General features: G+C 41.4%; 1 protein-coding gene and 1 long non-coding RNA gene across 6 annotated transcripts; both read left to right on the top strand.

Annotated features, from left to right (window-relative positions):
- The first annotated feature begins 25,249 nt into the window (after nt 1–25,249).
- Nucleotides 25,250–133,674, top strand: LOC125905652 (spermatid perinuclear RNA binding protein). Of its 5 annotated transcripts, none has more exons than XM_049603776.1 (20): nt 25,256–25,343; nt 47,951–48,087; nt 59,988–60,084; nt 84,322–84,502; nt 95,291–95,553; nt 96,732–96,900; nt 100,158–100,401; nt 104,269–104,381; nt 105,240–105,335; nt 106,815–106,926; nt 107,800–107,897; nt 110,445–110,550; nt 111,343–111,426; nt 112,049–112,257; nt 116,164–116,316; nt 116,592–116,726; nt 117,309–117,449; nt 117,978–118,107; nt 118,503–118,556; nt 126,388–133,674. In XM_049603776.1, exons 4-20 carry the CDS (start codon nt 84,500–84,502, stop codon nt 126,480–126,482), a joined length of 2,205 nt encoding a protein of 734 aa, XP_049459733.1. In that variant the 5' UTR covers nt 25,256–25,343; nt 47,951–48,087; nt 59,988–60,084; nt 84,322–84,499; the 3' UTR covers nt 126,483–133,674. The 5 variants fall into 5 exon arrangements, with proteins under 5 accessions (XP_049459732.1, XP_049459733.1, XP_049459734.1 ...); XM_049603777.1 differs by lacking the exons at nt 25,256–25,343; nt 47,951–48,087 and adding exons at nt 26,620–26,861; nt 78,718–78,768; XM_049603775.1 differs by lacking the exon at nt 47,951–48,087 and having other exon boundaries at nt 25,250–25,343.
- Nucleotides 133,675–137,679: 4,005 nt separating this feature from the next.
- Nucleotides 137,680–141,262, top strand: LOC125906110 (uncharacterized). Its single transcript, XR_007451752.1, has 3 exons — nt 137,680–137,759; nt 137,864–137,968; nt 141,117–141,262. It is a non-coding gene; the product is annotated as an uncharacterized LOC125906110 (long non-coding RNA).
- The last annotated feature ends 2,917 nt before the right edge of the window (nt 141,263–144,179 follow it).

The raw sequence follows: 144,179 nt of genomic DNA, 5'->3' as shown, positions 1-144,179 counted from the left end.
AAGAACAGGCAGGTACACCACACAGGGATGGACACAGGAATGAACTGACAAGGAACAAAGGGAAACACAGAGAACTATGGACACGGGCAAAAGGGGAGAAATGGGGATTGGCTAACAACAAGGGTGTGGTGGGGAACTCCAAGGTGGAGCAAACAAGAATAATACAGAACAGGTGAGAAGAGAAGACTCTGGGAACAGGGAAGGACTAACGAGACTGAAGGAAGACAGGTGTGATAGAAAAACAGGCTACAAAATAAAAGAGGAAACAGATTAAACATGAATGAATAACATGAAACAGGGAACACAAACAGGAAACTCCAAAACAAAGTCCATAGGGCAACAGAACATAAACAAAAACCCAGGATCATGACAAAACATGTCATTACAGTGCAATGTCCTGCTGAGAAACCTTGGGTCCTGGCATTCATGTGGATGCCACTTGACATACACCTCCCACCCAAACACTCTTGCAGACCAAGAACACCCTTGTCATGGCAATGGCATGCCCTGATGGCATTGCCCAAGCCTCTCCCCAGGGAGGACGATTCACCATGCCACATCACAAAAACTGCTCAGGAATGGCCCAAGGAATGTGGTTCAAGGCGTTGATCTGGCCTATAAAATTTCCTTGATCCCAATCTGATCAGGCATCCCTGGGACATGCCGGTACCCACAACCACCCAACCTAGTACCTCGCAACCCACAGGACTCAAACTATCCAATGTCAATGCCCTGGACACCACGAGACATGCCTCGACAGGTCAGAGCCAAGGGTGATCCAAGGAGGCCCCATGGTGGATAGGACTCGACTCTGAGGTACCTGCATATCCCATGGATGCTCGGTGGGATTGGGATCTGGAAAATTTTGGGGCCCAGGTCGATGCTTTGAGGTCTTTGCAACATTCCTCAGGCCACTGCCATTTCGGAGTGCCGTTGCATTGAGGGGATCCACTTGGTCTACAAGTGTTTGGGTGGGTGCTGTGTTTCAAGTATAGCATCAACATAAAAGACGCTACCCAAGGTTCCTCAGAAGAACATTGCATTGTAACAAGATGATCAACATTATTCACTTCACCTGTCAGTGGTTTCAGTGTTGTGTCTGATGTGTACATGACATGATTGTATTTTGACTGTCATGATTCTATGACAGTTTTGCGGCAGTGTAAAGAAAAGTGGAGGTTATTCTGTACCATTATTTTCACTCACTCTAGCGTGTATCTCGGATCTCACATTTCCCCACATTTTCCAAACTCATTCTCACACTCTTGAGGAATATTAGCATGTGTTGTCTCACAAACAAAGCATCCTGCAGTCTCTAACACTGAGTTATTCAGCCTCTCTATTCCTCCTAACCTGCTCCTTTATATCAATTACCGTTTATTGCACTGCGACACAACTGTTGTACAAGACAAATCCCTGCGAGTCCTCAATGATTGATTGGCTGGCTCTTCACAACACAATGAATAGGGGGAAAAAACTGAGTCATGTTCATAGTTTCAAAATTTAGCTTCACACCTGGAAATAAATATTGTTACTGTTTACGGGTACACAACATTTCAATTACTTTTGGCTATTTTTTTTTTATTTTTTTTTACAATTTAGGATCCCTCTTATTTTCCTTTCCCTCTCCACTTCTCCTAAAATATTGTGAGAGTGCCTTTACAGCAAAAACTGGTCTGCACAACCTACTAAAAAAGGGTGAAATGAGGGCTGTGAAAGTTGAATTTCGCATGGACATAACAGCTACCATCACTGGGGGATAATGAGCAGGCACAGACAAGTTGTTGGCTGCCTTGTTGGTCTCTTGCTTCACACTGCAGCGGTGCCTCAATTCACAATGCCAAAAATAACTAAATATAATCTTCAGCTAAAAGCTGAACGACAAATCAGATTCATTTTACTGTTGACATCTATTAGGAATATCTTTTTTTTGTATGCATTGTTTTATTCATTTTCTTATGTACCAGTGGTTTACAAAGTGGAGGCACTGACATCACTAGGGGAAAAAGAGAATGAAAGTGGAAGAGATGCTCATAAGGCTATCAAGATTCAGGCAAGCAAGATTTATTTATGGAGAAATGGAAATCTAAAGTACAAGATGGACATGTTATTGACATTCTTTCATTCATTTTTTGTAACCGCTTATCCCGTTAGGGGGCGCAGGAGGGCTGGAGCCTAGCCCAGCTGACAATGTGTGAGAGGTGGGGTACACCCTGGACAGGTCCCCAGACTATCACAGGGCTGGCACATAGAGACAACCATTCACACTCACATTCACACCTACGGACAATTTAGAGTCACCAGTTAACCTGTATGTCTTTGGGCTGTGGGAGGAAGCTGGAGTACCTGGAGAAAACCCACGTTGACACAGAGAGAATCTATTGAGTGTATTATTGTCAGAGCTTCTTCTCTCTGCAGCACTGTGTATTGCAATGCTCTGCTGCACTATAAAGTTTAACTGCATGATCGATTGAGTGAGCTCAACATTACCTAAATAGCCGACATTAGGTGCTCCAGGCTTTTGGCACAGCGCTCAGTATTGAAGGTACAATCCCATACCAGCACTAGACGCTGTATTGGATGGATGTACAACAATTCAGCCTGCTTTAATGAATATCTCACAGCGTAAATCTATTGAATCAGCTGCACTTTCTCAGGAGAGGAGAAGTTCAGGTGAAGGTCACAGGTAAAAGGCCTCTGTGTTAATCTCGGATCACTTTTTTAATTACCCCACAGATGGGTGACCTCACCTTTGATCACCCGCTCTGAGGAAAGTTCAACCCTTCCATTGGCTCACAACCCAATTAGCGTGAGTGCATCGATTAAAGCAAATTATGTGGGCTGTCCCTGGTGACTAACTACTCCTTGGGGCTGAAGATCAATAAACATGATCATTGATTAGTTATGTATAATGAGTAAGAATTCAGGTGCGGTTCCTAGAAATGAAAAACAATTACAGGGCTGTTACATCCCTTTTGTTTTCAGCCATATTAATTATAATGCTTCTATTTTTGTTCCTGGGTTTCTGACAGTGTTTTATAGTGGAGGTATAAAGTTTATACATTTTTAATGAAATAAGTAAGTACATAAATAACTAAATAAAACATACATACAGTACAGGCCAAAAGTTTGGACACACCTTCTCATTCAATGCGTTTTCTTTATTTTCATGACTATTTACATTGTAGATTCTCACTGAAGGCATCAAAACTATGAATGAACACATGTGGAGTTATGTACTTAACAAAAAATAGTGAAATAACTGAAAACATGTTTTATATTCTAGTTTCTTCAAAATAGCCACCCTTTGCTCTGATTACTGCTTTGCACACTCTTGGCATTCTCTCCATGAGCTTCAAGAGGTAGTCACCTGAAATGGTTTCCACTTCACAGGTGTGCCTTATCAGGGTTAATTAGTGGAATTTCTTGCTTTATCAATGGGGTTGGGACCATCAGTTGTGTTGTGCAGAAGTCAGGTTAATACACAGACGACAGCCCTATTGGACAACTGTTAAAATTCATATTATGGCAAGAACCAATCAGCTAACTAAAGAAAAACAAGTGGCCATCATTACTTTGAAATGAAGGTCAGTCAGTGCATTGCAAAAACTTTAAATGTGTCCCCAAGTGGAGTTTAAAAACCATCAAAGGCACTGACATCGAAACTGGCACACATGAGGACCGACCCAGGAAAGGAAGACCAAGAGTCACCTCTGCTTCTGAGGATAAGTTCATCCGAGTCACCAGCCTCAGAAATCGCAAGTTAACAGCAGCTCAGATCAGAGACCAGATGAATGCCACACAGAGTTCTAGCAGCAGACCCATCTCTAGAACAACTGTTAAGAGGAGACACCTGCGAATCAGGCCTTCAGACTCAAATAGGGCTGCTAGGAAACCACTGCTAAGCAGAGGCAAAAATCAGAAGAGATTTGTTATGGCCAATAAACACAAGGAATGGACATTAGACCAGTGGAAATCTGTGCTTTGGTCTGATGAGTCAAATTCTGAGATCTTTGGTTCCAACCACGTGTCTTTGTGAGAGAGAAAGGTGAACGGATGGATTCCACATGCCTGGTTCCACTGTGAAGCATGGAGGAGGAGGTGTGATGGTGTGGGGGTGTTTTGCTGGTGACACTGTTGGGGATTTATTCAAAATTGAAGGCACACTGAACCAGCATGGCTACCACAGCATCCTGCAGCGACATGGCATCCCATCCGGTTTGCGTTTAGTTGGACGATCATTTATTTTTCAACAGGACAATGACCCCAAACACACCTCCAGGCTGTGTAAGGGCTATTTGACCAAGAAGGAGAGTGATGGAGTGCTGCGGCAGATGACCTGGCCTCCACAGTCACCGGACCTGAACCCAATGGAGATGGTTTGGGGTGAGCTGGACCGCAGAGTGAAGGCAAAGGGGCCAACAAGTGCTAAACACCTCTGGGAACTCCTTCAAGACTGTTGGAAAACCATTTCAGGTGACTACCTCTTGAAGCTCATGGAGAGAATGTCAAGAGTGTGCAAAGCAGTAATCAGAGCAAAGGGTGGCTATTTTGAAGAAACTAGAATATAAAACATGTTTTTAGTTATTTCACCTTTTTTTGTTAAGTACATAACTCCACATGTGTTCATTCATAGTTTTGATGCCTTCAGTGAGAATCTACAATGTAAATAGTCATGAAAATAAAGAAAACGCATTGAATGAGAAGGTGTGTCCAAACTTTTGGCCTGTACTGTACACACATACATATGAATATGAAAAAAATACATACAGAAAAAAGAAATAAAGGAATAAATGCCAAAAAAAGAATAAATAAAGAAATAAAGAAAAGGTATATGTACAAAAACATAGAAATATGCCTATTTATGTCCTGTTTCAACTTAGTATCGATTTATTTATGCATTTATTTATGCATGCATGCATTTATTTTCATATTTTTTCAACATTCCTTCATTTATTATGTTTTATTTATTTTTTTATGCAGTTATTGATGCATTTATTAATTTCTGTATATTTCAGGATTTATTTTGTCTGACATTTCTTCTGTATTTTTTATTTATACAAGAATAAAAAAAAATAAATACAGAAAAAAAAAGAAGAAATAAATACAGATGTTAGGACCTTCTATTTAAGTAACATACAGGCACAGAAATAAATAAATAAAGAAATAAATAAATAAGCAAATTATGTGTACAAAAAAATAGAAAAATACTGTTCTGTTCATTTATACATGTATACATTTTTGCATTTATTTATGTATTTATGTATTGATTTTTTATATTTATTTCAACATTTATTCCTTTATTTGTTATTTTATTTATTTATTTATTTATTTATTTATTTATTTATTTATGTATATTTCAGCAGTTATTTCTTCTTTTATTCTTTTCTGTATTATTTATTCATCTTTTTTTATTTATTTACATATTTATACATTCCTATATTTATTCATTTATTTATTGATACTTCAGTCATTTTTTTGTCCTCCACATTTGTCATGTGTCTTTCAGAAACTACTGTACTCAGCCATTGTTTGAACATGAGGCTGCTATATCGTTGTGATCTTTGTTCTCTGTTTTATCCACCCCTCCAACCACCCTTCCTCTCTCCCTTCCTCTCTCTCTCTGTCTCTCTCTCTCTTTCTCATTCACACACACACACACACACACACACACACACACATGCATGCACACACGGTGGTCTATCTCAGTAAATAGTTAGAGGAACAGGTGGTGGGCTCTTATTGCTTTCCTGAAAATGCTATAAATACTTTAACTGCTTTGTTACCGTAATCATTATCAATATCATTACATTCAATGAGAGTAAAGGGAGAGGACTAATTCTTCAGCCTATTTACCAAAGAGTTTAATGTATCACTCACAAATTAAGAAATAACTAAAGAGGCCCTTAGATCTGCTCCTCATGTATGATTTGCTTGATAATAACTTTACTTTATAAAGCACAGTAATAAAGCCCCCACTCTCCGAAACTATTCCTGTGATCTTAGTGTCTTTTGTTTCACTTAAGCACTTGTCCCCCTGCAAATATGTGTGCCATGAGAATGACAACATATGTACTCGACAAACAAAGCTGTTTAGCATGACAGAAATTCCAAAACACGCTGACCTCATAGCTCGGATGTTCTCCTCTTCAGCTGAGCAACAACTGTCAGCACAAAAACACCATGGCATTGTTGACAAATAACTGCTCAGCCTCTATCTGTGTGTGGATAATTGACTGCTAGGAAATAAGATCTCATTGTCTATATCTTCAGTGATGCTGGGTGTTAATGAGAGTGGAAAACCTAGGGACCACACAGGGAGAAATTCACAGCTGTGCATCAGAGGTCTTACTTATAAGATACTCGGATTCCATCTCATGTACTTTGTAATATTCGTTCTGCAATCAGTCATTTTATCTCAAGGATCTTACTATGTTTGGTGGAGTCCGGGCACCATGCACATAAGCCAATCTGAGGTGTCCAGTTTGATCTGATTTGCATCTGTAAAGACAGCTGTTTGACATTGATAATGTAGTTGTCTAGCCATGCACTGGGTTTTGGTTTCACTTTGGGTTTGAGACACCAATCTCCGAAATGCCATAACTCCAAACAGGCTCTCAGCATTTTTAAAACAGACTATTTCTTCACTAGTAAGTGGATCCAATAAAAACTGTTCACAGTGACATCAGTAGATCATCAAATATGAGTACTTATTCAATACCCTCATTAGATCAAAATGCCATATTGTTTCATTTCTTAATTCAGTCTGATATAGTGTTCATATGAGCTGCTCTCTGTTGTTGAACTGTTCATTCATATTGATCATACAGACACTGAGTGGTATCAGTCCTCTTATCTAAATCTCAGCAAAAGTGCATTTGCATGAAATGTCAAACTATCCCTTCAAGATCTCTGTTGGTACACCCAAAACACAAGACATTTAATGGTTTGGGGCATTTGACAGTCTGCAGACTGCAATGTACAGATCATAGGAAGCGGCCTTTAAAGTCTCAACAACTCTTGGATGGATTGCTGTGAACCTTGGTTCAAACATTCATGTTTCCCTCAGGATGAACTGTAATAACTTTGGTGATCCTCTGACTTTCCATGTAGCACCATTATCATGTTAAAATATTTATACACACATCAACTTCAGCTCTTTTGTACTTTGAGTATAGTGCTAACTAGCAATGCTAGCATGCTAACATGCTAAACTAAGATGGTGAACATGATAAACATTATATCCGCTAAACATCTGCATGTTGGCATTGTCAATGTTACCAACACATCTCACTCCGACCTTGTCACATATCGATGTTTGGTCATGGACCTTCCATGTCCAGAAATGACGTGAAAGGTACCCTGGGTGTGTTGGTTGTTGACGTTCTGGGACACCATGTCAAGTTCTGCCTGTTACATTCATTGTCTTCTTTCAAAATGAATGTCACTTCTGCTTTCACAGGAAATTTAACGCTTACATACAGTCTCTTTCAAAATAAATGCACTACGCCAATACAACACCACAGTTTATTTCAAACACACATTGTTGGTTACGTTTAGGGAAAAAGAACAGGGTTTGGCTTTACAATCTTACTGGAAGTGAACACTGCCTTCCTGGGTGAAAGTCCTTGGTTGTTGGGTCCAACACTCCTCCCGCCTGCCCCATTGGGATTTTCCCCACCTTAACTTTCGTTCTTGCCAAATTTCCCCCTCACACCACAGAGTGCTGTTAAACTATAGCGGTGATTGGTTGTGTATCATGCCAACGTTAAAGGACGGCTTTTTCCATCACTGTCAGTGCTAGCATGCCAATGTTAGCACTTAGCTCAAAGCACTACTGCCCAGCCTCACAGAGGTGCTACTATGGATCCCACTGCTTGTCTTGGCAACTCCTGCACTTCTTAGTTGTGATTGGCAAGTACTCGAGCTGTGATTGGGTAGTACTCGTCACACTGAGGTGTTGAGGTTTGAGATGTTAAGGGTTAGGGAAAGAGGGCGTATTTACTGTAGGGCTAGTACTACTCAATCACAGCACAGTAGGGTGGAACTTGCCAAGAAAAGCACTCAAATCGTAATAACACCTCACAGAATGGCTGGCATGGCTCTTGTTATGTGATTGCTCTGAAGTGTATTTTATATATTCTTTTATCATTATGTTGATATTAATAAAACTAATTGTGTGGCAGTGAAAGTGAAAGAAAAATAATTTGCCTTTAGTGTCTTTTAGTCATTAATTTAATATCTTTTGAGGTAAATGAGCTTCATTCTGTTACATTCTGTTGCATACAGGATTTCATGACCACACAGCACCCATTATTCTGAAATTCTACTGGGAAGAAGAAAAGGAGAGGAGACGGAGTCACAAGAGAGGTGAGTGTTAGACTGAGAAAGGAAGGAATAATGAGAAGAGGGCTGCGTGAGAAGAGAGAGAGATCAAAAAATGTAAGGGGGTTATAGAGGGAGAAGGAGCACATCTCTGTGGGGAAGAAATCTTTGCCTCGAAACCCAATGCAGAAATGAGAAATAAATTAATGTAAAAAAAAAGTTGAAGAAAGAAAGCAGATGAGAGCTGGGGTGGGAAATAAAAGATCTTTGAAAGCCTGACAGCAAGAGAGAGACAGAAATGTGGAGGTGACAGATTTCTGAGTGTCTGGGAAAAAATCCTCAGCAGGTGTGAATCTAGTCTCAGCCTGCAGATCAGGGGCAGGCATCTAAATCCACAGACACACACACACACACACACACACACACACACAAATAAGTACACAGAACTGAGACATAATTTTTATCCAGCAAGCTGTCTTGATTTGCCCTTCCTCTTTCCTCTAACCCTCCATCTCTCTGTCTCTCAGACAAACACACATTTAAGTATTAAACCATCTGAGAAGGATTTTAAAACATGACTACATGCACTCACTGTTCATTTTTCCTTTTCTTTCCAGTTTTTTTTTTTTTTTTGCAAATTAAAAGAGCAATCTCAAATGATTTGGAAATGCCCCTTTCTTCCAATGACATCTCACACACTCACATGCACACACATGGGCAGACATTGTTTTAACAAGGATGGAAAAACAAGGGAAATTCAAATAAAGATATCTTGCTTGTCTTCACTGTTGCAAAACACTAAGACTAGCAGGAAGCCCTCTTTTATTAAAACAAGTAACAAGAAGATACACGTGAGGGTACACAGTGTTTTCTAGATAAGTTCTTGTACCTGTGTGTGTCTCATAAACGTGTCATTTAAAAAGGCGACACTGGGGACATGTCCTAACAACTTTTTGAAATGACCAATTTGGCCCCCATCACTTTTAAAAAGCATAACTTGTTAAAAACGTTCTGGAAAAATAGCTTGGACCAAGAAATGTCGTTAGCAAATGAAAACACTTTGAGAAAGGTTACTTTACACAGTTTTAAAACATACAATACAATGTAAATATGGAACAAGCAAATGTGTATAGTCCAAAAAAGCTAAAGAAAAAAAAACACATCCTGAATTTGCGTCAATTTTATGCTTTTCATTGCATATATGAAGACATTTTTACCATATATTGGTACGTAAAAATTGCATTGTCACCTGACAGCAAGAGGGTTCCTGGCTCAAACCGGGAGCCCTCCTGTGCATGTTCTCCCCATGTCAGCGTGGGTTTTCTCTGGGTACTCCAGCTTCCTCCCACAGTCCAAAGACATGCAGGTTAACTGGTGATTCTAAATTGTCCGTAGGTGTGAATGTGAGTGTGAATGGTTGTCTGTCTCTATATGTCAGCCCTGTGATAGTCTGGAGACCTGTCCAGGGTGTACCCCACCTCTCGCCCAGTGACAGCTGGGATAGGCTCCGGCCCCCCGTGACCCCAATCAAAGTGACTTGTTGGTGCACGAGACAGACAGATTGTGTGTGTCAGCAGTGTTTTCTGCAGTAATTTGAACTGCCGAAACAACTAAAACACTGTTTTTAAAAACTACCTGCAGTTTGTTTTTCCTCTCATGGAAAGTCCATAAAAGCTGTGTTAAACTGCAAAAATAATCAGAAATAGACAGAAATTGTAGTGACCAAAACAACGATGGCTGCGATAAGAGTGTCAGAAACAGTATTGTGAGAGTGTGAGATGTGAAGAAAGGAAACATTTCATACAAAGTAATCTGATTCTTAAGGAGAAGCCTGTGCACACTGTGGAGATCCAGATCCAATGTGGACTGAGCTTTCCCTTTTGTCTTCTTTATTTGTTTTCTTATTGCTTTTTCAGCTTTTTCATCCTCTCTCATCCTCTTCTGAATCCAGTTTCTAAACCTGATATGCCCATCAGTTTATATGTCTCTTTTGTCAAGCCGAGCTAATGAGGGAATATTAAACTACTACTAAATTATTGATTAAATTTAAAAATTTAATCTGAAGCTGCTGTTGCACTACATCACAGGACCTGCTGCTTTTGTGGAGGTTTACTGTTGAATTAAAAATCTGTCAAAAAATATCTATAAGGTGAGGTTTAACTGTAATAAACAACGTCACCACCAGAAATGAAATTCCTTTATCAGTGACAGGATAATGAAAAGCATTGAGAAAATGCCTGTGGTTTCTGTGTGTGTGTGTGTGTGTGTGTTTACATGCTCCTGCATAAATAAAGTATATCTAAATGGCAAGAGCAAAAAATGGTTTATGATTTTTGTTGAACATTTGCATGTTTGTGCAATTTAAACTGTAATTGGGCCACCCTTCATCTACAGATATGCGGACACACACGCGCGCGCACGCACACGCACACACACACACACACACACACACACACACACACACACATCTCCCTGCGCTGCGTGTTCTCTAAGGAGGAGCAGACAGCTGCCTCGCTAAAACTGAACTGTAATTAACACCTTTAAACCCAACATGCCAGACTCATAAATAAAAGAAGCCGATTAGGGCCTGGGACACATTAAAAGTGGATTATCTCCAAAGATGTAAATATCCTGCGCTCATTTTCATCATAGTACCCAGAATCCAGAGAGCCTGAGCCATCATTAGGGAAGCGGGAGGGCAGAGATGTATGCAAATGTTTTTGGGTGAGTGTAAGAGAGGGTATTATAAACAGAGACGTGTCAATCACGCATAACTCTTTGGAATCCAAGTCCAAGGAATTTACATTGCTCCTAATACTCCACACAGAAATACACACCCATACACATACCAGTTATCAGACATCAGACGCGTGCACGCACACAATTTACATTATACTTGAAACAGCCATCAGCTGAGGAATAATGATAATAATAAGAATGTATTATTCTAGCTTACGTTAGTGTAACTGCTGTGTAGATGTAGTCACTCTGCATCTGGTATTGTGTGGTACAACATTAAGGGGTACAGTTTCATACTACCATGATGCCAGACTACCACGTACTGACAAACTGTACTGTTTACAGTTAAATTAAATTAAATTAAATTAAATTAAATTAAATTAAATCAAATTAAAGTTTTTTTTTTTTATTTACATTTTGTAGGGTGTGGTGGAAATAATGGTAACCCCAAGGGACACATGTCACAATTTGATTAAAATCTATATTTATGTGTCATTTGAATTCAGTTTAATATTAGGTCAACATTAAATTCAAATATAAGCAGGGTTAAATGTCCAAATTTAAAAATACCAAAAAACACACATAAAAGGTAATTTTTTATAGAATAAAAGTGACTATCTATATGTTCCTTTTTGTGTCAAGTAAGTGTGTCAAAATTAAAAGAATAAGAAATGTGTTACTGTTTTCTTTTTTTCTGACAGGGACAAAAAAAAAAAAAATCATTAAATGAGAAGAATCCCCCTGCAAGTGACCATACCATATCACCATTGCATTCTTACCATACAGCCATACCAGATGGTTTGACACTGATGTTCAGCTGATTTCAAGGTGTTTCGGAGCCTGAATTGGAAGAAAATCCAAGCTGGAACATTTTCATTTGGAAGCATCAACGCAGTGCTGCTTCACATATTCTCCTCAACATGGCTCTTGATGTTCTACAACATATCGGGACTGTGCTGCATGAATGTAGGACCAACATGGCATCGCATATGGTGTGAATTCATACTGAACAGTCATCATTTGTTGAGTAAATATCTTCCACACAACAGGACGGGGATGGAAATACATAAAATATATAGCAGCATTTAAATAGTATTGCCCATATAGTGTAAGCTATGCTTTACTGTACCATTTTTGCATATGAAGACACTGATACAGGTACATACAGTACTTGAAATCACTGGTATAAAATTAAATCACATTCTGTGTCAAAAGTCACGTAGTTAGCCTTGATGAGTCAAATCATCATGCTTACTTACTGTAAGAGATTGAGCTGGCACACATGAGGTGTTTGTTTGTTTTTTAAAGTTTTTTCATGTTACCAAAAATGAAACAGTTAGCAAAATTAGCAGTGAAGTTCTAGGTCCATAAAATAGGCCAACTAAACAGGGTATGCTAACTGAAGAGGCAACCACCTAAGAATGACAATGACACAAAGACAAACACAACCAAATAACCTCTAAAAAACCCACACTACAATAAACCCATTAATATAATTATTTAAATAATAAACCAAAACATAAAGCCCCAACAAAACTAATGTGCTCCAAAGCAATGAGAAAAAAAATCTCTGAACTATAGATCCCAATCTTTGCCATGTTGCAGCAGACATTTGGTACATTCCAGGCCCTGCTTCAGGGGCCTGTCAAGATGTTCCTCCAGCAGCACAAGTATCTCAAAGGACATGTTTTTTTGCTCATCATTATTAAGTTAATGTAGATTGCACAATCTAATGGCCATAGAATAATGACACCATCAGTGTTTGGATGTGTTCACTATAGGCTCTGCTTTCACTGTGCCAATCTGTCTGCCACCAGGTATGAAAATGAAGGCTGGATTTATGCTACCCAGTCTCACTCCAAAGTCATCAAAATCCGGTGCTTGGACAGGGTATTCCAGTGTCAGACATTGACAAAAAAAGCTGTCCTTTAACAATGGCTTGACACGCAACCAGTCATGGTTATAGTTTAACGGTGCCAGGAAGCATTAGGGGGCACGTAATGGTTCAAGAACGAAAGTTAAGGCAGTGAAAGTCTGAAAAGGGTGGGCAGAAGGGGTGGTGGATCAGTCCAACACCCCTGGACTTTCACCTGGGAGAGCAGTGTATGCTTCCTGTTGGATTGTAAAGCCAAACCCTGTTCTTTTTGATAAACCCAACTATGTGCTTTTGTTGAATTTAAACAGTACACTTCCTGTGAAAACTGAGGTGTATTTTGAAAAAAAATTACATGTAACAGGCAGAACTTGACACGGCTTCCGAGAACATCAACAACCAACACACCCAGGGTACCTTGCACGTTGTATCTGGATGATAAAAGTCCATGTCCACATGTCAACATGTGACGAGGTCCTAGTGAGAATGTGCTGATTTATGGCACAAAGGAAGTGTGTCAACCACTGCACAGCCAAAACAGGAAGAGGATAGCGCTTTTGTTTTCCCTGGTAGCTACTGGTAGCTATCCCCAGTTACTAAAGAGTATCAGTGTAAGTTATTTGCAGTTGCTATCCACTGTAGTGGAAATGCCGGATGGTGGAACAACCGAAGTAACTATGGAAAATGTGGTGGTTGCTAGGCTCGGTTGCAACAGTGGCACCACCAAAAATACCTTCTGAAAACACAAGGGGGGTGGGGAAGCTGTCTGTTTGCACTTTAAGACAAACTAAAGTGTGACTGTTCAGACGTTACCAAAATGCGTGCACTGCTAATAAAAACAGGTGTACTGCCAACAATACTAGATTAACTATGAATAAGATGTATATAAAACAAAGTCATGTGTCATCATTTATCTGTTTGCTTATGTGTGTGAAATGTGCAACAAAACTCATATGGGAGAATATCAACTTCAAACTGTAGAAAACTACAGTGTGTGCAGGAGGGTTACCAACATTGATTTTTGTGTATAGGTTGATTCGTCTGATGCAGTCCTTGTTAAAAACTTTGAACATAGGTTGTCTCTAATATTGATCATAACATCTGTGGTTAATTAGTGAGTGAAACTACATTAACAATTAAACATGTACCTGTTTGATGTGGTGGCAAAGACTGAGTGAGAGAAACACTAAGCAGAATATTCACTGACTTTCCCAACAGTTAGGAAGCCAGTGATCTGGTATATTGTCTGTTATTTCCTCCATTCAGCCTGTTCTAATGCGAGGTCTGTTATTGCTCAACAGATGGAAGGATTTAGGCAGACGCTTGCTGTCTCTCTCACCCGCAAGCACAGGCAAAATAGATGCAAGATTTTTGTTTGGCACATCTGTTATTATGAGTGGGATATATTCACAATTCTGATCGTGACATCCAGTATCAGGTAATAATTTCTTTCCCAGTACTTGCTCCTTGAGGGAGACCTATTATGCTTTTCCTTATTTTTTTTTGTCATAAATATAATGCTGCAGTGTCAGATGTTCTCAGTGAACATGGACAAAGTTTCAAAAAATGAGGTAAACTTATGTAAAAGTTCAGGCTTCAGACCTCATTAAATACTTCCAATGGTTTTTCACTAATTTGATGACAAGCTGACATCAGCTCCTGATGGATTTCTTTATGTGGTCAGCTGCTTTAGGATCATATTCCTGCTGAAACATGTCCAGTTGTTTGGTTCAGAAGCTTTTATTGGTGATTTTTCACAGTAGAAAGTGCTGCTATACTTCGCTACAGCTGCTCCCCGGCTGCAATAACAATGCAGAGATACTGGGAGCACCAGAAGACCCAGACACACTGACCAATCAGAGCAGACTGGGCTTTTTTGAAAGGGGACCCTTAAAGAGACAGGCACTAAAATGGAGTGTCTCAGACAGAGGGTGAATACAGGTGTTCCAGTACAGACAATATGCCTGAAAGATTTAGAGGGATTTAGTAGCATATAGCAGTGAGGACTGCAGATTGTAACCAGCTGAAAATTCACCCAGTTAGTATTCCTTCAATATACTGTGTACTGCGAGCTGAATTATCCACAGAGGTCTCTACCTCTCCAAAACAAATGGACTTGGTGTTTAAACTAGTAAAAACTCTGAATAAAGCAGTTTCACTTTACAGTCAGTATTTCTCTGAGGCTGCTTAGTGAGTTTGAGATGGGCAGCTAGCCCCGCACTAACTAATGCATGCTAACCTTTTTTGTCTGATTACAGTACTTAAGATCCAGACATTCAGGAGGTTTATACTTGGAGTCAGATTATCTGTAGAGGTGTCCTTTCACAACAAAAAGACTCAGTGATTTGAACTGGTAAAACCATCACATAAAGCAGTTTCACACATAAAAAAAAAATGTTTTACCGATGCCGTTTGCCAGTGTTTGGCTTTTCCACGTGCCTAGTCTCACTCTGAAGTCGCCGAAATCCAACACCTGGGCAGTGACTTGCACCGTCAGAAACCAACATAAAAGGGCGTCCTTTAATGATGGCATGATACACAGCTGGGAAACATGGCGGGACAAGGAGGAAAGTTAAGGTGGCGAAAGCCCGACTTGGGCAGGTGGGAGGGGTTGTGGATGGGTCCAACAAACACAGACTTTCACCCAGTTTTTCTAAACGTAACCACATGTTTTTGTTGCCTAAACCCAATCATGTGCATTTGTTGTTGAAGGAAAAAAAAACATCAATTTGCAGTGTTTTACCATTTATTTTGAAAGAGACATGGTGTCCCAGAATGTCAACAATCAATGCACCCAGGGTATCTTGCATGTCGTATCTGGATGTAGAAAGCCCATGTGCAAATGTCAGTATGTGATGAGGTTGGAGTGAGAATGTGTTGCTTCCAATTTGGCCTCCTGTAGAGACATGGTGGTGCAACATGGTCAAAATGGCTCATTCTAAAGTTAAAAAAAAGACAATGATACTTTCTGTGATTATACACTTATACTTTCTGGACCCCAGGAAGAGTAGTTGCTACCTAGGTAGTAACTAATGGGGATCCAAATAAATAAATACATACTCATGATATTATATGCCATTTCAGTCAATATATCCCCCTAAAATTCTGTATACTAAATCTTTAAAGCATGCAAACATGTTTTATAGAAACTCAAAATACAATATGAACCTGAAAATAGCTTTATAGGTCCCCTTTCAAAGAAATATATCAGCAGTACCACGAGGGCTATGTAGTCATTAACAACCTCCAGTTTAGATACGGGAGCCTCTCCATATGTCTCTCTCCTCCCTGGTGGCTCTGCCCTTGTTTCTGCTGCTTTTGAAGTGCTTCAGCAGAAACCTAGGCACAGGGGCCTGGAGTGAATCTCAGGAGATGGAGATGAATGATTTGAATGGAAGGATGTAAAGATGGGGGAAGATGAAAGTGCTGAGATGTTATGTAGGATGAGGAAGGAGCGAACAGGCAGGTGGTTGACAAGTAATGATTGAGCATGGTTGAGCAGCCTAGATTGATGGCCCTCACAGATGTAAAATAACCAATATTCGTCAAGGTCGAGATCAATGCCGCAATCAGTGCTGCCCTGTATGGGGTTTCTATCTTCGTTGTATCTCTGCCTCTCTGGCTTTCTCATTGCTTTTCTCTCTCAATCCCAAAGCTGGTATTGAAGTGTAATGTCACTGTACATTTGATGGGCTGTCATATGAGCACAGCCAGACTAAGACACCTTCAGGTTAGCTCACACAGGCCTGACTGATAGAACACTGACTGAAGCACGAGTTGCTGGTTTCACTGCTTTGCATCATCTAGCCAGTGGTCTGTCTTAGTCAAAGTCTGTTCACTAAGCTTCTGTGTGTTGCCACTTCTAAAGGCTCCCCGGCCTCTGTTTTTGGGCAGGTGTGCATGTACAGGTGTATATTCATGCAACTGTCTGGTGTATTGGTGTATCATACTCACGTACTGACAAGAATACAAGGCAGGTAGTACTGTGCATTGCAAATGGCCACACTGAATCTGCGCTGCTTTCACTTACTGAAAGACATGGTCCCTTCACAGCAAAAATGATCTGCATATTTAAAACCGAGCAAAAGCAATGAAGCATCAGTTGTCAAAATGTGAAGCTGTTTCACCTTGTTATTGTTGGCATGTGCACAACTTGATTTCCAAAGCAAATTTGGAAAGTGCTCAACAGTACATCAGATAGGAATGAATGATAATAATAAAAACATTCAAAACAAAAAGCAGGCGTAATGAAATAAACTAACATTAAAAATACAATTAAAAGATGACAGCTTTCAATATAGAGTCAAAGCAAAAGCTGCTCCATTCAGTTTTAGGGGAGTGACTTGAAAGTAAAGACTGTAAGAGGCTAGCCTTGTTTCACAGCATTGACGATCACTGAGAAGGCCTGATCGCATGTCTGTATTTTCAAACAACTGCCATCACCCTGTCCAGAAATGACTGGGTGCTGTGTGTCCTGGTCTGTTTGAACGTCTCGGTCTTGTTTCAGACTCGACCACATTTTTACTCAGTCTTGTCTCTGTCTCAGACAAACAGGGTTCAGGCCGATTCAAGACCGGTCAAGACCACAACCATTGAGATAAACACATTGTCTGTGCAAAAAAAAAAAAGAGATGTTTAATAAACATGGTTAAATTGATTTCAGCTCCTTAGCATTTGTATTTGCTTGCAGAAAACAAAGGGAAATTCCCACATATAAACTTCACCTCTGCAATGCCTTTTGATTAACTTTTTCTTTCAGGTAAATGGGAAAGTGTGTCCAAACTTTTGATTGATACTGTATATACAATATGTTTGCAAAGAGATGCATGATTATGAATCTTCTATGAATCTTTGTTTTCTGTAGGCGGTTTTATGGGGATGTGGATCTTTCAGATCAGATTGAGGAGTGCCTATGGTGTACATGTTCCATGTTTTATAAGTATGTCATGCAGTGTCTTGACTCGGTCTCATCTTGCCCTGGTCTTGGTCTTGATCTTGATCTTGGTCTCAACCCTTCAAAGTCTTGGTCTTGTCTTGATCCCGCTTTACCCTTTTAGGTGGTCTTGACTACAACATTATCTGTGCTTGTCCAGACTGAGCCATGGCAGTAATTAGTGAAATCAAATGAGCTCACTAATGTAGCCTGGTTCTAGATCTTTGGTTTGTCAACACATTCTCACTCTGACCTCGTCACATATTGACGTTTGGTCATGGACTTTCCAAGTCGACATATGACGTGCAAGGTACCCTGGATGCATCATGCATTGGTTGTTGACGTTCTGGGACACCCTGTTAAGTTCTGCCTGTTACATGCATTGTTGATGGTTTTTTTCCTTCAGCAACAAACACACATGGTTGCCCCTAACACGTGGTTAGCTTTAGAAAAAAGCAACAGGGTTTGGCTTTAGAATCTTACAGGACACGAACGCCACTCGCCCCTCCTGCCCGCCCCATTCGGACCTTTGCCGCATTAACTTTCATTCTTGTCCTGCTGTGTTTCTCCCTGACGCTGCTGGGCACCATTAAACTATATCATGCCAATGCTAAAGAACGACTGACGACTTCAGGGGCTCGTTTTGTCACCCATTTCTTCGATTGGTTTAGTAATTCTGGAATCAAATGGATATTTAGTCTGTTTATCAGGCTACTGCTTTGCTGGATGCCAAGATGATGTACAATATTTCAATAGTCCCCAAAGGATACACTTGTTTTTTCACCTGGACCCCTGAACATGGAAGTCAGCGTGTGCTATGGAGAGATGTTGAAGCTAGAACATGTTGTTCAAGACACTTGCGATCAAGGATGGCATGATTTTATTTGAATAATGACACGTGTGTTTATTTCATTATGATTTGAGGTCTAAGAAAAGAGACTTTTGGGTTGCTGGGTTGAAAACCTTTTGCTGTATTTTGTACATTGTGATGTTTTGGTGGGCAGGTCTGAAGATCTTGAAGAATTATGGCCAACAAAGAGTGTATGACACACTGTAACCGCCATTACAGAGAGATGAAGTCTGACAGCCAAAGACTTGAGCTGCCCACAACATTACTGTGTGTCTGTGTGTGGGTGTGTGAGTGTGTATTAGTTATTAGTGTGAGGTTTTGGGCGGGGGCAACAGTGCGGTCTCACCTTACCATCACCTGTCACTGTCAACAGATGTTCACACGACAGGATTATTTACCCACCAACCACATTGTGTGTGTTTATGACTGAGAGTTATTGATCTAAAGCCCAGATATGATTCAACTCTTCCAAAGCACATAGCTACAGTACATGCTCTCAAATCCATCTTCTTCGCACAATACCAGCATTGTGTAGGTGTCTTGTCATCATCTGCTCATTCTGTGATCCTAATTTGACGGCTCTTGTCCTCACCTCTCATGAGACGTAAAAGGACGTCAGGAAGGGACGCTGTTCAAAAAGCCACTCCAGAACATCTTTTTCCATTAACTGTAGTAATGAACGTGCAGTGTTGGCAGAGGAAATGTTTCCCCCCCGTCCATAGTCGACCACAGCGCTGCATTTAAAGCTCCAGTCTCATCCATCACACTCCAACAATAGAGATGTCGTCCACTCCCTAGACAGCTGCTCAGCCACAGCCCCCTGACAGTGTGTGTGTGCATCTGTATGCTCATGTATGTGCAAACATGAGTGAGTTTGTTTGTGAGGACGTCTAATACGACAATAAGATCTTATTCAAAAAGTATGTTTGAGCAAATCACGCTGACAAAGACTCCACCTCACCTGTTTGACACCAGTATTGTACTGTGCTGAATGCCATTCATCTATAGATACTTAAACAGATTGATTATTCCTTTGTTGACACTGACATGTCATCTCCTCCAGAATATAGTGAGGAAACTTTTTTAATTAGAAAAGAAATTAGAACCGTGGCCTGCATAATCGTGAGTGCTAATAAGCAAGGAGAAAGAAACAGAGATGGATAAATCCTTGCACGGTTGATAAAAAGTACAATGGGTGGATCAGTGTGAAAGTCAGATTAGTATTTATTGAAAATTCTTCCTGGCAACGCTGGCTGTCTGACCACAGGCAGGGCAGCCTGTGTGCATCCATGTGTGTGAGTCCGCCTTGCTCTTATGCCCATGCCACGCTGGCACCGCCATCTGCTGCCCGTCGAAGTTCTGTCCGGCCCAGTGATACTCCTCAAACACACACATGCACACACAACTCCCTATGTGCTGCTTGTGGTCAGACAGCCAGGTGGCATCACACCAACTGACCAATGGTTGTTACGCACATGCTGCGACATACCGTCCACCAACGGAAAGTCCCTCTCGATCCTTCTGCTCCTGCCTCTTTCTTGATGTGCACGTAGGCCTGATTAACGCGCAGAAAGGGTGTCTGTCTGTCTGTCTGTCCTTCCGTCTGTTTCTCTCTATGCCATTTGGCCTGTTTCTCAGCCTTGGATTGAGAACATAGGAGCTCTTCCTCACAACCACCAATCAGTGTTTATGTGTGTGTGCCGTGTGTTTTTAGAAGACAACTCTGAAAAAGAACTCCTTAGAGGGGTGTCAGATGGCAGGCGTTTGTGTTGGTGTGTGGAGAGGGGGATGGAGAGATGATGGGGGCGGATGAAGGAAGGGATAGAAGGAAACAGGAGGAGGGGGAGATTGCTCTGTTCTCTGCTCTTCAGCTTTTGTTCTGCTAGATAATAACTCTCCACCCCCTGACTCCAAAAACCAAGGGAACCCCTCCAGTCTAGAAACAGGAGTAGCATTCGGGCTCACACTGTGGTTATACATACAGTACATATATTTATAAGATGACAAGATGATTCACTGTATATGTTTGACAGTTGGTGCTGCAACTGTGTCAGATTTCTCATAGTTAATTATAAATGCCCTATGTTGCCCTAAAAAACTCAACATGCTTTTAATTTGGGCCAAAACCGAGAAGGGGGAAAACATAGAGCCATATCACTGCCAACAGCCTGGAGGCCAGTTGAGTGCCTTGGACTAATCTGCCAGGACCAATGAAGAAGACTGAAATCTGAGTACAGAGAAGAGAAGAGAAGAGAAGAGAAGAGAAGAGAAGAGAAAATACTACATATTAAACAGATTTATACTTAACTCATTACACTAAGAGCAGCACGTTCAGATAGCAGAGCTTCAGCGCAGCTAGCGGCTCAATAATCACAATCTCTCCTCTCAAATGTCTTTTTCTAAAAATCGACACTAAATGCGGGAAGGCAAACATTTATGGGGGAACCGAGAGGGAGTCGAAGGCATTGGATGCTACAGTGAAAACACTGTTCTATTTGCTGTGACCTGGTTGAGTAGAGCAGCATCTGCAGCCCACATGAAATCTAAAAATACTCCCGCACCATTGACTGCTACTATGCCGTGGCCCCAGTAGGTAGATGAATAACTGTGTGTGTATGGTACGCTTGTGTGTGTGTGTTAAAGTGGGAATGGGGTATGGGCTATATTCTAAGATTTACCACTGCCTCGTTTACAACTGTCGACCTTAAAACCTCATTGTAAATATGCGTTTGTGTATTTGTGTGTGCATGTGTGAGCGATAGGCAGACCATGGGCTAAGTAGAGGAGGCAAAAATGACTCAATCCAGGACGCTGATGACATATGATATGACTGCTTGCAGCTTTAGGGGAGAGCTGATATGATACATAAGTGTTACAGTAAATAATGAGATTCTGACATACAAGAAAATAAAATGAACAAGCACAGTGGAAAAACTTACAGTAAGACTTAAAAAGTTGCCATGACTACAGTTGAATGCAATGGATGGATTACTGAATGGGCCTACTGGGCAAAGTCCCAGGCCGCCCCTGGCCTCACCCCTCAAAATGTCACTCAAATGAACAAGAACCAACTAGGAAGAGGCCCAAAATGACCATGTAAAGATGCAAAGAAACTGCACAGAGACACAGAATAACCACAAAAAGAGGCAAAACAGCCACAAAGAGACACAAAATGACTATAAAGAGACGTGAAACAACCAAAAAAAGAAACTCGGTTACCTCAAAGAGACACAGAACAGCAAAAAGATGCTAAACAACCACTGTACAGAAAACCCACTGACATCTGGCTTTTTAATGTAATGGAAACGGTTAACATCGGAATTCACACCCTGGTCGAATGACTCTGCAGTAGTCATGGGTATTTATCGGCTTTGGCTCTTATCAGCACCGATGGAAACAAAACACCTGGGTACTAATTTTAGCCCCTTAACTGGCAAGATGTAATGACACACAACCACAAAATACCATCCATTTCTGCCAAAGCAGGGCTCAAAATCCTTCCAAATTAGTACACATCAGGTTTTGGTGGTGCAGTGGTTAGCAGTGTCGTCTCACATCAAGGGGGCTCCTGGTTCAAACCCAGGGTGGGAGGTTTGGGCCCAAGGTGGGGGAGCCCTTCTGTGTAGAGTTAGCATGTTTCCCCCATGTCAGCAGGGGTTTTCTCTGGGTACTACGGCTTCCTCCCACAGTCCAAAGACATGCAGGTTAATTGGTGACTCTAAATTGGCCGTAGATATGAATGTGAGTGTGAATGGTTGTCTGTCTCTATTTGTCAGCCTGGAGTGCACCCAGGCTCTTGCCCAGTGTCAGCTGGAATAGGCTTACAGAAAATGAATGAATGAAAGTTTGAAAGAGAGACTAAAGCCCTTTTTAGATAGGAATTGTGCAAATTTGCAGGAAAGCCCAATCAGTCTTTTTTCAGCACTTGCGTGAGCAAGTAACAAAATGTGTAGCTCAGTGTGTGACGTAAACAGTGACGTGGGAGGGAAGCCGCGGCTGGTCAGTCCTTCGGCGATTCTCTCATCTGACGGTTAATGGCCTCTTCATTTGTGAGGGCAAGGAGGGCGCGCAATTCTTTGTCTCCCCAGTTGCTCATCTTTACAGTGTCTGTCAGGTTTGCGTTCCCCTTTTGCTACTAGCTGCTCACCAGTGGGTCGCGCAGGCAGCGTCATCAGCAGCTCATCCCATTGCAGAAGGCCGCCTCGGTCTGTTTAAACTAAAAGGATTCCGCCAATATGGCTATCCTACGAGGCGGAAAATTGGGCACCTCAGATCAACTCGCCAATCCGCCTCTGTGTGTATAAATGCTCGCAGCTTGCCGGCAAAACTGCCCAACATTCACTGAAAATCTGTCAGTGTAAAAGGGAGTAAAGGGTGTAAATGGTGTACCTCAACTCGCCATCAATGTCAGCTGGGAAGGGCTTACGTAAAATGAATATACGAATGAAAGTTTGAAAGAAAGACTAAATAAGGAAAGTATCCACCGCAGAGTTTCACAAGCCTCCATGCTGTTTTCTACTGTTGACCAACCTGATTTCCAGCCTATGACGTTGAACATGACACACACACACACACACACACACACACAAACAGGAAAAAACCTGAACAGAAAGGCATACTACAAAGCCGTGTACACATGGTCTACTGGCAATGGGAAAGGAATCTATAGCCTATTTTTAGCAAGTTTACCCGTGTTTTAAAATCTGTGTATACACTTGTGTTATTGGAAAAGGGCTCAAAGCAATGCAAAACAACAGAGACAGGCAAAACTAACACAAAGTCTGTCTGTCTGGGCACAGATATGCAAAATGGCCACCTCTCCTACACGTGTAGGAGAGGTGGCCATTTTGCATATCTGTGCCCAGGAGCCCACTGTCTCATAATCTGCCCATGCTGAATACAAGTGTGAGGAGAAAACAGTGTAGTATTGGGGCAGCTCAGGTACGTGGATTGTCTGTGGCTGTGTTAGTATCGTGTGATTTATATCAGATGCTCGGTCATGTATATGTGTCTGTGTTATAAGGCTTATTGGTTTGTAAATGGGAATATGTCTGTTTGTATGTCACTCAAAATAGAGCCATGATAACCCTTCGGTCATGCAAATGACAGATGTGTGACAGATGTTACTAATGTTATTAATGTTACAATAAAGACTGGCTGCATCCATGAATCAGTCATTGCTGTTACCATGATGTACAGTAACAGACGCGCTCAAGCCCAGAGTAGAGTATCCACAGAGCCGAGTGTGAATGATTTTTAGATCTTAATTTTTAATTTGCCACAGTTGTTAGTGTGCTGGTTAAGCTTTAGCAATTCAGAGAGTCTCATTGAGATTAAGATGTCTTTAACAAGAGGCGAGCGTGTTACTCACAAGGGCTTTGGTTTCATTTCAACATTGGAAGGGACACACATGAAACATTTGGATTTGGGATTCTCTGCCAGAAAATTTTGAGCATTCAACACTTAATTTCCTGCATTCTGGTGAATTTTTATGCACAAATTTGTGCCTGTTCTGCATCAGTTTATAGTGAAAATGTCTTTGATTGTGTCAAAATAAAAGTCCTCTGCTGCTTTCACATGTTCTAAATATTAAAAGGGATGTGTCCTTTTCATCCCCCCACCCGAATACTACACCCAAGGTTACTCAGAGATTGAACCATATTTAAAAACATAGGTAATGCATGCCATGACTTTTAGCAGAGCGTAATGAAGTACAGAATTATTTCAAAAATGCATTTCATTTGAGACTAACACAAAAGGTGGCTATACAAAACTGTTAAAAACAATCTATTATTTTATGCGAAACTATGACATTTAACCTTCCGGACTCAAGGTGTAAAATGTATGCCCTGACACCTTGTTTGTATTTTGACAATGTCTTTTTATTCTTAATAAATGCTACTCATCATCACTCTGTAGTTTTTCTCCAAAAAGTAAAGGTTTACAAGAACAGCTGGTTAGTTACAGTAGGTTTATCTGATTTTACTTACTGTAGTGTTGGGAAATGACCAGTTACTTGCAATTAAATGACAAAATAAATGTAATTGTAATCAGGTCAGTAGCGGCAGTAACAAGCTAAGACACTGTTAATTAGGAAGTACTTGTTTGAGGACACTGGGACTTTGTTGTTCTCTTATCTGAGGACATTAGGACTTTATTATCATTGATAATATGTAGTTTTTTATACTTATCAGCTCCTACTGATCCCACAGAAAAAAAGCATACTAAACAAAAGTTTGAGTCTCAGGAAGGTATACTCAGCCTCTGTTTTGGTTTACACAAATAATGTAAAAGCTCCTAGTTTCCTCTCTCTGACACACACACACACACACACACACACTGGGAAGCGCTCCATATTATGCAAGGATAAATTCTGCACCAATCTGTTTTCTTTGCTGACTGTCTCTCCCCCCTCCTGCACCGTTGTACCGTTCACCGTACAGGTGCGAGCGAGCAGCGGGCTCGAGCCGCTCCGCCAATTAGGAGCACCGAGCGTGACCACGTGAACAAATCCCGTTGTCTAAATTCCCGTTCGGCGGCGAGCAGCTCGGAGTGAGCGGCAGCGCTGAAAGCCACAGTGAGTGGGAAGTAATAACGGCGGGCTGAACGGGAACGGTGAGCAGGTAAATGGCTTATGTTTATTCTCCTGGCTGTAGGCTACACTTCTTGTGCCGTCATGTCCTCACAGCTGATCTGTGGGGGGTGTTTCAGATGCGGGGCTCCGGGACAGGGATGTGTTGGATTACATTTGTCGTCGCTTGCGGGTTGATTTCTCTGCTCTCCTCCGGTCCGCGGACAGGACAAACAGCATCATCGGCTGCTTGGCTCTGCACCGTCTGCGCATTGAAACTCAGCCATCCCGCTCCTCCCACCCCCACCTCCTCTTCCTCTCCCCCTCTTGTCTCTTGCAGAAACACGAGGCTATTGATAGTTGACAGAAGCCTTGTAATCCCTGCCTGATCTGGCTGACCGGCCACAGCCATTTGCGAAACAAGAATCTTGATTGAACTTTATTTTGCTCCGAGATTTTGGTTTTTTTTTTTTAATTGGTAACGCCCGCATAGATTGACGCCGTGCACGGGGGGGGAGTGTGAGGGGCTTCTTTTGGGTGCTGCATGCAACCAGGCAAGCAGAGGCAAGCTTTTATTGCTGAATTATTTATAAGACTGTCTGGGAGAGAGTAATGCTTCTGTTGGATGGAGAGGGAGTCAAAAACTGTGTATTCATATGCTCTTTCTAATCATGAATGCTCTGCATTTGTATAAAAGCCTGCTGCATTTTTAATTTTGTCCAGTTTAAGCTGCCATAAAAAGGCTTTTTATTGTTTTGGTAAAGACAGTATAAGCGAAAAATCAATTAGCCTCATAACAGAGAATTATTGAATCAAGCATTTAGGTTATAAACTCGCGTATCAGCATCTTAATTGTGAGAATGTGCGGATTTTCTTTGATTTATGTAACTGTTAAAAGAAAATCCTTGACTTTTGGAGTGGTAAACTAACAAAATAAGCACCTAGGGAACTTGTCACGAACATTTGTCAGCATCTTCTGACATGTTACAGCCTCCATAGATACATCTGAAATATTGACACGCTAATTGATGGTGAAATAATCAATAGTTTTAGCTCCTCGTAAATTAATTAGGCTAAATTAAATGCACTGTGTTAATAGCAGCATTTGTAGTGTTTTCTGCAGCTCTGCGTTTGTTTACTCCTCTGTTTGTCTCAACTGCTTCCTCAGAAACATCAATAAATCATCAACAAACAAACAAATAAATAAATGCGGCGCATTTTGCCCCTGCTATGTGTTCTGCCGTTTCGCAGCCTCTGCTCCTGCTCCACCGGAATGAATCGACCTCGTCCGCGCATGCGCACCGCCGCCACCATTCATCTCTAGGGATCTCGCCCTCTTTTCTCTTGTCTCGTGCGAAAGAGGAGAAACCAGCAGGCGGCTCCGCGCTCGCGCTCGCCTCCCCGGTTGTTAAGGCACAAGTAGTCTGTGACTTCTCCTCGTTGCGGCTGGACGGTGACAGCTCAGGTCGGCTCGCACTCACTTGTCGGATTGAGCTCGGATTTTCGCTTCTTTTGGATTTCTATGTTTGGGTTAGCGGTGACGGACTCTCAGCGGCTTATTGCTTTCACTGTAAGTTGGTTTATATTTTATTTCTGGGGTTGTTTTTTGCCTGTTTGACATGCATGTTCAGCGCGCGAGAGAAAATGCTACCGGCACGAGTTTCGCCAGTTTGTTTTATCTCTCGCGTGCGCTTAGACGTTAGGACATACTTCTTTTTTATTTGTTGTTGTTTCTTTATCTTTTAAACCATGTTTGCGTTCGCTCTTTTCCGTGGCCAGAACAAAAAGAGGAACTTTACACGTGATAAACTTTCTTCATATTGTGTTTGCGGAAGATGCGTTCAGGTGAATTACGATATGTTGTGAAGAACAAACTGAGAGGAGGAGACCTGACTGCGGCTCATCTCTTATAGCAGGTGTCTGATAACCCACTTCCGCACTGTGCTGCGGGATATCGACTGTATGTACACCCACTGAGATCTGTTTAACCTAAACATTTCCCTAACACTTTGTTATTGGAGGTTAAGGTGACAGTTGTTTTTTCAGTCGCCTGGTCTTTTAGTTGTTTCAGTATTTTTCTCATTTCCCCTTTTTAACCTGCACGAGGCACTGCTTTAGGGGAACCAAAAGTAAGTTATTGTAGCACCAGGTTTCATCATCGAGGTTATTTCCTCAAACAATTTACCTTCTGCTTTGTGTGTGTGTGTGTGTGTGTGTGTGTGCGTGTGCGCGGGTTGAGGTGAGTGACAGTGAAAGAAAGAAATGCTGATCTCTGTTCTTGCTGAACCAGCTCGTTGGCGTACCTGAACCTGTTAAGTAGCCATATAATCATAAACTAACACCTTGTTTTTCTGTCTTAGAGAGCCCACAACAGGCAGAGCAGCTTGTCAGTGTACAAAGGTCTTCACGCCTGCGTGTACAGTGTCGTGTTAAACTTTCCAAACATTGTATTCACTCACTGAGTAATTGAGCTGTATTTGGTTTCTGCTGTGGTCCAGTGCTTCTCACTGGTCTGTGCTGGTTTCAGTCGTTTATCAGCTATTTGTGCCTGGTGGTCTCCAGGCTTGACTAATGGCCTGTTGCCTTTGGGGTTATTTTGGTCCGCTCCACCCTGCTCCACCCTGTTTCATCTGCAGGAGCCACACCTGCCCTGCTCAGAGTGAAATGTGGGGTATCATTGTTTCAACGCCCAGCCCTTTGCTTTAATTGCTTAGATGGAGTTGATTTATAGAGTGGAAACAGAGTTGTTGCTTGTTACGGACATATAATGCTGCTCTTGTGCTTTGACAGTGGGCTTTATGAAAGAGAGAGAGATGGATTATTATGTGTGTGTTTGTGAGATTGTCAGTGATTTTGCAGTCTTGCTCCTTTCCTTGTGTGTATTTATGTATCCAGCGGCAGCCTTCCAAAGTGAGCAGAGTACCAGGAATAGGGCAGGTAGAGAAAGTGTGTGTGTGTGTGTGTGTGTGTGTTTGTGTGTGTACCTGTGTGGTTGAGTGTGTACGCTCCAGGCCCCCACCAGCACTTTCACAGCCTCTTTCTCGTAAGCATTGACTTGGCAGTGAACTCTCTATCAGTATCGACGAGATAAGAGGATGAGAAGGAGGGAGAGAGCGAGATGGTGCTGTACGATCACGATGCACAATCTGTCTTTGTCGCTCTCAGTATTTCTTTCTCCCAGAATCTTTTGGTATTTAATTTTTTTATTTCTCTCCTCATTTTTTTGGGAAAATGTGGTACACTCTTTTGTCTTCATTTTGCTCAGCATCTCTATCCCCTTTTGTCGTTTTTTTTTTTAGGCAGACAAGGATTTTAGACTTGATTTATTGCATTATTTAGTTAGTTTATTTGACATTCCTACTCACCGGTTGATATTTTCCCTCCAGGTTCTATTCCTGAGTTAAAAAGCACATTCAATCAGATTTTATAAGATGTTTTCCATATAAAATAGGGCTTTGTACCAATCTATATTTAGCTTTTGCTGTTTGATCCTGGTATCAAACGGTGATTGAAGTTCAATGGATTTGAATTGCTTCAATGGATGTAGAAATTGATTTAATTTCCACTAATGGAACTCAGATTCTCAGATTAAAGGAATACTTCACCCACAAAATGCCTGTTTGTATATTAAATACTAACCCTGTGTTACGCTGAACTGTCCGCTAAACTTTGTTTTTCTCACATGCCTCCACAAGAACTGCAGTAAATGGGGGCAACAGAATTGTATCAAAACATCCATTTACAAACTCTTAAGCAACTTGTGCCGTTTAATCCAAGTGTTATTCATCTGTTATTGCTAAAATCTTAATTTTTACTACACTTCCACATGCGAATAGCGTGCCTGGGCAAGCATGTGCGGTTGAAATCTGCTTGTGTATTCCACTGAGCAGAGCTTAAATGCATGGGCTTGCTCAGGGATGCAACTCATCCATGCATGAGACCTTTTATGTGGAAGTGTTTTAAATGGTAAGGTCTTAGCAAAAATGCATATGTGTGGGAAGTAGCATGTTAAGCATACAACTGGATAAATGATATTGTACTCCATGATGTGTATGAGAGTTTGTAAATGGATGTTTAGGTGTAGTTTAGCTGCTGATAAAGGCAGTCCTCCTTTTTGGATTCTTCATTCACTTTTTTTATCCCACAAATTCAATTTAATACAGGGTGAGTAATTGATATTCAAGGTAGGTGCACTGAGCATGCATGGCAAAGACAAACACAAACACAGTGAGGTGACAGTTGAATAACAGCCACAAACCAGAAAAGCACAATTTTGTCAAGTAAATTTGTTCTGATCTGTTCTGATACTCGGCCAGGTAAACAAACAGCATTTTATTTGTTTTCAAGTCAGGTCCAGTCAGGTTTATTTAGACAGCGCCAATCACAAATTTACCTCAGATGGCTTTACAATTTGCACAGCATACATCACGCTCTACCTTTAAATACTCAGCTCTGATAAGGACAAACTCCTCCCTAAGATCATTTAACAGTAAAGAATGAGTAAGACACCTCAAGGACAGTTTTATTTAAAAAGTAAAATGTTTGGTTTCATGTGCTCTTGTGCTCGTCCCCTTGTATGTCTGCTCTGCATGTAAAGCCTGGTTCAGCTATTTTCTCTGCAAACCAATCAGTGTGTAAGCGTCTGTTTTATGTACGTCCAGGAGCAGCATCGTGGCCCCTCGCCTGCTTGGGTTCTGGTTTTCTTTATGTTATGTTCTTAGTTTAAACTGTTTAGAATCTCAGTAACACATGCTCAGTGGCAGAGGACTCTCAGTAGTGTCACAAGATGTCTCTTCCTCCTGCCGCTGTCTCTGCAGCGTGTGTGTATTCTGGTGCCCAGTGCCTATCAGCGAAACAAGAGTCTGCCCACCAGTTCTCAGATTCTAGCATACAGCAGCACATTTAGAGTCTCATCTGGCAAGGAAATGTAGCACTAATCCAATTGGCTGGAGCTTTAGTAAAAGCTTTCCTAATTGGCCGATATGGCAGCTGGCTGCCAAGGTTCCAGTAAGCACAACAGGGAGTTGGGGAGAGTCCCAGTGGTGCTGTGGTGCAAGGGAGACTGAACAAAGGGTAGATAGCAGGGTGTGCTACTGTTTTGAATATTCCTCCACATGGCAATATAAAGGACCCATCTGCACCCTGCTGACTCAGACCCATCCAACTGACCATAACTCATTTTCAGCTGTTGTTTGCAAGGCACGCATGCAAATACACACATGCAAACACACACATTCCATCTGCGGGAACAAGAATGGCTTTCGTCACACAAGCATGTTTGAGAAAACATCTTCCCAACTGGCTGGGGAACAAAGCTATTAACACAGGAATATTGACTGTGTGTGTGTGTGTGTGTGTGTGTGTGTGTGTGTGTGTGTGTGTGTGTTTTAAGAGGAAGAGTGGCTCTGTGGAGAGAAATAATGCTCCTACCAACATCCACTGCAGCCGTTCCTGTTTCCTTTCACCTCAGTGTGGGATCCAGGAATAGCTCAGAGTGACAGAGACAAGAGATGAGAGAGAGAGAGGGTGAGACGGACAGACAGAGAAAGAGAAACAAAGAGGGACCGTCAGACAGACAGACAGGGGCAGAGTGTGTGAGAGAATGCCATGTAAGGTTTCCTGCACTACAGCTCGCACCACCATGCACAAACACGGAACCTGAAATGAACTGTTCAGGGTCTGGTTTCTGGAGTCACTGCTAACTTGAACTTTGGCTTTGTGTGGCTGCTTCACAATGAAACAAAGGCAGCCTTCACCATAAGATCTATTAGAGAACTTGTTATAATAGCGAGGTCCCTCTGAGGAATGGCTTGTTTTATTTGCATTCTCATTTTTTTGTCCATATACAATAGCAGCATTGTCGCGAAGTGTACTGCATATGATGAATTAATTTCCCATTAGGCTTGTGAAACTTTGAAATAAGAAGTAAACCCTTGTTAAGAAGTTAGAACCCTAATGTAGTACAACTTCTCATCGTTTCAATTTCCTTTTTGTGCTTGGTCATGTAATTTTTTAACACTTGAACAATTAATGTATCTGATGCACACATTCATTAAAAACCTCAACACTAATTTGGCTTAACATAAAAGGTCATTTGTGTAATTAAGTAGAAGCAGAGTTGATACACAGGCGTTCAATCTATGACACTTTTTTTCTTAGAGTTAAAGAAAAATATAAAATAAGCATGTGAAAGCGTCGTAACTATAAATATTTCACTAATTAGTGAGGCAGCAGAGTGTGTTCATCATCTTAGCTTTGCACAAAGAATTGAAAATCAAACATTGACATTTGTTTTATCGCAGGGTAAAATGCTCCAGATGGCATTGTAAAGCACTTAATGCGCGTTTACACAGAATCACTGTTCTACAAAGTGAGATGAAGCTCAAAGACATATTTTATCATGATGACCCTGAAGAGAAATCCATTCACTCCTCCATCATGTGTGTGCACACATATAAGGTAGTCACCACAGGCCCCAATGCATATTTTTTGACGGACCCTATTGGACGCTACTTATTAGTTTCAGGTGCACACACACACCACTGGCAACTGTTCATAAAGATGCCAATGTAATCTGATTTAGGGAGCTTTGCTGCTTTTTCCTCCTGTTCGTTTCTCTCTTGTCCACTTTTATATTTAGAAGGCATGACTGCTTGCTGGACTTGCAGATGAGCTCAGACTGTCATACTAGACTGATTTTGCACTAGTTACCGTATCGTATAATCTTGTCACCTCATGGTCTAAGATTAGTGTTTGGTACTTTAAATTTGAGGAATGAGTGTGAACATGCTCATTTGATTGATTGAAGTTTTTACGACCAACATTTTTCTTGTAGTATTTTCACAAAATCCAAACCACATGTCACTCGACTAGTTGATAAATGCACAGTAGTGTCAATGGGTGAAGGACGTATATATGGAGGGAAGCTTTCAGAAGTCCACTCTCTGCATATTCCATTTCACTCGCTGATGTGATGATGGATTTACCAGGAGGGAGGTTGTCGTGATGGACATGTGGGTGAGGAGAGTTAAGAATGTGCCTTTCTTCTTGCATCGGTGGGTTTGTTAGAGCGTAGTTCCACAACAGTTATTCCTGCACTAATTATGTGTCATCTAGCTGGATGGTGGAGACATTTAGAAGTAAGTGGGGGGTCGGAGGAATTAATGAAATTGTCATAACTGAGGAGAGTATACTTATTTAGGATACTGCAGTGATGATATCTTAGTGGTTGCTTGTCCAGGACTTTGATGGCTTGATTGTAAAGGGATGTTAGTAGTTTAATGGTGGAGGCTGATGCTCTTTGCTCTCCTGTGTCTAATTCTTTCTGTCACCGCTTTGTACTGCATCTTATGCGGGATAAACAAGCAAACTAAACAGATACATAGAGTCAAGCAGTGAGTGGAGGATGTGGAAATAGGGCACGAGTTAAATCCAGTTATAGTTGCACACTTCCATAACCTGGTTACTGTGAATACCTATGGTAGATGAAGTTGATTAAGGGTGTATATGGTTCATAGGTTGACTTACCCAACCACCTGAATTTAGCTTACATGAGCTGATAGATGGATCAAAAAAGGCTCAAAGAAATTGCTGAATATGTATTTAAATGGACTGATGTGTGGGGTTAAATGGTCCAGTCACGATGTATGGATTGGGATTTAAATACTACTCTTTTGCCAGTGGTGTGACATGAAAGCTGCTTCCTCTGTTTCTCCCAATTGTTTTATATTATTGTAAAATAATCAGAATATTACATTTCTATGGTGTTAGCAAAATCACAGCACGCATGTATGCATACATCTGTCAGAGTGATGGATTGGGTGAATGGAGTGTCTTCATTTTGACAGTTTGGTATGGGAGGGCCATCTGCTCTATCACTCAGCAACTGCGAGTGTCACCTCTCTGCTCTGCCTTGTATGCGCTCACTCTCACGCACACTCACTGACAGCAACATATAACGCATATAATGTTCACATGTTGATAACCCATTTGCACAGACCCCAGCCGAACTCTGAGCTCCCTCTCTCGCGCTTTCTGCACACGCACACACACAGCCTTCCCCTATCCCCCTCCTCTAATGTCCCAGCTCTGCTTACTGCCTCAAAAAGAGCTTAGATCAGGGAAACCATAGCTTGCCCTCATGCAGACTTCCTGGAAGATCGAGCTATTTATTCAAACCAAGCGGGCCTTGTTTGGACTGTTACTGGAAGGTTGCCAGCTTGAATCCCAGTATTGTTTTACAAATTTGGTTGAACCAAACCACTGTCAAGGTGCCGTAGAGCAGGGCAGTCACCTCCATTTCCTCCAATAAGCGGTTGACGGCTGTGGTTGTACAGGGAAGTTTATAAAGAGTAGCATCATATTTTATTATTATATGATGCATTTGTATGCTCGTAATTTATTACACTGTAGTAAACAACATGAATAATTATAGTAATTTGTATTTGTATTGGTTTATACAAAGTGAAAGGCACAGTGTGCATTGTATCCTCATTCAGTGGTTCGTACATCTTATGAATGAGAGCCCCTGTCAGTTAGGTTAAGGAAGGAAGGATGAGAGAGGCAGCTGTTTGTGAGTGACAGTAAACTTTTAAACCCAGCGCAATGAACCGTTAAGTTACACCTTCACTTCCTGACATTCTACTGCTCCGTATGTGCCCTGACTTTGCTCTGCGTTCCTAGAGTTTAGAGCAGTGAATAACCGAAAAGGTATATATTCTAACAGTGCAACTAATGAACAGTCCATCTCCAAAAAATGGAAAATCAAAGCATGGGGGCTGATGTGTTAATTGTGGCGGGCCGCCACAGATAAATGAATGCATGGGAAACACTGCACAGGACATGAACTGTGGTCTCCTGGGTCAAAGTCCTGTGTTTGTTTGACCCAGACCACCTCACTATACAGACTTTGCCACTCTTTATAATTTCCCCCACCTTCCTGTCTTGCTCCCTTCATATAAGGGCACATTACTTTTGATTAGTATAAGTACGCACAGTGATTAGGAACAGCCTGCAGTGTTATATGCTGTGTTTATAAGCTTCATCTGTCACTGTTGAACCTCTCCATTTATTTTTCTTGTTAGTGCATTACACAGAGCAGATGAAGTGTTGTTGGCTACCCTCTTTGGTAACAGACCTGAAAAACAATGTCAGCTGTTGTTGTAGGTTTGTAGTGTCTGTTTGTGGTAGTTGGTGCCTTGAAAAGCATAATCCAGCTCAATCTGCCCTAATCTGCATTTGACAACAGTGTTAAACATCCCATGGATCAACTTGTTATTTTCAATCCAAAGAAGCTGTTTTTTTTTCTGTGATGTAGATATAAAGTAGCTTCTCTAGCATCGTCTGCCAGTGTTATGCTCTAGCACAAGAGGTCTAAAACCTCGTCATAAAGAACTGCAGGCAAATCTGTCTCCATTAGACCAATATAAAGCGTTTTTGTTGCTTTGAAAGGAACCTACACGAAAAAGTCTTGGGAGCAATTTTAAGCTGTTCACCACAATGTGTAAACACATGCACTAGATGGAAATAAGCATAATAAAACCCCCACTATCTGACCTGCTTCTTTGGAGAAATGAGGAAAAAATTATATCTCACTTAAAAACAATTAAATATCTCAATGATACTTTGGCTTTGTGTGCATGCATATGTGTGCCTGCAGGCCATATTTTCTCTCTACTACAATGACCCAGTGACCGGTGTTAGCAGATTAATTGCTGCTTTCATGTTAAGCTGTGGCGTATCACCCCGTAATTGGTAATGGAGATTATCAGTGAGATGCTGTGTAGGTCTCTGTATGTGTGTGTGTGTGTGTGTGTGTGTGTGTGTGTGTGTGTGTGTGTGTGTGTGCATGGGGGTGTGTGAGATTTCTTTATCTGATTAGGAAGTTTATCTAATAAAGTAGGATTTATGGGATTCTAGTCTCTCTCTCCTCTGCGCACACACCAGCCTACGCTGACACGTGTACCAGTGGAGGAAGAGGATCACAAACAGAATGCACGTCTCTGCAGAGCGGCATGTTACTGACACAGTTGGGGTGTTGGGGGGTGTTGTACAGTATTAAGGACAGTATGCTGATAAAATTCTATGTTAGTAAGGTTGGCTTGTGTATTTGTGGGACTTCATGGACGATATAGACTGTAAAATCAAAGATATTAATGTACAGTACAAGACAAACATACTTGTGTCATATGCCTGAAAGCTACCGAGGTGTATCCACCCGTGTTTGTTGTGCTTGCTGGGAGGATAGGGATGAAAAGGACGCAACGGAGCAACACACTCTTCCACACACGTGTACCCACACATACATGCCTGCGAGCAGACACGTAGCACTCGCAGGAAAGCTTCACCATATTTCTCCTGAGACCCTTCGGAGCCACATCATCGTCTCACTCCAGCACACACATCATTGTCAGCCTGACTTGCATACGTGCAGCCTCCACCCAGCCACCTGCCCGTGTGCATGTGTGTGTAGCTGTGAAAAGTAAAGGAAGGAAGATGTGTAAAAATAGTTGTGTCTGTGCTTGTGTGCATCTGTGTGGTAATGCCTGAATTAATAAGCCATCTGTGAAATATCGGAATATTAAAAAAACTTTAACATTTGCAAACTTCCTTTTTATATGGACATTTACCTCAATCCAAGGGTCAGGTTTAAAAATAAAATCCACCTTCAGAACTTTACATGACTATTTGTCATCAGCTTGTGATGTTAATGTATTTCAGATCTTTTTCAGTGATGACATGTTGTAGTTTATATTTTTAGCTTCTATTTTCTCACATTTCTGCGTAACAACCTTCAACAATGGCTCAGTGCATCTTAAATACTTTGCACTCTGCTGTGGGTTTAATGTGTAGGTGGGAAGAGTAAGAGCCACATGAATACACTATTAAACACATGAATAGATAATTAAAGAACGATACAGATAATATTGAGAGAAGAGCTTTGTAAATATGTAGGGTTTTTTAAGAACATTGTAAAGTATTTACTACACTCTGCAACCCCTTTGTTTAGGGAACCATAACCAGGCTAGTGTTGGATGTACCTTTTATTGGAATAAAGAAATTTTATGCTGGCCCAGCTCACTGGCTTTTCATCCACAGCTCATTAGAGCTATAGCCTGACAGCTCCCACACAGATCTCTCCAAACAGTCTCTCTCGTCCGCTCAAAACGCAGTAAAACAGGCTCCAACATGCAGCATGCACCTGGGATTGGACACCGACTTGACTGACAGGCGTAGCTTTGATTGGTGAGCGCTCACAAAGAGGTCCAATTCTGAGTTAAACTATATCAAACAAACATCAGGCTTGACGGCGCCATCAAACTGGCAGTGACACTAGCCGCTTGCAGTGCTTCTTCTGGCTTTCAGCCTGAGTGAGTGTAGGCATGACATTGTGGTTATCAAGTGGGCACCTTCCTTCACAAATGACTCACTGAGTTAGAGACACGACACCTCGAGGAGGCTGAGCAGTACAGCGTCCCCTGCAACACCCCCTTCTGTTCCCGTTCTCAGCAGACCCAGTCACATTGATATTGTGTCATAATCTTGGTAGCATGAGCTTCTTCTTGCAGGAAGTTGCAACGCCTGAGAGCTTTGACAGTAAAGGCTCAGTCACCTCTGTTGGCAGCGCAGCATGTGGAACAAGCAGTAAGAAAACCCAACTGTGCCTCGGCTCATAAAAGAGGTCTGATATGTCGCCTGGGGGGCCTTTGGTTATCAGTAAATTAAACCTAAAAAAGCAGAGCTGCTAAACAGGGCTGATATGATTAGGTGCTGCAGTGTGAATGAGCAGCAAGCGGGGAAGATAACAATGCAAGACCATGATAGTGACGTTTCCTATTTAATCAAAGAGAAATATGTCTCAATTGCTTTATAATCCGTTGACGCTGTAATCTGTTGAGGTGCTGTCTCTCCCTAAAGTCATAAAACATACTGTACTGAGTTTACAGCACAACATTGTTTTAAAATCAGCCATCCAAACCTTAGGACACTGGTTCCAAATCCACTTGTGTCCTGTGAGAAAGGAGGCTTTTTTCGTTAAGAGTGATGTAATAATACACTGTGAGTTGTAATATATTTTGTGACTCATAACACGGACTATTTGATTAAAACAAGCATTAAATTGGTGCTGACACTTCCCGTTTGCAGCTGTACCAGCTGCTGGTGAGTCCATATTAAATAATGTGTGTTTTGCAGCTTAGTTGTTTTTTGCTCTTTTTGACAAGCTTTGATCTGACGTGCTGTACTCATGGAGCACTTTGCTGTATATTATATTTAGTTAGGGATGTTTGCTCTCCATGGTGCTGAAATGCTCTGTTTTATTTTGTTAGTGATGATTGTCTTTGTTTGAATTGCTTTGTACCAGTAGCTTGATATCAGAAACACATCAAATCTTTATAACGGTTGCTGTTTCAATGGCTGGCTGTTGTGTCATGTCAGTCCACAGTGTCTGACTCCAGGTAAACATGATTATGTTGTCATTTTTGATCTGCCTCTCTCTGCTGTATAATGTCAGGCTTATTTGCAAATGGTAAGTGGACTGCACTTGTGCAGCGCTTTTCTAGCCCTCCAACCACTCAATGTATGTCACATTCACCCATTCACACACACAGCCACACACTAATGGTCAGGGCTATCATGCATGGTGCCGCCTGCTACGCAGTTACCATTCACACAGTCTTGAACACCAATGGGACAGCCATAGGGAGCAATTTGGGGTTCAGTGTCTTGCCCATTGATGCTTTGACATGCAGACTGGAGAAGCCGGAGATCGAACCGCTACAGCCCCCCCAAATGGCTCTGGAACCCAATCACCAGAAAAATGCTGGCATTGTATGTTTCTGTAAATTACAGATTTGTTACATTTGCACGTTATTATGTAGCAGATACACTGAAACTTGCATGTGGTTAGGTTTATGCACTAAGGCCACTTAGTTATGGTTGGGAAAAGATCATGTATTGGCTTACAATGCCCAGTTTGGGGGGCATAATCACAGCAGGATAAGCAGCCATGTCTGTAAAAAAAACCAACCGATTTTCCTGCCTAAAAAGCTGACGGGAGAACAGTGACAGGCTGCTAAAAATACCCACATTGAGTGCCTAAAAAGCCACTGGAAAAACAGCAATGACTCGCTTTTACACAACTGGTTTTGTTTGTTTCTCTGTCTTGAACAGTGGTCCACGGTGATGTGCAGCTTGGCAGCCAGGCAGCTGGATTTAGTTCCCCTACCTTAGACCATGAATGTTAATGTATGAGTCTCCTGGCTTTTGATTTTTATAAGAATAAGACCACAAAAAAGCTAAAAGGTAAAAAAAAGACTTCTATTTGGCATGTAAGAGGGGCATTTCAGTTGTATCTGCCTCTGCTTTGGAGGAAGTGATAATGTGATTGCATCTAATGAAGTGTGGATTTGGGAAGAACAATAGATTAAGGTGGGACTAGGAACTGCTTAAGGAGCAAAACCCATTACAACAAAAACTGTGATATGCATGCAGTGTTTTGCGTGAGGGAAAGCAAGAGGAAAGGAGAAAGAAACTCCGGTGTTGGTTTGCATAATTAAGTGAAATACGATACAGAGTGATGCAGGTGGAGGCTGCAGTTAATTGGGAATCCATGCCAGGTTTTTATCACCGCTGCAACGCAGTGCTATCTGTGATACTGTGGGTCGCTTAATGATGACGAGAAGATGTAGACTACAAAGAGAGAAGCACCAAACCACTATCAAAGCACGTCGGGAAAAAAAAAGCTCAATACCAAGTGTGGAAATGGGTTGTCTGAACAACTTCCCCTCACAGGCAGAGCTGCGCGCCCATCAGACTGAGGGAAACATCCCCTTCGGGACATGTCTCTTTCAGGATGCCAAAAAGCAAGGCGCGTTACTGCTGCCCGTAATGGACCGACCCAAACAACCAGCAAACTTGAGAGGCGAGTTATTGTCCCAGATTAGATTTCTAAATGAAATTAAAGGTGCATGGAGGAGAGATCAGCACAGACACATTGGATTTGCAGGCGTGATCTGTCTTAGCGGGGGTGTTTTTCCTGCAGGACAAAGATCCTGATTTGGGGATCTTAATCAGTGTTGGTGAATTAAGGTTAAGCATTTTCGGGACAGATGTGCAGTGTAGAATGATGTAGTCATTAGAGAGGGATGGATGGAGAAAGCAGCACTCAGGGTTGGCACAGGGGAACAGATGCTCTTTGGCTGTAGCAGTGGGGGGTGGGTCCTCCTGTGCGGAGCAGGGCTCACCTGAAGGCTCAGGATTTGGCAACTGTTCATAGACTATTAGTATGTGGCTTCACTCATATGCATCCATCTACCATCTCTGATCTTTGGCAGAGGAGGGGCTTGTTTTCAAATCATAAACAATCAGTTGACTCACATGGACGATGGATTTGATATTTTGTGTTCTTATACTGTTAATAATTGATGGTGATAAATTATTATCAACACTGCATCATTCATGGTAATATGATCACTGCAACACTGATTACTGACCTTTTTTCTTGCACCCCTATTAATTAGCAATACTACCTTTGGCCAACTGTGCTGTGTGTTTTGTGTTGATATTGGCAGTTCAAATGTCTGCACTGGCATAATATTAGAGGTACCCTGCCAGATGTGCTGTAGCCTTTGACTGAAGCCTTCATAACGATTTTGTGCCTGCATGCTTGGTACTGTACTAGCTTTTATTTTTCAGAATAGCCATGTTTATCTTGATTTTTGTCTTTGCTTGTTCAATATTTTGCATGTTGACCATATTTTCTTTTAAAGATTGCAGTTACACAGCGGATAGTAGTTTAATAACATGTTTATTGTCTTATGTTGTGTGCATTAGGGGAGACAGGGAATGGTTGTAACATTTTTGACATTTCTAAGTGTATCTTGGAGCTCTTTTAAGCCAGTGCATTCAAAGTGTGATGCAGCATAGTTACATGTAGGGATGGGTATGGAAACCTAGTATTAAATGAGCTATGCTATCAAAGACTGTAGTACTGATAAGCTCCGACGTTAATAGTTCTTTTATCGGTGCTCTTAAATATTTTTAATTTATTACCATCCTGCAGCCTCTCACCTGCGCTCTGTACCGGGGCTGACCTCCTCCACAGATAAACACAGTCACACAACAATAAAGTAATAAAGTCAGTGAACAGCAAAGAGACTGCAATGGAAACAAAGTGAAGATAGCGCCAAAATTACTCATTGACAGCACCTATGCTCATTACTGTAAGTGCAATTTAACCTTTGCGAGTCGAAAGCCAACACTTTATCAATGCATGTATCAACGATTAAAAACATGTAAACATGCAGACAGCGATATTTCAATTTGCTCTGTCCACAGTCTCTCATCCACCATCACTTACGTTATGTTTAACACAAGGACAGCACAGTAGTTTGGTTAATAGCGAATAGTTACAAATAAGCCAAAATGACAACTGTCTGTATGTAGACTAACTTAGTTTGATACTTATCTTAGAATTAGGCAGATACTTTTAAATTTAGCTGCTGGCTGAGACAAACAGCCTCTCCTCTCTCTACCAGCACAGATGTTACCTGCATGCAGTGAATCACATCAGCAGAGAGGGAGCAGGACAGAGGACAGGAGGAATGACTTATAGTGACTAATAAATTGTCAGGAATATTATTTATATAGTGACTTAGTAGTAGTAGTAGTAGGAGTTGTAAAAATACTGTTGCTGCTCTACAAACAACATTTTGTTATATTTAAAATATTCAGTAATCCTGTTCTGAATTTATTCTTTTTTAAATTGATATATTCTCTGAAAAACAATTATTTAGAAATGAAAAAGAGCCACCAAGAGTATCGAAAAAGTACTGAATCGATAAGGAGTATAAATAAGAGTGGTAGTAGTAGTATCGATAAAATCTTAATGATACCCAGCTCTAGTTACGTGTGTCTGCTATAGTCTGAGTTAGTTGCAACACAGCCTGGGATGCAATGTAACATTATGAAACAATGATTGTGACAAAAAGTCAAGACACTGAAAGCTTTTAAGTCAACACTGAAATGCCTTTGTAACATATTTGGTGTGTCTGTGTCTATGTTTGTATGTTTGTGTGTGTTTGCACTTGTCTGCACTCATGTGTTTGCTTATTTGTCTGTGTATGTTTGTTCTTGTCTGTACGGAGAGCTTTGCATGGGGTAGGTTGTTGCATTTTCTCACGTTACAACTAACCCAGACTACTGATGCTACGAACCAGGTTACCTTACATCTATCAGCGAAAACCGCTTGCATGAAAGATATCTACATAGACACATAATAAACATGTTAAAAGTTTGATGAATTAAGCTACAAAAAAGGCAATGCTACTAAAAAAATAAACTGGAAAAATACTTGCTACACCCTTATAAACTTGGCTGTTTCTGCCACAGGATGCTAATTACTCACATGATGAATAAGAAGTAAAAAAAACGTGCAGAGTTAATATGTTGATTTGTAGCTTGTTCCTGGTTGGAGAAATTGAAAGTGTTGCAGTTATTTCAGGTTACAACCATACTAATTCTTAATGTTGAATAAACACAGGCACAACATTCATAGATGCAGCAGTGTGTGTGTTGTTTGTTTCAAAAAGAACACTGTGTGCATTGTTCTCAACATCATATACGAACATCTCAGTTACCATACATCCATGCTAAATAGGAACTTCCTGTTTCCCTTTCTCATAAAGTGTTAACCATACTGCCTCCTGTGTAAAGTCAGACTCGTTTCAAACCATGTGGTCGGTTCAGCACTGCTGAATGAACGGGCCTGTTATCACAGAGGACAGAATTACATTTTCTCACTCTGTGTAGTCCCAGTCAGACTTCAGACTTTATCTGTGGATTATGTGTAGGCTGTACACCAACCTGTGTCTATTTGCTGAATTGTTTCAGGTAAATGCACACACACAGGTCTGTATATATGTCAGAGTTGTTAGTTCAGCAAAGTGAGTTGGATTTTCTGAGCAAAATGTTTTTTTAAATAGCAAAGTCTCCATGAAGAAGGCAGACTAAAGGTTTAAACTTCCGGTCAGTCATAAAATGGCTTTATTGTTTTAATGCTTATGGACTTTATACTTCTTTTCAGTCAGTGGATTATAAACAATACGCAGCATTGTTTTCTGTCCGCAACATACAGTAGCAGCTAAATTGTTGTTGATTTAAATCCACTAGTAGTTATGCAGTTGTTGAAATAAAAGGAAATACTCCAGAGACACATGGACAAACACATGTTGGGTACAGCTTGCAGTTACGAGGCTACGGTTGCTGTAAAGTTATACAGAATTATCATGAACACATTCTTATAACCATATATTTCAGTGCAAAACTGCAACAAAGAGACTTTTATTGTCCCAGTAGTTAAAAAAGAAGCTTCTGCATAGTTTAGTGTTTTTGCATATGGCATATTAGTCAGTCAAAAAGTAGAACATTGAGCAGTGCTGACAGTTTTCAAACGCATTAACTATTGACTGTGAATACTTTTACTTCAAAAACAGCAGCAATAAAAACAGTATCAAATGATGCATTCTGGAATATTGGTATTTTAAGTAATTACAATTAAGGAGTAACAACTACAGATAGTGCTTGAATTACAAGTTTGTGATTCGTATATATCTGCAGTGGCTGAGAATGTAATTGCAAGCACATTCCTTATTTAAGCTCACAGTAACCTTTAAGCTTTTAAGGTCGACGCAGCTCACAGCTGAAACACATTCCAACAGTTTTTCAATTTTCCACTTATACACCAAAACCCATAGATGGCCTACTGAAGCCAAGCTACATAGTGCTTTCTCCCAGTGACGTCTGAGAAGTTATGTGCTGTCAAAGAATTACTGTAGCAACACTGTAGTGCAGTGTGTCTTCAACTAAAGGCCTCCTCATGACAAGGATAATATTGTGTTTTATGTTCATGGACCGGTCAGTTTAAAAGCCTGCAGAGTACCACTGCACCATTAAGATGTGCAGGAGTTATTTATCCCATAAGTATTTCTCTTCTTTTCTTCCATAAACACACCATAAATGTCACCGTCACATGTACACTCCCGTTCACAAACACATGAAGCATTTCTTTCACACAAATAGAGCAGGTGGTTTGGATGCAAAAACATGGAAGCCTTCAGGACTGCTGCAGTGCATTACATATGCTGTAGTCAGCTCAAGCTATTTCTGTTGCCCCGTCAGCCAGCCAAGAAGCAGCCCTGCCCATTTCAGACCAGCCCTGCAGGTTAATCCATTGAGGCCTTTAGTTCGTCATCATTTTAAGCTCTAGATTCATTTTAAATATCTACCCAAGCACTGGCATGTATGGATTTAGTGGAAATAGGGTAATCTGCATACAGTTAACAAGAAAAATTATGAATTAGCAGAAACATGGCAGGTAAAGGGAAGAAAGAGGTAAAGGTGAGATTGATTATTCAGCAGTAGATCGACCTTTACCTCATTTGCATACTCATTTTTCACATTATCGCTTTACACTGTCAAAAAAAATTGCATGTTCTGACTATTTGAGTTCAAGAGAGAATACACAGGTGTGACATCCCCCAGTGTAAGAGCACTACTATTCATTTGTCTTCGAGATGTATGGCTCTCGCTAACACACACAGAGGTCGTGTAGTGCGTACAGTAGCCTGATGAATTGTCTGCAAAATGGTTAGTATGCTTACTGCATTCCTCATCAATAAAGATTTTAATTACTGCTCGGAACTGCTGACCAACGCACATTGTATGGTTTATGGGTTACTCTTATAGCCGCGGTGTTGGCTGGGGCAACGGTAAAAACCCAGGAAACACAGCAGACTATGAAATATTTGTTGCATGGGATTACATTTCATAGATTAAAAACTGTAAGAGAGATACTGTGGAAAAGCTTCACAGCGTCTTTTTAATTTAGAGTCCATCTGAAAATAGCTTAAATATTGGAAATCATTTTGAAATGGGTGGTTTTGTGTGGTTATGTAAACAAATAATCTTTAATCCTCAGATCTGATGCACAAACAGCTCAGCAGATAGAGTGGGTAAGAAGAAGTTTTAGGAAAAGTTTAAAGGTGGAGTTGTGCTCACATTTAGCTAAACTGTTTCAGGTGCACCACATAATTATGCCATGCCATAATAGGTAGGTGCACAGGCTTCGATAGACGTGGCATGCATTTGATGGATGGGAATGGGGCAAAGTTATGACTGAAATAGAAAAGATAAGATTTAAGAAAAGAGAGACCTTGCAAAAAATCTATGACACGGAACATATGTGACCAAAAACCTCGGCTAAAGTAATTGAGTAGCTTGACATCAACATCACTGTGAATTAGTTTGTAAATTAACCAAATTAAAATCGAATTAAATAATGGCTTTGTAGACCCAGCAAATGACCTGATGTCTTAAGAGTGCAATATCAAATTAATCGGGGACTGATTTTGTGCCACTGATAATAATACAGTCCGAAATATAATGACTGGAGTTCTTCATATTCCTACAAGGTTATCAGTCACTTCTACCATCATTATCATCAGTTCAAGTTGTGTCACTCGTTGCTTAACTGCTGGGTAATTAAATGCTGTATTATGAATAGATTAACTGGCAGTGTATGACACACTAATTTTTATTTACCCATTAAGAGGGGTGTGTTAGAAATGTGTATTTATGGAGAGAGAAGAGAAACAACAAAAGAGAAAATGACACCAGGTTAATTGTTAGAGAAGAACCAGGAAGCAGAATGGGAGGGAGGCTAGCTAGAGGCTTTGTTTATAAGTGGAGAGAGGGAGGGATGTATGGTGGATGAAAAATAACTTAAGTATCAATAAATAAATGTATAAATATGTATTGGAATAAATTAATAAATAATGAACTAAATAAAAAATGTATAAATAAATACAGGAATAAATTAATAAATATGGAAACAAATAAATATAGAAATAAAGACAGGAATTAAAAAGTAAATACAGAAATAAATAAATGTATGAATACATGTGAAAATAAATACATGAAAGAATAAATTAATGCTGAAAATTCACAAGAAATACATGAATAAATAAAAGTAAATTCTTTAAAAGAATTTTAAATAAATAAGGAAATAAATCCTAAATGCATAAATAAAAGTTGATAATTAAAAAGGGTGGTAAATAAAAATAACAGTAAATAATAACAATAATATAAAATAATAATATATAAATATTAAATTCATTTCTACATTTTTGTACAACTACATGTATTTATTTATGTATTTCTGTTTGTATGTTATTTATAAATTTATTTAAATATTTACATATTTATTTATTTATAATTTTTTATTTGTACTTGTGTCATTTTCCGCACCTCATGGGACACGAGGATATAACAAAGCAGCTAGAGACGGAAAGGGGGAGGTGAAAAGGTGTGAGTTCGGGGGCAGACTATTGGATGGATGGATGGATGGATGGAGAACAAATACCTGGAATGGATGTGCACGGCGATGCCTCTGAGCCTGAGCAGCCGAAGGTGAAGAGAGAGACTGACTTCTGCTTCACACTGATACCACAGACTGAATCAGTGTGATCCCTCCCTCTCTCCCTCTCTCTGTGGGAATTCTCTGACCCAGTTAGCTCCTCCACCAGGCAGCAGCAGAGTTATTTTTACATATTAACAGGAGACAATACTTTGTCCTCTGCTCGTCCTCCCCTCATCCGCATACTTCCTTCCGCTGCTCTCCTCCTCCTTCTTAGCCAGTCCCATCCTTTTCTCTCGTACCATCCTGTGCTTCTCCCCCCCTTTTCTGCGTTTGTCTCTATTGTCTTTGATCCTCCTGTAGGGATGTAAAGGTTCATCAAGGTACTGACTCGATGGCAGTGTTACCATTATAACTTGAGCTGAATCGCAGAGAATTACGCACGTAAACAAAAGCAAATCATAAATAAATTGATGACACGTTTGTAGATACTGTTTTTAGATCTCTGAGCCAGGGTTTTAATTATACTCTTGGGACGTGGCTTTATTTGGTGTTGTCATACTCGGAGTAGTGTGGCCAAGCGCAACAAGAGAGAGAGCAATGTGTCAGAGTTAGCATTTCAATGTAAATACACAGAAACCTCTGAGGGAGTGAGCAAGTCTGTTTACTCAGTGCAAAGTGTGAAATTGCGAGAAAGAAGAACAGTTGTTGATCTGCTTATAATAGAGAGCGCCTCCATAGTTCTGTGTCAGAATGGACTTATTTACCTGATTTAGATTACCTATGATTTATCACAAAACTGTCTCGCTATACTGCTTTACAGATTATTATCGGTTTTAATTCACAGATGAGAGACGGTATGATCTTCACATATACGGCATATATATTAGGCTTTTGTTGCAGTAGAGTATTACAGCAGGGTATTTAGAAATCCAGACAGTATGATTATTAATACCATCAAAAATACAAATGCCCGTCTTCAAATTAACTGATATGGAAAAGCTGTATTGAGGCAATATTTTGTAGTGCATTGGTTCCCAACTGGTCCAGCCACAGGGTCCAGATTTCTGCTTAAGGCCCATACTCGGGCGGAACGTATGCAGAGCGGACTCCGCGGAGGTCTGCCCGGACTAAAAGCGGATGTCCGCAAGCCCTGTGTGCGCAAAGCTCAGATTTTACGACCATGCAGATTCCGCTCCGTGCACTAGTGTCACACAAAAGACTGCTCAGCATGTATTTTTCACATCGCGGGGATTTTTCACAGACATTTTTACAGGAAACTACAACGCGGAAGTGCGCTCAACTATGGAAGCCCAAATGACTGCGGACATTCCTCGCGGAGTCTGCTCTGCTTATCGTACGCCCAAGTCTTTGAGCACCTTCAGTCATTAGTTCAAGGTCCACACAGTTTGATATATTAAACATCATACTTGTTGTCAAGCTTGTTTGCTGTCTCTGTTGAGAAGCTGTACATTAGTCACTCACTTTACAGCAGGATATGGCACTTAAAAATGAAAACTCTGTGCCTGAAATTCCCTGTACTTAAAAATAAAGTGTGTTTTTGACAAACTTAACATGTTTGCGGGTTACTTGTGGTCCATTCAGAATGAACCTGTGACCCACTTTTGGATTATGAGCCACCAGTAGGGAACCACTGTTGTAATGCACAGCACGTGCCACCAGAGGTCAGAGTCTATCAGTGGAACAGGAACTTAGCTGAGAAAGACAGTGACTGCGAGTGATGGGGATAATGTTACAGGACTAAAGCTGGCTAGCAACAACAGAGAGAGATAATGGGGGAGTTTTGTTGTGTTTCTGTCGAGTTTTAATAAAGCATGTTTTATGATGGAAGAAAGTTTAATTCAGATTTCAATCTTTCTTGACATTTTGTGAGTTTAGAAGACTAAAAAAGTTAAGAAAGCTTATGGAACGTAGCAAACTTGGTGCTTCAGGGCCAGGGCTAGCTATCGTTAGCTGAAACTGAAGTATTAGCTCTCAGAGCTAGCCACCAGCTAGCTAGTTTCCTGTTGAGGGATATACGATAAGTCATATGCTGCATGCCCCGGCGAAATTTCAGGAAGGTATGAAGGTAGTAAAAGCTAGATAGCGCCCAAGCCTAATATTTGATTTAGAGAAGTAGAATGAATAGACAACACAGCTTTATTTATTGTATCTGCATCCTTTTTCCTTCTACTGAACCTAAGCATTTCTTAAATGGTTAAACCACTCTCCTCTCCTCTCTCCAGAGAGTAAAGGGACAGAGAGTGGTTGCAGGTGTAGACAGGTCATCTATTCGCCTCCTAATGATGATGGATGGCAGGACTGCAGAGAGCGAGAACAGAGAGAAAAGTGGAGCGATGCAGGGAGATAAAGAAATCGCAGAGTAAGAGAAGACTGTGTTTATATGTGTCTGCTGGCGGGCAGATGGTGGGAGTTTTAGTGATATGTTGATCCTCAAGTGTTTATTTCATTCTTGTCATCTACCTGATAGCAAACAAACACAAACACACACACACACACACACACACACACACACACACACACACACACACGTACACCTGTGTGGCATGCTTGCAAGGTGACATCTGGTGTAGTGCATTGAGAAGCACACTTCTGAAGACACACATAGGCCTTGAGCATGCACGGGCACACACACACACACACACACACACACACACACAGTTCCATCCCTCGCACGTCAGTCCTGCCTTCTCTGTCCTGTTTACAGAAGTAGGAGATCTCTTGGGGTGCTGTTACATGTTCACACACACACATACACAAACACTCCTTTCCCACCTTCGCCACTGACTCGTGATAGCTTCACAAACTGCGCTTTACTCTGTTCCTGTATTTTAGTGGCATAATGAGTTCTTTAATAAATCTTTGCATCGTCTTCCTCTCCAGATTGACAGTGTTTGTTTGGTAAACAGTGAATCACTGTATCTCGGGAGATTTTCATATTGTCTTATCATAAATCATCAATGCATAACAAACACGCACTCCAAGAGATAGAAGCTTTTTTGTTAATACTATACATGAAAAAGATCCCCATCAAAAAGAGAATAAATATTAGATATTATTAGGAGTGGGGTGAAGTTTTAGAAAATAAAATAAAAATGCTCATCACAATCTTCCAGAGTCAGAGGTGAGGTCTTTAAAATGTTTGTTTGTCCAATTAGCAGTCTAAAACCTAAAGATATTAGATTTCTAAGCATATAAAGCAGAGATGGCCAACAAATCCTAACATTTAAGAAATCAGTTCCTAAGTGTTGGCACCAAAACTCAATACTTTTTGCCACCGAAATGTGTGTGTACCAAACGGAAAACCATGTCCACAGATAGAAGCTGGACAGGAGTGCGTGCGCGACTGTTTTAATGAGACACAAACATGACAGAAGTGCTAATGAACTGAATATTACTACAGTTTTCGCAACTGTTGATGCGCTGAGCAGCCAAAATGGATTTTGAGGTCAGGATTGGTGAGGTTCCTTCAGCTTTCCGAGTCGGAAATTGACTTCAAGATTGATTGGGAACTTGGAAGTGAAGGAATGCACCTTGAAAGCTGGCAGCAAATTTCTGGTCAAATAGATAATCTTGTTTATTTATTCTTTGATCAGATAGTTCCTGATTTCAGTCACGGATTTATTGAAGTAAATGTGAAGTACATTTTAGATTTGAGAAGGTAATAAAAAAGAGAGCGCAGTCAATTCTCTCTACACGAAAAGCCATGTTGTTGCTCTTTAGACACGGTGTCAGCACTGAATGGGAGGACACGTGTGGGGTCACAAGCAATCACATCCAACACTCTCTCCCTTCTCTCAGCGCGGCTCACCTCTCTGCTAACTCACAGCTTCCAGCAGGAGTGTGAATGTAAGGTTGACAGATAGGAAGTGTTAAGACCCCCATCTGGTGGGGTTACCACACAGCACACACACACACACACACACACACACACACACACACACACACACATGCATGTACATACACGCACAGTGGTAAAGTCTCACCCTTCCCAAAGTACAGACAAGGAGGCAGGCTGTAGCTATGGCAACCTAGAGAGAAGGGAAATGATTGGGCAAGGCTTGAATTTGTTAAGAGCTACTGTATGAAGCCTAGGGCGAGACTTAGTCACTCTCATTTGGTGCGTGTGTGCCTGTGTGTGTGTTGATACAAGAGTGGGTGTGAGAAACACTAGAAGTCAAGACTTCTCTTCCTCACTCCCCTTCCTGTCTGTCTGCCATTTTCACGTTCTGTTTGAGCGCTCTGTCAGTTGTCAGGCTGTTATGATAGATCTGGGTGAGCGCAGTGTTTTACCCGCTGCAGCACGGTCTATAAACCTTGAAAAAGGCTGTGAATTGCATCCATTGGTTGCATACACTTGCACGGCTAATTGAATGAAATGAAACACTTCACAGGGGAGATACAAAGCAGCCGCAGAGAAGCTGTGACATCAAATAGACCATTTAAGCCCAGTGTTTCACTAAAAGACAGACATATGTTCATATTTGGCCTTTGGAGAAAAACTCCCAGTTTTCAGAAGGTCTTGTGTCTGTGTCAGTGAGAGTTTAATAACACACTGTTCTTTGTTGCTCTTTATCTATCTATCATACAGGTTTTCTGTGCTCCCATTATTGATTCATCCGCATATTATTTTCTTGTAGAGTTGCTTTGATACTAATATCAGTATTGGAAGTGCCTCTGATACTGCCTAAAATGCTGGATCAGGTATCAGCGAGTCTATGCACTAATCTGACACCACATTATTTATTAATACAGGTAAAGTAGTTTCATACCCGCATAAAATGGCAGTTTTCCTGAAAATCAGTTCATCATTGCCGTCCTAAAACAGCAGCATACACAAAAATATGTGCCATGCAGCCACTGCCAACCACTGTTTTAGAGCAGTGAAGAAGAATAGATTGCTGATAAAAAGTGTAACGTTAGCAGTGAGCAAAATGTCAGCAATTTGGCAATATTTTACTCTGGAAAGTCCCGTCAGTTTAGTGTTTAACCTGATCCATGCCATACAACGATAGTAGTCATGTCATATCCATACAGGGTTAGTATACAGCTGTTCATTTTTACATAATGGTATCAAATCCGTACTTGATATCTGCCAATACACAAGTTCAAATATCAGAATCAGAAGGCAAAAATGGTATCGTAACATTTCTGTTTTTCTTGATGAATCATTTGATTAAAAGAAACTGTTGGGATATGCCTGTTCCAATTTCCTAAAGCCCAAGTTGGTTACTTCAAATTCCTTTTTTTCGTTCAATAACAATCCAAAACCCAAAGATATTCAGTTAATTTTTCACATAAGAAAAAACAATAGCATTAAATCCTCAAAAATTTAAAAGCTGGAACCATTAAATGTTTGGCTTTTATGCTAGAAAAAATGAGTGGAACAGTTAAAAGACTATTGAAATAGTTGCAGATTCATTTTTTGTCAATCAAGTAATCTATCAATCCATTACTTGTTATAGCTCTAGAGAGAACACTATACTTGAATAGAGGATCCTCAGTAGGAATACCACGTAGAATACTCATGTAAGCCTTCTTTTTAATTTGCACCATTTCAAAACAACCTGTCAGATATTGTCACAACTTGGAAAAATAATGATGATATATTATTTCTGTATTGCACAGCATGCTGTCAGCCACAAGAGATTTGTGGCTGTAACATCATAACATGACAGTGTTCTTTATGTTCTTCCTTGGTGTGTCAGTGTTTATTGGCGTTTCCATACAGGGTGTCTAAGTTACGCTCTCCACGCTGCATTCGTGTCAGAGGCACTTTATAGTGTCCATAGAGTCCTATGTTCTTTACTTGCATGTGTGTGTGTGTTCTGCTGCAGAATGGATCACTGTTAAACAAGCACTGAATGTGATTTTAGGGACCTACGCCTACACACACAAGGGTGCCCGCAAACCAGCACCAATTGCTGTAGCCGTATGGATAACATAGAGGGGGGTCTCCAGTGATGTTTGAAACAGAGGTGTCTTTGTAGATGCCAGATCACATCCACTGACTGGGGCTCGCTTTGTGTGTGTGTGTTCTTTGCAGACTTTGTGCATGAATGTATGAATGGGTGTGTAGTTCAGAAAAGTGTGTGTACTTACTGCGTTCAGCTGTTATTACAGCCCCAGCTCAGTGTCTCACCAGCTTTGCTTGAATAAACTGAATAAGAGAATTGATACGGCTGTCTGTGTACCGTAAGGAACATTTTAGAAAAGCTAACAAAAAAGTTGCTGCACCACAGTTTCACTTAGTACAGATGGCATCTGGGTGTTCACTTGTTTTTGCAGAACAAAGGGGAGAGGAACCCTTTGATCGATAGTGGAAAAATACAATGCTGAAAAAGCACTACATTGTCCTGCTCTCTAAATTGAAATCGTTCTTTTTCTAATTAGGCTTCGGGTCTTCAGAGAATTTAGGGCTTTTATTTCAAACCTAATATTAAAGCAGAGTGTGTTGTTTGTGTGTGTGTGTGTGTGTGTGTGTGTGTGTTAACAGTAGGAGCATTCATAGAAATTTCTTCAATCAAACCTGCAGTCATTTTATACCTATTCATTATTTATGTGTAGTATAACAGATGAGCATTTTTTCCTCAGAGTCAAAAGTTGAACTGGTCACTAGATCATTCCTTTTACAAGAGAAGGCTATTTGATTTTCCCAAGCACTTACGCTCCTACGAATAACGAAGTGCAGTCAGCTGCAAATTACTCTGCAATGGCTGCATCTGTATCTTAAATGGCTTTTATTGTTGAGTGGAAGGAGGCCGCACACAAGAATGAAGCACAACAGGCTGAGCAGCACGGAAACTCCCTGTCACCTCTCCCTCAGTCTCCACACCCTCCCATGTTCCTTCTCCTGACCTCACGCTCTGCCTCGCGTGTATCTGCATCTTAATTCACTGCTGCAATCTGTACCTCGCCGTCGCTCTGGAAGGGATGCAAACACGGATTTCATCGATACATTCTGTAAACAAACCAGGTCCTTTTTGTTTTCACACCTACCCCCCACTCACACTCCATCCAACCGCAACCCATCTCACCCTTCACCCTCTAGTTGTTTCCTGACTAGATTTCCAGAGCCAAGGCCAAGTCAGGGGGAGATCTATGGGCCAGCCTGCCATGTATAGGTAATATAGCAACAGAGAACCAATTCCATGGCTTCCTCCGCTGTGTGTGTGTGTGTGCGCCATGCATGCATGTGTGTGTGCTAGTGCAAAGGTGTGCATTTGTGGTTTAAGAGAGGGCTTTGTTCCTTTTAGGCAAGTGGTTCTCTGTTCTGTGGTTGTACGCTTGTGTTTGTTTTGTATCTGTGACTTTTCGTCTGGTTACCTGCACCTTGAGGTAGGAAATACACAGACTGTATCTCGCATGTACATTCAGGTCTCAGGAGTCTTAGAACGGAATTAATTCAGAAAATTGTCCTTTTATGTTTTTTTTGTTTTTTTTTTAAACACGTACAAATCGTAAGCGTGCGTGCAGGAGCATCACTGTAATGAAAATGATTTATAACGGAGATTATCTGGATTAGGATTACATGTAATATTTTTAAATTGAGAATGAGGTTAGGGATACTCCCTCACATCATAATTACTATTAGAGTGTATGAATATTAAAAAAAGGGATTGTCATTTTAATTTTATTTCGCAAATTTAATAGCAAAACTAATTTAGAATTAAACGGAGTGGTCTATTATATTTTTATGAAAGCACTCTGGTGTTTCACAGTGAGATCAACTAATGTGCTTCCCATGACACGTCAATCTCTCTTAGCCTCAGAGCTGAAGAAAATCTAAATGACCACATTTTCACTCGACTGCAGTATTAATGAAATAATCTGATTAAGACCCTTATTAAGAAATTACGAGATATCAGATTTTTGTGATTAGATTCGTGATAATAATAAAGCCTGGAGCACAGTACCAAACATAATGCAGTGATGGTTGGAGACGACACAAAGTGAAGTCACGTTATCGTATTTTAAAATAACAGCAGATAACAACCAGATAACCACCACTCTGTAGTGAGAGCACAGGAAACCAGGGGAATCGTTGAGTGTTACAGCTTCAATTGTCATTATGAATGAGAGAATAAATTTGTGCATTTGTCAAGAACTGAAGTAAGAAATGGTAGAATTGGACAAGGACAGTAATTCCTTTGTGTTTTTACTATGGAAATGTGTATTTTAAAGGGTGTAGTGCCATTTATCAGTCTAGATTGTTTCAGTGTGAGTTGCTGAGTGTTGGAGGTATCAGCTGTTGAGAAGTCTGCCTTCTCTTGAATAATATGGAACAAGATGGCACTCGGCTTGTGCTACTCAAAGCTGCAAAAACACACAGTTGAAAAAAACAACAGCAATGTCATGACCCAGTTACACAAGATAAACCACAGACCTTGTTGTGAGCGAGTTCATTTCGAAACTGTTTGCTTTCTCCCGAACTACACCTGCCCATCATATCATCGTGTAGAAGGAAGTGGCATTTACTCATGGACAAGAGGCTTGTGCTCAGGACTGTGCAGAGTTGTAATGTTAGCTAGCTCAGTGGTGCTAGGTGAGCTAGCAGTAGGTTCATGCTTCTTTCTGTACGGTGATTCGGTTGGCAGGTGTAGTTTGGTAGAAAAAAGGTAGTTTCTCCATGTAGCTGCTCACAGCAAGGTCTGTGGATGATCTCGAGTAACTGAGTCATACTGTGCGTTCCATTACCCATACTACCATTCTATATAGTACGTAAGAAAAAGATTCAGTATGTCCCAATACATGCTACTGTATGTCAAACGCAGAATGTCAAAAATATCAGGATGTTCTTCTACATACGGTCATATTTAGCAGTATGCAAGCCAGCATGCTTTTTTGGCTATTCTGACCAACAGTCCTCCGCCGTGGACAATACGTCACGTTGACTGATCCGCAAACACAACAGCTTGACATCTCATTGACTGCTGTTTGACAGCTGTCAAAAATCGCAATGACTGGGGCGTCGGTGGAGTAGTGGATAGAGCAGACGCCCCATGTACAAGGCTGTTGTTGCAGCGGCCCGGGTTTGACTCCAGCCTGTGGCCCTTTGCTGCATGTCATTACCCCTCTCTCTCTCCCCCTTTCACACTTAACTGTCCTATCTATAAAGGCAAAAATGCAAAAAAAAAATATCTTTAAAAGAAATCGCAGTGACGACTGACAAACAACCAAAACCATAACTATAAAAATAACAGTGACAGAGAAATGCATATGTAATTTCACTTTCCCATAAACAACATGTTTGAATCTAAAATCTGTGCAGTTATGACTTTAAAGTTAAACGACATACATTGCAAACATACGTCTATGGTGAACTCAGTGAGTGGTGTTTGTATTATCTCCAAGGTAATGGATATAAACGTAAGGTTCAGGTTCAAACTTCAGGATGCATGTAACAGTACATACTTTTTAAGGGCAGCTGCAGTACCTACTAAAAGTAAAAAGACAAGGCGATTGCAACTTGGAAAGCACCCATGGTTTCTGGAAGATGAAATGGGGTTTTTTGGCCATCTAATTCAACTAGATTGGAGAGAAGGCAGACATCTCTACAGCCGATATCTCCAGCACTCTACAACTCACACAAAACAATCTAGACTGATAAACAGCACTGCAGGTAAGAGGAAAAATATGTAGTTTTAATTTTGGGATGAACTATCCTTTTAAATGTCCTCTTTGTAGAGCTGGCAGTGGCAGTGATGTTACAGTATGGGCCATAACGTTTTGGGCAGTTTTTATAGTTTCGAAAATGTTCAGCCATTTAAAAGTTGCCATTTGCTTTAAACAGCTACCTCTGTTTTGTGTTCACACTTCATTAAGTTTATTATTATTGGCTGTAGTCCCCTACTACTTGTCTGGCTAATGGCTACATCATCATTCACCACACATTACACTGCGAGGACTCAAGCTGATTAAACAGCCCCTTTGATCAGGAAGTCTCTGAGTGATTCACCAGAGATGAAGGTACTGCGTAGGCACCTGTGCTCAGGCGGATCCGAACTGACGATACGAAGGTTGAAAGGTTGTGAAATGTATCCCGTGAATTCAGGTGCTGTAGGTGAGAATGTGCCTTGTTCTTGTGTGTGGAAACGAGCAGTCTTATAGAGGTGGAGAGCGCTTAGACGTTATTCATGGAGGTAGGTAGACAGTGCTCTGCCAGAATGCACACCCTTAGTCGATGTACAGACAGGAAAACAGACCCATTAGTTTGTAAATTTCCATGTTGGTGTGTACTTTTGTATGTTCACAAGTGTGTGTTTTGGGTTACATTTCCCCCAGCTTCTCTGATTAAAAAGTGACAGTCATGACACCGGCAATCTGTCACTAACAAGCCCAATTCCTTACAGGTTGTGTTTTATGCACCGAGCCAGGTTCTTACTACCACCTACTGCAGCATAAAATTATGTCTTTGTTTATGCTCCATTGCACCATTGCTTCTCAGTTTGACACCTAGCTTCTTATTTCCCACCATCGGTAATGGTTTACAAATGAGACGTGAAGGATCGGCAAATTAGATAATGCTGTCGGCTGAAGGTTTATTTTCCCTTCTCGTGAGCACTCCATTGAGAACACGTGTCAGTCACTGGAGACCATTATCTGACAGTATGTCTCCATTAACCCCTCTCTTTCAAGTGCTTTGCTACAGAGGGAAGAAATACAAATCTGTGATATGAGTTGTTTTTTTTTTTTTTAATATTCTCCATCTTTAACCGATTCACCACGCCTGCTAGAAGTGTGAAAAATGAGTTTCAAGCCTAATCTGCATGCCATACTTTAGCCCTGCCTAACACATCTGCCTGATTTTCTGTGAAAAATGGCTAGATAGAGATCATCTTTAGATGTAATATTAACATCGCTCAGTACAGTGCAGTTTATACAACAGTTTTGTTTGTGATCTGACTCATATGTCAAGTCCATTTTCAATATGACGCAGACTTTGTAATATTTGATAGTATCAGACTGTAATTACTAAAACAGATTGTACCTTTTTTGATAATGGATCTGCACTTAAGGAAAACACAGGCTTTGTGTCCTGTTGAAACTCTTGTTTCTTATATTTACACTCTGTACCAGGCATCGTTTGATACTCTGTTCAAACACAAAGTACAGAATAGTTTGCTCTTTTTATGACATACAAACTTTTAAACAAAAGTAATACGAACATCAACATGACAACTCTCACCAATCTTGATTTTTTTATGCTCACCCTGTCTTGTCACATCTTGTTTACCATTTGTTCAGCTGTCCAAAGCTCACAAAATAAAAAATGGTGAAATGAAATGGAATGAGTCAGTGACAGCCCAGAGATTACTCAAACACTTACGAATAAATACAAAGTTAGAAAAGTGTACAAGAGTTTACCACAAAGAGTATTTTAAGAAATAAGATTTATTTGATGTTGATAAGGTTTTAATGATGCTTCCATAGTTTACACTGCTCATACCAACAGACTGTAGAAAAAATAATGGCGGAAGCCAGCGTGACATCACCAACTGGTTTTTGGACTCCCATTTTGAAGCCTAGATTTTTGCATTTTGGCACTCACCATCTGTTTTTTTTGGAGCCAGAAGTGACCATATTTGGACGAATGGAGCTGCGGAGGAGCGAGGGGTGGCTCTGACTTAACAGTCATTTTCTCAAATGAACTCCGGACAGTGTGTATAGAATCGGGTCCAGACATTGTCTAGAGTTTCCCTTTCACACATGTAGCCCACAACAGGAGATTGTCCATGTGAGAAACCTTTACACCTACTGGAAATACTTCAGTTAGTTTAGGCGAGGGGTGGCACCTGGATAGAACATGCAAAGGCACATTGCTGTCACATCGCTTGTTGCTAATTTGGTAATTTGGTCCCTTGCCGTTCCTTGAATTTGTCTGATGATTTTGGCGTGGCACTTACCATCAGATGTTTCCGAATCTCGTCATCTATCCAGTTAGATGTTTTCGTTGTTGTTTTTTGGGTAATTGATCCTTCTTTGTTACCCTCAGATGTTCTTTTTCTTCTGATTTCAAGCAAGCCTCATGTGACGCTTGCTGCGACTTCCTCCAAAGTGACCTGCTCTATTCTCACATAGGCTGAATTGGACATTACCTGGGCTTTGTACTAAGGTACAAGCTGGCAGGATGAAGTCTGTTTAATGTCTGATCCAACTGAATTTGGACATTTGCATTGTCACATACAGCTCCTCCAGGTAATCTCTCAGCAATTTCAGGTATGCAGTCCATGTGTGAAAGGGGCTATAGGCTGTGGGGACACCTGGCACTTGTAAGGTCTACGCCCTTCATTATGCAGAACTTTAAGCTTTAATAAAATGTAAAATGGTGAGTTATATAAAAAGTCATGAATAGGGAAATTAGCTACAGAGACCAAAACTGTTGGGCATTTTAACATGGGGGTCTATGGAGATTGACCAGCCTCAAGTGGCCATTTGAGGAACTTCAGTTTTTGGCACTTCTGTGTTGGCTTCATTTTCCAGCCCTGGAGGTTATCGTCTGCTCACTACCACAAAGGTTTTCTAGTTCTACAGGAAGATTGATTGTATATGCTTGTGCACCGTACTTGTAAGTTTTATTTGTGTGGGTGTGTCAGAGTTGTGAATAGAATCAGTTGCAATCAGAATCAAACTGAGAACCAGTTTGTCCTGCAGGACCACACCATTAAATCTATCACACCGACCAACACCCACCTCAGTTATGCTCTATTTTGAAAGGTGTGACCACTTCCCCAGACAACACAAAGCAAACACTTTGGATTTGTCCTGCTTTGATTTCCTTGGCTGTGTACCTGCGTGTCATATTTGTAGGAGGGTGCATCACTGTGTGTTTGTTGTATCAGGTTTGTCAGGATCATCATAGTCAGGCTTGGCTACACAGAAAGCAACATGTGATTACATATTCTGAGTGTTGTGAACAGTGTGTTATGCATTGTTGCACACTGAATATAGTCTATTGGGATTATAGCTGTTGCAAACATTACTTGACTTCACTCAAAATACTAAACAAATGCTGCAGCTTGGTATTTCCCAGTAGTCCAGCAATCAGGGTTGTTCTTATTGATTTACAATAGTACAAACTAAGCCCAACAACCTTATTCAGTGACTCCAGCTGGTCTGTCCGTAAATGGCGCCTAAAGATGTTTGAGCTAATAGAAGAAAGAGAACACTGTGGTCTAAGTGAAAGCCACAACTTAATTATACTGATGTGCAGAAAACGTGAATAAAAAAGATACAGCAGTGCTTTACAAAGGAGCCAGTAGCTATTAACTTGTTCTTAAGTGTCACTGTAGCTTTGTTTCACAGTAAAGTCTCAAAGGCTATAGCAATAGTAGTTAGGTAAAAGAGTGCTTATTGCAGTATGGTTGTACGTCGGACTTCCATCACAATGAATTAAAGTAAGCAACTTTCCTGTTCCAATCTAAAGGAGAAAGTGTCAGCGGTGCATTGTACAAGCTTTGGAACGTTGGGACAAGCTAATAGGCAGCTTTTCTCAAAGTCAGACATGTCCTGGAGGAATAAACGACAGAATTCACTAAAAACCTGTGATACAATACTGTATGTGTCAGGGTCATTCTCTGTAACCTGTTTGCATTGAAAGCAAATGTGGAAATTGATGTTGCATGTATTTATGTAGTGATATATATGCAAATAGTAAGGAAGGGCCCATTTCCTCAGCAGGTTGGAGTCTCAATTTTCTGGTCAGCTAGTCTTCTGTCCCTTCCTATGATCTCCTCTTGTACTGTTCTCTTTTATCCATGCCTCCTTTCAAATATCATTTTTCTGTTTCCTCAGCCTCAGTTCCTCAGGCCTTGTCCCCTCTGCCCTCACAAGTTCTCCGCTTACCGTTCTGGTGGTATTTGCAGGAGGGAGAGAAGAAAGTAATGTTACAATGAGGGTCTGCTATGCGCATAAGTGAATCAGTCATACTTCAATGCAAAATAATTACTCTTATCACACAGAGATTAAACATGCACTTGCCTAATGGAGGTTTTAGTCTTTCAACCTCTCATCTTTCAGTGTCTGTTCAGCTTTCCCCTGCCTTAGATAGATAGCACTGGAGTGTGTATGTGCGTATGGTTGTCTGTTTGTGTGAGGGAAATGCATGATACCGACATTACTATTTAAGTAGACAAGCATATCCTTATTTGCACCTCATTTTTTAACTGCCCCTTTGATGTCAGCTGGTCTGCGTGTCCCTGAAGTCAAGCTGAACATGATCCTTAAGTGCCTTTGCTGACCCTTGAACTTTTGTCTTCTCAGGTACTGAACCCTGCCTGCTCTGACGCCGTGACTCCAGACAGACACACTGGCTGACAGACGCTGAAAAAGAAGTGGGCAGATTGGAGGACAGAGGGAGGTGAGTGAAAAGAGTAACAGAATCTGTTCTTATCTCTCAATCTGTATATCTCCGTATACAGTTTCTATACTGCTGCAAGATTTTTGGCTGATAGTTTACAGAGCAATCAGCCAGAAAACAACACATAACTGCGACTCCGATTATGGAGTCCAGTTCATTGCCAAGCAGGTTTTCACATACAAGGAATTTGCTTTGGTTTTTTGCTGCAACGACAAGATACATTAATAAAGCAAAGAAAAAAATGACAATAAAAATATCTAAAAGGGTTGCAGATTGAACCCGCCAGCCAGCTTGCATGCTCGCATGTTAGCGTAGCTTTTCTATGGGTTCTCCAGCTTCCTCCCACAGTCCAAGGACATGCAGGTTCAGTTAACTTGTGACTAAATTGCCTGTAGGTGTGAATGTGAGCGTGAATGGTTGTCTGTCTCTGAGTGTCTGATGGTCTGGTGACCTATCTAGGGTGTACCCCCTCTCTTGCCCAGTGACAGCTGGGATTAACTCCAGTCCCCCTCTGACCCTGCATAGGATATGCACTTACAAATTTTGGATGGACTATTTTAAAAGATGCACAGCCTAACTGTAGCTAGGCTGGAATGTGTAAAAATCTGGGAGATCTGCAAAGGCTCACAGTAATGAGATTAAAAAGACTATGCTATGGACCACAACCTCCTGCCAGAAAGGAGTGGTTCAAGGAGTTTGTGTCCAGGGTGGAAGAGGTCGGCTGCAATCTTTCCTGACCACCTCAGGGTCCTCGAGGCGTGCAGGCCCTGAAGGGACAGCAAATTGCAGCCAGTCGTCCTCTCCGCAGAGCAAATAATGCGCTGCGGTCTGCCCTTGTCGTTGGCAGTGGCAGCAGCGTACCAGATGGTGATGGAGGAGGTGAGGATGGACTCACTGATGGCCGTGTAGAAGTGGACCATCATTGATTTTGGCAGGTTGAACTTCTTCAGCTTCCACAGGAAGTAAATCCTTTTTTGCATTTTTGTAAAAGTTGAAATCTTCTACCTCTCTTTATATCTCATTCCCTCCTACTATATGCCGCTCTGAACCATCATCCAGGACAGTGTCGGTGTCCATCTATTGTTTCCCATTATGGAGGATGACTTGTATGATCTTCACCATCACTATAATCAGATAACTAGGAAGATCCATGAACAACCCCTCAGATGGAACTTTGACCTTGGGAATGTTCTGAATCCTCTGCTGTGCAGTTAGGACAGATGCTGTTCCTTGCAGGTATTGTAAGGTCTCCTCCGGGCACATGAATCTTAAACATGGCCCTGTGCACATTCCCTGCACCATTTGTGCTCCAGGATCCACTTCACCTTCCGGTCATCGGAGAGGGCTTTGAATGAAGTGCAAACGCTGAGGGAGTGATCCTTTGTGTCACAATATGGGCAATAAGGCCTAACTTTATTTGTCCTGTCTCTGCTCTTAGTTGGTACTAATTAGATAGTTGTGGTCTTTTCTTTGACCTGGGTAGTTGTGTGCTGCTCTGATTTTCTAGGATTAAGTGCACTCTCCGGGTGTAGATCAGTGCTCAACTGGCTAACCATTTGGTCTGTGACTTTAGATGCAGCCACAAAGTGAGATTAGGCAGGGTGTAAGTCCACACAAGTCTGTAGGATACCACAAATTAAGCAGTATTCCACAAAGCTGTCTCTGTATCCGCTGGACGTCTTACTAAGAGTTGGTCAAGTGGCACTTAAGCTCCTATTTGTTAGGTCCCCCCAGCATCTTCAGCATCAGCATACCCACAGAAAAGTGGGTACACAGCAAGAAGTTTTCAAAAGCTTCGACATCACCATACATGATTGGTATTCTTTACTTATCTGTGTACGTGTCCCACATTGGTCCCACATTGATCTTGAGGTCTGGTCCTCGGTATTACAGACGTACACTCAGGATGCCTGTAGGTCAAACACATTTGATCACAGCTGGTCAGGGGCTGTGGTCCGAGTGGTTGCTGAGTTCACTAGCTGCTTTGGTAAACTGCCTACTTATGTATGTAAAGTAGCTTTTATGCAATCCACCCAGCAGCCTTCCCCACTGTCATCTCAGTGGGAGTGTTTTGGGGTCTGCATGTGTGTGTTTATGTGTAAATAATTGATTGCTGTGGAGGTTTTAGTGGATCGCTGGTGAGAGACCAAGAACCAGGCAGAGGCGGCACTGCGCTGCTCCTCAGTGTGCACAACATAACAGCTATACCATGTCTGCTGCTGCTCAGTGGGCTCTCTGTGTTGTCTGGGGTGGCCTGTTGATGTCGAGTCAGTTTAGTTTGTAATGCTGCTGCGAGGATTAGGCGATGAATTTTAGAATCACAGAAAATCTTAACAAACATTAATTGACAGCAACTTGGATGAAAAATTAATCATTAAAACGATTTTTGAAGCCAAAGTACCACACGTTAGCGTAATTTGCTGCTTTTCTGTGTCCAGTATTACTGTAAAACGAACATGTCACTTTGAACAGATTCAGGGTAACGAGCCAAATATGTTTTCTGGTTACTGCACATACTGTAAATCTTATTGAGTTTTTCCAGCAAGAAATATTTTCATTTTCTCCCAGAAGCAAAGCCTTCCCCGTCTTTCCATTTCCTGCTCTTTTGTCACACTTTTCTCATCTGCTGCCTCCTCCACTCTCATTTTAACTGTTTATTTCTTTATCTCACTCGGCCTCCTTTCACTAAATGTCTTCATTTCTTTTCTGCCTCCTTCTTGCTTTCTCTTCCTGTGTGTCATTCCTTCTCTCTTTCTTGCCCCCTAGCCGCAGTGTCCTTGAGAAAGCAGTGACTTTGCCGGTGAGCGCAGCAGAGCGCATCACTCCCTCTCTCTCTCTCTCTCTTTCTCTCTTTCTTTCCTGCTCACACTCTCTCTCACTGACACTCACTCAATCCCCTGATCTCACACACACACACACACACACACACACACACACTGGGTCCATGGCAGCACTGTCAAGCAGAACCAGCCCTTACAAGTCTCTTTCCTTTAGTCTCCATAAATAATTCATCACCAGTAACATTGGCTATACTTTATGCAAATATTGACAAACCTATTGCAGAGAAAAATTGAGACAGTCGCTTCCTGTGTTGAGCACAATTTTTGCCCACTTACTGTTTTCAGAAACATGAAGTAAATAATCATCAAAGTGCTGATACATGCAAAATATGTCAAAGTCATGGCACAATGGAGTGTTCCCCAATGTGCAGAAGGAGGTGAAAGAGATTTTTTCATTAGTTGATAGATGTTTTTATTTATTAATGCTTGTCAGTGCCCCCACAATGACATGCTGTGTGTCCATTATAAAGACCAATAGTGTCAGTTAAACTCACTTAAATTACCTTGCTCGGGTGATGACATATTAAAGAAAACAGGTCTCAATGCAGAAGTTAAATTACTCTTCCTCAAGGTTTGTTACAGAATTCGGACAAATTGCCCTCAGGTGATACTGCAGCCAGCCTGCCAGCACGGAAACACAATCCCTTTTGTGCCCTCCTCCTCCTCATTAAAGGTGCCCTCCACTAATCTTAGATCATGACGGCCCATTGTCACAGTTTTCCGAAGCTTTTGAAATATAGATGGAGTCTGATTGTCTGGTTGTAAGATGAGATGTTATAGTCTCTTGATGCTGTTAGTTCTCGTTGGTCTCTGTTTTCCATTAGAGTCCAAAGAGTGCGTATTGGGTCACTGCTTTTTCCTGCCGCCTTACGTGTTTTGTGTTGGAGATCAGGTATCCTGCGGTTACCTAGCTGCAGCGCTATATGGCATAAGTGTTTTTGTAACTGCATCCTGGAAAATTACCTTCACTGACACACTGATGTGTACAATAATTTTCAATTTTTTACCATAAGTACTTTTTCACTTCATGACAAAAACTCAGTGCTATCTCTCTCTCGCTCCTTCTCTCTGTCTCTCTGTGTATCTCTCTCAGTCTTCTTTATGTTTGTCCCACGTTCAGCTGAAAATGCATCCGTAGCCATGGCGACCATTCCCAAGGGGAAAAGTTGATGCTGAATCTCATCTCACTCTCCTCTACCTCCTTTGTCTCATTCCTTGTTGCAATCGAATGCTTTCCTCACACACAAATAAGCACACACATACGCTAGCATGCTAGAGTCTAAAAGCAGAGGAGATGCAGTTTGTGAGTCACATGTTGTTGCGTTTCTTTGGCACCGACTTCAATTAAGCACGGATGTAAGACAAGTGACCTAATTACCAAGGAAACACTAAACCCTGGGAACAGAGTTGAGAATCTTTGTTCTTTACAGTTTCTTTCTTGCTTGCTTTGTTGCTTGTTAGTGACCATGACTGTTGCAGTTTAACCTTTGGACAAACACTCGCACAAAAGAAACGGTCAGAGAAAGAAAAAGATTGAAAAAGGAGGGAGATGAAATGAGGAGGCAGAATCATTTCATAAGAATCTGGAGCGTTGTACTGATAAACAGAGTGAGCTGTCAGACCTCAGATACAGAAGGGTGTCATCACACATATATGTGTGTGTGTGGTCATGTGGGTTTCTATGAAGTGTTTGAATGCATCCTCTGATACAGGCAATTTTTAACCTACTTCTTTTGCCTACCATACACCATACATACTTTAAAAAGATGTTTTAAAGACTTAAGTCTGACACCTTCCCACATATAAAGACAATTTGAGTTTTTTAGTCACGCACTATAAGACTGGGGATCTTGGGTCACTACTTCCAAGATTACAATTAGATTTCTTTTGAGAGTATTTACCATCCTGCTCCTGGTGGAAAATATTATACCAAACTCCCATTAAGAAATACAACATATTACCAATTCGTTACATGTCCGCAAAAACCCATAGCTCCAGAAGCACAAGACAAAAGGCATCATATGTTGACAGTATTATTGTCAGTTCGGCATCAGTGTAATGCGTAAAAATAAACTGCCCTTGCATACAAACTTTACATTTTGGATTCCAATGCTTCAACTTGCTACCAGTCTCCATTGGTTAGCTGCGCTGTTCGTGGGAGGAGACCATAGGAATGAGTGGCGAACTATCTCAGAAATGAGAATTGCTCACTGAAGTAAGTGCTGGTTGGTGAATGAGATACACAGCCTCCTATTAATTCCATTACTCCAGCAGTTTCTCCTCTGTTCACAGTATAACAGAACAGAAACTTCTTTGTGTTCTTGCTTCCTATGGAGTTCCCTCCATGTTAACTGTCTACCTGGTTTGCTGTTGCTTGTTTGGGGCTGGAGAGATCACCACTATTCTTCACTGTTTGCTTCGGCATGAACATATTTGATTTGGTCAGCTCGGTAAGACACAAAAAAGACTGACTTAAGACAACTCAGACTGAATTTTATTACCTCCTCACAGCAAACGATTGAGATAACGGGGGCACACACTGGGCTGAACTGAGGCGAAACGCTTATTATTTTATTACACTGAAAACTTGTCTGACAGTGAAATCACTTTGGAAAAATCTTCTGGTGTAAGGCTGATATTACTATATGAGTGTCTCTCATAATTAGACCTTCCTTTTTGAAAATTGGTTTAAAGTGCGGGAGGCACGGTGTAGTAGTGGTAAGTATTGTACCCAAGGTGGGGTGGTCAACCCCTGCAGAGTCTGCATGTTCTCTCCATGTCAGCATTGGTTTCTTCCGGGTTCTCTGACTTCCTCCCACAAACCAAAGACACGCAGGTTAATATTGGTGACTCTAAATTGCCTGTAGGTGTGAATGTGACCATGAATGGTTGTCTGTCTCGATACGTCAGCCCTGTGATAGTCTGGCAACCTGTCGAGGTTGTACCCTGCCTCTCTCCCAATATCATCTGGGATAGGCTCCAGCCCCCCTGTGGATAACAGGATAAGCAGCTACGGAGAATGAATGAATGGTTTAAAGTGACTGGAATTATCCTTCAGTGTGTTAATCTGATGGAAGTGGCCTTGGGCAAGACATGGTCTGAAAGACAGACTGGAGATTTAAAAGTGCAGGTAATAAAATTTTGTAAATGCATGATAATTAATTGTTATATATTAATGACAAGTCCTGTTCTTGTGGCTAGGTAACATTTGCTTTAATATTAATATAAGACCTTTTGTTATAAAGTGTGAAAAGACAGTTGAAATGAATCAGCCATGGCTCCTCAGGGTCTTCTTGTCTCCCTTTACTTCTCTTCATCCCTTGTTTTGGTTCTTCCCCTCATTTGCCCTTTACATCCTTTCCCTTGTTCATTCATCCCCTGCCTTCCCTTCCTTCCTTCCTGTCCCCACCTTTCTGCATTCATAGTCTTCTCAGTTACCCACTTTCTTTCTTCTTTCTTTCTATTCTGTACTTGCAGTTTCTATTCTTCACTGCTTGTCCTTTTTTTCCCCCTCGCTCCCTTTCTTAAGCCCTGCACGTCCTACCTTATGGCTCAATTATTCTTATCTAAATCAGCCACATCCTGTCATTCAACCCTTTTCACTGTCTCTCACTCCTTTATGTCATCCCGATTTCCATCTTCCTAATCTCTCACCTTGCACTTATCCACCTTCTCTTCACCACATCCTGTGAACCTTTTCTATCTCCCTTGTTATGTTCGCTTTGACCATTTTCCTCTCTCATTCTCTTGTCTCTAACCTCCCTTATTTTCGCCCTCTCTCCCGCCGTACACCCCCTTCAATCCAGCCCTTCCTCTCTCTCTGTCTCTCTCCTCCCATTCCTTCCTTTCTCTCTCTCCGTTGCTCCGTCTTCTCCCCCGAGTTGCAGAGACAGACAGGAAGGAAGTGTGTAATGAAACGGCCATATCGAGCACACTGCCCAAATTGACCTGGAATGAATGGAGTCACTGATCAGCTCCTGCCAAAGCTGCCCAGATGAAGAAGTAGGAGGGGGTTGGGAGAGAAAATGAAGCTGCATAATGTAGCACACATTTTATGAATGCTACTATCAGACTAAATGAGTACACAAACATGTTTACTTTGTATATCTGTGAGTCAAAGTGCACCATCAACAACGCTGTATGTGTGTTTACTTGGGAACTCATGCAAATGTTATTCCATCACTAGTGAGCTGTTACTGAAATAATACATGAGTGCAGAAAAATAACTTTTTTTCCGCTGAATTCTGCTTGAAATCAATACTTGGCAAAGTCCATGAATTCAGTCATTTTGGCTGAAGGAGGAAAAGCAATCTGCATTCAAGAGATTTTCTCTGCTGTTTGATCAGGGAACAGAGAGGCAGACAGGCGAGGCAACAGCTAAAGAGAGTGAAAATTAGAAAAACACTGACAAACAGGAAGAGACAGAATGACAGCACGCACTCTCCCAAGTCACTGAAGTTGGTCTGTGTTTATTAATGCCCAAAATCTAACTCATTTTGAGTCCATCCTGTGAAATTAATTTCTTAAAAATACTCGATCCTTCAGCGGGATTTGGCTGTTGTAATACATCACGCTAATCTGCTCATCTGTCACCACACGCCACACTATTGCTTTTTATTAATGAAAATGGACAGAGAGAGAGATAAAAAGAGAATGGACACACTGCTGGGGTATCAAGTGCTACTACGGTATGTGTGTGTGTGTGCGTGTGTGTGTGTGATTGTTTGTTGGCCAGCTTGCCTGCCAGTGCGTGTTGTGGAGTCGAAGCCCATTAGGGAATTAGTCCACATCTGGACAACCCTAGCTGTCCTCATGCACTCACAGCTCGTAACATACAGTATACGTTTCAGAGTTGGGAGGGTCTCACCAAAATTAGGTGGACAACAACCCCTCGTAATTCCCTCCGTGACCTGTTTTGACCTTTATGTGACCCATTTTTATCGATTTTGACCTTACTTCTGCTTAAAAAGATTCACAGTATATCAATATTGGACAAAAAAAAGAGGTTTAAGGGAAAAACTTCACACAATCCATCTTTAAATTTTCCTCATATTCTAGTTTTCTTTCTTTCTACATCTCACCTTTCTTCTCTTTTTGTCCCTCCCTGCCACCCTCACTTTTTTGTACCTGTGTGGCCTTGATAATTCAATAAGTTGATCATTCGCTGTGTGCTGCTAACACTCTTTTATTTCTTTTTTTATGATTAGTCAGCAAAAACCCACACTCCTTCTCTTTTTACTTAAATTTGACAGCTGGCTTGGATGTGATTAGTGTTTATCACCACTTACATATTCGCAAACCTGCTCGGACAAACACACACACAAAGGGGTAGGGGTGTGACAGCTTTGTGTGTTGGCAAACATGAGCTTAGCAGTGAAGAGCCTTTCGAGCAGGATTAAGCTGCTAAGTGTCAATGGAACAGACAAGTAGGCCAAAGACCACTAGGTATCACTTACGCAGCAACAATCAGTGTCAGTGTGTGTGTGTGTGTGTGTGTACGGTAGTATGCAAAGCAGGTAACGTTACAGTAGTGCGGTAGGTTAATGATTAAAAAAAACAGTAGGAGATCAGCAGGGACACACACACACTCTGTATGCACATTCACATGTCTTCCCACAAACTGTGGACTGTGGAGGCTCGGCAGAGCCCTGGCAGGACCATCTGTTCCTGCTGCAGCAGGAGCCTACCAGCGCACACAGACACACACACACACACACATACTCATACACACACACAGTTACAGCATGCTTCAGTTCTGGCATAGTGATAGTCTATTTATTCCCCACGCTGACGCAGGACAGTATTCAATTGTGTGTATGTGTGTGTGGCAGTTAAGTTTCAGTGAAGAGTAAGGTAACCCGTGGAGGTGATAGATGGATGGATGGATGGATGTTCATTCCGTACCTGATGTTTTTTTTTCTTTTAGTAATCAAGTAGTCTATAATAATTTAATGCAAGTACTCGAACATGGAATTTACTTAAAATAACTATCCTTGATGGATGGATGGATGGATGGATGGATGGATGGATGGATGGATGGATGAATGTTTGCTTCGTATCTGATATTTTTTTTCTTTTAGTAATCAAGTAGTCTATTAGCCTGGAAATCCAGACCCAAATCTAGAAAGATTTAGGGTCTGGCCATGAGTAAGAAAATGGCCCAACTCGAGGGGCTGCACCAAGCATACATTTGTAAATATCACTGCACACAATTGGTAGTAGTCTATAATAATTTAACGCAAGTGCTCGAACATGGAATTTACTTAAAATAACTAGCTAGATAGATAGATAGATAGATAGATAGATAGATAGATAGATAGTCTCTCTGCTGTCAGCAGGAACTGCACACACATACAGCTTTTCTCCATTTTAATAATCGACCGAGGGGAGTTACACTCCCCCTGTCAATGTTATCTATTTCCCTCCAAGAAGCTACATCAGCGTTTCCTCTGCTTTGTGCCATCTCATCAATACTCTGTGCTCTGACCTCCGCTGGCCTGCACCTGGACCCAGTCAAGACAGAACCACAGTTTAGCACTCAGAAAACATGCAGGATAATAGAGAGCCTTTCTTCAAGCCAAGCAGTCGACACAGTTCTGTAACCTGCGTTTTAGAGCTCAGTTTGATGACGGGATCACAGGAAAGCCTGCAAATGTAGAGGACAAACGTGAAAATGGTAGTTAACAGGAGCTCATCTGTGGTGACAAAAATCAATGACAGGGTTCAACAAAACTTGACCTAACCTTGTCCTGCTAATAACATGGGTGAGAATACCATTTTTAATCATTAAACCAAAGCATAGTCATTCATCCTCATTTTTCTAAGCTCATTTCCAAGATTGCGTACTGTCGGTGTATATGCACTATGTTTTGCTGTTGTTCTTATTTTGGGCATTTCTGACGCATGTCTTGATTGCAGGCTTTCAAACAAAACAAAGACACAATTAAAGGTAATAGCCACTGGACTGTTGAACACTGTTATTGTGGCAGATATGGACCTACAGTGTTGAGTCATCACACAGAGCATCCTCTTTTCTTTTTCTTTTTTAAATGAAGGTCCTCTATAAAGGAAAGAGAAAGAGAAACTTTTTCCCAAGTTCTGTAAATATGATAAAACCCTGAAGGGCTTTACATAAACTGACATAAACAAATAAGGAGGACAAACAAAATGGAGTGGAGATAAAAGACAAAATCAAATGTAATACCAGACGTACTGAGCCTTACACACTGAACAAGTCGCTAATAACGCACCAGGAAAACAAAAGGGAAGTAGGTGGGCTAAGATAAATTGGAACAGACCAGGTGCATAAGTTGAGATCAGCAGGGAAATCAGCGTGGTCGTCAGTCGGAGAAGTAATTGCTTTTGTGCGTGCGTGTTCAGTGGAGTCAGTGTGTTCACTGTGATACTGAGGAGACTCATGCTCTCTTATTTGTGAGATGGATCTATCCATCCATATTTTACATTTTTCTTCAGGATATGTGATCATTAAAATCTGATTGTTACCCTCATGTTCCCTTACAATGTCAGTAAAGGAACCCCTTTTAAATAGCAGAAGTCCTTTCAGCCATTGCATAACACACAAAAAAAACATAAAACATAGGATACCTGTAATTGAATAGCACACCAACTATAATGTTATGGATATATTTAATTTGCATTCCCCTGGCGTCCCTGTGACTGTAAAACAGTTTCTGGAATGAAAACCAGCAGGTCTTTTTGTTCTGAGGACAGGAATTGAGAGGATTAGCTTGAAATGAATGTGTGATGTTTTAATGGGCCAATTCCTGACAGTGTTTTCAGGTTGCAATTGTTCTGCCCATTGCCACACCTGTTAATTACTCACCCTGCCAAGTGCTCAGCATTAGCAGTGTTGGAGAGTCACGGACAGAGAAAACAAAACAGAAAAACAAAACATAAATCAGTCAGTGAGGAACAAATTGGAGAAAAGGAAAGAGAGAAACGGAGTAAGTTAAGAAAAGCAGCCATGAAAGCATATAAATTTCACGTGTGTGTGTGTGTGTGTGTGTGTGTGTATACGCCTTTTTTGGCTTAGAGAAAGATGCAACTAGGATTTTACAACAGTGAATAAAGACAACAAAATCTGTCATCACCATTATACACATGAAGTACATACCTGACACCGTGTTCCTTCTGTCCTTTGTTCTGATATCCTCTCAGTATGTGTCGAGCCTGCTGCATAGTCTTGCATTAATGAGACATAATGCAGACAGTATCTACAGCATGTCACCTCCTCCTGATCATGTCTCCACTCTATAGGGTGCAGTGGATATTGCGGCTGTGGTGCATGTGTTTGTGCAAATGAAAAGAATTTGTGGCCATTTTTTCAGGATTGAAGTTCAGTCTCAAGATCTGTAAGATCTACAGCTACTAACTCTCCCTTTACATTTTTATTAAAGAAATACTTCACTCCACAAATGACCATTTGCATTTCAATTACTCATCCCACATTACATTGAATTGGTGAATAAAACTTGCCTCCAGTAAACAAAGCATCCAAAATTCTTTGGAGAATTAAAGTCACAGGGCTCCATGTTTAACAGCAGCAAGACTATATTAAAACATCTGCTTACAGACTCTCACACAGCCTGTGCAGGATAATCCAAGTCTCATTTATCCAGTAATATGCTCAGTACTTCCCAAACGAGGAAGCTGATTTGAATATGTCTTATCTAAACTCTCCTCAAAGTCAGACTCCATTGACAAAAACAGTAATTTTACCGTGCTGAATACAGCACTGCAGCTATCAGTTTGATTGTTTGTGTTATTGTGTGACTTTGGTGACTTCAAAGTAACCCTTTAAAACACCAGAGTCACACAATAACACAAACAAAGTAACTGATAGAGGCAGCGGTAGACCAACAGCTCCTATGTTCAGTGAGGTAAAATTGCTGTTTTTGCCAATGGAATCTGGCTTTGAAGAGAGCATAGATACGTTTGATGAGTTTGTAAACAAATGTTTTGATATGGTTTTGCTGTTGTTAAATGTGGTCACCTATGACTTCAATTCATCAAGAATTGTCGCAGTTTTTGGATTCTTCGTTCATCGTGAAAGTATGTGCAAAAAACAAACTTTTCTGTAGGAATTCAGTGTAACACAAGGTTAGTTATTGATATACAAATGGTAATTAGGGGGTGAGGTATTCCTTTAATGAAAGGTCCCACTATACCACACTTTGTTCTACTGCATTGCTTGCTTGTGTATTGCTGTCACTGGTAGGTTCATAACCCAAGAACTGTTTCCTCAAATCTCATTAATCGGAGGTTGTGAGAGGTTGTTGTTTTCCATCCTTCTCTCCCACAAACAATCAAGGATGAGCTCATCACTGTAGTTCCAGATATTTGTCAACTCATCGTCATCTTAACAGTACTAAAGCAGTCTTGCACATCCTGATGCTACTTGAAAATATGGTGCTTGCATTTTTCTCAGAGGAATTGGTTTCCATCACCTTAAATGGCTGGTGTATATTGATACATACACTATGCATTTGTGACCAGGAGTATCAGTGTTAGATCCTTCTGTTCAGGATCTCCTAAGCTCCTCTAATATTTATGAGGTGTTTGGTAGTTGCCCTGTCAACGCTACTGGCCAGGCATTCCTCTCATATTTTGATGACTGGCTGATTATTTCCACCATTGAGGAGCAAGCAAGCAGGCACGGACTCCTCTGCTATGTGAACCAGTAAAGCCTCACAGTAGCAGAGGCAACCTTATACTCCGTCAGCAAGGAGCTTATGGGTATGTCTTACTGAAATACAGCCTCTTCGTTTGGCTGCAGGGCATGCTGACTGCAGCCTACACAGCAGTACCACTGGACCCTTCAAATGTCGATAAATGGTCTCCATATAGACACCAAATGGTACATGAACCATAGAGGGGTCAGAGTGTCCAACCTTTGCCTCCAGCTCTAAAACCATTGGGAGAAGAATCAGTGTATCTAACCAGGAGGTTTCCCTCTGAAGTATCCCTGTCTTCAGTTCTCCAACTTTAGACTTTTGTTAGACTAAAACACCAACTCCAGCTCCTGATATTCGGCCCACTTTCACACACTGGTTAGTGTTACAGAGACAGAGTGCAGTTAAGCCCTACCCGTACTGAAGGGAGAACAGTTCATCGCTCTCAGTTGACTTTGTGTTGCGCGAAGGTGCTTTCTTGTCACTTACGTCTGTTAGCAGACAACAGAAAAATGCAGAAAAGCTGCTGTGTGGTAGGATACGCTACCGACAGTGTAAAGGACTCAGACTCTAAACATCCCCTCCCTGTTAAGTTTCAGGTGCTTCATCAGGGCGGAGGTTTTCCCTCCCTAAATGTAGCACTAAGCGTTACAGATCATCCTTTGTCGCGTCTGCTATCACTTTTCTTAACCAGCAAGGACCGCTAATTCTGGATTCTGTGTGCTATGTATTGTACTGTCTGTTTTGTTTTACTTATGACTGTCTGTATCCCAAATTGCTCCCCGGGGACATTAAAGTTTTACCATACCTTACCTTACCTGACCTTAACTGAGTTTTTGTTAGCCGAAATATGGAGCCATTAAGAAGACAAAAGTAGATATTAAGTTGGGGATGTAACGCTATAAAGATAAGTGCTTTGATTATTATTATAAACAAGTTACAGTTGCTAATTTGGCCCGACAAACTGTAGAGGTTGAAGCTAACTAAGCTATACAAGGCTTGGTTTTGATGATCTTACCTGGTGGTTTGATCAAATAGTTTTAAATGTCAAAGTATTTCACATATCTCAGTGGGATCATTTTCCAACAGTATTGTATTTGTCAATATAACCTTTTAACCCTCGGGTGCTAAAATAATCCTTTGACATGCTGTTAGCTGGTGTTTTTAGCTAGCTATGCACTTTGTAAGCATTTCAGCCCATGGTTGCACGTTACAGTGCCGATTGTTTTCCCCTCTCATGGCATAGATTTCAGAGTATGACGCCTTGCACTGTCTCTGTAGTCTTCCTCTTCTTCTTCTTTTTCCTCTTCTTCTCCCTGTTCTTGTTCACCACATTTTTTCTTATCTGCAAAGGAAATACTTCCTTAATTCTGCAAAAGTCTTTGTATGTAGAACATTGGTTCTTATCTGAGAAAGAAATCCGTGTTTATTTCTGGAAGGGAAATCAGTTCATTATGGGAAGGAAAAGCCCTCGCAACAGAAGGTTGCATAACTGGACTTTTAGTATCCCATTGTCAGTGAGTTACTTTGATAGTTAATTAGGATGTTTGTTTAAAACTAAATGACGACTTACTGACTTACTATCACCAAAACTGTGAGACTTTTTTTTTGCTAACAGTTACTCTTGTGGCAACAAAAGAAAACCCAAAACCCTGCATTTTCCAGCCCAGATTACACTCAAATGATTGCTTCTTCTATTTTAGGCAGCCTGTTGCTTTCTTCTTCCTGCTTCTTTCTATTAGACTCTGCTATACTGGATATACAGGCATTTAAAACTGCTCTGTTGGAGGCACAAAAAAGGTTCAAGAGCGAAGAAGAATGGAAATAGGAAAATAGATGAGGAAATGAGATGTTGGAGGAGAGATGGGACATGAAAAACGAAAGTTATGTGTGAAACTTGTAGAGAAGGAAATACATTTTTGAAAGTCTTCATTTTCATCAAATTCATGCGTTCTTACATTTTTAAGAGGAACAAAGACGACACTCTTCTTTACTGTCTCCTTTGAACATTTAAGAGCTTTTCTCTGCTATCTCCTCTGCAGACAAAAATTATATACGGTCTTTCTATTTCTATCTCTGTCCCTTCCTATCAACCTTCCTGTAACACTGTCTGTGTTTCTGATCACTTGTCTCTCCATCTGTCTCTGTCCTGCTGTCTCATTCCAGCACAGACGGGCAAGCAGGCATCAGCTAGCACCTGTTTACACAATGCACGCTTCTTCACAACAGAGGTTGTTAGAGCGAGGTGTATGGGAGCGTGATTCTGCATCCATTCTGTTTATTGTGCGCCGCCTGCTCCTCCTACGAGTTTCATTATTTGTGTTTGCTGGTCTGCGTGTTTGTCCAGCTCATTACCACACACTTTTGCAGATGTTTTCCCAGATGCAAACATTATGCCACCAGCAGCCCCTGGAGCCAGCCACACACAAGTCAGTCCCTATATAACACAGAGGCTACTCACATTCTCAAACAGCCTTTCAGGTGTATGATGAATGTTTAAATATGATGGATCCGAAATAGCATTGGTAAGAAAAGCATTCCTGAGAGCGAAAATATGCTTTGGGAGAGAAAAATCAACAGTGATGCTCTAAAATAACATTTAGACTTACCTGCCAGAAATATCACCCATATTTACACCTGCTCAAGATTAGCTTCACAGTGGGTCTGCTTCATTGGAGTGCACAGAGACGTCTGTGCAGTTGTTGGTGTAGAAAAAGAAGAGTATGACATGTGACAGCAGGGCAAGAACTGGAACTAATACACAGAGCTGTGAGCACATGAAACACAACAGCCCATTACCTTAATGAGGGTCCCTCAGCATCAATCAGCAGCAATACATGAGATCTTTTATCTCCTCATCTAACAACCGTTTCTAAGCATCCAAAAACATGGATTAACAGTATGGTGCAGGTATAATGATTAGTAGAGGCTTGAGTTATAGACCACCAGATTTAAGTGTCAGATAAGTCATACTGAGGACATTAAACACTTAAATAATTAGCTGAGTAATCAATGCAATGATTGAGGGAAGTTAAAGGTCCAGTGTGAAGGATTTAGGGGCATCTATTGGCAGAAAGGGTATATAATATTTATAACTATGTTTTCTAGGGGTGTCCCCGACTAAGAATTTTCATAGTCAAATCTGATTTGACAGATTTTTCCTTTAGCCTACTAACCGTCGAATCATGTTGTTTTCCCCCTCATTGATTAATGAGCTCATTTGCGTCAATTTCCACTCCAGAGAAAAGAGCTAAAACACCCAAATAAACAAATTTAATTCTTCAGTTGGCATAATAAGGTAATAATAATTAAAGTAACATTTTATCTTTATCTTTATTCCTTTCACTTCATCAAGGTATGATGCTCTAGATGAGCGCAGACGTGCTGCAGCCTCATCCATATCTTTAACAGGAGTCATTTCTTACTCGTCAGAACTTGCCATTTCATTCACAAATAAACATCCAAAAACATCATCAAAAGGTTTAGAAACAGTTTTCCTTCTTTCTGACTTCAAGTTACTTCATTAATCAACTCAGGTTCATACAAGTTCATCCACACGGACCGCGCGTCACTGCTCTCAATTGTTTGGCCATGTCGGACAAAAAGTAGACAAATAAAAAATCAGAGTCTATCAAGAAAACAATTAGCAGTGAAATTTGTTTCAAGACACCTCAGGTAAACAAATAATCCTTCAAAAAAGTTTCATTTGAGAACAAAGTGTTTGTTTATGCGCTCCACCACTGTAAATCACCGTAGGCCTCGATGCTGCTCTGATGGTCCTGCAGCGTACTCACTCACCTCAGCTTATTTGGATCGAGCAACTGGGTGATTTATTGATGCGTAGTAATGATTATGCCTACTGATTACATCAATGCGTCATTTTCAGTTTTTTTATTAACAGAAATTAGGCTGATGTTTGTATCAAAATAGGCTATATATCATGAATTACTAGAAAACAAATACATTCTGTGTCAAATCAAGATGTTCAGCAACAGTGAGCACCCCCATATAGTCAGAATGGTACGGTCTTGTTTCATAACCACATTTTGTGACAATTCGACGGCGAGACTGACAGTCGAATCAGACTTCTCCGAATCAAATCACCGAATCATCGACTATTCGGGGTCACCCCTAATGTTTTCATTAGTGCATAATGACCTGAAAATACCTTAGAATGAGCTGTTTACATCTACATATGGAGCCGGTCCTCTTCCACTGAGTCGTCCATGTTGTTTCTACAGCAGCTCAGAATGGACAAATCAAACAGTGGCTGCAGACAGAGCCATTGGTGTTTTTGTATCGGTCACCATAGTTTACACACTTGGCACACAGGGAAAGTTTAAGTTCTGCACCACACAGCTTGATGCCACTCACTCCTTCCTACACACTAGACCTTAAAATCATATAATTTGGACTTTGGCTTGGAGCTGAAACCCTATCACCAAAATAAATGTTGGTATTGTGTGTTTCTGCAAACTACAGACATGTAACATTTTTATATTTCACATGTAGCGATGTGTTGAAGCTTTTAATTTCTTCATATTTCAATTTTATGTTGTGACAACACTGTTGTTAATGTGAGTTAGTTTTAGGGACAAAACCTACTTGGTGAGCCATAGGAAAAGATCATGATTTGGCTTAAAATACCTAATTTTTGTTGCCACAATCTCCGCTGAAAATATGCCGACATCTTCCTAAAAAATACACAGTTGTTTTTTCCCACAAACAATGCTGGAAATTTAAAAACTCACAGCTTCCCCTTTTCTTCCTGACGAGAAAACTCAGCTCATACTGTTTGTGTAATCTGAGGTATGTCACTTTAGAATTGTTGATGTGATGCGTATGTAATGTATCACTGGAGACGTCAGAGATTAGTAAGTATTCTGAAGAACCTGCAGTAGAGGCAACATCATCAGAGACTAATCTGATGTGGAAGGATCTGACTGACGTCAAGACGTTTTTCATAATGTTTGTTGCTTCTAGTCTGTGTGCTCCAGCATACTTTGGACCAGAAGTGTCTCCAGATATAAGATTGCCCTGATCTGAGAGCAGCTGACAGGCCTGCCATTTATTGTGAGGCTGTTGAAGTGTGCTAAACCTTTTCCTTGTCCTTCTTCTATAATGTATCGTGGAGTTTGCAGAAATGTGCAATGTCTACATTTTGTTCTGGCGACTGGACTGTTGGTAAATAAAACAAGAAATATGAAATGTCACCTTGGGCTCTGGTGAAATTGGATTGGCCATTCTCAAAAGAAACAATCAAAAATAAAGGAGTTGCTGCTGAAAATGCATAAAAACATATGTTTCCCTATGTGTCGTACAGACTGTAAAGCAAGATGGAAGTAAAATGCATAAACTGATGTATAAAGTAAATCGGTAGACTCACTTGGACTTTGTGTATTAGATAAGATCTTATCCCAAATACTGTGGCATGAAGCTTTTCCCCGGGACAGGGCCCAAGGCTTTCTCATTTATAATCACACTACAGATGGTTTTTATAGTAGATCATTAGTTTTGGGGGTTCTCTAAAACTCCCTAACACAGAAAAGATACTAATTTGGTGTTTTGTAATTCATAATTTCATAAAGTGCCAGCACATTCTGGTTGCAGCTGTAATGTTAGATTCGTCCTTCAGCTATTCTGGCGTGTTACCATCGAAGGTCCTTTCACTGTCGAAATAATGACAGTGTGTCTTGAATTATGTTATCCTGCTGGCACCGCGGCTGGTGGATGAAACACTCGACTTCCAACTGTGCTGTAATCATTAAATACTGGGCTACAACATTTTACGGAGTGACGGCTGATAATCTGATTACGATATTAAGGAGATAATCAAAACTGTAGAAAGGGAAAACATTGTGAAAATAAGCTCCTGCAACACTAATTAGCACACTCTCTTTGGCTTTTGTCAATCCTCTGTCTCCCTTCACTCCGTCTCTTCCACCGCTCATCTTATTTGATGGTTATCAGATGAGAAAGGTGTAAATTGCTGCTCAGAGCCATCTCAGCAAATTCCCCAGCTCTGCTATCTCTCCTTCATCTTTCAATCACTTCCCATCCCTTGTTTCTTATCCTAAACCTGATGCCTTTCATCTCTGTAGGGAAAACAGGATGCTATCACCAACTCTTGGTGCAAGAAGGACACAACACAGGTGTGTATGTGTATGTTTTCCCTCACACTTAAACCTCCAGGAAAAATATATTCAATAACTATGGAACCAAATTGAGGGGATGGTGTCTGTGTGTGTGTGCACATGCTAATGTGCCACCACCGGTGTTAATGAGGCAGGGCCTCTGCCAGTCTTTCCCCCCTTCTGCTCTCCTCTGGAGAAAAACACAAAATCACATGTTAATGACCCACCAGGATGGTGCGAATAAGAGAGAAGAAGAAGACATGGAGAATGGAAACTGGCGGGAGGTGTACAAAAAGAGATGGAGGGTGGAAGCAGGGAAAAGTGTAATAATTGGTTAGCGTGAGCCTAAGGAAGACACAAGCCACAAGAGGCTGTATGAACAAACAGGCAGCCACAGTTCATACAGGCGACATGCAGCCGTGCATGTGCAAACATGGTCCTCTCAGTCGCCCTCAGTCCCAGTGGGAGACAGAGGAGAGTGGGCATCCTGTCGGCCACTTATTGTTGTTCTTAACATCCAAAGCGTCATTTAAGCTTTGATCCAAGCACCATAAGCATCCTATTTTTGTTCTATTATATTTTTTATGTGCAGTGTATTTTTCATTCGTGTACACATGATTTTAATTAAAGGAAAATGAGAAGGAAAGTGCCATGAGAGAGAAACAAAGGGAGGGAATTGGTGTTGTTGTTTATCTCTGAATTGCTCTGATAATGAGAATCGAATGGGGGCTGGCACGTTGTTATTATGCTTCTTGGCAGGGTGTTTGTATCAGTGTCTGTGTCTGTGTGCATGCACTATAATCATGTGCATACAGTCCTAAGTGGCCAAGCCGTGTTGGAATAGAGCTTACCCCCCTCAGGCACAGAGTGCTGGCTGTAAGGTAACCGGCGAAACACAAGTGCACAGACACAGACACTGTCGCTGCCAGGTGTGTTGAGGAGGTAATTGCCAGTGCGGCAGGCCAGCGGCCAGCGGAGAGAGGGAGACCTGGAGAGAAAATGAGGGGCAGCCTCTGGTGGAGTCTGTTCGCCCGAGGGGCCAGCTCGATATCTGCCATTGTTTATCCCATTCCCCTCTGTCCACTTACACCACTTTGTATCCTCCTTATAGTTTCGCTCTTTGCCTCTCTTGCCCGTTCTCCTTGCCCTACTTGCTCCTGTTCATGCACAGTCACAGTTCTCTCTGTTTTTTATCTTTAACTACTCGCCGCGTCTCTATCTCTCTCCTCTCTTGTTCTCCCTGGATTCCACTAAGATTTCACTGAGAGGCTGCAGCTTCACCACAGTTTAATCCCCCAGCAGGTCTACTCCACGAAAGACCAACAGTCACATGTGTGTTTATCTTTCCTGTCCCCTGACAGCATCCAGATAGAGCCCTGGATGTATGAACAGTAGTCTCAAGGTGATGAGATACTCTACACAGTGGGGATGATGCCAGGGAGGTTCTGTGAGCAGCAGAGATAGAGTCTGTAATGGACTTTAATAAATGCATGTGTACTTTCTCCCTGATTCTGCTCCATGAATGTGTGTATTGTTTCCCATATCAGCCCAGTGCCTGCTTAATCTGATCTCTCAGAGATGATGGGTTTTGGAGATCAAACTCAATGCAGTAATGAGGCTCTGCACCACAGAGTTGATTTTGCAGGCTATTTTTTAAATTAAACGATAAGCCGACAAGGAAATTTATCTGCTGCTATTTTGATAATTGATGAAATCGTTTCAGTGATTTTTCCAGTAAAACTGACAGACAGTTTGCTTCTTCCAGCTTCTCCAAAGGGATCATTTGCTTTTGTTCTCTGCTTCATTTCATTGTAAACTGAATATCTTTGAGATTTGGACTTGTGGACAAGACATTGGGCTCTGGGAAACCAGGATTCTATGTAGTTGATTACTTGAGAAAATAATCATCCGATTAAACAATAATGAAAATAAACGTTAGCTGCAGTCCAACTGTTTCAAGATGTACTGTGGTGTACTCCACAGTGAAAGAGATCAAAATCAGATTTCCTTTATCTTTAATGTCAGGGTGTCGCAACATGCCAGTATTGATGATTATTGTGGTATTTAAAAAATGGAATATTTAATTCATGTTAATAGTACATATATGATGACATCATGTAAATAATCCAGCACCTCTTAAGTTATTTCAGTTTCTTATCATTCTCACTTTTTCTCCCACTCCACCCCCTACACTCAAGTTTAATTCATTCACCAAAAAAGATACAATCTGATATCGTGTTAGCCCTTTTTTTTTTTTTTTTTTTTTTTTTTGGTCAAATCTAGTTGATGAAAACGTCATCACTGCCAGTCATTTTTTACCTCACGTCAATAAAGGTACAAAGCAATTACTTTTTCTATCTGCAGCATCACAAATGAAGTAGATCAAAATATCAGCCCATCTTTTCACTACCTCACCACATTATTGTCATCATACATTTCAGTTTTTATTTTTAAATCTCATTTAAGCTATTTTTTCCCCCAACACGAATTAGGCACAGTTCTGTTGTTGTTTTTTTTTTTTAATCTGTGTGTTCTGTTCTCAGGGGGTCTTTGCTACTGCTCTCTCTGCCTTAGGCTTTCTATATAGGCGCATGGAAGGGCAGAGAGGTTTGCCTCATTTAATTTTTTTTTTTTTCATTTTAATTTTATATACTGTATACTGAAATACTGTTTCACTCTGTTGTCAATTACACTCAGGTCCGAACACACACACATGCATGAACTGGACCTATACATGCACTAAGTGGAGAGATGTCAGAGTGGGGCTGCCTCGGCACTCCGAGCGGTCGGGGAGTTCAGTGCCTTGCTCAAGGGCACCTCGGCAGTGCCCAGGAGGTGAACTGGCACCTCTCCAGCTACCAGTCCACACTCCATATTTTTGGTCCAGACGGGGACTTGAACAGGCGACCCTCCGGTTCCCAACCCAAGTCCCTATGGACTAGGGTTGTCACATACTAAAATGTTGTCATACTAAAATTTCAAACTCAATATCGATACCCAGGAAAATATTCAATAATAATTAATAATATAATAATTCGATACCATTTTCGATACAGCAGCAAAAAATAGAGGCATGTCATTTTTTAAATAAAGATCAGAACAGTAACATCAGTGATAACAACAAAAAATCCCCCCAAAATAAATAACAACCAGAAACAAGATCTGTCCATACAAATGTATTTATCTACAGCCCTGTTTATTTTCTGTGCTTCTGGTGAATTGGCACCATATTTTTGTTGCTGATCAAGTAGAGTAGTATAGGCTCAGGATGCTCCTGTCTCTACCTCACTGTGTGATCAAAGAACATTTTTTCAGCTTCAATCTGTGATTTTACAGTTAACATAACTTTTCAGACACACGTAATTGTGTTGTCCTGTTAAACTGACTGATAAAGTTTTCTGCTTAGCTCCCACATTAACGTTACAAGTTATATTTTAGTTTGATGCTAGCGACACCAGCTGCTTAGCTGCTAGTGAGGGGAGGGGCTGTACCTGCCATCTGCAGCGTGCTGTGTTCACTTCACTAAATATTTCCAAAGAGCGCTTTTTCCTTTATCACTTTTGACCAAAACTGGCTGCTCTGATCCTCCTGCAGCCGCGCTGGCCATATTACAACAGAAATGTGTGCATGCATGCACAGTGACGACAACAAGCCGGGTTGCAGCAAGGGCTCTGTGCCTGCCAGACGCTGCCTGCACAGCGCGTGTCCATCGGACCCATTGCGCGCACCCAACAGGCACTGAGGTGGCGTGCACTGTTAGTATCCATACTTTTGTAAATTAGTATTGTGTCTGGATACAGCGTTTGAGTATCAATACTTTTGACAACCCTACTATGGACTGAGCTACTGCTGCAGACAGGTGTGCTCTCTCCGCCTTACACTTTCCACGTAGGTGCATGGAAGAGGCTTTCTGCGTAGGTCCGAGGAAAGGCAGAGGGGCCCTGGAACAGAGCCATACCGCCAAATATAATACTGCAATACTGCTTATGTCACCGTTTTCATTATTGTAATCAATACTGCTGCCTTTTCCCCACACCCGCTCGAACAGGCAACCCCCGAAGCTGGAAGACCTTTGAGAAATCATCTCATACACTCTGGTGTGAACACATGCACAGCTCTATAAATGTCATTGCTGTGGTCTGACTGTGACCAGATGCGTCTGTGTACTGTCAGTGGTGATACTGTTGACATTTCATGTTGTGAATAGGAACGTTGTGTATCTGTTCACCTCGGCTTGCTCCGCGCTGATAAAACTGGTCTGTGTTTTCATAGCAACACTGAATGTTTGGTTTACTCTCTGAAGCCATCAGATGAGTTGGAAGAAGTCACAAGTAACTTAATTAATTGAAGTTCAAGATTTACAAGTAATTTACTTTGTTTAGAAAATCATGAACTCATGATAAGAGGCATCGAACAGCGTAGAGTAATTGGTTTACTGGCCTTGGATCATTTGTTTTGTGCTGTGTATTCTGAGTTATATAAAGCCTTTACGTCCGTCTGATTACTCCACTGTCACCTCTGTTCACTGAAAGGAATAAAAGCCAGGAAGAGATAAGGTTACAGCCATTACTGTCACAATTTGTACTGAAGGAGCACTCTGTAGCACAGTGGTCGGGCTCTCACCAAACACTAAACATTGTCATTTGGAGTCCAACTCAGAGTTTTTCAGACCCTCTACTGTTCATCACACAACACAGTGTTCTCAAGAAATACATAATAATTTTTCACAGTTTTGCCATTGCATCTTCCATAAAGTGGTTGCAAATGTCACTGTGCATTCATGATTGCAACGATCGGACCTCACTGTGGTAGTGTTCTCCTACATTTTACTATATATAGACTGTACATGCCATATTTTAGAAGTCACCATGTATTATCTGTTTGAATTAAGTGACACAAATTTATGGTTGTGTATGTCTTTTTCCAGAAGAACAGTGAGACTAGTTTACATGTAGTCTGTCAACCCGTTTGTGTGTTTGCATGTGTGTGTATGAATGGAGGAGGGTGTGTTAGGGTTAAGTGTGTAACCCAGTGTATGAAAACAAGTACATGTTTGTATTACATCCCCCTCCCTCAGACCCGTGCCAGCTCATGAAAAATGAATGAAGGCCTGTGTGCGTGCTTGTGTGTGTGTGTGTGTGTGTGTGTGTGTGTCCACATGTCTATCTCCACACGAGTCGATCAGCCATTCTGTCAGATCTCCTACTCAAGGACAGGGATTTCACCCTTGCTCGGAAAATTGTGTGTGTTTGAGAGACAGAAACAGAGAGAGAATTGGATGTTGAAAATGAAGACACGGGCGGAATTGGGTTCTGCAGGATTAGACAGATGCAGGTTACATGTGATGGGGGTTGATGCTACTGGTGTTTTTCTTTGATCTGTTTTGCTTTTTGATTTTTAAGTACTTTGTCTTATTATTCATTTAGTTATTTATCAAATCTATGTCTCTTCCTTTTCTGTGTTTTGTTTATTGTGAAAAAGAGGAAGCTTCTTGTATTTGTTGAGACACTGATCAACCTTTCATCCTCTTTCTCCCCCCTCCTCCTCTCTCTCTGTTTCTCCATCTGTCAGAAGCACAACCTCTCGTAAAGCGGTGGTCAGAGTGACAGAGGAGCACATGAGGAGCGGAAACGGCGTGACAGCAACATCCTGACCGGTAACCTCGCTTCTGCACCCCCACCACGTGCCCAGCAACTCCAGGAGCGGGGCGTCAGAAGGAAGGAAACGTGTGACCACTCCTCCTGCAGGCATGGTAATGCACTCTCTGTCCGTAGGTGCTGGCGTGTGTGTGTGTGTGTGTGTGTGTGTGTGTGTGTGCGCGTGTGTGAGTGCAGGCGCGCGTGTGTGTGAGTGCATGCGCACGTGTGTGTGAGTGCCTGTGTTGGGGTTGTGTTGGCTTGGATGATGGTGGATTATCCACAATAGACAACACTCTCCAGACTGGAAAGTGTGAGAGTTAAATCTGATAAGTTGTTCTAGACATGACAACAGTGTGTGTGTGTGTGTGTGTGAGGGAGAGATACCTGATAAGAGCTGGTGCAGACAGGAGAGTACAGCTTTGCGTAGACGGGGAGGATCTATACAGGCTGTATGTTTACAGTGGGGAAAGGGGAGAAGGAGGAGACGGAAGAGTGAAAGAAACAGAGGAGGTTACAGAGATGAAGAACAATTACAGGAAACAGAAGAAGGAAGAAACAATTTAATCACTGGTGGCTGTTAACGATGTTTTTGTAGATGTTTTCTTGTGATTTTGATCCAAAGGTGTCTTCCATATGCTTTTATTCCTATATTTGGTTAACTAGTAATTATGCATGGAATTAATGTGTTAAATTCTCCCTGTGTTCATTTGTTGACGTTAAACAAGAAAGGCATATGATGCACATTCATTGGTCTACAGTTTTCTACCAGCGCACAATCACAAATAATGAATGAGTGTTGAAATGGGGTTTGCTCCCTGCGTAACAGCATGAGAGAGGCGTGTTACGGGAGGAAGAGGATGCGGAAAAAGAACCAGTGTGCTGTTTAAGAGGAGGAGAGGGCGTCTTGAAAGATCAAAGAGCGCAGCGGAGGAGGAGAGTGACAAGCGGGGGCAGATAAGACCATAAAAACATAAATGATGGGCAGAAACATGACAGATGAAAAGCGCAAAGGATACGGAGAGCAAGAGAAGTGTGGAGTGGAGAAATGGGGGAAGAGAAGGGAGGTTAAGAGCCGAGAGAGGTGGAGGTAGAGAGGGAGAGAGACGAGGGATTGATTAATGGTCTTGGCCTGTGACAGTTGGAGCTTTTCCCCGAGGGGGGAGCAGAGCAGAAGATGAATTATTAAAAAACTAGAACAAGGGGAGGAAAGAGGAAAAATGAGTGGGGGAAAAAGGAAGAGAGTGGAAGAGTGGTTTGTACGGAAGGGTGGAAGAATGGAGGGGAGAAAAATGAATGATTGAGAGAAAATAAGATGTTGCTGAAGGTGCTGAGGTTGGACACTGCAGAAGAGGGCATGTGGTTGAGCTCATAAATAACCAAGGATAATGAGACTAGTGCATGCCTGTGTGTGTGCGTGCGTGCATGCGTGCGTGCGTGCGCGCAGCGTGCAAACACAGTACCGTGATTAGTCTTGAGTTATGGTGATGCAGCAAATACAGTGGGTGACCTTGGCAAGGGTGTCACCGCGCAATCCGCACAGTACACCAAACAGCTTCTTTATCGACTTTCCTCTGAGCTTTCTGCATTTAATGAATACACATGCCCAATGTGCTTCTCTGCGTCTTGATTTCCTCCCTCCCTACACACACACACGCATACACACATTTTAGCTTGATTATTTTGTGTCTGTCTGGCATGTTGCGTAGCTCGGCCCTGGTACACGTCACCCTTAGTTTGCTGCTCAGTTTGTGGAGCACACATCACATCTGCCGTTGCTGAGCGGAAAGATTTAACAATTTTGTGGTTTCAGTTCTGCTTCTTGTCCTGTATTGCAAAATACTTCCTTCTTTACAGCATCTTTGATGTAATGAGTAAAAGGCAAAACCAGAATTACCTTAAAAAGTAAAAACCAGTGAGGTTTTAATAGCTTTTGTCGAAACAGCGAAACGTATTTCATTGGAACATTTGCCTGTTCTTCCCTATGACATCATTTAGTATTTATTTTATTCTGGTGTTTCCCTCACGTAGACATGGCCATACTCAGTACTGTAATGCTTTCTCAGAAACAGTGTAATGTCCACTCATCTGCTTTTAGCAATCTGGTCATAATTATTAATAGGCAGCAGACCATAAACCTTTGAAACCATGCTGACACATTAAAAGGAGCAAAGGGTACAGATGAAGAAATCTCTTCCTTTAGTGCAAAGTAGTCTGGGTAGTGTAGTTTGGGGAGGCTGATTGATGACAGCAGACTGTCATCCTTGCTGAAACATGGCAGTAGAGATGAGAGGGTATGAAAATTTCATATTATAGTGACCCAAATGATCATGGTTATCAGCATTATTATGGCATTGATGATACTGATACACACACTGAAATCATTTCAGCAAGTTTTGTATTGAGAATATGAAACAATAACATAGCCAACATCATATGTGAATATATGAAAACCATATAAATGTGCATCAACTTAAAGTTAGCCTGCCAGGGTTCCCTTAGCCGTGTAGTTCCAGGAAACGTTATGAAACTAGAAAAAAATAATTTACAGGCCTGGAAATGCTTTGGAATTGACAGAATGTTTCGGCTATTGTTTTAATTTTGTTTCTTTAAAAATCCCCAAACATATCTGACATTACATGAAGTACGTACTTCTACGTATTGCTAATTTAAAATCTAGTGCTGCACTGCATGACTGTTGAAATGTCACAAGTATCACGTGACACACATAGACCTGATCAGCATGCTAAGGTTGTGGCCCCTTTTGAGGGAAAGAGACATGCTGTCACATCAGGAAAAACAGGAAAATGCAGAGCAGCTGTTGTATAGCAGGTACTGCTAACCAGGTACTGAGGCACATAAGATGCATGAATGTTCACTGTCAGTGTAGTAAGCCCCAAAATGATGCTGGTGACAGTTACTACTGATGGTTAGCTTATGTTAGCTTGAGTGGGGGGCTGCTGCAGTACAGTCAAATCACATGTTAAACTGCACTGACATCTATGTAATATACAGAGGCGTGTCTTTCACGTTTTGTGAAGGGACAGTATGAGCTGGTCTTGTCTGTTGGCAATGGGCATATGAAGCTAGTTAGTGGCGGGAATGTCTTCAGAGCAAGTAAAGTTAGCAAGCATTAGCAGTTTGCTTATACGCAAATGCCTGGAAAGTGTGTTCAATAATGTATTGCTTTATCACTGTAAAGGCCCATTTTAATTTTTTTTTTTTTTGGCATTGATTGATAGGATAGTCTCAGAGTGAAAGGGGGAGAGAGAAAGGAGAGGACATGCAGCAAAGGGCCATAGATAGGAACCAAACCCATAGCTGCTGCAGCAAAGACATAGCCTTTGTACATGGGGTGCCTGGTCTACCAGGTGATCTACTGGGTGCCCTAGGCACACCTATTTTAAAGTACTTAAATAAGGTCATGGTAGTGGGGTAAAATTTAATGAAAAAGTTTAAAAAATTTGCAGGTAAAAATGTGTGGGAACCTTGGCCTTCTTTAAAATGCTCACACGGGACCAGTAGCGTTTCTGGGTTTATCGGTTGCGCGCCCACTCTGTACATAAGGAAATAGCTAAACAAACCCACATTGCATGCTGTGCCTGTGTCTGGGAAAATTTTGCTGCTTTCGGTTGATGCTGGACAGTGTTTACCACAAGTTTTTCAAAGCGTGGTAAACAAATTTACACAGTTTTCATGATAAATAAAATTTGAAGTGTTAAGGCTAACCCTGAGGAATTTTATCACAGTTTGTCATGAAAGTGGTTATTGTTTCATCCCTTTGTGACAGGCTGGGAATTTTGCAGACATGATGGCATGTTCTATATATCACGCTGTATCATGTTTTTATAGTTCTCAATTTAACCTTTTTAGTCAAATGTTTATCAGGACAGTTGAGAGGTCCGGCTTAACGTGGACAGCCTGTTTGTTGTTTTGTTGCTGGATGATTTTTCATATATATTTTGATGTGTACGCCGCTATCATGTGCACGTGTGTGACTGCACTCGTGGTAATTTGAAAGACACAAAGAGAGGGAGAGGGAGAGAGAGAGAGCGAGCGAGCACAATAAAACCGGATAGCGGAGTGTGTCGGGCCGGCTTGCCAAGCAGAGTGCAGATAAATCACAGGATGAATTTTTAATGCAATCTCCCCTAGGCTGCTGGATGTTACAGAGACGGCACTGAGTTTTTTTATTTGTGTGTGTGTGTGTGTGTGTGTGTGTGATGGTTGTTCCATCACTCTGAGCCTATTTTGTGATGGTTTTTTTGAAGTTTTTGAGTTTTCTTTTCTCCTTCAACTTTACTTGGTTTCATGTTGGGCTAAAGAGGTGTGACATCTTCTCAAACACCACTTCTGAAATAGATTTTGTGTGGTATTTATGGGTGGCGGTGATTTGTTTTTCTGGGTTTCAGAGTAGTTTTACTACGAGGATGCTTTGGCCTGTGTTGTCAGCTTCAAGTACAAACAAATGTTTGTTTCTGCAGCTGGCTAAAAATATTAAAATCCAGTTTGTTTTCGATCTCTCAGTGTTGGATGTTTGTTTACTTTCGGAGGCTTTCTCCACTTCTCTGTCATCCCTCTCTCAGTCTCTTTTCACAATGCCTCATAGTGTGTGCTGTCATCCAAGGACTCGGCATGCACTTTAGGCACATGACTTATTAAAAATAAGAGCACGCAGACACCTCAGGCACTCTGCGTAAGCACACACACACACACTCACACACACATACAGTGCAGTTCCTAAACGGTGCTCTAAAAATAATTGATAGATTTTTGTAGAAAGAAAAAAAAATGGCACGGGTATAGGGACTCCAGTCGCAGCTGATATTGTTCCAGTGAGTCTTGTCCTTGGCATTGGGTCATGTAATTTATAGCAGATGGCCACAGAGAGACAGGATGAGACAGGAAGAGATGATAGAGAGGAGAGTCATTGAATTCTGCTGCTTCTGAAGTGAAGTAGCTGCTACTGACAGGGTGCGTGTCTAACTACAATACCTTGAACTGAAATGCTTTTACTGCAGATTGGTGGGATGATGGATGGAAGTGATGGAAGAGGTGGGAGAAAAGTGTGTGTAGGACACCATGTATAATTAATATATATGGATGTATGGATGTTTTTTTTCACATGAAGTGACGAATGTGTTGGATTTTTGCCATGATATGTTGGAGGGTTTCTCATGCTGGTGTGTGTGCACATAGGTTTAACACACAGCAGGTTGTAAATGCTGTGTAATGTGGTTATGTAACATGGTCCTGCCAGCCGGTCGGCCTCACTGGAGCATGAAATGGAGTGTAATTGGTAAGTGTGTGGTCTAAAAGCACTATGCAACAATGGCATACAAAGGTACACACACACACACGCAGTCATGGTGTGTGCTGGTGGCTTCCAGACAACTGGGATTTAACTGTTGTGTGACTGTATGTCTGTTTCTGATTCCTTGAGGGGAAGAATCACAGCCAACAGATTTTTGCTTTCCCCAGACAGTTTTACAGGTTCTGTATTATTCATACTTTGCTCTTCACAATGTTACAATGAGTTGTTTGTTTTGGATATCTCAGGTTTGGTGAAATAATTTGCTTTGGAGCTAGATGTTGCTCTGGCCTCTTTGCTGCCATGCCAAAACGTGGGTCTGTGTCCAGCTTTTCATTCCACTGTGAGCTATAATACACCAATCAGCCAAAACATTAAAACCACTGGCAGGTGAAGTGAATACATTGATCGTCTTCTTACAGTGCATTGTTCTGCTGGGAAACCGTAGGTCCTGGCATTCATGTGGATGCTACTTGACGTGCTCCATCCACCTGAACACTGTTGCAGACACAATAAACCTCCTTATAGCAACGGCACTTATCACTGGCAGTGGCCCCCCAGCAGGACAATGCAACATGCCACACCCCAAAAACTGCTCAAAAATGACCCACGAAATGGACAAAGGGATCAAGGTGTTGACCTGGCCTCCAGATACCTCAGGTCCTGATCTGATCAAACGTTTGAGGGACGTTCTGGTACCGCGGAGGTACTCCCAATCCACAGTGGGTGCTCCTTGGACCGGACTTGGCTCTGACCTGTCAAGGCATGGACACAGGACCTCTGGAGGGTGTCCCTTGGTGTCGGGCACCAACACGTTACTTTCAGATATTTTGAGTCCTGTGGGTTGTGAGGTGGTGTAACAACATTTTATCCTTGGACATGTAAGAGGATAATTCTGGTGTTGTGGTATTTGTATACTTTTGGCCATCATTTAATAATGGCATTGCACTCTACAAGTTAGTTGCTGATATTTGGAAACATGAGCCGTGAGATGATCAGAAAACTTTTAAACAAACCTCCAAGATAAGCAGTTTAAGAGTATTTTTTTTACATTTTTTGTGCAGTCTTACAGTTTCAGCTCCAAACAAATGATTAATTGATTACTTGTCAACTATTAAATTAAACACAAACTACTTTAATAATCCATTAATCAGATTAAGTATTCTTTAAAGGAAAAATATATCAAAATTCTCTGTGTTCCGGGGCATCGGTAGCGCAGTGGATAGTGCCGGCGCCCCATGTATAGAGGCGATGCCTCGCTGTAGCAGTCACAGGTTCGACTCTGGCTTGTAACTCTTTGCAAACAATTTATTGATTAATCAAGAAAATAATCAACAGATTAATCAGCAGTAAAAACAATTGTTAGTTGCAGCCCTGGTTCAGAGAATATGGCAAAACTCTTGGCTTAGAAAAACAGATAACTGGTTGCTCTGTGTTGTAGAGTGTAGATCAAAAAATGTATCGGGTGCTCTTGGGAAAAAAGGAGGTAAATCCAAAATGCTCCAAACAGGAAAAGAATCCAGACACTCCAAAACAAAAATGAGAATGAGGAAGGAAAGATTAGATTAAAAAGCCTTTATTATAGATGATGAGTTGGCCATTATAATAAAGACTTTTTAATCTAATCTTTCCTTCCTCATTGTGCTTGGATTCTTTCCCTGTTTGCAAAACTCTTGGCTTGTTTATAACCTGTCTGATCGTCTAATCTGCTTATGTTTCTTGCCCTTTATTGTGCTCGACTTTATCGCTGAGTTAATGCCGTGTTTAATTTGCTACAGTCATTAGGCTATAATATCCAAACTTAATTTTGCATAATACATTAATTTTGAGACGTAGCAGCATTATCTTTGGCCCTAAGACACCTGAACTTAATTTTGACTTCCATGGATCAGCTTTGGGTCAATGTGCTGAAATTAGACACAGGCTTATTTTGTTAGTCAGTGACACAGGGGGTTGTATCAGGCATCTGGATAGAGATCTGTGATTTATTTTGCCTTTGCTTATACGCTAACACATATGGAGAGGAGAACATAATGTGCAGCTGACCTCAAGGTTACATGCCGGTTGAGGTGGATTCAAGGACAGCCATGATGTTGTCTTTAACAGATGGAGTGTGCATCTTTGTAATCAGGTTTTGAAGAGGGCATGACAGCAGCTTGTGTTGTTTTACTAGAGAGCACTTTTCAGAGTGTTTTTTCTCGGAGATGTTACAGCTGTTTTCTCTCAAAATTAGTGTGAAACTGCGAAATCCTGCATCGCTTCCCATCGTGGCTGCAGTAGCTTACTTATCGTGTCACTTGTCTAAATGTCTGCAACATTATCTGGGCACACACTGGCCTAGGGGGTCGATTCCTGTCAGTGAGTCCTCCTTAACTGCTCTGATTTACATGGTGATCAGAGCGGCTGGGCAACAACTCCCCCATGGTCAAGTAGTACTGACATACACACACACACACACACACACACACACACACACACACACACACACACGGATACACGGACACTCTCTTTGCAATGTGGTTTATGGCCGCAGAAGCTCACATTAGCAACAGCTCATAAAATCTGCGACTGAGAATCTGTTGGTCTGTTAAACACTGCTCTGTGAAGACACACAAGTGTAAAGATACACACAGGGTTGTACACGTGCATGTAGGTACACACACGCATCCACAGTTATCACCTTTTTTTCTACAGTACTTTTGGCTTCAGGCCAAAACATAGCATTTTCTCCATAAAGAGGTAAAACATGAAGTGGAGACAGTGGAAATTATACTGCATTCACATGGAATCAGGAAGAAGGCAAAGTGGATATTATTTTAGCGGACAAGAGCAGGACGGTAAAATGAGATGAGGCGGCAAAGAATATAGGTCTTAAGATGAAATATTTTCACTTTTTGCCATCCATGGTGTTGGAATTTCAACCAGATGTTTTTTATTCCATTTTGTGAACAATACGACATCCCCATCGCAGCACATCATCCTGTGTGTTTAGTTTTGCCGTCCAGCCATTCCCTCGGACTGTTTGTTTGTTTTTCCCGTGCCGCCCAGAAGGTGTTGTCCATCTGTGATCTACCGTCTGCCTGATTCCATGTGAATGCAGCATTACTCAGGGCTCAATAAGGCATTAGTGCAGTGATTTCCAGTGTTCAGTAACAGTTAATTCAGTCTATTATTCCAACTTTTTTATTTTAAATTAGTCCCAAATTAGTATAAAATGCATCAACAGTTTTGTTTTGTTCAACTAAGAGTCCAAAACCTAAAGATTATATATTTTTAATTATATAAAACAGGCAAAAGCAAGAAATCTTAATATTTAACTTATGCATTGATGAATAAAAACTGTTTATTTTCTGTCATCAACTGATCGTTACGCTGTGCCAACACAAGATAAACTGCATATGTTGTCCCTTTAAAGGGAGGGGGTGTAATATTTGTTTCACACATGCCTCATAACACTGATGAATATCTATTGAAAACAGCATTTTAAAGTATTGATCGCCTGAAAATGTCATGTCCTTGTGATCGAAATAAGACACGATGATGAAGATATTTCTGTATTGGCATCATCTTTCAAGGTATCATAATTCACTTTACATCACTCCAGTGCCAAAGTGTTGGGGGAATCAGTCGGCAGAGTCTAGAGTCTAACCCCTGCCAGATATTTGTGCCACACTCTACATACTGAGCTACACATGCTGTGAGGCTGCAGTTATTGTGCGGTGCTTGTCCTCCATTCTGTTAATAGCTTTATCTCACTCACTCTGGTGAAAGAGAATGTCACCAGTTCAATTAGGAATGGGATGTAGTGTGTGTGTGTGTGTGCGCGTGCAGTTGGTCCTTGGATTTCAAGTAGATTGATAGTAGCACCCAAGCTACGCTGTCCATACTACAACGAAAAGGTCATCCTGTGTGTGTGAGTGTGTGTGGAGTGCGTGCCTGGTGTGTGGTTCTCTCTGAGTGGATGTGTGTAGTGAATAAAGGGGAAATGTGGGTCTTGGAGATAAGCAGCTTGTTGAGAGCAGCCTCCTCATGTTGAACTGGGTTATGCACCTCAGGCTCCCCAGCACAATGCGATACCCTCTAATGATTAGAAATGAACCCCATCCTTCAGATTCAGGTTACCGAGTGATGATGCAAACAATACCGTGTAATCCTTGTTGTTCCTCTCAGATATCTTTTTATTGTGAGGAAAATGAAGATGCAGTGGAAAATAGAGACACAGAGAACGTGAAGATAGAGATACAAGGCAAGACAAAGCAAAACTGAACTACAGTGATGTTGTTTTAATTTGTATGATAACGGAAAAGTACTGCAGATAGAATTAAAATGAAGAATACAACAGAAGTGGTGTTGCTGCCAACTATAAAGCACTGATGAATTAATATGAAATATGTTATGACAAGCATTGTTGTATATTTGTCATCTGTTTTACGGGTATTTCTCTTATTAATTAACAGTTGCCCCAGAGAATTTGCGTGATGTGTATTGCTGCAAATGTTTTGATAATAGATTAAAATGCACTCTCAATGTAATTATGCTCGCGGAGGGTTATCCCCTCATCTGTTCTCTACATTGCCACATAAGTTCCCTCATTGCATCAGTTTCACATTACATTAAATTGCATTAGTTAATATCTAATGATCAGATGTTTAAATAATCTCCCACCCACTGAAAAAGCTGTGACATGTGAGAAAGATGTAAACAGCTGACATGTAATTTACAACGTGTTTTCATATAAATGCACAGGGACCCATCTGGGTGGCGTTAATTGCACAGTGCGAATCACAAAAGCCGGAGTTGCACCTGCTCCTCTCCTTCATCTCTTTACTTTTCCATCCATCTTTGGATTCAGCCTCCCCTGCCTCAAACGTTTTGTCCTTCTTTTTTTTTCTTTGAACAGATTCTGCACCCCTCCCACAGCCCTCCTCTGCTGTCCTCCTCTATTCTCTTCCTGCTTAGCTTCTGTGTCATGCTGCCCCTATTTTCCGTCGTTTACTCTCCTCTGTCTGGTGCCTCCCACCTTACCTCCCCGAGAGTAAGGAGGAGCAAATGAGAAACACCAAAGAGCTGACAGAAATTACCAGGGCCAGAGTGTCTGATTGAATCAGGACAGGATATGAGGACGGTGGTCAGATGAATTTCTGACAGCTGCGTGTATATGTGCATGTGTGCATGCATGCGTGTCGGGGTCACTGCCATTAAATGGAAGCTGTCACTGAGTTAAGAATTGATTTTTCCCATAAAAGAGATACTATGTGTGCAGTCTGCATGAAGGCAACACACAGAAAGCTATTTGTACTCACGCTTGGTGTGTGTCTTGAATTTGCTTTTTGCTCTTCGGTTGTGGTGCAAGCATTTGTGTGTGTGTTTTTTTAATTTGCGTGTGTGATGGAGAGTCGTCGGGCCCCAACAGGGAGACCAAAGCTCGATTTGATGGATTAAAGCTCAATCTGTTGTTGAAAACCTCTCTCCAGTGGTGCCTTTGCTGTGTGTGTTTGTGTGTAAGGGTATGGGTGCATATCTGTTTTTAGTCAGTTTTAATCAGAGTTTACTCAACGTAATAACTAACACCTCATTAATCTTTCCCTTTCAGAGGTCCTTCCGTTCCTTCAGTAATGATGACCGCCACGTCATGGCGAAACACTCCACCATCTACCCCTCCTCTAATGAGCTGGAAGCGGTTCAGACACTGGTGTCCACTGTCGAGTGCGCCCTCAAACACGTCTCAGATTGGCTGGATCAGAGCAGCAGCGATGTCAACAGCCAGGTCGACAGCCAACCAGCAGACAGCACAGAGGAGGATGATCCTGGTGATGACCCCAGCAATGAAACTGAGGATTCCAGTGACAGCTATAGGTGGGTAGAGCTAGGCCTGTCACGATAATTATCGACTTATTGTACGATATATGGGCATGGCAATGATCATCTTGCTAACCTGGATGTTGCCCGTTGTCTTTACATGCGTGTTTGCTTACATAAGAATGTCACCAACATTTTAGCCAACATGATGCCAGGGTTTTTCCTTACCATTATAAGATTCTGGCGCAGCAATTCTCTCCTTTTTTTTTCACTGTACCCCTCCTAATTGTGCAAGTATGGAGAAAATAAAACAACACTGTAAGATGACACACTGTAACATACCGGTAGCCTGCAGCTGCACTTTTGGCAGTGGCATAAACAGTTGTAAAAATGACAGGAATATCTTTAATAGGAATTATTTCAATATAATGTCCAACCAAAGTAGTAGAACTGAAAGCAATGATTTTGTAATTAAGTTTTCAGTTCACTTGAGTTCAGTTCAATTTTCTTTATAAAGCCCAATATCACAAATCACAATTTGCGTCAGAGGGCTTTACAGCATACGCATCCCTCTGTCCTTGGACCCTCTCGGCGGATAAGGAAAAACTCTCCCAAAAAAACACTTTAATGGGGTCAAAATGGTAGAAACCTGTTGTCTAGAAGATGTCACAAACGACATGACGTAGAAGGTGGCATTCTCTGGCTTGTTTTGTCTGTTCAAAAATGTCCACAGAATAGTTCAACATATTGGTAAAATACTGGCTTTCTGGCAGAGAGCTACATGAACAGCAGGAGCATGTGCAGCTCTGGAGGAAATTAACTTAACCACCTGACAATCTCTGGGCACAGTCTCCATGGTTGGCTATCTTCATGAATCTTTATATTAAGGGTTCACTACTTCTCATTAACGTCTTGAATTACCTTGTCGGATCTTATTTTGCCATCTTAACTGGCGCCTTGTATTTTAATCTTTTAATCGTACCGCTATTTACCAAGGAGCACATAAAATGTTGATGCATGTTAAAATATTCCTTGTTTGAAGTCATGGCATTATGTTTGGCAAAACTGTTATTGTCCTTTTATATTTCAGTAGTATTTAGTTCCCTGCACAGGTATAGATTTTATTGAGAAACTAGATGCAGTAACTTTAATTTTTTTCCCCCTGTATGTCCTCACAGTTAAAAACCACACACAATAAAAATGTTACCTGTTGTTTATTTTTCTTTACAAAACAGAGAGCCCAGCAGCGGTGGCGTGCTGTGTGGAGTGATGAGGATCGGCCTGGTGGCCAAAGGCCTCCTGATCAAAGGCGACATGGACCTGGAGCTGGTGCTGATGTGCAGAGACAAACCCACACAGACACTGCTGGACACTGTCTGTCACAATTTACCCACACAGATAGAGGTTAGAGACAAACACATACACAGGTGCATGCAAACAGTAACATACTGCTGCTTCGTAGTTTCCGTCTTTTGTTTTCTGTCACACACTTGTTGCAAGCACACTGCTCACACACATAGTTTCATCCTAGCATCAAAACTCCAGTCACAGTCTGCCAAATGAAATCCAAGAAAGCTCTGTTTTTATTGCGCACTCCTCTCCAATGTCAGAAAATAAGCTATTTGGACAAGCTTCCAACGCTTTATGAGTGTTTCTGCTTGATTTTGGCAGCTCTCACTGCTGCCTGCGTGTGTTTTAAGTTCATGTGTAAGTGTAGAGGGAAGCGTCGCGAGTGCTGGCATAAGGAGGCAAGCGACAGCAATGTCGTCAAGTGAGAAGTTGAGAGGTGTTTTAGTATGTATGAGTCATGTGTGATTAATGCTCCCGTCACTACCTCAGTGTCATGTTTCCTCATGAACAAGTCACGGCAACAGGAATACAAAACACGCTGATCCCCACAGTACACACAGAGTGTACACAGAATGCAGGCACAAATAGACGGGATATATTTTATACATGCTGTCACTTTCACTCTTGGACATGTTTGCTTGTAATGTTAAATGATCAAGGAATTAAATTGCATTCCCCTTTTTTAGGCTGTGTCTAGCTTCTCGGGATTAGAGTCAGAGTAATTTGTTAGATATATATTGTGGTAGCATTGTAACATTGTGCACCACTAAAAATCTGTTAGAAGATACAGTATTTAGCAATAGCTGCACACATGGAAAAAACTTCCCAACCCAGCCAGCGAGTGCAGAAATGACTCAATGAATAAATTCTGCCCGGTGCCTCTTCTCTGCTCATTCTCCGACTCAGCTAAGTGGTGTGAGAGAGACAGCGGCAGGAAGGGAAAAGGGCGTATGTGTTTTCTGTCTGTGTGGGCAGGGAGGTAATCTTGTGTCTCGGCCCAGTGACCAGAGATTCTGATTTTCTCATCAGGGGCAAATGGGATGTAGATGGGCCCTCTGTGACTCGTTGCTCACTTAAGTAGTGCTAGAAACACACACACACACACACACACACACACACACATACACACACACACACATGCAAACACACACACTTGCTTTTGTCACTTAGGAGGACATTGACTTTGATTAATGTCCTGGAAGCTTACTCTAACCCTAGACACATACCTTACACCAGTCCTACCAATTTATATTCACTCTCATCGCTATGCATACTCCAACCCCGATTTTCAATCGTACGGTACCAGCAGCTCACAGCAAGTGGACAAGACTTGGACAAAAACCTAAGCAGGGTTAATCCTGGTTAAAACTCGGAGGGGAGCAGCCCTTTCGCCAGAAGAAAATGTTGCTGTTTAGCATTTCTGCAAACCCTGAATGAAATACTTTTGCACATTTTTATACATGTCATGTCAACGTTTGTAAAGTGATGTGATATATAAGCTGATTTTGTCATCGGGGGGTGGAGGTTACGGCTGATGGCAAGTCACTGAGGCGAGATGCCTGCCAAGCTGCAGACTACTGTTTTCGACCAGCATCAAAACTGGTTGTGATTTAGCGAGTCATTGCTGTGTTTCCGTGGCTTTTTAGACTCCAAACATGGGTGTTTTGCAGTAACCCATCGTCAAGATAGTGCCACGAAAAGCCGTTGTTTTTTACTGAGACATCACTGCTTTTTTGGAGGGAAAATCAGTTATTTTAAGCCAAAACATGATCTTTTCCTAACCATAACCAAATGTTTTTTTGTGCTTAAACCTCTGCACACGTTAACAGGATTGTTGAAATGTAAAGTTGTAACATATCTGCTACAACATATCCATGGTTTGCAGAAACATACAAGCCACCAGTTTATCTGGCGATTGGGTGGCAGCCCAGGAAAACATATGAATAACATACTGGAAGAGGAGAGGCTGGGACAGTTGTTGTAATCCCACAGCCCTAAAGCCTAACGGGCATCCTTTTATATCTATTAATAACCTTATTAATATTTTGTTTTAAAGTTAGAGGAGTTAATATTATTCAATCTGTGCCCATGTACCACAAGCTGCACCCTCAGCCTCTCTTTAACCTAATATTAATCCTATTTTTAGTCCCAAATTCAAGTTGTAACCCCAGCGTAAGTGATGATCCTTGCAGGAACCAGTCCACACACTGTGACTGGATGACAGATTTATTGCCCAATAACATAAATACACACACATGCACAATGCAAATAGAGCAAGAGCAGAATGCTGCATATAAAGACACTACACGCACAAATGCTTCCTCAGGGCCAACTGTGTTTTAGTTCACATTTTCTGTTCATTCAGTTTATGTTAGTCATTAGTCATGACTTTTTTATGCATTTGTTCGCGTGTGTACACCTGTCATAACAGGGTTAATGTGTGTGTTGGTGTGCGTTCATTTGTTTAAGTGTCTTAGTTGGCAAGCCTGCAGGCTGGTGTTGCAAAAGTTATTTTGTTGCTGTTGCATTAATGTTGTAGTAGTTAATTAATTCTTGTATGTCGACACATGTGTGTATCAAGTTACAAATGTGGCCGCTGTGTATACCGACGTGGATTCATTATCATCAGTACTTCTTAGTCGCGGCCACAGAGGTCAGCAGTAATTGATTCCCTCTGAATGGAAGCTGAATGAAGCATACAGATAGACAATTACACAAATGGATGTGTGAAACAATAGAAGTAGATGTGTAAACACAGAGACACAATGTCTCTGAAATTCATGTGGAGGATAAGAGCTTGTACCAACTTTCATAGTGCACACCATTACATCATCTTTCAAATTTTTTTTCGCAGTTGTCTTTCATCAAATGCATCTCACAGCTTTCATCCAGTGCATTCATTTGCTTGTTGTCATGCGTGTGATCGAGATGGATGTCTTGGTCTAAATGTGACTTTTTAAAACAACACTGTATTCATTATGATGTGTGGACAAGCAAGTTAGAGTTACAGTACTTCTCACATTTCCAAACGCTGCTTTAGTTCAGCATATCAGTCACATCTGAGGGACTAAAATAGCCCCGTTTGGAAATATCAAGAGACACATTATCTGTAAAGCTAATCAGTTTCTCAAATGTTTTCCTCATACACGTTATCCACTTGATATTTCTCCTGTCATACCTTGTGATGTTGTTGCTGCATCTTGAAGCAGCAGCAGGCTCAGATATATTTTGCTTCTTTTTTTTCATCTGCGCTGATTGCATGTTGTGACCTTGGCCTCTGACCGTCTCATGTCTGTTTTGACACATGACAGAAGCTGACAGAGGAGAAATATGAGGTCACGAGCTCCTTGCCTGAGGCGGCCATCTTGGTACGAACTACAACAGAGCCCAAACTCACGCTGACAATTACCCTCACCTCACCGGCCATGAGGGAAGATGAGGAGGAAGAGGAGGAGGAGGAGGAAGAGGAGGAGTTGGAGAATGGCGAGGAAGGGCAGGAGGAGGAGGAGGAATTGGAGGATGAAAAGGAGGAGCAGGAGAGGAAGAATGGGCGAGGTAGGAACACAGAGATAGACAATTGCACTTGCTGAACATCCTAACAAGCAATTCCATGTGATATTGTATTTTTTCGTGATAGAATTGTTTTTATTTCCCTCAAAAAAAAAAAGAGGTATGACCTCATTAACGGATGCTGACACAAGACAAGACAGCGACAGTACAGGACGCATACCAGAGCTAAAACACACGGGAACTGTCTGGTGCTCAGTCTAATAACAATCCACCCCCTCCCCCGTTTTCATGGGTAGCAGGAACTGATTATAATTGGTTGTGGGAGGTGGGACGGGGAGGCAAGGCCAGCAGGCCAGCAAAATCAATAACCGAGCAGTAGCAAGCTGCCCATCCATCCTGTGGCACCCGTCCAACTAGACACTCAGGTCTGAGAGAGAGATGAGAGATAGCACGAAGGTTAGCTGTACATCAAACCACGTGCCACGGCATGACGGAGGAGATGGCTCGTATTTTTCTGTCTCACACAGAAAGAACGGCACATCGTGGAGAAGCAACACACACAGTCGTACATTGCACCCGACGGATAAAGATACCTGTCACACTGGATGTCTAATTGCTCGGATTTCATCAGGACCCTGTGGAGGTTGAGGGATGTGGGCCAGTCTGTCTAATAGGGTCACATCGTAAAAGGCAGGGTCTAATGCTTCTACGCATTAACACATGCATCGACAGGCACAGATGCCAGTGTCAGCACCTCTTCAAGCCTTCTTAAAGCTATGACTGCTCGTGTCTGGTCAGAACTTTACTAGCAACGTATTAGAGAATCTGTAAATTATTTCTTAAAGCTACACAAGCTCATGCACAACAACATGATACACTCATTTAATAAGAATAAATGCTATGCACCAGAATGCTTCAGTGAGCTGTGGCTATTTAAAGGCTGTTAGATGGATTGATTTGACTTCTGATATGACGTTAGGCAATTCATATATTGATTTGAAAATAGTGCTGGGTCTTATTATCTGCTACTTTAATCAATCACCATGTGAATCAGGGTTATTCTGATTGTAGCTAGGTATTTGATTGATCATAAGTTATTGCATGTCTCTGTATCCTTTAAAGGAACACTTCACCCTCTGAATGACCAGTTGTGTATCAATTACTCACCCTGTGTTATGTCGAATTTGTGAAAAAAACTTTTTCTTGCATGCCTTTGGTGAACAAAGAATCCAAAAATGGAGAAAGTTCTTGATGAATTAAAGTTACAGGGGGCCATGTTTAACAACACCAAAACTATGTCAAACTCTAACTCAACTTGTGCAGTGTATAACACACCGAACTGCACAAAAAGTGAAATGTATCTAGGCTCTCTTCAAAGCCAGGTTGCATTGACAAGAGCTGTTTTTTACCTCACTGAACATGGTAGCTGTTGGTCTACCACTGCCTCCGTCAGTCAGTTCTGTGTTCAGGGAGGTAAAATGACTGTTTTTGTCAATGGAGTCTGGCTTTGAAGAGACCATAGATAATCCTCACTTTTAGTTCACTTCACATCTCTTTGGGAAGTACTGAGCATGCAACTGGATAAATGAGACTGGGATTATACTGCATGAGTTGCATGAGAGTTTGTAAACTGATGTTCAGTCAGGAACAGTTAAGTCAAAGAACATTTCCATTTGCAGTATTATATTTGGCAGTATGGCTCTGTGATGGGGCATCTTTATTTTTCCTCGGGCCTTCCCAGGAGGCCTCTTCCACGCACCTACGTGGAAAGTAAAAGGCGGAGAGAGCACACCTCTTCGCCCTTCCATGTGCCTGCGTATAAAGACTTGAGACAGAGGGAGCCCACCCTGCCCTTCCATGCGCCTACAGGGAGAGCCTAAGGCAGGGAGAGCAGCAGCAAGGAATCATGTGATCAGTCAGCTGCTCCATCAGTTGATTGGGCTGTTTGAGATCAGCTGATGTAGCTGGGATAGGAGCTGAGCTTGACATCATGTCCTGCCTGAGCTAATGCTATGCTAAGTTTTTGATATAGTATTGCTGTTGTTAAAAACAGACTCCTATGACTTTAGTTTATCAAGAATTTTTTGGATTCTTTTTTTTACTGTGAGAAAAATAAGTTTTCTTCACAAACTCAACATTACCACAGGGTGAGTAATTGATATACAAATGGTCATTTTTGGGGTGAAGTCTTCCTTTAAACTCAGATGCAGCTCGCCACTTTGTGGTCACAGAGGGGGGACAGTAAATTAGAGGAGAAATGGTAGCAAAGGGATTTTTAAAAAAAATCAGACTGAAGGAGAGGACAGGCGTCAGTAACACCGGAGGAGATAATGATAACGTAAGAGTGCTGAGTGAGTGAGGGAGCGGCCAGCAGAGCATTTGAGAGAGCAGCGGGAGGACAAGCAAGCAGGAGAAGAAAGACTATAATGATCCACTAGCAGCAGAGCGGTCCCACACAGCTGGGATCACTCTGACAGACCTTAAGATAGGCCATTATACATCACAACGAAACATAAATACACACACTGCAGCGTGTACTAGACAGAGGAAGAGCTAAGCTGCAATAATGGCGAGATGAATTCAGGGATAATGTGAGATGGATGTTCTCCTTCTGCTACACATTGGTCACATTTGACATTTAAACTTAAAACCTCTTCAGGGAAGGATTTTTCTTTTCACGGGAGAGCGATGAGGAAAATATTTACCTAGTTGTGTTTTCATAGAGACCCCAAAGGGCTCTTTAGTGTGTTTTATGTCACTTCCAGTAGGTCCACACACAATAAACCCTCTTCAGAAACCCCATGTAACCGCACTCATTCATACACAGCTGCGTTTGATTCAGCTCGCCTTGCATATCATAGATTTTGTGCTGATTCTGAAGTACCAGAACTCATTGTGAGTGAAGTAACTCAACCGTCCCGGTGTGCCTGGCGGCATGAATCAAACGCTTACATATAAAAGCGTAAGAATGCTCCTTTTTTTACCAACCACAATGCTCTGACTAAACCCTGCCTTGATCCCTCCTGTGTTGTGTTTGTCTGAGACTGGGTCAAACTATCTTAGATTTTTTTTCTTTTCTTTTCTTTTCAGTTCTACTTTAGGAGCGCTTGATTGTGTGTTTGCCCAGACAGGAAGTTGAATTGCTTTTTTCTGCATCATTTCTCCATGAGCCAGTGAAATCAAGTGCACCTTAAGTAATCCAGAAGAAAAACAAACTCCTATTTTGACTCCTGCCTGGCGCAGACTGGATCAAAATAAATAAAATCCTCCTCAAATACATAAAGGAGAGATTGATTTACCTTGCTGGGCACAGCGAAATGAATGGACGTGTCCCAACAATGCCCACACATTAAATCAAACACTCCTTAGGTATTTGTTTGGTGTATGTCTGTGAGGGGCTCTCCATCCCAAGAAGTTGTCTCTTCTCTTGTGACCCCGGTTGCTCTCCCTTTCACTGAGTCGTCAGTGACCGGATGGATGTAAACTACGAAATCACTGTTGAATAGTGTGTGTAATTTTCAACACATATACGAGGGAGAGTGCATCCTGTGTTACAATGTGCTAAAGATGTCAACATGTGATGCAGTTAACACATGTTAGACTGATCACAGTGTTGAAAATGACACACCGTTTAAAGAGTGAGGAGGTTTTTTCCTGAGCGTTCATCACAGATCTGTGACCTGTAGAGAGTCAGTGCTTTCTACAAGGAGAGGAGCAACTTCATGGCATGAGAAAGCACCTTGTATGTACCAAAAAATATCCATGCATGTGTGTGTGTATGTGTGCATTCACACACACCGCTCCAAGCGTGTCTGCACACATTCACATGCGCACATTTCAAACACACACACTCAGACGTGACGTGTGTGTGTTTTACGTTCTCTGTATTGGGTTGTTATTGTTTTGTGGCAGTGTTGGGTGCTGCTGCGCAGAGAGTGGAGGCTGAGGAGGAGGAGGGGGAGGTGCTGGATAGACACAGATGTCTGTTGGCCCTGGCAGCGCTGCGACACGCCAAGTGGTTCCAGGTCGGCACCCACTCACTTCCTGTCTTCCTGCCCGATGCTTATTGTAGCCTGACGATTCAGCCAGAGGGGATACACTCACTGACGGCTAATGCTGCGGTGCTTATTATGCCAATCGGAATAGGCTAATCTAGAGTAGATGGAGGTGTGGACAATTTACGCATTAAAATAAAGATTAATTTAAATGTTACAATTGAAGGCAATATGGCTAAAACTTGGTTCTATGCTTGTTCATTTCCAGTTCAGTTTGAAGGATATCATGAACAAAAATTGGCAGCTATTACACATCAGTTCTTTCTCTTTTTTTTCTTTAAAATTCTACTTTAAAATCTTTAAAATACTCCATTCGCTGTACATGAACTGTAGAAAAGATTAACATAAGATGAATCGTAAGGCTACAAAAGCAATGGTTGATACTTGTTTTTCTTTTTGGCTATTATGTGAACCTGCCTGCTCTGTACAGTATGTCAATGCTTCCCTCTGATTCCCCTCCCATACCCTTCCCCATCTATCTCCCAACTCACTTACCTTACTGACAAAAAAAAATACGAATTCAGGTATTTTCTGAAGACAAAGCCAAAACTCAGAGAAATATTTTTAGTAAACCATGTTAAGTAAACTAAATTCAAAATGTGTAGTGTCTTAAATCAGCATATTCCTTCTCTGTGGGGTTTTAGACAGATACAATCACTTCTATCATCATGTGGCTTTGTGGTGTGAAGCAGGCTGTTTATCTGTGTGTGTTTGCACAAATACCACTCCTTCTGCACTCAATTTCTTCCTCTTTCTGTGTAATCTTCCTTCTTGCATCCCTCCTTCTTTCCTCTTCTCTCCCCTCTCCATCCCCTCCGTCTCTCTCAGGCTCGAGTGAACGGGCTCAAGTCCTGCGTTATCATTCTCAGGATACTTAGAGACATGTGCAATAGACACCCCGTCTGGGAACCTCTCAAGGGATGGGTGAGTCTTTTGCTGTAATTACCTGTGTTTGATTGTTAATCCTGCGAAATGAAAAGAAAGTGTTCGGCCTTCTTGAAGTTTTCTGCAGTTTTATGGTGGTATTTGCATTATTCTAAAATGCCCTCCATCTCCCAGCTGTAATGAGAAGTTTGGATTTATATTGAAATTTGAAGCACTTGTGCTCAAAAGTAATCCATAAGTGAAGTGTGTGGCTTATATAAAGCTGATGGATTCTGATGCAGAGTCCAGTGCACATTATGAAGTCTCATTAGGATCTGATTGACAGACGTGGTGTTAATCTTGTTATTAAGAAAGATGAATTAATTCTAGTGAGAAAACCACAGAATTTATTAGGTAAATACATTTAAGCAACAGATGGTGATGCATTTTCTGAATATCAATTCAAGTCCATGCTCCATGGGTTTAATTTCATATACTGTCTGTACTGTGTAAAAGGGGTAAATAGCTTTGCATTAGGGCTGCAACTAAGGGCGCATTCACACCAGTTCGAATTGGCGGGGAATGCCAAAAAGTGTCACACCTTCATTTGGTTCAGTTCACTTTCACACTGCACTTTTTAAAGCGGACCAAACTGCCAGGACAACGTCATGCAGTTACAACAGCTGCAGGTTTGGGGGCGGTATTACCTGAAACGACCACTGACCGGGAAGAAAAAAAGCAATCATCAATTGGCCAGGACCGAAAACGGATATCCATCCCCTTCAGTTGTGGACCTTAATATATTGCTGTCGCAGTTTTTTTTTTTTTTACCTTGATGCGATACTGATCCACCGACCAATTAAATCAGCATGCTGTGATCCTCTCGCTAAACAATTTAAAACTGCTTCTCCCAGTTTGTGCTGCTGGCTTTTTTTTCTACCCAAAATGCACTGCGCTCTACGTCACATCTTCTATTTGGGTCACTTCCTGTATGTGGTTCACTGGATAGTCCGTTTGCATTCCCCACTGTAAGCGAACCACACCAGGGTTCACCTGCAAGTGAACCGGGACCACCAGTATTCAGGCGGACCAGGGATCACTTGTTTGGTCCGCACCAGAGTTTGAGTGGACCACGGACCAAATAGCACCAGTGTGAATGCGTCCAAACAGTTATATTCAGTATCAAGTACTCTGCCGATTATTTTCACAATTAATCGATTAATCATTTAGTCTTTAAAATGTCAAAAAAATGTGAAAAGAGCCCAAAATGATGTCTAAGAAAGGCTTATTTTGTTAAACCAACAGTCCAAAAGCCAGAGACTCCTCATTTACTATCATAAATGACAAAAAAGCGGTAAATTTCTAAAGCTGGAACCAGGAAATGTTTGACATTTTTCGCTTCAAAAATGACTGAAACGAGTAATTAGCTATCAAAATATTTCAGGATTCATTTTCTTTTTCATTGCAGCTCTTCTTTGTACAGCACCTCAGTTTCTTGTTCATGTTCATCAGTGCTTATGTGTTTGTGTGTTCTTGCAGCCTTTGGAGCTCATCTGTGAGAAGGCAATCGCCACCTGCAACAGACCTCTCGGGGCAGGAGAAGCCCTGCGTCGAGTCATGGAGTGTCTGGCCTCAGGCATACTGCTACCAGGTATGAAGCCGTGGCAGATGCATAATTATAGAGCTGGAAAGATTAGAGAAATCAACAGAGGAGCATGTGTGTGTGCAAATGAAAATTCTTGGCACCCATGGCGAGGAAACACGCTAGGTTTTGGGTAGATGATTAGATACGTGGAGTCGGTGCTTGGTACATTTCTGAGCCGTTTCTCAGAGAGAGGTCGAGGCATCATCGATGACCCAGCAGAGCACAGCTGTCTGAGGAAGGTCGTCATTATGAGAGAATCTTAATTAGGAGCAGCTGAAGGGTTTCTTTACAAAAAGCTGTGCATCCTTGGCCAAAATCCAATTATTCGAAAGTATGTGGAAGCTGAGTTTCTTTTTACTTAATTTTTAAAAGATGTAATTTGGATGCAAAAGCCAGTTATGTCCTTCTAGATCGAAGCTCATTAAAGTCCTCCTTTAGAAAGTAGAATAGATCTTTTTTCATTATTTAAAAGCAGAAAAGAAGAGTGTATATGAGCTTAAAAAAATGCAAATTAAGACTTGAATACAAACTGCTCAAGTTTAAATTTATGGGGAAAAATGTGCCGCACTAGTAGGAATATTTTTCACCCAAGTATTCAATTGAATACAAATATGGCACAATTAGAGGTGGAGGATTTGTACCTTTTAAATTAAGTGACTGGTTTGAATATCTCACAGCCAGTTTGACCATTTCAATTCTCCTGCGGCTGGTGTCCATTATAGCAGTCAGGATTTCCGCTGTCGCTCATTTCATGACAGTGAAGCCTCAGTGAAGCCTAATTAAATGTTGCTGAGCTGCAGTGTCAGCATGTAAAGTGACAACAACTGATTTTGTGTGTGTGTGTGTGTGTGTGTGTGTGTGTCTGTTGTCTTCCCCCAGGTGGTCCAGGTTTACACGACCCATGTGAGAAAGAGCCAACAAACACACTAGCCAACATGACCGATCAGCAGGCTGAGGCCATTACCTACCGCGCACAGGTACATGCACACACACAGACACTCACACGTCAGCTTAAAGACACAGTTGTTATCACCCAGCTGCACTTGCCCTGAGCTGTCAGTGTGTGGGAATCAGTAAGCAACACGCCTATTACCAGACAGAAAGACCCCATCATCACCCCAACCACGCAATCTGCATGCACACACACATTCACTTCCACGAGCGTGCGTGCACGTCTCCAGAAAGAGCTGTGTGGTGCTGCATTTTAATGATTGGTGTGGGAAACTATTGCCATTGCAAGCCATAAATCCATCTCTGACACCCCGAGGACAGTATTTGTGTGCATGCACTGTGGGCGTGTGTCATGTCCTTCTTCACACACACACTCGGCTGAGCAGGGCAGCCTCTGAGCCGCATGGCTTAGTGAATCCTGCCGTCCATTTCCTTTGAAGGCAGCAGGAACGAGGCAAGAATGTCAATGGGGATAATTGTACTGGAGCAGATACAAGAGCAGATAGAAAAGAGGGAGCTGTTCTGTCAATGAGCTACACCGAGCCTCATGAATATCTGAGACACTCTACCTCCCTAATGGATTTGTGTTAGCAGGGCCACTTGTGTGCCATTCTGGTTATCTGTCTGATTGTTTGTGTAGATTGAGGATGTGTACATTACATAGGAATGACGAGTTCACACACGGACACACCGGTTAGTAGATCTGCTGATGTTACTGATACTAAAGGGTAAAAACATTTTAAAGCATGTCTTCTCTTTTTGTGTACAAACGTGTGTGTGCAAGCTGTGTTGTCTTTCGTGGATGCACAGATTTGGTCATTATTTGGTGCTTATTTACTTATACAACTTTGGACATGGCCTCCTAATATTTGGGAAGATGAGAAACATTACATCAGCTCGAATACACCATCTTAACATCTTGTCTCTCTCAGTTTTTCAACCTGAATTTACCACCTCCTGCTTTGTCCTACATCAGCATAACAGCTTCACATCACATCCCATTTAATGAAAACTGCAACAACATTTCAGAACAAATTTACATTATTGATTCATCATTCTGTTCGTGAGGGAAGATGCATCACAACAAGACTACTGTGAAAACAGAATATGTGACTGCATGTCTACAAATCTTCTCAGATACATGTAGCAAACTGACTTTACATTGGTCTGTGTTATTACTTTCAATTTATGTATTATTAATAAAATGTTTCAGGATCATGTTTAACTTTAGATTTGAAAAAACATTCTGCTTTTTTTGTTTGTTTTGTTGGGGGGTTTTGCAAACTGGTGGTGGTGGAGCTGCAATGATTAATAAACTAATAATCAATTAGTTTTCAACTGTGAAATTCATTTGAAAACCAATGATTCAGTTTGAGTAATTAAGAAGAAGATGCAAAACTCCCTGATTCAGGGTTCTTAAATGTGATTATTTATTGGTTTCTTCACTCCTCCATGGCAGTAAACTGAACATTTTTATGTTGTTGACAAAACAAGACATTTGAGAATGTCATCTTGGGCTTTGGGAAATATTTCATCAACATTTCATCAACATTTTCTGACATTTTATAGACCTAACAACTAAACAATTCATTTAGAAAATAATCAACAGAATAAATGACAATGAAAATAATCATTAATTGCAGATTTATGAAAAAGTGGGCATTTAGGAGGCAGGGAATGCCTCCATGCTGTTAAGTTGCATTATGGGAAAAGTAGGATCCAATTTTAAGTGCTATCATTGTATATTTTCAGTACAATAATTGATTGCTAGAGTGCCTACATATATATAATCTGGTGAAGCGCTTAAAGGTGTTAAGGCAAAAAATGATACACTTTCATACACTTTAATGTGTGTAGTGAGTCTTGGCTGCGGTGGTACAGCTGCAGGGGATGCTGGGCAAAAAAAACAGTGGGAAGTTGAAACAGAACTATTGGAGAAACGCAACCTGACATAATGTCATGGTGGCCAATCACATAACCGGACATCAGACGCTAAGATGCCCACTGTCCAGAGGAACATGTACTACAGTCTCTTTCTATTGTTAGATGTATTAGTAAGTAAGAGAAATAACAACAAGGGAGAGCTCTTGTGTGGTTTGTGTGTGTGCACTTGTATGTCTTTTGTGGCGGTAAAGACAATCCAGTAATGATCTACAGATCCTCTAATCCAAGATGGACATACTTACTTACCAAAAAGAAATACTCATATGCTTAGATGGGGAGATTGGCTTTCTATAGTTGGTCTCCTCCACTCCCCCACAAATGGGCCATGTAAGTGACATTCCCACACCACCACACTGCCGCTGAACGTGGTGTGAACGCAGCCTAAGGACTAAAATATTGTATTTCTTAAGTTTAATTTTACTGTTTAAGTTTATAGCAAGTTAAAGAACATAATTTTCTCTTGCGTTGCCTATGGACATTCCCTCCTACACACCAGTGCTTCATCCTTCACAGTCCAGATTGGAGTTCCTCTTTGCCTGAAAGCAACAGTAAATAGTTTGACTCTGTTAATGTCCATACTGTGAATGAAGTTTGAATCTGAGTCTTTTCCTGTGTTCTGCGTCCAACAGCATGCTCTCAGACTCATGGCGTTCGGACAGATCTACAAGGTGTTGGAGATGGAGCCTCTTCCCTCAAATAAACCCTCGCAGAAATACCCGTGGTCTGATAAAGAAGGTGTGTCTTCTGTCTAATATATCCCCCATATGTCTGTGTTTCTGTCCCTGTCTGCATGTGCTTGATCATCTGTCTACTCAGGTTTTCAGTCTGTACGTATCAATTTTCATTCTGCCTGTGTGAAAGCTTGTGTGCTGGTATGTTATTCCCACATGAAACCTGCTGCAGAGAGGTTTCAGACATAGGTCGGACTTGCTATCAAATGTTTTTGCACATGACGTGACCTTTCTGGGTGCGTTCGGTGTGTTTTTTCCCCCCACACCAGCACTGACAGCACTACAATATCTCTGAAATGTTCAGCAACATATAGATATCATGTTCTGATGTCTTTTTATTTGACAGTGTCGCAGCAAAAACATGGCTGCCTTGGTGAAATTCTGTAAATGTGTACGTGGGTTATGCAGGATTTTTTTTTTGCTTTTGTTCACCCAAGAGAAAGTTGGCAAACTCTCAAGCTGACTTTCATGACAAATCGACTCAAGGCCTCTTTGGTGCCTCGTGATGCTGACATGGAAAATTGCCAGAGCATTTACAGATTAAGGTGCAGCCAGGAAAGGAGCTTATATGTCTTCCTCATTGTTTGCTGGTCTGCCTGTCTGTTCTGTTTATCTTGTCTGTGAGTTTATCCATCTTTATGCTGCTTCTTACATAATGCTTGTTTGTTTTACCTCCCTTTCTTTCTGTCTTTCTGTCATGCACATTCGCCTTAGTGTGCGTTCATATAAACATCTCTTGTAGCCACTGATTGATTAGTAATTCTCTCTGTGTTTCTTCCTCTTGCTTTCACTCAAGGCTTAGGTCTCAAGAGGCCATATGAGGACGGAGGGATGGATGACAAGGACCTCATCAAGAAGATGAAAAGGAACCTGAGGAAAGGTAAGGGAAGGAAGAGTACCTTTCATTACTGTTATTCTGTTTAATCACCCCAGTTATTTTAAATACAGTAAGAAAGGAAGTTTCAGATTCCCTTTATTTTCATTCAAACCTCTGCAAACAAAGCAGCACAATGCTGAGAGATGGGAGTCATCATATTCTGTTGTCTACAGACAAGCCTCACTTCTCCCCATCTCTATTTTTTCCCTGTCTGCTTCTCTCCCTTCCACCTTCCTTCCATCCCTTGGAGGCAGATCAATAGTATTGATTGCTAACATTTTAGTAGGCCACCCAACCATCCCCGGCTCTTTCTTCACACAAGGAGAAGATGAACCACGACTAATGGAGACAGAGAGGCATTTTTAGATATTGGCAAACAGGAGGAAAGTGATTGAAAGAGAAAGAAAATAGAGAGGCACCTTTTATTCATCATGAAAACAACCCCAGCATGGGGGCTGAAAACCTTTAGAAAATGTGATTTATTAGGTACAGTATCTCTGGATCGGCCCAGTCTGTCCAATTCCGCCTGGATAATTGGTACACCTTCTACAAACCCTTATTAAATTTCTCCAAATATGCTCTACTTTCTACTGTAACCATACCCCCCTCCATTTTTTTCCATTAGTCCTAGACAGTAAAGCCATAGACTCCAACCAGCCAATGAACGCCCTTATGCGGTTGAACCAGATCCGGCCGGGGCTGCAGTATCGCCTGCTGTCCCAGTCGGGCCCGGTTCACGCTCCGGTCTTCACCATGTCCGTGGATCTGGATGGAACCATTTACGAAGCATCTGGGTCCTCCAAGAAGACCGCCAAGCTCCACGTCGCCGTCAAGGTAAGGAAGAGTGTGTGGACAAACACATTCGGACAAACTGTATACAGAATAGAACAATGATTAATGACCCACTAATAAAAAAAAAAGAGAGATGGATGATTCTTTTTTTGGCTACCTGAAGTACTTTTTAAGCTCCAGCCGCAGCCAAACCTATGCGTATCTGCAAACGTGTTTTTGTCTGTGTATGCCTATTGGTGTGTGTGTGTTTGTGTGTGTGTGTCTGCAGAGAGATGGAGGTGGGCAAATCCATGTAATCCCAAAGTGGTTGTGAACAAAGAGGCTCTCTAGAGCACAGAGCCAGGATAATCCGCTATCCGCTCCATTCCCATAAAAGGCTCTTTCTCCCCCTTTTCCATTCTCCTTCTCACTCACTTTCTTTCTCTCATGTACTCACCTTTTGATCTCCCTTCTTCTGCCTCACTTTCTCTCCCTCTCTCTGCGCTGTACTCTCCCACTGTACTGGCTGGTTCAGCCGCTGTAACACAATCACCCATTTGGGTCAGAAACGTGTCATTCTTCTATCCTCTCCGTGTGCATATTGTTCTGAATCACTTTGCCACTCTGTGTGCTGTTGAGGACTTACAGTAGACTCTGTACAGCCAGTGTATCATAATGGCTTATTGTAGGCATTGTGTGAGTTAGATTAAATTCTGTCGTGTCAGTACATGCAGTATACTGCAATATTGCTGCTTCTGGTAGAATTATTTTGTAAGAATATATAAATTTGTGTCATCAACACGGTGGAGGGGTGACGGATGTGGTTGTATTTCCTGTCTGTGCCCTGCTTTTCATTCTCATTGCCCTGGGTAGCAGCTCTCTACCTTTATGGCTGGTGACGCCATTAAATTCTGTTTGAAACAGAGACATTGCGCATATTAATGTATCAGAGAGAATCAGAGTTTTCATATTGCAAAACCTGTCTCATCCCACTTAGTGTTTTATTTCAGCAGCTTAGCAAATAAATTCTCCAAGATGTTAGATCAGGGATGCTCGACTTGCTTTGCCTTGGGGCAACTTTTGCAAAATGGCAGGAGGCCAGGGGCCAGCTGCAGCAACCAGCATAGGTCAGGTGTTGGCAAGGGTGTGTCCAGGATTTGAGGATATTCGGGGCTTAGGCCAGACCTTTGTCAGGGGGTCCAGGGGATCCTTTCCTGGCACTTTTTTTTTTTTTTTTATAAACCAGCTCCAGTTTGATGCTCTTTATGCACTCTTGTACCTTATTTACATTAAAAGTACAAAAATATACAGTACAGGCCAAAAGTTTGGACACACCTTCTCATTCAATGTGTTTTCTTTATTTTCATGACTATTTACATTGTAGATTCTCACTGAAGGCATCAAAACTATGAATGAACACATGTGGAGTTATGTACTTAACAAAAAAAGGTGAAATAACTGAAAACATGTTTTATATTCTAGTTTCTTCAAAATAGCCACCCTTTGCTCTGATTACTACTTTGCACACTCTTGGCATTCTCTCCATGAGCTTCAAGAGGTAGTCACCTGAAATGGTTTTCCAACAGTCTTGAAGGAGTTCCCAGAGGTGTTTAGCACTTGTTGGCCCCTTTGCCTTCACTCTGCGGTCCAGCTCACCCCAAACCATCTCCATTGGGTTCAGGTCCGGTGACTATGGAGGCCAGGTCATCTGCCGCAGCACTCCATCACTCTCCTTCTTGGTCAAATAGCCCTTACACAGCCTGGAGGTGTGTTTGGGGTCATTGTCCTGTTGAAAAATAAATGATCGTCCAACTAAACGCAAACCGGATGGGATGGCATGTCGCTGCAGGATGCTGTGGTAGCCATGCTGGTTCAGTGTGCCTTCAATTTTGAATAAATCCCCAACAGTGTCACCAGCAAAACACCCCCACACCATCACACCTCCTCCTCCATGCTTCACAGTGGGAACCAGGCATGTGGAATCCATCCGTTCACCTTTTCTGCGTCTCACAAAGACTCGGCGGTTGGAACCAAAGATCTCAAATTTGGACTCATCAGACCAAAGCACAGATTTCCACTGGTCTAATGTCCATTCCTTGTGTTTCTTGGCCCAAACAAATCTCTTCTGCTTGTTGCCTCTCCTTAGCAGTGGTTTCCTAGCAGCTATTTGACCATGAAGGCCTGATTGGCGCAGTCTCCTCTTAACAGTTGTTCTAGAGATGGGTCTGTTGCTAGAACTCTGTGTGGCATTCATCTGGTCTCTGATCTGAGCTGCTGTTAACTTGCGATTTCTGAGGCTGGTGACTCGGATGAACTTATCCTCAGAAGCAGAGGTGACTCTTGGTCTTCCTTTCCTGGGTCGGTCCTCATGTGTGCCAGTTTCGTTGTAGCGCTTGATGGTTTTTGCGACTCCACTTGGGGACACATTTAAAGTTTTTGCAATTTTCCAGACTGACTGATCTTCATTTCTTAAAGTAATGATGGCCACTGGTTTTTCTTTAGTTAGCTGATTGGTTCTTGCCATAATATGAATTTTAACAGTTGTCCAATAGGGCTGTCGGCTGTGTATTAACCTGACTTCTGCACAACACAACTGATGGTCCCAACCCCATTGATAAAGCAAGAAATTCCACTAATTAACCCTGATAAGGCACACCTGTGAAGTGGAAACCATTTCAGGTGACTGCCTCTTGAAGCTCATGGAGAGAATGCCAAGAGTGTGCAAAGCAGTAATCAGAGCAAAGGGTGGCTATTTTGAAGAAACTAGAATATAAAACATGTTTTCAGTTATTTCACCTTTTTTTGTTAAGTACATAACTCCACATGTGTTCATTCATAGTTTTGATGCCTTCAGTGAGAATCTACAATGTAAATAGTCACGAAAATAAAGAAAACGTATTGAATGAGAAGGTGTGTCCAAACTTTTGGCCTGTACTGTAAGTTGGGTATCATCGTGTTAGATGGTTGACTGAGGACATCTCCATTCAGCTAGCTGAATAACCATTTACACAACACTGTGCTAGACTAGATGACATTATATCTTAGCGAAATATTCGAGATGCCCCCGACTAAGAATTTTCCTAGTCATCCAATAGTCGTCATTTGGGGCCATTAGTCGACTAGTCATCCGCATGTTTACGATATTAATTTAATTATTAAATGATATATTTTGGGCGGGGCAACACAATGGTTTGAATTCAAGGTGTGAGAAAGAATAGTATCAGTAACATTGTTAACACTGTGCTACATTACAGAGAAATACAAAACCGTACTAATGAACCTTCATTAATATAGGCCTATATTTTATCTACAAGTGCACGTCACACTGAGCGAGCCGCCTGTTAATGACACACAATAGCAGCAAAATACAAGTTGTTAAATAATTGTTTGTTGTCAGAACAACTGTCATAGCATATGTCTGTTTACATTAAAACCAATAATGGTTCGGGTTTCAAATACAAATTTTTAGCTCTAGTTTTTATGCCTCTGCATGGGTAACAGCTGTGGCCACAGGCATTATGTTTTCATTTGGCTGTCTCATTTTTGCGAGCGTGACATTTCAGGAACACCTTAAGTGAATTATTCAAACTTGGCCAAAACATCCACTTGTACTCAGTGATGAACTGATTAGAGTTTGGTGGTCAAAGGTCAAGCTCACCGTGACCTCACAAAATAAATTTTATTCCAAATTGGTGACTCCAATCTTGGGTGTCCATCTTGAAAATGTGCTGATTGCATAGATCTTCTCTGCTGTCTGGTTGAAGATGTGTGAAGCATCCATGTTTTAGAATATGTAGCTTCTTTACAGCATACAGCATTGTCTCCTGTTATTGCTACATATGAGTCTGGACAGACATGGGTGTAAACTGTAACTGCCACTTGACTGGTTGGTGAAGGCGGTAATTCTAGTTTTTGTTTGCGGTTTCCTTCCTTCCAACTCCTTACTTTATCATTATCTTCCCTTTCTAGGTTCTCCAGGCGATGGGCTACCCGACAGGTTTCGACTCAGACCTGGACCCCATGAGTTCAGATGAGAAGTCGGATGGTGAGGGGAAGAGCGAGACGTCATCGCACACTAGCAATAACCCAACACACTCCTCGGACAGTTCCAACACACTGGAGGTGAGGATTGAGAAACGTGCTGATACACTACTGCATACACTCAGTTTGAATACTTTTTAAAGTCTAAGTTGCAAATTTTGATTTTAAGTAATTAAAATCTAATAGTCAGTTTGGTTTAAGGTCATAGAAGGTATCAAAATTTTGTCACAGCTTCACCCTGCTCACATCCATGCACTTGCTCCATCTCTCAGGTTTACTGTCCGCAGTGTGCTTTCTAATAAAGCTATGAAGATGCTTTAAAATTAAAGTACTTTAATAATAATTTCACTCCCCAGGTGCGAACTCAGGGTCCCATACTGACGGCGAGTGGAAAGAACCCCGTCATGGAGCTAAACGAAAAGAGACGAGGCCTCAAATATGAACTCATCTCTGAAAGCGGAGGCAGCCACGACAAACGCTTTGTTATGGAGGTGAGAGCTTCATTCACACACACACTGACTGCCTCTGGGAAAAGATTAGAAAACACATACAAATGTAAAAGAGTTTGGGGCCATGACATGTAATCAAAAATGATAGAAAAAAGTACACGTTAGCCAGGGGGAGACACCTACAGAGGGTAAGCCACACACACACACACACACACACACACACACTCACACTCCGAAACAAGCTGATCACTGGTAGCGTCAATCAGTCAACTTGCTTCCTGGAGCAGGCCCGTTCTCTGTGGGGTGTGTTGTTTTCCGACATGCCTGGCTGCTCCGTCGCTCTGCTGATTGATTAGCAAGCCTGCTTGACAGCAGGCCATCGCTAAACAAGCCATCCTGTTCAGCCAGACTCACTGGCTGAGTTACTGATGACTGATAAACACACCGAGTTTGGGGCAGAATTGTTGTGCGATTGATAGTTTTGACAGGGTTATAACATGAATTATGACACCACAAGTAGATATGAAAATTAACACAGAAAATCCAATGCAGAACTCTAATCATAAAAAATCTTTTGATGAATATTTCAAATTTTGTGTGTGTGTTTGTGTGTGTTCATGTCAGGTGGAGGTCGATGGGCAGAAGTTTCGCGGGGCAGGCCCCAACAAAAAAGTAGCAAAGGCCAGTGCCGCTCTAGCAGCTCTGGAAAAACTCTTCTCTGGTCCCAACGCAGCTGCAAACAAGAAGAAGAAGATATTGCCTCAGGTAAGGAGACACACACACACACACATACACACACACATAGAGTACATACCAGACACAGAGGGTTCGGCTTCATTGTGAAGCATTTACGCACACAATATGAAACGTTTAATCGAAGCAATCTGCTCCTTTCTTCCTTGAGAGCCAAAATGTCAGTGCAGATTTGAAGATGATAAAGTTTAAAGGTTTTCCTGTGATCAGTAATCATCTCTGTGGAGTCGCAGGATGGTTTGTCCACCTTGTTCACCCATCAGTAATCAATAGCACTGCGTTTAACAAGTGTCTAATCAATCAGCTCAATACCTGACCAGTTATCAGATCAACGCTCCTCCACTGATCTTGTCAATGAGCCTGTGTGACAGGTTTGTGAACAATGAGGCCCATAATGCTTCAGAACAATGTCCCTGATAAGTGTGTGTGCTTTTATGCCTTATTTCTGCTCACCACATCCATACAGACAAACATCTGTGTATCTGTGTGTCTTTATACTATGTTTGAAACACACTTTTCATGTCATGTGCCTGTGTTCAGTCTAAAGGAGCCCTGGCTGCGGCAGCAGCAGCCTCAGCAGTAGCAGCTCAGGTAGCCAGAGGAAGAGGAAGAGCAGCACTCGCGAGAGGAGCCTTCGTCAGTGCAGCCGCACCTGGATATGTCACACCAGGTAGTGAGAGGATAGATGTTAAATTATTTATGTCCACATTTGTTGGATCCACATATCAGTTTTTGACTTTAATAGTATTCTTGGCCCCTTATTTTCACTTTTAATCAGAATTTTATAGATATAACATACTGTATATATATAATATACTGTAAATGTTTAGTTTGTGCTTAACCTCCACACACACATACACATACATGACCCTATTGTGTGTGAATAAGTGAATGAACAGTGTGTAAATCTTCTTAGGAAGGAGTGTAACTTCCACTCAGGTCTTTAAACCTGAACCCACAGCTGTCCACTGCCAAAACACTCATCTACTGAAGAGATACTGAAATGTTGCCTTGAATTAAACAAGTGCGCAATTGAATTGGACTCTGTAACCTCTTCTCCATCAGGCTTTGGGACACCGTATGGCTACAGCCCTGCTGCAGCAGCTGCTCCTGCGTACGGTACGTGCTCCCTGTTTGTTTTCCCTGTCAACTCATTTCACCGTCCTTATACGTCTATAACCTCTTCACTTCTAATCCAACATAACTGCTAAATATTTGTAGGCAAATTAATTATTAAGTAGGTTTGTGGTACATCATAAGACCCTCTACTCGACTTCCTTTTGCTTCAAATTCCCTTCTTTTCTCGAACTTACTTCAAAACTTGATTCAGTCATGATCAAACAAATCTTACACTGTTGCCTCTTTGTTGTGTGCTTCAAGCAAATCTGTCTGTACTTTGGCTTTTTGTCTGCTCACCACTTGGTTTCTTAATCTGCTTGTTGCCACTCACTCCCTCATCTCTTACGGATCACTGCTGTCAGTTAAGAGCTGCCGTCAGCTTCAAGCTTTTACGCCAAAACTCCCAAAAACCAATCAAAAACATAATGACACACGGCTGCACTCGCAGTCCTTTGCCTTTGCATAAGTTGAATGAAAACAGAAAAGAGTAATAAACTCTAACATCAACTAACTATACAAGCTTTCAAGGACTTATAACGACCCAGACACACTGCCTTTGCTGCCCTCATCGTCATTTCTGTTGAGATTAGCAGAACACATAGTGTGAGTTCCTCACTTTACCCGCTGTTATTTAAGACAGGGTGGTGGGGGAGCTTTGCCACTGCAGCGCTGCTCCTGTCATGTTACTGCTGCTGAGGGGTTTCTGTCCTTACTGCCGAAAGTGGCCGCTGGGCTCTCTCACACACAAGCACAGGCTAAAATCTATACTAGTCCTTGACCTTTAGCTGCGTAAGTATTGGTGCAAAACTCACTCACACATGCGTCCCCCTGTCACACCTTCGACAGACTTGGCCTTGTGTAGTGTGTGCACACATGTAGCATTGGGAGGCCTCTCTGTCCATCCTACAGCTTTGAGTTTGAATGGGTCTTATGTGCTTGGAGAAACTGATCTGGGGCCCCAGGCAGACGTCTAGTGCCCCCCTGAGATCCCAACAGCCCCATATATGAAGTGCGCCTTAGTTTGTGTGTTTATGGTGGAGCTGGATCTCTGAGTTTATTTGGGGTGTTTCATTTCAGTCCCTGGCATCGGCACGCTTTTCACGCTTTTTATTGTGATTGCGGTGCGTACTGAAACCCTCAGAATTCAAAGGTAGTTGCTGCTTTCATTGAACTAGCAAGCTGTTAGAATTGTTTTATTTTATTTTATGCTTCTTATTTTAAAGTTTATTAATGGCCATGACATCTAAAATATTTAATAAAGCATTCAGTAGGCTGCTTCGTGCCCGGCCAGTGAAAAGCCTTGGCTAATAAAGAGGCGATTAAATGCCCTCTATCCTCTGTGGGAGTGGTGAAGTAAAAAACTGCTGCGAACTGTGTGCACCTCTGCCCCGTGACTCACGAGCACACGTCACGCATCTTGGTGGGTGATCATTGTGAGTTCAGCTGACCCTGAGCTTTAACCTGAGCTGTAACCTCCTACATGAAGGTAGGAAGTTCAATTTGTGTTATTTGAAAAAGAAAATGGAATGGAAATGGAATAAAACTCAAATGAAATGCTTCATTCCCGCCAATTTGCGTCAACACAGCTTGTATGTTGAGACCTTGCTGGGGTGGTTTTTTGTTACTGTTCAGCTTCACTTTTTGCTTCGTGGTTCCCAACATGTGACCAGAGACCCTGTGGAAAGAGTAAAGATGAAAAATGTTTTCTTTATACACCCAGCTGACTTATAATGCTGAGCTGCAGATCGAGGGAAGAATAAGAACGAGAGATATGTTGTTTATTACACAAATTGTACTGTTAATATCCACTTTCCAGAATAAGAGGAAAACGTGTCCAAATTGGTAAAAACAGACTTTTTGTTGGTCCCACTGGAGCCTGTATTTCAGTCAGAAGAGAGAATAAAGGCACATGATAAAATTGGGAACTACTTTAAGCTTTTTTTTAATACAAAGCTTTCATCCTGTTTCCTGCTTTTCACTGAGCTGCGGCACACGCTGCTGCTTTGGGCTTTCTCGTTGGCAAACACTTTCTAGACTGCTGCTGGGCTCGGTGGAGCACCAGAACGTTCTGTGGAGCACGAATATCACATTGTAGGACGTGAAACACTAGATCATAGAGCACATGCATTATATTGTAGAGCACAGAACATTATATTGGAGAACACAGAACAGTTTATAATGGAACGTAGACATTATCCAAAAGCTTTGGTAGAATGACACATTTCCTTTACTTCACAGTACAAACAGTAACTTCTGCACAGCTGTCTCCTTAAAAGGATTGTTCCACTTTATTACTAGCTGGGTCCTGCACTAGTAGTTTTGTCCATCAGTAATTGCTGACATTTGGCAATGTGACATCACTGAAAAGAACCAAACCATAGATACGACAAACTTATTTGAAGAAAAACACAAAGTAATCTGATCTCACAGAAATACGTGAAATGACCACAACCTCTTAACACCGCATTTGGTAATGGTGGCATGTAATGTGTTATAGGTGGACTATACAGGATAGTTGGTTACTGTTTGTAAACACACTCACCAGCAGAAGTGAAAGTGAAAGCCAACACCAGATTCACTCTCGTTACCTCTTGCTATATTTGCATTTTTAAGGAGCTGTGTCACTTGGATGCCTGCTGCTTACAGTCTGGCACCTTGTCGCCATTTTGTTATAAAGCCGCAACCTCAGCTGACTGCTGTGGCGGTAATAGGGGTGGGGGAAAAAATCGATACAGCGTAGTATCATGATATTTTTGTATGGCAATCGTGTCATCACATGGACGCCAAGTATCTATTTTTTGTTATATAAATTATTGAGATTACAAATACAAGTTAAATGATTGGTAGCCCACTAGAATGATATAATCAAGTGCCTTAAAAAGTGCAGTAAAAATCATTAAAGTGTGATGAACAGACTGAAGACTTTATCTTATTAGATAAAACAGATGTTGATAAAGTTTTACTTTGGGGACAAAAATTTTATTGCAATACTCAGCATATCGCAACATGTTTAACATCTCAATAATAGTGTATCGTGACTTTAGTATCCTGATTCCTACCCATAGGGGTACATACCCATAGACATCCTGAACACAGAAGATAAGAAGAAAGTAAGGCACACACATCTAGTGAGTCATAAGTGATGATTGGGAGGGATTACTTCTACATGAGTCTATTGTTTTTGTGGAAAAAAAATATTCTACATAGTATATCTTTAAAATTACGTCCCTGCACCACAAATGGTTGCAATTTTTTAACATGGTTAGCTTTAGGGGAAAAAATTCTCGGTTAGGTTTAGTACAAGACATAACTGCGTCATCTAACATGATACTGTTGTATGTAAACAGTGGCTCCTGGGTGGAAGTCCTTTGCTTGTTTGATCTATCCACCATCCCACCCTCCCACACTATGCAAACTTTCTCGCTCTTTTGCTATTGCGTGACGTCCAGGGAATTTGTGTGTCCACCATGAAAAGAGATTTTTAATTAACTTTAGTGATGCCAGCACGTAATTTTAACACATTACATGCCACTAACACTTAATGCTAATTAACTAGATGAATACAATCTTTTTATAACCGATGGAAAAGATTGCTAAAACTACAGAAAAAAGACCTAAGTTGTAATAAACTAATCCTTAACTTTGGGCTTTTCCTTTCTTCTCTTTCACTCTGAATCTCTCTCCTTCTTGGTCCCTCTAACCACCGATGAAGGATGTCACCTAGTTTACACGCAAGCCTGCCTGTTCTCACACACTCACATTCCCCCCCTTGGGTGCCCTATTTGTGTCGTGCGAGGGGTGTTTGTTGGACCTAGATGTAGCGTAGTGTGTAGTGTAGTGAGCATAGAAACACTTGGTTTATTTATTGCCCTGGACTCATGCAGAGCTGTGCTCTTCTCATGTCTCCCCTCTAGGTTTGCCCAAGAGAATGCTTCTGTTGCCTGTCATGAAAGTGCCCGCCTACCCCGTCCCCCACTACTTCTTTTAGCACAGGAGACACACACACACCAAACACGTTTTCATACATACCAAATGCTTTTTCCAAGCCGTACAGCTCGCTTTTATATAGAAGGGAAACTCAGTTTTGTTTTGTTTTTTCTACGATATCAATGATGGGGAGAGGATTAAGGACTTGAGCTGAAGATTTGTAAAAGCGTTGTTTTTTTTTTCTCACTGTTTTCAGAAACTTTTATGGACATGAAAAAATACTGCAGGTTTAAGTTCTTAAGAGATAAACAAAAACTTGAACGATTTGTACTGTGAACTGTGACCTCATTCTTTGAGTCTAAATTATATATATCAGCCTTTTGTTATTGTGTTTATTTTTTTTGCCAGGAAGAGGATATAGCCTTTGCAATATGATACACACAACACACACACACACACATTCTCTGTAAAAAGAAAATAATAATGAGCTGTGTGAAGGATGTATAGGAATAAATAAATAATAATGTTAAATAAAGTTTATCTCCTATAAAAGCTGAGCGTTGCCTGGTGTATATCTGATTTTAAGGCTTTCAGCTGCTGGGGACTTGATTTACCTCTGTCCACCTGCACATGATACTGTGACCTAAACTTACATTTCAACATCGAGCTTTAATATTCCACCCTCATACATGCACACGGATTGAATTTCAATCTTTCCACGTACCTCAGGGCGTCTTGTCGCATCCCTTTGACCCTCAGCTTATAGATATTCAGAGAGAAAGGCAAGAAGACAACGGATGAATTTAGAAAGCTCTCATCAGATCCTGCATCTTGCATTCAGCTGCACAATCCCATTACCTTACGTGGATTAATATTTGGCGTGTTTCCTGCAGCTATCAGAGGTATCACCTACAGTATATATGCAGAGCCTTTATAGGTTGTCATATAAGCTGACTTCAGCCTTTTGCAGCAGCAAGTTGAGAGCCTCAGTACATTGTCTTAGCTGAATTCAGTTGGCATAAAATGGCTGAAAACTAATAAAGCAGCAATAAGAGACCCACGTGAATTAAAACCTCACTGTCAGTGTGTTTTATGTTGTTTCATTATATCAGTATCATGCTGTATTTATTGTTTTGCACGTTTCTGCTCAATTAAGAATCAGCACCAACTGAGCCGCTGAAACCTGGGCTCCAAACTATTCCTCTTGACTCAGTCTGTGTTTCAAATAAAGATTTTAAATATTTGATGATTTAATATCACAGGTGAAATAAATAATAAGAGGAACTTTGCTAGAAATTATAAAAAAAAAAACATACTCCAACATGTTAGTCAGAGGTCAGCACCAGCCAAGACAGAGTTACGCTGGCCCTTCACCACTTCTCGGTCATCCAGCCACAGCGAGAGATAACCCCTCCCCTGACGACGTCTCCATGGTTACAGCTATGAGGCGCAGCCATTGGATTAGAGGACCCAGTATCTTGTCCAATGGTTGGTTGAGCTCCATTGAGTTGTTGTAAAAACCTTTCAAATGATATTTGTCTGACATCACTGAAGCTTTACTTCAATCTCACACGATTGAAGATGAATTTCCAGCTGTTTGCATTCTGTGTGTATTTACTGATGTTCTTCTGTTCAAGGTTGAATTCGTTATAAGTGAGAGCTGAAGCCCAAGAGAGAGCATGTCCATGTGTATAAATGTACTTTCAAAATGGCTTCACCTGTGTCTGATCTCATCTTCAGTCTTTACATGTTACATTTAATATTTGTGATGAGGCTTTTCACTCAGCTCCTTCTGGATATCCATGACTGGAATAGTTGTAGGATATTAAAGGAATAGTTTTGGGAAATTCAGTTTGTTGCTTTTTTGTCGAGAGTTAGATTGATACTACCCACACGTCTGTATGCTACTTATGACGCTGCAGCCAGCTAGCGTAGCTTAGCTAGACCGGAAACGGAGGGAAACAGCTAGCCTGACTCTGACCACATTATATCTCATGGACAGAGCAGAGTGTTGCTGATAGGTGGATGTTTTTCCCCTGCCTTTGGTCTTTGTTTTAAGAAACTCACCATATCATTGCTCCAACTCCAAATTTAAGGCTGGTATCAGTCTTGTCAAGCCAGTTTTAATTTATTCGTCCATTTTCTTCTGCTTACCTGGGAGCAGGTCACGGTGACCGCAGGCTCTCAGCAACAACGTTTTTAAAATCCTCCTGGGTTATCTGGACGTGTTCTCAAGCCAGATGAGATATATAATTTCTCCAGTGTGTTCTGAGCCTACCTGCAGGGTCTCATTTTAGTTGGATGTGCCCAGAAAACCTCCTAAGGAAGGTGTCTACGAGGCATCCTGAGAAGATGCCTGAGCACCTCTCCCTGCCATATTGCTAAGGGTGAGCCCAGCCACCCTTTGGAGGAAACTCATTTTGGCCTTCTAAAGCTTTTTGGCTCAGTTCCCTGCCTTCTAACAACTGTCAGCTACCATATCCGTTAGTTCTGCTGACGCTGCACCAATCCTCCTGTAGATCTCAGTTTCCATTTTACCCTCACTCCTGAACAAGACCCAGGTGGATTGCGCCCACTGGGTTGGGACTGAGTTGCTGCCGCAAGTGTAGAAGATCAGGTAGTTTATTTACATGACTCAATGCCACAAATCACAAATTAGCATCAAAGGGCTTTACAGTCTGTTCAACACAGGACACCCTCTGTCCTTTGACCCTCATTTCAGATAAGGATATACACAGTTTCAGTTATGCTTTCCTGCACAGGCACAAGCTGACACACTTCGATCTTTTATACTTGGTGCAGTTTCTTCCCCAGGCAAACCGATATTCTCCCAAATTTAGGGGGCAGTGCACTGAAAACTCGCATCTACAGCATGGTTCTCCATCCCAGTGGTTTGGGAGATGGCGAAGATGGTGGCACGCGCATGTGTGGCGGCTTTTAGCTCTCCTGTTTGGTGCTTTTTGTTATGTATCTTCTTGTGTTTGTTGTTTCATCCTGGCGAGCTCTGCCAGGCTAAGCTTATGTATAGTCGACGGGATTTAATTAACATCAACCTACAAAGTAGCTCCTCTGTTATGAGCTTCTTTTAACAGATGCACAACATACCAGCAGATATCTCCCGATCACCAGGGTCTCCGTGGATTGTTGTCAACTCCAACAAGCGGCAAAGACGGTGTAGGAAGAGAAAACAAAAGCGTTGATGCCGAGCTGGTGTGCTAACTAGGCTAAAGAAGCAGCCACATAAACCCCCGCTTCCGTGCCTCTTTCTGGCCAACGTCAGATCCATTGCACACAAAATGAATGAAGTGGAGCTAAGGATTACTACTGACAAGTTTTTACAATTGCTATTCACATCCGCATTGTTAAAAAATGTGAGACGTGCACAGACAGGCTAAAAACCTGCCACAAAGGGATGTGTTCGATGGTGTGACGTCACTTTGGCTGTGCATCTATGCGTGACCCTCCCAGATGTATCAAGTATAAATCAAGCATCAAACAGGGAATAAAATGGCACAAAGAAAGAGCAACAGTGAAGTGGATCCTGCTCCAGGACATACAGTCAATGTCAAATACAGAATAGACCCAAAAAGCAAAAATGAGGATGATAATGATAATGATAAAGAAAGCAAATAAGTGTATTTCCCAAAATGCTGAACTATTCCTTTAATTTAGTACTTGACATACAGTATAGACAAGTTTATGTAATGTTATTAATGCCACCCAGGGAGTAATCTTTTTTACTGGAACATCTCCAGGTATAGCTCCTCTTTCAGCCCATATTGTCAAAGAAGTGAAGAAAGTTTGATATATAGTAGCCTCACATTGTGTTTAATAGATCTGTCTTTGTATATGCATAGCAATATCACCCCTGCTCTGTTTGTCTCTGTTCTTCATCTAACTGCAGGTGGTCTTTTCATTGACAATCCCTTCTACCAGCCGAGGACCATCGCTCCTTTTATCATTCATCTGGGTCCCCAGGATCTCTTCTCTGACTTCTAGAGGCAGCAGGTTATCGGATACTCTCTTCACACTTAACTGTCTGTATACGCAGGACACCTGTTTTTCTGTCCGTCAAAGCGGACTGCCTTTCTATCCAGGTGATGGACTCACAGATCCAAAACTGTTTTCTTTTGATCAGTCCGCCGGGGGGAAAAAAACTTTCTGCCCGACAGCAGCGGCAGCAACTATCTGACATACTGACAGAGAGGCTCAGAGCTCCTCTCTGTGTATCCTCCTCTCTCTCCCCCCAGATTATCACTTCAGAGGAGAGTAACTTTACACGAAGCAATACTCGGATTTTACGAGATACGTTCAGCTGCGACTGTGCGAGGCTGGGCTGAACTTCTTTCTTATAGCAATACACCAGAACTCCTCTCTGCGAGCTTACTTACTTGAGAAGATGTGAATGTCCGACGGAGTTTTACCCAACACAGCATTGCAATAGCTCATTCTGATTGTATATTCATTGTATGTGTGTGTACGTGTGGCTATAACATGACTATATACACATATATGTATGGTGTATGTTTCTATAACAATGTGTTGACAATAATATTACTATATGATGATGTATTTATGTAAATATTCTATAAAATATAACTATTGTTGGTATAAATTATTTTAGAATTATAAAGTGAAATGTAACTGTAATATCACGGTATAGCTTTCTTCCAATTTTATATACACTGAGCAATTGAAGCTAGTTCTAGGAGATGCAATATTATCTTTGGTATTCCTATTAACCTGTGCTGTTAGAATAATAATGCTTCCTTCTTTCCTTCCTTCAAACTTTTCCTCTATCTTTGATGTCTTTCTGAGCCTTTCTGAGCACGCTCTCTGCTGCCCGAGGTTTGTTTACGTGGCCCGGACCAGAGGTGCTCGCTACTACTGAACACACTCATCACCTAATCACACCTGCACACACAGACACACACACACAAACACACACACTTTTCCTGTCAGAAAGCACATTTTCTATAGTCTCACTGCTGGCAGGGAATACTGTTGTTACAAATACAGTACTGTATGTGTATAGTATGTGTATACTCTGATGTACGCGCTGCTCCATTTGCCATTCACTCATGTTAGCGGACTCACCCATCAACACTCGGAACAATCTTCAGCTCTGTCCCGCTCGCCTTAGGGACCAAAAGCACAGCTCACTCACACGCATTACTTTACACTCACACATTCGCACACCCTTCCCTCCACCCTCCTATGGCAATCCTCTACTGTACAGACGTGAGGCTGCAGGTGACAGATATTAGTTGATTGTCAAGAGCCTTCCTAGACAAAGGGAAAGACAGCACAAACTAACTAATGAAAGGTATAGCCCAGGAAAAATCTCCACAAGTGGGACACTAAAATTGGATGTCATGTCCCTTTCTTGGGAAGCTTGGCACATTTCAGTGGCTGGTGATGTCACCTAAAGGTTTTTTGAGGAATGGGGTTTAACCTTTGGTTGCCTTTGCCGATCACTGAAGCCAGGAAATTGGAGCAAAAGAAACCTGGCTGGAGCTGAAGTGGACTGAGGAAGTTTCAGTTAGGGTTGCACCGATCCAGAGTGCCTGAGTATTGGCAGCATCAGTCTTGAATTTAAAACAATTCTAGTAAGTTCCACACACTGAGGATTGCAGATTTGACATTTAGAAAAAAGACTTGCATTGGATTGGTACTTGGTGTTGGCAGATACCAATAGATTGTGTTAAATAATGGACGCAGCTACCATTTTGTCACTCAGTGGATTGCGGGCTGCCACTTTGAAGTAGTTTGGCCGTTGCCATCTTGCTTATATGGAGCCAGAAGTTACTATATTGGAACGTCTTAAGTGCTGTATCGAAGGCAACTGGACTTGCTTGAGTTTCTTGAAGATGTTTCACCTCTCATCCAAGTGGCTTCTTCAGTTCTGGAGTTCTTCAAAATTCCAGAACTGAGCACTTAAGATTATCATGACTTGGATGACTGAAAATCTTGATGAATATATATTTGGACAAGAGAGTGGAGCTTAAGAGCAGCATGAGGGGGATCTGACTCATAGACCTTAGTGACACCTGTCACTTAAGTGGCCATGCCCTTACCTATGTGTAACATCAAGCCTTGCGAAAATTAGCTATAGAAACCAAAACCATTTATTGTATCAGGCTGAAAACATGTTTATTTCCACTGTGGAGTTCAACATTTTAACACTGGAGTCTATGGGGATTGACTCGCTTCTGGAGCCAGCCTCAAGTGGCCATTCAAGGAACTGCAGTTTTTGGCAGTAAAGCGTCAGCTTCATTTTTCAGACCCTGAGTTGAGGTTTTGGCATTGGGAGAGAAAAAGTTGGATTGGTCTTGGCATCTCCTTTCAGCCACCTGTCTATCATGCAAACACAACACAAAACTTCTCTGTAAGGCTAAATATGCTGTCAATAGAACAGTGATTCTGGACATTTCCACTGCAACACATATTTGAGGAAGCAAAATTATCTTTGGAGATTGAAAAGTATATTTACTTTGTATTTTGAGATGAAGATCAGATCTTTTTAAAGATTTTAAGCCTCCTTATGCAGTTTGCATGTGAAGGCACTTCTGCACTGGCCTCAGCTGTCAGCCAGTGAGGAAACTGGAGTCTGGTCATCATTTTTAGACTCAAAATAGATGTATATTGCTTCGTAGTAGTTGACTGTATAGTACTTGTGTTGTGGGTTTAATGCTGCTATAGCCCTCATTGAATTAATGCAGGTACTAATTAGACTGAGAGATGAGATATCCCATTAAACTGGAAAGTGCTTTGTGCATAACAATGTGTTGGGTCTAATTTTGGGGTATTGTTGGAGCCAAACAGGTGTCACAACACACTGAGATAGCAGTCAAAGCATACACACAGTACTCACTCAGCGCTGTGTGGGATTTTTGCAAATTTCTGTGGTGCTTACATGCCGCTGAAAGCTCTTCATCAGTTTTTATTTTTTATTTTTAGCCCTTAATAGAGATGAGGTGTCAGTCAGCAGAGGCAAAAATTGAACAGAATGTGCATCAAAAGGCTTTGATTCTCTTCACGCTAGCCTTGATCTGGGCGCCAGTTTGATCTTGCGTGTTTGTGTCTGCTTTGATTCAACAAAAAGCACGTCTGAGAATGAGAAAATAGACTCGCTAAGGTCTATTTTTTAAGACAATAAGTCAGATTTGCGTTAGATTTTGTGACACTGCTGTGCTGACAGCGAAGATAATTTGACAAGGTTACTGAAGATGGGATAAAATGTGCCATCAAGCTGTGATTGGCAGATTGGAGGTTAACTGGAGGATATCCTGCGCTTCCTCCTCTTGTGCTTTGTGTGTTGGAGCGGTGGGGTCAAGCACACAAGCTCTCTGTGATTTATGTTTGAACAGTTGGTTCCTCAAAACAACTGGACTCATCCACACAGGGTGCTGTATGCGAGTCCACTGTAGTAGCCACTGAACTCCTCACAACAAATTTCCTTTGCTATTCCAAGCATTTCCCATCAAATCAAAGACCACCTTTGGTCGTCTCATCTCACTGCAGAGAGGGACTGCTTTGCCATGACTTTTCATTCTCGTGTGGAATTCACATGGAGGTGAAAAACTTGGAGCTTTGCTGTGTGGAAATTTCCCCTCTGCCCTCTCTCCCTCTGTCTTTCTCTCTTTGCCCCCGTCCTCTCCGTCCAGATGGCCCACATTAATAAGGCAGACAGTCATACCTCAGTGAGCAACCTTTTCATTTCCCCTCAGACTGAACAGACACACAGGAGGAGTCACCCTGACTACTGACCCTGTCCTCTTGGTCTGCTGGCTGGACGACAGCGTTCAGAGGAAGGGTGGTGGAGTGAGAGCTCAGGGATACGCGCTCGGTCTGGCACAGGCAGTCTCGTGGGACCGTAGAGGTTGGGGAGTTGTTGACTTCTAGTTAGGATGAGGTCTCTCGTGTGTGTTTCTTGTTAGGCTTTACAGTGAGATGTGAGGGGAAATAACAGTTTACTGCTATCTGAAAGCCCATCCTGGTTTGATTAAAAAATAATATTCAAAGTATCCATGTTGTTTGTTGTCTCATAGGGATTAATGCAGGGAAAAAAAGAAAAATATATCTTATATTGTTGTTTGAAGATCAAGTGTGTAGGATTTAGGAAGATATATTGGCAGAAATGGATTATTGTTGTTTTCTTAAGTATATAATCACCTCAACATAAGAATAATAATATTTTTGTTACCTTTTGTTACCGCTGGGAGCAGGTCCTTGTTTATGGAGTTGGCCATATTGCACATGTCATGTCATGTTTCTACAGTAGCCCAGAATGGACAAACCAAACACTTGCTCCAAACAGGGCCATTCATGTTTTCATATCAACCACTGTACTGTGCTGTCCTACCACGGCAAGCCAAACAGCATTGGAAAAACACAGATTTTTAATGTGAAACTGTTTTCTCAGTGTTTTTACTGTTCTAAATCACATGCTCTGTTTGTGCTTGAGAGGAAAAGACCTCTGTGGATAATTCGGCTCCTGGTAAAGATCTCTCGAACATCTGCTTTTTAAGTTAGCAGAGAGAAGCGGTGAGCACACGTTAGCAGGTGCTAGGCTACCGGCTCTCCTGGGACAAGCCTAACAGGATTGGAGAAACACTGATTTGACCGTGAAACTGCTTTGATCAGTGTTTTAATCATCTGGTTTGTTTGTTTTGGAGAGGAATAGACCTCTGCGGATAATTCGGCTCCCGGTAAAAACCTCCTGAACAATGAACACTGAAGGAATCCTAACAGCACATACTTGGCACATGGGAGAAGTTAGCGTGAAAAACAAGGAGGAAAATGAAACTAGTGCTGCTCCTTTCACACCCACATAAAAAAAAGCTTTATTAAGAACATGCAGAAGTAGTCAGATAGTTTCCAGCTGTGTTTCCTACTGCAGTGTCAGGAAGATGATGATTCCAGCAGTACTCCACTATGACATATCTCAAAATAGAAAACATTACTGTCAGGCATTTTTCCCAGAAGAAACACGCTCTAGGTAGCTCTGATTGAAGGCCTAGACAGTTATGTCCAAGTGGATAACTTTTCTAGAGAGTAATGGTTGTTTGTCCTGGACTTCGGTCCTGCTGAGTTTTCTGATGGATGCTCTTCCTGCTCCAGTGTTCCCCAGAAATGTCTCACTATGAAAGAGGGAAAACGTGGCAGCCATTGTAAACACACAAACACACACCACCTCCCTGCATCTACACTTTCACAATCACCGCCTCTCTGTGGGCGTTCCACAACGACACCTGTAAATCTAAGAAGCACAAAGCACACACGAGCAATACACCCACACATCGTTCTCAGGGCCACCTGACACACACACACACGTGTATGCAAATAGACTCACACATGTAATTGTATATGTAAATATTTTAGCATTCACCAACAATAACAGCCAAGCACATTGAGACAGCGTGACATTCTTTGCTCCGTGGTTTGTATATTACACATAAGATTGTACTGTGTGTAGTGAGAGTCACACAAGTGGTTATAGGCCTTGTTTGTACTTTTAGGATTTGAGCCATGCATAGCTGAAAAAACACATCTCCCCCATTTGTTATCTTGGTGCTTTGTAACGGGCTGTCTGTAGCACTGTATATAATGGATTTTACTTTTGCTTCTTGGAGAAATAGCAGTTATCTATGAACGACCCAAGCTTTGCTGACAGGAGAAAAGAGCTAGGAAGGAAAAGTTTTTTGGCACCAAACACAGGAGCTTTGCGCGTTCAGATGCTGCAATATGTTCAGTGGTTAAAGGGTTCTGAGTGCTTTCGTTGCCAGGGAACAAAAGCTTTTTGGACTTTCTATTTGGAGACTGTCAAACCCAGTTTCCCTAAGGCACCTCTTCATCCCTCTGCCAGGTCAAAGGCCAGAGAGGGAAAGCGAATGATGCAGAGATGCTGCTGGGAAACGGGTTCTGGTTTGTTCCGCTGAATGGGATTTATCCAGACACCAAAGACTCTGAAGCCTTTGTTGCACAAATCTGATCATCCTTGCAGTCTCAGAAGTGAGAAATCATGTGGTATGTGATCTGATATTCACCGTCTAGACAGTTGAAATATCAGGTGAAGAAGACAAATCTGATCTCTTGTGTGTAAGTGAAGGAAAAGTGTGTCTTGCTCATTCTTGCAGAGAGTTGGGTTTTAAGTCTGGGAATCGGGCTAAATTTGTCTGGAAGCAGAGGGAGAGGAGCTGCAGAAAGAGCCCGGAAAGACCATCGGCGAGCTGCTCTGAACTCTGCAGAGTGGCAGAAATAGATCCGAGATCATGTTTCGACTGCCGAGGCAAAGCGAACCAGACTAACTGCTGAACACATCATTTTCTGTCTGCGTATGTGTGTGTTTGTGTGTGTGCACATGTGTCGTGTGTATGGAGGGGGAATGTGTGTGTTTGTGTGTTCGTCTGGCAAGCACATAAACAGGAGGGTAATGGGAAGCTATTTCACACCCATATGCACGCACACATAAACACACACTCAACATTGCAGCCACATTGAGCATGTTGTCACTGGTCATGATCCACTGATTGTTTAAGTCCAATATCCTCCTGATAAACGATCGAAGCATTTTGGTTGGGAATGTACACTGTTGTTATAGTGATTGTAGAGTAGAATGTATTTACTCATAGAAAGAGTAAACTTGCTTTTTTGTAGAGAAGCATATATACAGAATATATATGGATACATACATATATATACATCTATATATCTTTTGAACTACTTGTGTGTGAGAGTTGTTTTGGGCGCATCCACCCTTAGGATTCATAATTTTTCCCCCCCTTTGAAATTTAATTTATATGTTTTGACAAAAGTAGCGTCTTAAGAGTGATGAGTGTTTACTTTTTCCTGTAAATATGATTTTTTTATTTTATTTTTGACAAAAAGGGGATTAAAAGAAACTGTTTTACGATGCTGCCTACGAAACTATGAAGTGATATCTGTCCACAGAATTTGTTTTGATTCATGAAATTATCAAAGTGAAATTTTTGTGAAATGTGACAATAACAGGGTGAGAGTTTCACAGGTTACGCTCAACAGAGGCCAATGAAAATGAATGAGGGGGGTCATTTGAACTCACTGTATTGATCGTTTTGATTAGTAGCAAAATTCACAGCAGTGATGATCTGTGGTTGTCACTGTTTTTGACATAATCTATGCTTGACGGACTGAAAATAAATCGGAGAAAGTGCTGAATCTCTATATGTCAGTATCTTTATTGGTTGTCTCTGAATACAAAACAAAAAACACAATATTTAAAAAAATATATATTGTTCATTTCATGCATTTAAGACACAGGGATATTTTATGTATTTAGTTTAGTTTAGTTTAGTTTAGTTTATTTACTTTATTAATCCCCCTGAGGGGAAATTCAATGTTTTCACTCTTGCTGTCAATTACACACAGGTCCGAAAGACACACACATGCACAAACAGGACCTATACATGCACAAAGTGGAGAGATGTCAGAGTGAGGGGGCTGCCCTTGGTCAGGCGCCCTGAACAGTTGGGGGGTTTGGATTATGCAAAAAAAAAAAAAAAAAATTGGTTACAGATTAAGAAAACCCTGTCTGCATTTGTTGCTTCATACACCACTGGAAATGTCCCAGTGTCTTGTTAAAATATTTGGTTTTGTTACAACAAACATCTGGAACTGTCCCAAACTTTAATTAAAAAAATACTTGCTTTTGTTAAAAATACCCAGTTTTACTCCCAATAACACGGATTGAAATGTCCTGTCCTCTTAGTAAAAAAAATACCCATTTTTACCATCACAAACACAGCTACAAATGTCCCAAACTCTGAAAAAAGTACCTGGTTTTCTCGCTGCAAACAAGGCTAAAAATGTTCTCATTTCTTGTAAAAAATACCCACCTTTGCTGCCACAAACACGGCAAGAAATGTGCCAGTTTATCGTAAAAAAATAGCTGCTTTTGTTGCTACAAGCACGACCAAAAATGTACAGAAGTGTTGTTAAAAAATACCTGACGTTATGAACATGGCAAGGAAAGTCTCAACCTCTAAATATCTAAATATCTAATATATGCCTTTGTTGCTACAGACATGACTGGGAAAGTCTCGATCTACCAAATACCCACTTTTGCTATCACAAATATGGCTAAAAATGTCCCAACCTCTTGTAAAAAAAAATACCTGCTTTGGTCACCACAAACACGGCTAGAAATGTGCCAGCTTATCTTAAAAAATACCCGCCTCTGTCACTACAAGAATGGCTGGAATTGTACAGATGGTATTTATAAAAAATATCCGCTTTTGCCACCACAAACACGTCTGACCATGCCCCAACCTCTCGTAAAAAATGCCTGCTTTTATCGCTGCAAACACGGCTAAAAATGTCTTGACCTCTTGTTAAAAGATAGCAACTTTTTATCGCCACACAGATAGAAAAGTGCCAACGTATGGTAAAAAATACCCACTTTTGTCATTACAAAAGCAGCTGGATATGTACACAAGTGTTGTTAAAAAAGAACCACTTTAGTCACCACACTCACAGCTGGAATGTCCCAACCTTTCGTGGAAAAAAAAACCTGCTTTTGCCACCACAAACACGGCTAGAAATGTGCCAACCTATAAGAAATACACACTTCTGTCGCCACAGAAGTGGCTGGAAATATCCTGACATATCAATAAAATTATCTGCTTTTGTTTCTTTAAAAAGAGCTGGAAATGTCCCTGTCTCAGTAAAAAATACCCAGTTTTGTTGCCACAAACACAGCCACTTTTGTTTTTCGTTGGTTTTGAATGGTGATTAATTGCTGTCTGCTGCTTGGCAGCTGTCTCGTCTAGGTTTCATGTCATCCACTTTCACCTCCTCCTCCTGATGAGATACTCAGCTCATATGTAATCTGAACTACGCCACTTTAGAAATGTTGATATGAAGCATACAGTACACACGTGACATATCCTTGGTTTGCAGAAATATATAAAGCCAACATTTTATTTAGGCTGCTGGGCTGGACAGTATATTAAAAAGAAAGAAAGGAATCAGAACTAATGGGTAATATGACACTTTGTAAAGTAAAAACTGACTGCAGATTTGGGCTCACAACAAATGATTAGGCTAATTTTGTGCAACACATAACGTCTCCACACAATATTTTGATTTGGATTTGTACGACACATGAGCGAGTTTTATTACAATTCCACCTTAAATTGCCCTCATTGTTAGGGCTACATTCTGACACCTAATAGTGATAATACAGGTCGTTATGTCAAACTATAATCACAGAGTCAAGGTTATGAGAGATAATTGGCAAGTTTAGCCGAGAAGAGTTTCAGCACATATGAGCTGTCAATCATAGTTAGAGCAGCACTGTGCCCGGGTATCCAGTGACATCTCCAGCAGTCGACACCACCAGCACACAGCCATGGCTGCCAATCATCCTGCGAAGCAATGAGAGTGTTTTGTGTAGGCAATGTGTGTGTTTTCATAAAAAAAGAACAACTGCAAAAAAAAAGTGCTTTTGTGGAAGAGAAAGCAAACGAGACAGAGAGGATAAGGATTAAACTCTTCTGCCGGTGACAGTTATCCTGACAAATTAAGCCCTGCTCAGCAGATATCAGTGGATTGTGTCAAATGTGGCAGTTCACTTTTTTTTTTAAATACATCAATTAAGCTTGCTTTTTATAGTGTATTTTTTCCCTTGAAAGTAACAAAAATGAGGTCAATGTGGATACAACTGTCAAAATCTGAATGTAATGCTATGTTTGCATGCCAACTCATAGCAACATGACAAAACCTAGATACAACAAAACAACCATCCACAATAAAACACTTTTTTAATAAGAATAAAGAGCTTGCAGTGTTTTGCATATGATGAGAAATTGTTACACATAAATGTCAGATCACGGTTTGATGATAAAACTTGGCCGTGTGCCTCTGCTCGCTGTCACATCACATCCACTGATCTCAGAGTTATGTACACACTAATCTGGGAAACCACTGAGACATAGTATACAGAGGCATCTGTATGCAGGGTCCAGATTCATTCTCTGTAGGGCAATAAATGACCTTGGACTGCTGACAACTCCTCAGGATGACCCGTGTTGTATTTCACCTGGTAACAGGAAGCTGCTCACAAATCAGATTGATTTGACAGGAGTCATTCCTCTTCTCCTGACACACGACATCAGTGCCTGTTTATATTTAACAACATTGCTGGCCTATAAACAAAGTAAACCAATATCAGATGAGATCTACAGCTGCTGGAGCACACATGCTTTCATAGTAGCGTCACACACGACTAACATAACCTACGTAAGCACCTGCGAGCCATACTGTAATTAGCAAGGTTAGCTTAGCTCGCTTACTTCTCAACCAGCGAACGAAAGGTGAGTAATACTAGGGCGACCATATTTTGATTTCCAAAAAAGAGGACACTCGGCCGGCCACGACATAGCCTATTTAAATGATACTCGCAGCTTACTCAAAGATGCCTTATAATTATAATATATTTAAAATTTATATGTATGGATAGAAAATTCAGTTATATTACAAAATAATATCTCTCAAAGACAGAAATTCAGATAGGCCCCAATAAGGGACACATAGAGTGTGGCGATCCGAGCCCGACGGTACCTGACAGGTCGGGCGGGTTTGGTCAAAAATGTAGGCTAGCTATAAATTGTATTCGGGCTCGGGTCGGATTCGGTCAGCTTTCAGTGAAAATGTAGTGTAAAAATAAATAAAATCCTATTGTCTGTCCTGTTTATTGCTTGGGTACTGTTATTTACGTGACAACACCTGAACATAACACACACAGACACACGTTAGCTGTTTGTTTCTACCTCTCTCCTCTCTCGAAGTCTCGGACCTCCAGCCGCCCGCCTCCGTCTTGATTAAATGCTGAAAATAAATTAAAAGAGGGAGACAGGTTTTTCCTATTTTATCTTATTTTGTTATATTTCTCCCTCTCGTCTCGCTGGAAGCGTCAGACCTCCCGCTCCCGCCTCAAACACGGAGGTCTCCCTCTCCGCTGAGCACACCCGGCTTGTTAAATAGCCTGTAACCATAACAACTGTGTGACACAAACTCAGTGCTTTGGTCATTAAATAATGTTGGGCTCGGTTCGGGTTCGGACAGAAATATGCGGCCTCTGCCGCACTCTAACACACACACACACACACACACACACACACACACACGGAAAACCGGACATTATCATCAGTTTATAAAAACACCAGGACGCCCCAGACGGGACGTGAAAAGTGGACATGTCCGGGCAAAAGAGGACGTTTGGTCAGCCTAAATACTGTAAGCGTGTTTTGGCGAATATGTGCGTGTTTGGAGCACACATATCATACGGACAGCAGAGGAGTATATCACGCTAAAGTTGTAATTGTGTGACATTTTGGTAGTTTGTCCGACGTGAAACTGCGACGCCATTAGCCGCTGTGGATCCACTGCGGAGGAAGCTACTGCGGAGGACGCTACTGCTAACTAATGTGTCAAGGCCAAATGAGGTGAGTATTTGATATTTAAAACATAGGTTTTCGGTGGGGCACTTGTTTAACTTGTGTATGATAAGACTATAGTACCACCACAACAAAAATAATAAATAAATAAATAAATAAATAAAAGTAAAAACAGTTACAGTGAAGTTAGCGTGTAATTAAAGGAACGTGTGCAAATCTATCGAAAACTTGAAGAGCCAAGTCCCGGAAAGAGTAGTGACGTGTGCACAACAGTTGTTCCCTCAAGAAAATAACGTGTGCAAACTTATCTGTACACAAAAGCTTTTTACTAATTTTAGCATATTGTTAGATTTATATAGTCTTATTTGATTATTTTTTTATTGATATTGTATTGTTATTGGTTATTGTATGATATTGTTTTCTATTTTTGTATTATTCTATATGTTTATGTGCAGTGCAGTCTGTTGGGAAATTAGTTGCCAACTTTGCCTATCTGCTTCAGTGATGGTATTTATCATTATTGTAGTTTTAGTTTTGTTTGTATTTTTTTTTTTTAAAATGCCTAATTTTATTTGCTTGAATCCTGCATTGTTACAAGATATATACAAGATAATAACTTGTATACACAAGATAAATTGTATAATATCAAATGTGCACAGAAAAAAAAAAAAAAATCACCATTCTAGACTGTAGGGGATCTGTTGTACAAAGATTTTAACCGTTCTTTTTATTTCTATTCATGTTCACCCTAAATCACAAAATTGCATTGGGGGTTTAGTAGTCTCGCTCACCAGACCTTTCTCAAGAAAAGAAAGGTCTGGCTGGGCCGACTCTCACTTTAAGATTGGAGGGAAAAAAAACCCCGGCTGCTTGTATTTCTTTCAACCAATCACAGTCGTTCTGGGCAGTGCCACAGCAACGGTGCGCTTGCAAAAATATTGCCGGGGGAAACAGGTTTTGGTGTAACACGCCCACAAAAATATCACCTACAGGACGCGAACCATGGCAGAAAAATGGCTACATCCCCGCAAGATCAAACACCGCAAAAGTTAGTAAAGGACGTGTTGAAAACTGCAGCCGGAGGTGGTAGGGCAGGACTTCAGCGGGCGGCTCGTTCCGCCCAATGAGAGGCTGATCTATGCAGCGAACTTCCGCCCACTCAGACTAGGGCTTTATAACCTGTAAATCATATAATTTGGATTTCAAACCTGTTGCATACAGCACAGTTCATTGTTTTTTGTTAGGGTATTCTAGAGGTTTGTTAAAGAAATGGCTATTTGTCAGATTTTATTGAGGGAGGTATTTTTTCCCCACAAAAAAATATCTTGTCATGTCACTCTAGGAAAAGCACAGGTGTAAATAATAAAATGAATGGTGGCTAAATTCCATTTAGCTTCTTCAGGTTTAGGCCCCTGGTATTGTGCATGCTGTCTCACTGTCACACTGGCATTGGGACATTTGAACATAGAGGGACCATCATTAATGTTATTAGTAACACCTCTACTTTTCTTTTTATGACAAGTGAAAATGTCCGCTGTGAGAAAGGCCAGTGTATTTGCTCAAAGAAAAGAGGACCTAACATGGATCCTGGGGAACCCCAGTTCCCTCAAATAACATTTCACACAGGGAAGTAGGTGTAAAAAATAGACAGTGGGACTTAAAGGAATTCTTCTCTCACAAAATGACCAGTTATAGTATATCAGTTAGTAATGTCGTGTTACCTCAAATTCATGACAAAAAAGGCTGTTTTATTAGTACTTTACAAATGTGCATTTTTAGCTGAAAAAAGAACACCTTACTCTTTTGAACTAAACTGAAAATAAAACTTATCCATGCTCTCTTCAATGCCAGCCTCCAATACTAAGGTTTGTTTAGAGAATATGTATGTGTTTGGGAAGTACTGACCAAACAGCTGGATAATTGAGACTTGGTTTATACTGCAGGAGAGTTTGTTAACAGATGTTTTGATACATCTTGTTATTGTTAAAAGTGGCCCCCAAAAAATCAATACATCAATATGTTTGCCAATTACTGTGGAGCATGCAAGAAAAACAAGGTGTTCTTAATGAGTTTAAGGTAACACTGCAGGACAACTGATACACTAATATTCTTTTTGTGGGTGAAGTATTCCTTTTAAGATTAACACCACAAAACACATTTAGATGGCTGAGACATGTACTCCTCCACCTACAACACTCTATATCTAATCATATTATGTTCTTTCTTAGAATGATTAATTAAAGGTACCTCGTGGATTTTTTTACTACTATTAGTGCTGTGGAGCAGTGTTTTTACGGCTTGTTTCCCCGTTTTGTTGTTTTGGAAAAAACACTGAATGTAAACATTGCTTTTGTTTGTTTACAAAACAACACCACACACCGTTTATGAACTCCAGTTGGAATAAATGAAGCTTCAGGGATTTCATATACTCAAATGAGTGCAGACCATGTCTTGTTTTTCCACTCTCTGCACAGTTTGACATAGCAAGAGGCCATCCAGACCTTCGTCTGTTTACCACAACAAATCCACACTAATTATTCTTTTTCCAGGCGAGCCAGACTGTTTGAAGTCTGGGTATTTGATTTTTAACCGTACAAACACTGACTTCTTGTAACACTTGTTTGCACTCTGTTTAGTTATCAACCTGTCTGCTCCCATCTGGATCAGATCACTACACCCTCTCTGCATCCTTGCTTTTGACATGTTTCTGACCTCAAACCTGTAAACACTGTTAGCTGGAGAACAGCAGCACTGATTTAAAAAAAGTTTAGAGGAAGTAAATCGATATTAAACCAAGGCAGCAGTCAGGTGGAATAATGTGAACAGAGAAATGTTGTATTTTGTGGATCAAAATAGCCTATTATCAGTGCTAATATCAGTGTTCTGTCCATAATTAAAAAAAAAGGTAAAAAGCAAGATATAATTAAGTAGTCTGGGTTAAGCATAATAAAAAAAAAAAACAAGACCTACAAATGTTTTAGAGAGGAGGTTTGGATATTCTTCTCAGTACTCCACATCTAACTTGAGAACCACAGCTATGCTAATCAGATGTCAAGGATCAAGAGAATAATACGAGTTTTTCCCTAAGAACACCCTCAGGCTTAATTGTCTATTAAGAGGAAAATGATAGCAAAGTAATTGGACACAGCAGAGAAGTGTGAATATTTTACTCAGACAAAATATATTTTCCAAACAGGTGGAAGCTCTGCTTTGTTCACACTCCTCTCCTGAACAAATGAGATAACAGCGACGAAACCAACACGATTCAGCACTCAGGATTTCACCTTCAAGGGCCGCTGCAAGCATCCAAATATTCACATGCAGTCTGCCAGAAGTGAGTAAGGAATGGAAAGGAAGGTAAGTGTGTATGTGTGAGAAAAAGAGAAGCCAGATTGTATTCTGCGTATGCACATGAAAAAATGGTGGAACAAATATTTAAATTCTTTACTATAAAAGTGTCAATACCACAATGTTAACAAGTGCAAGTCAGCAGTAAATATATTTCAGTATGTCGTCAGGATCTGCTTCACATTGACATGTAGTCGTGGGTACCATCAAATACAGCTGAAACGGTGTGTCGGTTAATCAGTTAGTTGTTTGACATGAATTGAATAGGCAACAATCTCAGTAATGGGTTAAATGTTGATGGTGAAGTGATTATTTTAAGCGTAAATGGCAAAATTGTCTAGTTTTAGCTCCTTAAAGGTGAATGTTTTAAGATTTGTTTAGCCCTTCTTTCATACTAAACTCTAATTGGGCTTTGGGCTGGCACAAAACCACATTTTAAGATGTCAGCTCAGGCTCTCTGAACCTCCCACCAAACAATTTATCAGTTTATTGAGAAAATAATTAGATTACTCACTAATGAAAATTATCATTAGTTGCAGCCCTAGTATTGAGTGAAAAAAGTACTGATAGTGAAGCCAAATAATTACAGTGCATATCACATAACTGCAACGTCCCTGCTTTGATTTCAGCCAGGGAAGTTTATTGCATGTCATGGCCCTCTCTCCCTTTGTTTCCTCTCTGACTCATCCCTATAAAGGCAAAAATGTCAAAAAACGTAATTAAAAAGAAGAAATGGTCCCTGCCCTGTTTGAAATAAGCTTTGTATCTCCATTTTTCCTCCTCCTTTCTTTATGAGTTTAAGCTCGTAGATAGTCTTTTTCACATTAAAATAACTTGCATGGTGTCATTAAAAACAGCAACAATATCAACATTACTTTTGGCTTATCTCATATTCAGTCTTAATGCAAATCTGCAAAGACTTTCCTAACAATACATAGCTGTTCCAGAGGGATATAAATTTTTTTAATGGAATTATATGAGGTACTTATCTATAGTCAGTGTTTTACCTGCAGTAGATGATGGTTGGGACTCTCCCTGTGTGGAGAAGCAGACAGGAGAACCACCACAGAAGTTTAGCAATGTACTGTTGTGGATGGGGGTTAGCAGCAAAACATATTTCCGCCAATCAAAAAGAGGCCCACTTCAAAAAATATCAGTCCAAGTGAAGGCTATAATTAGAATATTGTCACAGCTTTACCCTGCAATTAGACAGCCCTTTCCTTTGGCCCTACATCTTCTCAACCTTACTCAACCACAGTAAATGTCAGTATTCCTACAGTATTGGGGTGCCAGTAGTTCAGTCCATAGGTACTTGGGTTTCAAACTGGAGGGTTGCTTGGTCAAGTCCCCGTGCGGACCAAATATGGAGTTTGGAGAGGCGTTAGTTTGCCTCCTGGGCACTGCCGAGGTTCCCTTGAGCAAAGCACTGAACCGTCATCTGCTCGGGGTGCCTGTCCATGGGCAGCCCCCTCACTCTGTAGGTCCTGTTTGTGCATACTGTGCAAACTTTGTTGCACACTCATATTGGCTTTGGAAGTCATTTTTAGAAAGAGTCAGGGCTGTGGATATTGTTTCGCATTGCTTACGGTGGAATTGCATTAGAAACATCTGTTTAGTGTGGAAAGCAGGGACAGTTACAGCAAGCACGAAATGTTTCAATGCACGTATGGGCATGTGAGTATGTGAATTTGCAGGCTTACACCTCAAAAGTACCTACTGTATGTGCTTGGTTACTTTTCAGATCTGATGTTATATTTGTCAGAGTTGCTGGTAACTAAGGCAGCATGAGGTCAGTGTGTGTGTGTGTCTGCAGTTAGATCAGGTGACAGGGAGTTCAGGAGGTTGCTCAGGAGGATCTAGGGTGTAAATAGCTCCACACTGACCATCTAACACACACTCACATGCGTACATACACAGACTTTCATCCCTGACTCCCAAATCATCAACGACTGAGCCGAGCAGCAACTGAAGACGCCCATCCCATGAGCATTCCACCTTTGCATTTTACTCTGTTGCTGCCTTGCTGGTCGTATTTATAGCTCTGTAACGCAGGACAGAAAGAGGAGGGGGGAAGGTGTCAAGCTGATTGCATAATGCTGACGCTTGTTACCTCCAGCCGCTGCAGGTACCGGGTTTCCAACTCGTCATGCCTGCTGCTTTGCAATCTGCAGCCACAGTGGCAGACACAGAGCCAAGATCCCAACGGCCGTCATAACGAAAGGTGATAATTTTATGGGCCTGCTCGAAGTTATAAACACTCCAAATGATATATGTGAGACCTCCAGCAGAATCGGTGCACACTGTACATTTTATACACTGAGGCCGTGGCAGAAAATAGCTCATCCCTGACACAGATAACAATGCAGCCATATGTTACAAGGAATGTTCTCAGAGGGAAAAGATGAGAGATGGAACTGGAGCCAAAGTAAGTAAAAGCCACGAGGAGATTTCCGCCCAGCTCGAGGGGAACGGCTCGTTCAAGTAGATGACAGATAGAGGCTGTTTTCACAAGACATAATTAGCCAGAAGAAAACAGATTTATCTTCATGTTCAGAACTCTCTCAGATGTCCAGAGAAGTGTTCCCAAGAGGTGTGTTAGAAAAGTCTCATTATAATACCAGCAAGGGCCTCTTTTATCTCGCTCTCCTTTTCAGCTGCAATACGAAATGTTAGCGAGGGAACGGAGACGTAACGACACGTTTGGCTTTATAGATTTTTATAGAAGCTGGCTTTGAACTCGGAAGACAGATAAAGATGCAAAACACCAATAAATAAAGGACTTTTTTAAGATTTCAGGTGACATCTAGAGATGGGTGAAGAGCCTCAAAAGCAGCACACAGTGCCTTGTTAAAAGTGATAGAGAGAAGGTGTTGATGTGGGAAAGCAGGGTCAGAATGATACAGGCAGTGGT

The sequence above is a fragment of the Epinephelus fuscoguttatus genome, linkage group LG18, assembly GCF_011397635.1.
Source record: "Epinephelus fuscoguttatus linkage group LG18, E.fuscoguttatus.final_Chr_v1".
Taxonomy (NCBI): domain Eukaryota; kingdom Metazoa; phylum Chordata; class Actinopteri; order Perciformes; family Serranidae; genus Epinephelus; species Epinephelus fuscoguttatus.
This window is presented reverse-complemented; position numbering and strand designations above follow the sequence as displayed.

Excerpts from the sequence above, each read along its gene's own strand:
- LOC125905652 (XM_049603775.1), top strand. Across the intron at positions 96,901-100,157 it reads ATTTACCCACACAGATAGAG|AAGCTGACAGAGGAGAAATA; the intron begins GTTAGAGACAAA and ends GACACATGACAG. Across the intron at positions 117,450-117,977 it reads AGAAGAAGATATTGCCTCAG|TCTAAAGGAGCCCTGGCTGC; the intron begins GTAAGGAGACAC and ends GCCTGTGTTCAG.